This window comes from Neopsephotus bourkii, unplaced genomic scaffold, assembly GCF_033783945.1.
Source record: "Neopsephotus bourkii isolate Nb327-2 ecotype Australia unplaced genomic scaffold, CSIRO-AGI_Nbou_v1 NB_1423, whole genome shotgun sequence".
NCBI classification, from domain to species: Eukaryota; Metazoa; Chordata; class Aves; order Psittaciformes; family Psittacidae; genus Neopsephotus; species Neopsephotus bourkii.
The window spans coordinates 913,631-1,038,108 of record NW_026901900.1 but is presented as its reverse complement, the minus strand read 5'-3'; the positions used below and the strand labels follow the sequence as shown (position 1 = coordinate 1,038,108).

At 39.6% G+C, this 124,478-nt stretch overlaps 3 protein-coding genes across 4 annotated transcripts in view; all 3 read left to right on the top strand.

Moving 5' to 3' along the window:
• Positions 1 to 2,609, top strand: part of RAB21 (RAB21, member RAS oncogene family) — a 12,392-nt gene extending 9,783 nt beyond the window's left edge. The window contains exons 5-7 of the mRNA XM_061368006.1: positions 442 to 496; positions 932 to 1,020; positions 1,921 to 2,609. Coding sequence (XP_061223990.1) covers positions 442 to 496; positions 932 to 1,020; positions 1,921 to 2,060 — 284 coding nt within the window. The 3' untranslated portion in view covers positions 2,061 to 2,609. The remainder of the gene's footprint in view (positions 1 to 441; positions 497 to 931; positions 1,021 to 1,920) is intronic.
• A 17,040-nt stretch (positions 2,610 to 19,649) lies between these two features.
• Positions 19,650 to 52,528, top strand: TBC1D15 (TBC1 domain family member 15). 2 transcript variants are annotated; one of them, XM_061368001.1, is made up of 17 exons: positions 19,651 to 19,794; positions 29,645 to 29,743; positions 29,976 to 30,050; positions 30,773 to 30,911; positions 32,465 to 32,675; positions 37,027 to 37,129; positions 38,137 to 38,334; positions 39,852 to 39,980; positions 41,066 to 41,169; positions 41,475 to 41,569; positions 42,944 to 43,060; positions 45,780 to 45,880; positions 47,142 to 47,241; positions 47,610 to 47,707; positions 50,707 to 50,823; positions 51,378 to 51,464; positions 52,160 to 52,528. In XM_061368001.1, the coding sequence occupies exons 1-17, from the start codon at positions 19,771 to 19,773 to the stop codon at positions 52,364 to 52,366; spliced, it is 2,004 nt and encodes a 667-aa protein (XP_061223985.1). In that variant the 5' UTR covers positions 19,651 to 19,770; the 3' UTR covers positions 52,367 to 52,528. The 2 variants fall into 2 exon arrangements, with proteins under 2 accessions (XP_061223986.1, XP_061223985.1); XM_061368002.1 differs by lacking the exon at positions 51,378 to 51,464 and having other exon boundaries at positions 19,650 to 19,794.
• A 9,323-nt stretch (positions 52,529 to 61,851) lies between these two features.
• On the top strand, positions 61,852 to 112,462 carry TPH2 (tryptophan hydroxylase 2). Its single transcript, XM_061367986.1, has 11 exons — positions 61,852 to 62,288; positions 65,730 to 65,882; positions 67,049 to 67,232; positions 67,341 to 67,441; positions 69,690 to 69,757; positions 74,917 to 75,113; positions 76,864 to 76,999; positions 82,403 to 82,529; positions 104,334 to 104,429; positions 111,792 to 111,925; positions 112,016 to 112,462. Exons 1-11 carry the CDS (start codon positions 62,184 to 62,186, stop codon positions 112,188 to 112,190), a joined length of 1,476 nt encoding a protein of 491 aa, XP_061223970.1. The 5' UTR covers positions 61,852 to 62,183; the 3' UTR covers positions 112,191 to 112,462.
• Positions 112,463 to 124,478: the final 12,016 nt, after the last annotated feature.

Sequence of the window (124,478 nt, the reverse complement as noted above, 5' to 3'; positions counted from 1 at the left end):
AGTGAGTCTTAAAACTTGGGTATTTGAGCTCAAACAGAACACAACAGAAATACTGGGTTTAAATTTAAAGTCATATTTAGTGATTAAAATACTTTCAGGAGGATAGATGTAAGGATGACCTACAAAAACTGTCTCTGTAGCATGGATGAGCTGCTAATAAATTACAAAAGAAAAGCAGAAGGCTGAATCAGTGGCTTGTATGGAGTTATTTAGCTATCTTGATCTCTACAGAAGTAAAACTTCCTTTTCATTGCCTGTAAATGCTTTAGTGAAAGCAGATTTTTAAGTCGTATAATTGTGTTCCAAATTGAGAGCTGTGTAAGAGTTAATCTTTACTGGGATAGTTTGCAAGAAAATGATGGGTTGCAGTGATTACCTGATTACTTCCTTTAGGGTAATTTTGGAGTACAGAGACTTGAAAGATTGAATTGTTTCCAACAGGTAACAAAATAGACTTGGAAAAAGAGAGACATGTTTCAGTGCAAGAAGCAGAAACGTAAGTCACGCCAATTACTCATAGACACAGTCATTGCAGAATTATGCTGGAGTAATAAACTTGTGATGGTGTCAACAACTGGCAGTATAAACCAGCAGTGCCTAGCTGGCTGCTGTGTTAAATGTTCTGTTTGTATCAGAGTCCTGGAATGTCCTTACTGACCAAAGCATCATTTGAGAGTTGTACATGGTTAAAGTCAATGATTTAGTTTTTTTTAGTTTAGTTTCATTTCTAAACATGATTTTTTCTTTATTTCATCTGGTGTTTTTCATCAATCACAGCAGTTTTAACCACAGAATTCGCTTTGTGCAGCACATGTAGATTAACTCTGAACTTGGAATAAAACCTTTTGCGACCAACTCCTTGATTCATGCAAGATAGCTTAGAAAGTTTTAGTCCTTTTAGTACAATCGAGTTCTGTATCTGTTCCTACAGGTATGCTGAATCTGTTGGAGCAAAACATTATCATACTTCAGCTAAACAGAACAAAGGAATTGAAGAACTGTTCCTTGACCTTTGTAAAAGTAGGTATTATCTAGTTTGCTGGTAAAGAGCTCATTCACAAAATGAGCTCATTCACTTTAATGCTTAAAACCATATAGAGGAGCTTTAATGTAAACTATTCCCAAGAATTTACTTCATCTGAGTCTACTTCAAGCCACTTGTGTACTGTAACTGCTCTGAGAGCTTGATGTATGGGGCGCTTATGATACTGCAACTTTATGCTCTACTCCAAAAATGTCATTTGTTGGAGCACTAACTGCTGTTTCACTTGTGTAAATAGTAACTTCCAATCAAACTTCATGTGATGGGTCTCACTATTGCCTGCTTCAAACCCTCTGCTTCAGTCTCTTTCAAGGATTTTCTCAAGTGATGTCAATTACAAATCATGAACTTGGAAGTTGTGGTGATGCAAATTTTACACAGCAGTCTAAGCAAATGTTAAAAATCACAGTGTAGGGTTATGTTGTAATACAAGGAAGTTGTCATATTGATTGTTGTCTTATGATACAAGAGTTTAAGCAAAACTTCACCTGAATGTCTGAGGAGTAGGTTGAGGGTTTATCTTGTGGGGTGTGGTGCTGTGTGGGTTGGGTTTCTTGTTTTCTTTCTTAACAGGAAGTTTTTGATACGGATAGGTAAATCTAGCTTTTGAAGTTGTTTGCTCTAGAGCATCTCAGCATCTAAAGTGTCCCTAGTCAACATGAGCTGCCGATATTTGGTGCTTTGGGAAAAAGATTTAAGTATGTTCTTACAGCTATGCCATGTGATACCAGAGTATCACTTTAAGAAGTGCTTACTTCCACATAATAAATAGAACTGCTCTTGCTGAACTTTGTGCATGCAACTCAGATGGATTAAGATCTCAAATTCTTGGGTCAAAATGCAGTGGAATATCATTTAATACATTTCTTCCTTTACAGGAATGATAGAAACTGCTCAAGTGGATGAAAGAGCAAGAGGCAATGGCTCCAGCCAGTCAGGAATAGCAAGGCGAGGTGTACAGATCATTGATGATGAGCCACAAGTACAGAGCAGTGGAGGGTGCTGTTCTTCTGGATAATTATAAAACTGTGCATCACTGCCCTCTCAATATGAAGACTGCCATATTCCAAGTCACCCGTTCTTTACCAATGGAGTAATAGAATTAACAGTATTTAAAAGTAATCACATGTAACACTGCAGAGACCTTAAGTGCTAAACTAGTGGCATCTGTGACCAGAGAATTGGCATTTTCTACAGTGGTTAACAAAGCAATTACCAATGGCCTTTATACATATTTTTCGTTAATGAGGAATAATATGCATGTAGAAAAGACCTACTTAAAGGCTTCATTTATATTCTTTTAAATCAGATCATTATTTAATAACTTATATACATTGTTGTTGGAATGGTATACGTTTTGCAGCTCTTTGTATTTTGTGGTAGGTTGAATTGTATCACTTCTAAAATGCAAACTGATTTTTTTTAAATTAGCAGATATCTGAAGTAATATTTTTGCAGGGCCTCCACAAGCCTATAACTGTCAACTACTTTGATATATTCTGTTCATCCTGTATGCCAAGCTGGTAAAATACATTGTAAATTACATATTAAATATTTTATCTGCTTTTACAATTGCAGGTGCGGAAATATGTACATCAGTCTTGTCAGTAGTTGTGAAGTGAATAAGTCAGTGAAAGATGCAAGCTTTTCATGTGTATTGTTGTTCATTCTATTCACCTACCTGAAAAAAAAACAGCTTTTTTTCTTGGGACATTCATAGTTACAGTATTTTATTTTTTTTAAGCCTTTTCTGGCAAGCAGCAGTATTTAGAGTATCACCTTAGTGGGAAGAGAATGCTTCCATAGACTGCTGTGTATCATTGAGGTGTTTGACTCCCAGCTAAAACACTTGGTGCATGCATATATCTTGCCTCTGCAGTTACTTTGGCCTCTCAGAATATCACCCAAAGTAAAAGAACTTTAGCCCTCATCATCTGGTAGCCAGTAAACCAGATGCATCTTAAGCTTCACTAATGCATTTGTCCTTAACACAACATTATAAATTATTAATGAGCATATTTCCCTCCCACACCCTGTATTGCAGGGCTCAAGTGAACTAAAGAATTGGCATTAACTAGGACTGCTTCTGATTTGGAGTGATTAAATGGAAGATATGAAACTTGCAAGGTGTAACTCTGGGCATGGAACTGAACTTAACTCCTGACTTGCTGTTTCTTTTCTAAAGTGTTTTGAAGCCCACTTAAATTTTGGGTGGGGGGTTTTCAGAAAAGGTGTACAAAGTACTCTCACAAGGGACACAGATAGTAGTAGCTGGAACTTCAAAATGTTGTGTGCTCTGACTTTTTTACTTAAGTTGTCATGCTTGGAAAAACAGTAAAGGTGATGTCTGTGACAAAGTAGAATATTCCTTGGCCTTCCTTTTTCTGAAGGGTAGAATTAGTATTGCATATGAATGCATTGAATGTTGTGGGTATGTTCTGATGCACAAAAGGGGTAGTAGTAACTCATCAGTTTGTGTAGTAGAGAAGTATGCTGTCTTCAACCTGATTTTTTTTTTTATTATTATTTTCTCTAAAATAATAGATGCCTTTGATACAGACTTTTCCTGGTGCATTTTTTTCACTTTCTGCCTAAACTGTGGTGTAGATACTTTCTATTAAGCCACCATTGTTTTGCTCTTTGGCATGATTGTGTGCATGATGGACAAAGGTGATACGTTCACACTAGTGAAGATAGTTTATTGACTGCACAGTGCTTTGGTGTGAACCTAAAATTGATGTGTGCATATGTAGCAACCCTGTTAACATCTTGTATCAAACTTATCAGTGAGCCTTGCCAAAACTGAAAACCAGGTCAGTTTCATCAAAACCCGGTACCTTCAAATCAATACAGACACTGATAGGAGGAGTGAAATTGGCAAGACTTGATGTGCACAACTGGAATCTCCTCATATAAGAGTTCCAGATTTTCTGATTAAAATATTTATTTTTTTCCAGTGGTGGAATGGGAAAAAACGCAAACAACAAAACAAGCAACCCAACCTCAACTAGACTTGATAAGTGGATGAGTCAGAAGGGCTTATGTGCACCAGAGCATCTGTGCTCTGTCCAGAGCAGAGCTTTTTCCACTTCATTGAAGTGGGCAGATGCAGTTCTGGTCTGGAAAGCAATACTAGGTATTCACCCAAGAGAATGTTATGTTTGACTGCTTTGGAGTAGAAGCAATGTGTAGAAAACATTTTGTCCTGCAGCTAGAGTTTCCTTCGGTGTTTTCTGTGGTAGGGGGGTTCTTTGTCACTTTTGTCAATTACAAAACTAACAAAGCCATGTTGATACTAACTCTTAAGTCTGTTACAAAACTAAAACTATTACTGCTGAATATTTAAGTGGGGATAAGAAAGCTTACCATTTTGTATGGTTTCATTTGTATTAGCAAAATATTTTTTAAATAAATTCTCATAAGTTATTTACAGCATGAAAAATACTCCCTAGTAACATTCCCTTTTTTTATGGAACTTAAAACCTGTACTTAGCAGGGTATCATTATATTAGCTCACAGGAGAAATACAACTTCATGAACACAGGGAATTTGTTTTCCAAGACTCAAAAACATTGATTGATTAAACTGATTAACACAAGACTTTAGGTAGTCATTGTTAGATAAAGTAGCTACAGGAAAAAGCAACTTTACTAGAGTGTTCTTTGCATTAAATATATAGGAAAGTACAGATAGCTTGGTTTGCTGTATTTGAGGAGCTCCTTACTCAAGTAACCTGGTATTACTGCTGTGAGGCTTGAGTTTCAACAGTCTTGCATTTGCTGGGAACTGTCTAGATCGTATATCTGTCTAGATCGTATGGCTTGTATGTCTTAAGGAGAATTTGTTGCTAACTTCTATTGCTAGAAACAAGTAAGCCAGTTTTCTTCTAAGAAGAGTGCAAGAGAATAACTGCATCTGTCCTTAGAAAGTACCTCTATTGTGGGATAGATAAAACGAGCCACACCTGCTACAGCTGTTGAAGAATGTAGCAATTCAATTTCTACTTTAGAGTCCAAGCCAGATGAAGAAAGCTTTGGAAAAAGGTATGAGGTCATGGAAGGTGGCTGGAGGTCAGATGGAGTTTTCTGAAAATGTTGGCTGATGTCAGGAAAGAACAGTTGAAAGAAGCTAAGAGGAATGGGAGCCCTGCTTGAGGACAGATGGAGGTTAGGAATCCCCACAAGCAGTACGTGATCTGAGTGATGGAGTACGGGAATAAGGTAGAACCAGCAGTCTCGGTTATTTCTCTACACTTTCTTGTGGAAGGAAAAAGAACTAGAAAGACAAGCTAGTAGGAAAAACTGAAGGTGTTGCTTCACTAACAAGATACAACTAACTCAGAACAGGCTTTCAGACACAATACTAACCTACTTAAAACTTGATTAGAGTATGCTAATTTATGAGCTATTTACAGTTAACTGACTTAATCTTAGTTTGCATAAAAGTTAAGCGTGTTTTTTTTTTTTTGTCCTTGACATGTCAGGAAATGTATCTTACAGTGAGTGTAACTGTAAGTTATTGAGTGTAACTCACTGCAACAGTTGCATCAAGGAGTTGCAGATGAAGACCAAGATCCCTGGCTCTAGTTGCTGCACAAGCTTGACAAAAACAGCCCCAAAACTAGTTTGCTGTTAACTGTGCTGGGCTGTGTTGCTCATGCTACTCTTTCAGGGAATCTGCTCAACACCAGGACTTTCCCTCTGTTTAGGACAGAACTGTACATCTCAGTGATGTACCAGTCTACAGAATTTGGGCTTTTTCTGTCAAATAATGACTATGTATAATCTTTCTGCTTGCATTTTTTGGAGCTGTCATTGCCTACTGTATTGAGCAGATATTGGAAGTGACTTAGAAGAAATCAAAGTCAAGAGGGTTGGAGAGAGGAAGAACTACTTTTTTGTGTGTTGCAAAGTAGTTGATATGCTGTGAGAGATCCAAATTAATGTAACAGACCTCTTTTGAGGTGTTGAGACTGTTAAATTGCAGACCCTTTAAGTTTAACCATCACTCCATTCTGAAAGGCCAAAAAATCTGAGACTTGGTATAAGAGAACAAATAGTTTCTCATTTTTGGAACAGGAAACTTGAACTGCCTAATCAGGCCTTCCTTAGTGGAAAGAGAAGAAGGAAGCACTTGATACCTAAAGATTTAAGTGCTGTCAGTGCTATTTGATCATACAAGCATTACAATGATTGTTTTCCTGGATTTTTTTCATCTGATAAGCTCATTTAGGCTCAATCAAATAGAATCCTTTCTTTGAACACAGAGAAAATGTTAGCAGGGCAAAAGCCAGTACTGAAAAGGACATGGGATTTTTAACACCAGGTACCTTGATGTCAGATGTTGTAGGAATATTCCATTTGGCATTTGTGCATAAAAAATTTTGGAGGGAAAAAAGTATCAGAGGGCTTCACAAACCTTAACTTTTCTAGTGCATTGCTACAGTTCTTACAGTTCTAGAGTTCTTAACATGTTAGATATTTTTATGCACTAGTACATTTACATGAAGATAATTCTGTGATAAGTTAATTCCTAAAGGTTCATTCAGCTGGGGAAATGACCTTCTTTAGCATGACTGCTCTTCTATCAATGTCTAATATTAAAAGTGAAAAACACATGGATCAATAGAAAGGGGGCAAAATGCATACTGAAAATCGATACCAGAAAAGAGAGATGGTAATTCTTGTTACTGTCATATCTGAAAATTATATCCTTCAGTTTATGAAAGTCACACAATTTGAAAGTTGATGAACAGTCTGTAATGTGCCTGAGAAATGCTGGTGGTTGTTGACAGTGGCCTGGCTTACAAAGATTTGGTAACAAGTGAGACCATGGATTTTTTTTGCTACAAATACAGTAACATATTTCTGAACCTGAGTGTGATGTGATGAAAGATGGGTTTTAAAATGCCAAACAAGGCTCAGCTGTAGTGTGAGCAGGGACCCATCACAATGCAGCTTTGATTCTCAAAACTGCTATTATACAGCCCAGATTATGAGGAAAAGCAGTTGCTGTTGAACTACATTTGCCAGTTCAATGATAGCCCCAGACACACTGCCTGCAAAGGGAGCAGGAAAACCAAGTCAAACATGGAACCAAAGGCTCAAGACTGGGAATTTTTCACCCATTATGTTTGTATTGTACTGGTGTCCCACTTCCACAATGAGTGCTTGAGCATGCTTTCCTAATGTTTATCAGCTGATGCTCTGGACTCGAACTGGATGGGAACTGCAAGTGAAAATATGAAGCAACAGGAAAAGCAGAGCAAGATAAAAAGGAGTTTGCATAATTCCTGATTTGGCTGTTATTAGCCCTTCACTTGCACTTTTAAAAAGCCAGTGTCTATATCCTACTAGTTTTGTGTCAGTGTATTATTTTTGTTAACTTTTTGGTCAAGAAACTAAATTCCTAAAGAGCTTTTTAGGGTGAATGCATTTCCTTTATCGATTTAGTCTTTCCAAAGGCTGTTCAGTATCTCATTCAAGGGGCTGTATTAAGCAGTGAAGAGCAGGCGTACTGCCTGTAGTTACACACTGCAGTCAGAGTACTATAGTGAATGTTTCAAACAGCAAGAAGCAATAGAGTAACCAATATGCCTCTCGTTGCCAATATACTCTCCCATTGTTTTTTGATGTAGAGCAATTGCAAAACAATCCTCAGCCGTAAGATGTGCCCATATTGGTTAGAAATGTTGGCTGGAGGCTTAAAATGACACTAAATTTTACTTTGATTTGAGCCTTCAAGGAATCTTGACCATCCTTCAGTATGTGAATAATGCAGTGCTTGGCACCATGGGACACCAAATCTTTTCCAGGGATTTAGGGATTTAAGCCTGTATAGGAAATGGAGCCATCTCTGAACTGGATTAGGATGGCAAGTGAAGAGAAGGAAGTCTTGTATTAAAAACACAGACTCAGCATTGCTTTTTGAACAGCTGGGATGAAATATAGCATTGACTACGCCATCCTAAAACAATTGTTCTGTTAGTTTCCTGCTCTTTCCAGGAAATGTTGCCTGTTGGGAGTGTTGTAATACATATGTAGAAATGATGGGGTTATTACTATTTGCCTCTGCTTGTTCCTAGCTCTGGCAATACTGTGCCAATTGCGCACAACAGATAGTTTTTGTTCAGTCATCACTCTTGGGTATCTTACAATTAGCCTCTGTGGAGGCTGGTGTGGTCATGAATTTCCCTTGTGTTGACAAATGCAGAGCATTTCATCTTGATATCTGCTCTGCTTTTATATTTAAAAAATTTCTTGTTCCACTTGGAAAACAAAGCTATTGTAAACTTGTGATCAGTTGTACCAACCGTGAATCTTGTACGTTTTGGGTTGTGTAATGTTCTGGAATTCTATTTAATACTTGATATGTGTAGAGTAAAAAAATACCAGGTTCACAAACAGGAGCTCACAGCTGTGGTTATGGATACACAAAACGTGACACAGTGCAAATACTTGAAGAAAGTCATCATTCACTGTATTGCCTACATGTCTTGTTGCATCTCCATGCCTTCACAGTCTAAATACAAATAAATGCTGCTGGGGAATGGGATTTCCTTCCTTTTACTGTCAGTCTGTGCATACTTAATTTCTTTGTCCCTGTCCTTGTCTACCTGTGGCAGAAGGCAGCCAAGCATGGAAAATTACAATACTTGCTAGTTCCACTTGTGCAGGTTAGGTTTTTTAATGTTTTCTTAGAGGAACAGGCTAAGGCTATCATATCTTCATTTCTCAGTTTCTGCATTGTGGTAGAGACAAGATGCTAACTGGCCACAGAGATTATGTTCTTACTGGCAAATAAATTTGGCCAGGGTTTGTAAGGAGTTCTGGCCTTGAGAGCAAATAGCACAGTACAGCTTTCTTCCAGGTGGTTAAGTCCTCTACTATGCTTTAAATCATATTTACATGCTGCCTGCTTGGATTGGCTGTGTTGTTCCCCATGCTGTATCAAGACACCAGTCTGAGGAACCTTAAGTGGTATAGTTACATAGAAGAGCATGCTTGTGACTAAATAGCAGTGAGGCTAGCTGATGTTTAGCACCCCAGGCTTACTTGGTTGACTTGAGTTGATGTAGCCACAGCCCAATCTCTCTCCTGCTCTCCTAATTGTGGAGTAGGACACAACTTTATCTTTTCCTCTTGCACGTGGAGAAAAAGAGTGTGACATCTAAATCCTTGGGTATTTGCTTTATTGTCTATAATGTAACTCACACTGAGGACTGGTACCTCCTCAGATACTAGGAACTCAAGAAACGCCTGGTCTGTAGCTTCCTCCTGGGTGTCTTGCTGCTCCCAGCGTCCAGGACAGCACCCCATTTACTGGCTGCTTGTTAATCTGTGACAAGCTGGAGTAGCCTGGAAAAATTGTAGACTGTGTCTGTCAACGAAAGGTTTGGAATATATCCATTTCTTGGGTGCAGGAAAAAAAGTCAAAGGGAGAGATATTTTTGGCATTGTTTGTTAGTCTGCTGTGCAGGTTTTTGTACAAATTAACCCTGTGATAGGACTTGACAGAATCCACACCTACCTTGTGTGGGCCAGCTTTTAATGTAGTTGAGCATGTGGGCAGCTGACAATACAGGCATGGATCTGAAATGGCTGTGTGAACAACAATAGCAGCTGCTGCAGCTCTTGGCATGGCATAGCAGTAATAGCTACGCTTGCAGCTGTGATGGCAACAGAACTGATGGGAAAGCCTGGAACATTTTCTGGCTTCGTACTTGGTGCTAGCTCAGGTGCTGTGACTACCTTTATGTGGCAGAAGATTCCATATTAGAGTAGTTGGGTATTTAAAATCCAATCAAGAGTGAGCCATCAAGCTGAAGACACCATTGTCCTTAGACTTACGTGTAGGTTGTGAAGGGTTGGACTTGCATAAGAGCTACAGCCTCCCCTATTGTTTTTTTAACAGGCTTATGGAGAAGGCAGGGGAACCTCCTAGCACAACATCAGCCTATGGAACTTGGTGTTGTGAACGATTCAGGTCTATAAACTGAAATGCTGTGATACAGCACTACTGACTGGGAATGGACTGGCTGGAAAGCAGCTTTGCACAGAACGATCTCAGTGTGATGGTGCACAAGCAGTTGGTGATGAGCCAGCGAGGACTGCCAGCAGTATCCTGGCCTGCATCATGAAGAGCATTGCCAGCAGGCTGAGGTAGATGATCCTTCCCCTCAGCCCTAGTGAGAGACTTCTGGAGTCTAATGCTGGGCGCCCCAGTACAACAGAGCCATTGGCTTCCTGGAGCGAGGCCTGCAAAGGGCTATCAAAGGTTATTAGGAGATTGGACCATCTGTCATACAAGGAGAGGCTGACAGAGCTGGGAGTGTTCCGTCTTGAGAAGGCTCAGAGGATCTTGTCAACATTTAAAAATACACTATGAGAGGGGGTAAAGAAGGTGGAGCTGGTCTCTTCAGTGGTGTCCAGCGAAAGGGCATGACTAAATGGACACAAACTGAAATACAAGAAATTCCACTTAAGCATAAGAAAAATCTTTATTTACAAAATGATGGGCCTATCAGCATGTATGTTTTAAATTCTATGTTTGAAGACTGAAGGAACTTTTCTTCCTCATTCTAATCTCTTCTTTTTGAACTGTACGTTGAGTAGGGCTAGGCACTACTCTAGGATTAAGGATGTTTTAAACATAGTTTTAGTCAGGTCATTGTTTTTCCATGTTTCTTGCTCAAAGCTTATCCAGAACTCCGTGATGCTTCTACAAGCATTCAGACTCCACTGAGTTCCAGTATTTGCTGGTCAACAATTTTCTTTTTTTTCAATTGTAACTTTCTTATACTTCTTGTTTTCTCCAAGTGTAGTCTCCAAAGCCCCAGCTGCTGCTTTTCTTAGAGAATAACAGAAGCTAGTTTTGTCTCTGGTCAGGTTTTGAGCTGCAATTCCCTAGTACAGGCACTGATCATCTTAGCACATGTCTGGCAACAGTAACCAGTCCTAACAAACAATCTTTATCTAGATTAAAGCGTTTAAGGAAATCAGTCTAGAAATCATTCACCATTTCCTGCATGTTTTCACAGCTCACTCATATTCAAAAAATTTCCTGATTTTCTCTGTATTAGCCTGTTCCCTGCTAAGTGATCCTTTCCTCCCCTCTTTCTTCTGAAGAGTACTTTTGTCGTTATCTTGAGCCATGGTTCCATGTTTGGCAAAGCAACTCTGATTTTGTGCATAGATACATAAACCCACTGTGTTAAGCCCCTTTTCCCCTTATGATGGGTGTACAGTAGCTGTTCCTTGCTGTGGAGCATCCGTTTTTTCGAATTCCCACTCTGTTCTGATTCTTCTTGACTGGCTGTACAAATGAACATGGGCGTGCTGGAAGCTTAAGGGAAAATGTATGGAGAAGCACAGGTTAGCATTCAGTGAACCTAGAGATGCTGTTAATTTAATTAGCATGTTTTTTGTAATGGAAACACTGAAAGAAAAAACTTCTAGTAGAAGTACTATTACCACAGTACTATTAAATCTCATAAAGGAACAAGATCCTGCCATGATAGATTCTTTAGCTTGGTCTCTAACTTAAGTAAGTTAACTTGAATGGCAGTATCCTGAACTGGCTTTCCCTTAAGTAGCCAGATTTGTTGAGAAGCAGTCATTAATGCTGTCAGGAATAAACAAAGTTTTTCACCATCTGTGGAGGCAGTGTTCTCACAGGAGAATGGGTGATTGGTACATAAACTCTGAATAATCCTGAAAGATACAGCAAGGCCATGAGAGGCCTGAGGAAGCTTAAACAAGCAAGATAAGAAGAAGCTGGAATTCACTGAGTTGTGAGAACTGTGGTCTGTTGGCAAGCTTTCACAGTCAAGTTCTCACACCTGTGCTTAACCAATTGTGTGTTAGTCACTAAGGGTCTTCAAGACATGTATCCAATCATAACATGCCAAATCACTGTAAGCGCATGTAAGAAATAGTGTATAAGGAGTTAAGGCTTTGCAATGAACGGCTTTTGTCTGATCATATTGATCTCTGATTGGGTCCATATATTCTGCGGCAATTGGTGCCCAACGTGGGCCCCCCCTATTTTCCATATTGAGGATGAAGGAATTAAAGCGCGTGGCACCGAAGAAAGTGGAAAACGCGGAGCCGCAGGGATGTTGGCTGGGTTCAATCCGGCAGGACCAGGATCAGGAGGTAGATGCCTTGGAATGGAGTCTTTTGAGCCCGGAAGACACTGCACAGTGCAAATAAGGCAACAGCCGACGGGTTTGGAAGAGGGTTAGGATGGGGAATCAATTAAGTAAAGAAGAAACGGCCATCCTTAAGCTCTTCCAGCATATCCTCTCAGTGAGAGGGATAGAATATGGCGACGATCTGTTAAAAAGACTATTGCTCTAGAGTAAAGAAAAAGTACTGATCAAGGGCGTTAATGAAGCTTTTGATCTCCGGATTTGGGAAAACACTGGGGCACGCCTGTGGGATGAAGTTACTTGTGGGTCTAAGGAGGCGAAGTCTCTTGCTGCCCTCTGGCGACTACTGAAAGACCTCTAGCCGCAATGACGGCTGAGAAACAGGCGGTAAAATCCTCTTTTACAGCTGTCTCTGACTCGCCTTCACAACAGCAGGGCTCTGCACCTACATTAGATTCAGCACCCCGTGCTACAGCCATGGCAGTGTCGTCTGCTTCGGGCATAAAACATTCTGGCCAAAAACCGGCGCGCCCTATCCTATGTCGACAACGCCTTTACCGGCGGTAGCTCCAGCTGATACTCGGGAGCCAGTAGCGGCTACTGCACAACCGAAACAAACTGATGTTAACCCTTTTCGTGCTGCTACTGCCCCTAAACTTAATCTCCAAGATTTTTTGCCGGGGTGGGAGTCTCCTAAGGAGGAGAGTGTAACTCCGAATAAATACCCACCTACACCACCGCTTGCATCGCTCCCACCGGAGCCGCAAAATGTGTGGGACTGGGGACAATGGACAAAATCCTTAGATAAAAAATTACAGGACTTGCGAGACCGTCTGGACAAATTGGGAGAGGAGAGGGAGCAAGCCCCGGAAAAAACGTAAAAACCAGATAAGGTCAGTCCTTGTCATGTGCCGTTACCACTGACTCCTACATCTAATAAAGTTAATCCGAGTGCCATGAGATGGCAAGGCTTCATTCAGGATGCAATCATAGACGGTACTATTTTACCGATAGATGTTCCCGCTGCATTTCCTGTTATTATAAATACTCAGGGACAGCCTGTCTGGACTCCTATGGACTGGAGAGCTATGAAACAAATTAAGGGAGCAATTACTCAGTATGGGTCGTCTTCCCCATATACACAGCAAATGTTATCTGCTTTCTTTTCTAGAACTGTTCTAACTCCAAGTGATTGTCTCAGAGTGGCTGCAATGTTATTAACTCCTTCACAGCTCCTGTATTTTAAAAGTGGGTTTGAGGAGCTTGCTGCAAGAGCTGCGGATGAGAATTCAGAGTGTAAACCTCATCACCCTTTGCACGGTGTTTCATCTGAAATGTTATTGGGAAAGGGACAATTTCACCCTGATGGAGTACAAGCTCGTATGAAACTTGAAGTTTTACAGCAAGCACAGCAATTGGCTTTAGCTGCTCTGAAAGCTGTGCCGGAAGCAGGAAAACCTAATCCTTTGTATACATCAGTAAAGCAGGGACCTACTGAGCCATATATGCAATTTATTGTCAGACTGACAGAGGCTATTGAAAATAATATTGATCTGGCACCAAATGCCAAAGAATTGATGCTTATGTCTCTGGCTATGGAAAATGCTAACCCCACTTGTAAGCATATTTTGCAGGTTTTGCCAAAATCTGCTGGTCTTCAGGAAATGACGGATACATGTTCTAAAGTGGGCACAGCAGAGGAAAAGGATGGATACAGGGCTACTGCCTTCGCTGCTGCTGTTAAACCCGTTCTACAACAAGGTCAGGGTGATCCTGGGGTTGCTAAGGGTATGAGATGTTATAATTGAGGACGGATGGGACATTTTAAAAAGCAGTGTACTGTAAAGAAAATTAATTCGGCAACCCGCCCCCCTCAGTGTGATGTTACTGGTTTTGCAGACAAATGTATTAAATATGACGTGGTTGTTTTGCAGCTATGGGAGCACCTTTACAGCTAAAACCAGACAATGCATCTAGCTATACCTCTTCAACACTTTCTAAATTTTTGAATACTTGGGGTATTTCTCATATCACTGGTATTCCTCATTCTCCTACAGGACAAGCTATTGAATGAACACATCAAACTTTGAAACAGTTGTTGGAAGAACAAAAAATGGGGGAAGAAGGACTTACACTGGTAGCAAGGATACAGAAAGCTGTATATGTTATGAAATGTTTGCAATTGACAGGAGGCTTTAATGAGCCCCCTGCTATAATACATGGTCAGGCATTAGGTTCAGGTTATATGACTAAAACTCTGGGTATTGTGGTCCAGTACAAGGATTTGGAAACCAGCATTTGGAAAGGTCCTGCAAAAGTAAAACTAACTGTCGAGGTTATATGTGTGTAATTACAGATTCCGGTCTGCGGTGGGTGCCAGCTCGGTGGGTGAAACCCTGGAAAGCGTCAGCACCGCTCAAGGACAGCCAGGACACCCCCCTTGTCAGTGATTGAATGAATTGAAATTTGAGCTTAGGACATCCGTTTTATGCATGTTTTCAGTCCTTGAAGTGAAGGGAGCAACCTTTCTTACGTTAAAGGAAAAAAAAAACAAAACACCAAAAAAACAAAAAAAAAAAAACAAAACAACCAACCAAACAAACAAAAAACAAACCAAAAAAACCCCACAAAAAAGCAACCTCCAGGAAAGCAAGACCAGTGTGGGATACAGATGTATTGTGTGCTTTTCTGGTGGTGGGAAGGTCTCTCGTATGCTCTTATCAGGGGTATCGGGCAGACTGTGACAGACCGTGGACTTGGGACCCCATATACAACTCATTTAATACAGTCTCTCTGTGATATTCATGTACTAGAAGTTGGTAAATATAAGTATGTCCAGGTTTCTATCGACCTTTGGAGACCTTTATAGATATTGCTGGCCACTTCTTCCAACATAGGCTGGCCACCTGTGTCGGAATGAGCGTGCATTTTGGTCAGTATAATAACCCAGGCCTCATGTGATGTGGGGGAGGCAGAGCCTCTGCGGGGTCGCCCATTAAGGCTGAGCCTGTCACCTCGCACTGTGATGATGCTTTTTGGAGCTGGTTTCTTGTTAGTCTCCACAGGGTCCTTGTGCCACATTCTGTATGTGGGATTGTGTAGTGGGAGTAATGGTTGTCTGGATTTTGTGCTTGAAATATTGTAGTTGTGTGGAGTGTGCTTGTGGGATCCCATACGTGTGTGTGTGTGCGTGTGTTGAGGGCAGATGGTGTTCTGTGTATTTTTTGTTGTCGGGTTCATGTAAAAGTTTTTAACGGGTAGCAGTTTAACATTTCAGGCAAGAAAGGGTTAATGCAAAAGTGCATTTGCCAGCAGGTATTTATTGTTGCTGCTGCCCAGCAGGTGTTTGTAGCTGTGCAAAGTAGGGTGAGGGACTTCAGAACTGAACTGAAAAAACAACAACAACAACAAAACCAAAAAACTCCCTGCCCTCCAATTCAGCTCCTGGTGCAGCAAACTCCTCGTTTAACCCGTCTACTTCTCAAGAACTGATAACCTGGAGGAGGGGGTGTATTTGCGTGTTCCTGCCTGCAGGTCCATGGCAACTGCCTGCAAAGTTTGTCAAGCCTTGCCATGAGCTGGACAGATGAATGGAGGAACCTGATGCCTCAGCTACAGGAGCTGACCATGAATACCCCAAGCAGAATGAGACAGAGCAAGAGAAAAACAAATGATTGCAAAACATCACTTGGGGGCAACTGAAAAGTAACAGCCTGAATATGTGTGCTTATAAAGTAGCTATTATTAGATGCTGTGATTTTGTATATAAAACCACCTGTATTTACTAGCCAGGTGCTAATAAGAAACTACACCTTGTATTGTATGGATTTGTCACTTGTAAAAGAGATGTTAGAGTATGGAAATTTGCAGTAGCTGTTAGAAAATGCTAAGGCAAAAGCTAGAAAGATTCTAATACAATGGTAGTGTTATAAAGCAGGAAATGGAACAAATTAAGAGGGTGGGAGAGTTCCACTGGTAAGAAATTTCTTTGGCTGCCATCAGCATCTTCAACATGCTGCTGCACCCTGTAATAATTACTCTGCTAATGTAAATTTGTGTGTGCCTTGCCGTAGTAGCTACTCGTTACTGGATGAAGCAGGTGAAACTCTGCACTGACAACAAGGTGCAAGGACTGAGGCTGACAAAATGCCTGCTACCACAATCAAGGGCAAGACTGGGTTGGCCTCTGTGTTTGCCACCAAGAAGAACCTTTAGCTCCACTGTTGGCTGCAACCCAGCAGGCGTGGAGCAGTGGGGACACATGGCATGCCAGACCTTGATGTGAGGATGGCCTCTCCTGTTATCAGAGAGCCATACAGGAGAAAAAAGGGGCAGGCCCAGCAGCCTGTAGTTGGCATATGTTGGAGATATAATCTAGCCCAAATCCCCTGCTCAAGTAGGGTCACCCAAAAGATATATAAAACAAAAAAGGGGACATGTGGAGGCAGTGTTCTCACAGGAGAATGGGTAATTGGTACATAAACTCTGAATAATCCTGAAAGATACAGCAAGGCCATGAGAGGCCTGAGGAAGCTTAAGCAAGCAAGATAAGAAGAAGCTGGAATTCACTGAGTTATGAGAACTGTGGTCTGTTGGCAAGCTTTTGAGGTCAAGTTCTCACACCTGTGCTTAACCAATTATATGTTAGTCACTAAGGGTCTTCAAGACATGTATCCAATCATATTATGCCAAATCACTGTAAGTGCATGTAAAAAATAGTATATAAGGAGTTAAGGCTTTGTAATAAACGGCTTTTGTCTGATCATATTGATCTCTGATTGGGTCCATATATTCTGCGGCAACCATCCTCAGTGGATAAAATAAAAAACACTTGTCTTGTTCAGAGCAGGACATATAAGTGTCACACAGAGCATGTCTAACCCCCACACGTTGGTTTTGATCCCTCTTTCAGTCCTTCATCTGAGAATCATGCTTCTCAGCTGATTGCAGGGTGCCTCTGCAGCTGTGTTCCTGAATCTGCCAAGAGGTCATACGGTCTGTCACAAAGCAAAAGTGACCCTGAGCAACCTGACCCAACTACTAAATCTGTCCTGCTTTGAGTAGCGAGGCAGACCAGATGATGTATAAAAGATTTTTCCAACCTAAATTATTGTATGATCATATGAAAAAGAAGGACCCTGTCCAGTCCCACTAACAATCAAAGAATAGTTAAGAAACAATACATGGATGCAGACAGAATAGACAAGGAAACAATGAGACAGTGTAGCAGTCAGCGCAATCAGTGGGGGGTTTTAGGTCATCAACCACCTACTTGATATCAATTTTATTCCCTAATCTAGGACAATAATAATAATAATAATAATAATAAAACTTGGTGCACTTCTAAGTGAATTTTTTCTTCAGGAATGTCAGCTTGAGGAAAAAGCCTTCCACACAACTTGCATGAAAATTTTACAAATAATAGGCATAGTCTAACACTGTTGACTTGATGTGGAAGCTGGATTTTGGCAGTGAATAAGCATGGGAGGTAATCATCCTCAAAACATGGAAGGGCATTTTATGTTGGACCCTAAAGAACAATGAGAGTTCGTAGATGTACAGAAGGAGCTAGATGAGAGGGTTAAAGTGATAATGGGCTAGACTAATGGTGTCAGCTGCTGTCAGTGAACAGAATGTTACCAGTTGAAAAATGTTCAGCTGTGTGAACAGGCAAAGGTACACTTTGGTGCTGTTGTACAAGAAAAAGTCTGCAAGGGAGCTAGCTATGTGAAAGAGAGAATCCAGAAAGATATCTAAGGCTGAAGCATCAACCAAGTGGTATGCCTTGCAGACAGAAAGATATTAGAGACAGACATGGGTGCCAAGAGAGTCTGGAGGAAGATAAAACCATCTTTTCCGTTAGCTACCTGTGGATGGTAAAAGAAGATTTTAATTTGGATCAGGATTAATGGCTGTAGCAGAAATAAAGCAGTGAGTCATGGGATAAATATATACTTACTGATACAATTACAAAGAGAGGGAGGCTTTGATTCAATATGCTAATGGTCAAGTCCAAGAGACTGGAGAACTAGAAGTTGGCAGCCATGTTAGTGGAGAGAGCAGACTTCAAGGAGTCTGTTGCAGATACAGGCTGCACGGGAATCTTAGTTCTGAGCTGCTTCTGCGAAAGGAGCTTTGAAAGAAACCTCGACAAACCAGGTTTCCTCCAGAGAGTCACAACAGGCTCTCACAACTTTGAAGTCAGTATTTGTCCTGAGAATTGAAAACCTGGGTTTCCATGGTACAAAATACAGTATGGGTGTTAATATAGGTAAAGGAGTTTTTAATTTCAGAAGTCAGAAGCAAATTATAATGCTATTTTATGACAGCGTCAAAAATACCTGAACAACCCAAACCCAAATTACCTTTGCTCCCTCACAGTAACAAATCACTTCCCTGTGAGCATCTCATTCATCTGTTTCAAATGAACAGTATTTGGGGATATACTATTTGCTAAAAATATTTTATGATAAGATGTTGACAAATGTCTGAAAACATCTTTATTTATAGCTCTCAGGAGGATCAAATGTTGCAGACGTTAAGTGAAAGCTAATTAAAATAATACCACGCATTATATGGTTTTCCAGGTAAAGACCAACCAAAACCTCTTGACATCTTCAGGAGAATTCTTCCAGACTTTATAAATCTGGACACCTATGAATGCTGAGTAATTGCTAGCATTGATGAGATTACCATAATTTAAGATTTGTCTTTATCCCGTGATGAATATGAATGTGTTATGTGTGATTGTGTTACGTGTTGAAAGCTGTCATCTTCAAAGCGGTGTAGTTTTTATTAACGGTAAAAAAGTGGTCTATGTGCAGCTTAATGGTGCCTACAGGCCGGTATTTCCTTCATATTTAAATCGTGCAACTGCAGGAAGAGAAGTAAAACAACGACAGAAAATACCATGTGTATTTTGCATCAATTTTTCAACAGGTTGTAATTACAATCTCCGGTAGCTCAGAAAAACTTTAAAGATCAGAAAAAACTCGCCTTGTTTCCCCTCCCCGCCATACGCGGGATCCAGCGGGACGGCTGCTGCCCTCCCCGCGGCGGAGCCCGGCCGGCACGGGCAGGAGCGCTGCTGTCCCGTGGAGCCCCGGCTGGATACGCCTGTCGCTGCTGCCTTGTCCTTCACAGCCCTGTGCACCCCACACTTTCCTGTTAAATCTATGCGGAGAAGAACCAGCGGGACACTAGGCCAAGGGCGGGCACACCGGGGGCCAGTCTCGCAGGGAGCTACGTGAAGGAAAAGAGCAAGGATGAGACGAAATACCACCATTTCCCCTCTGTCAAAGCAGCGCTCCCCATTCCAACCGGCCCCAAACCCCTCACAGTCCTCTCACACCGCGGGCGTGGCCTTCCCGCCCCGTACCCGCAGCCCCGCCCCCTCGGCTGAGGCCCGGCCGCTGCCCGCGTGGCCGCGGCACCTTTCCCCGCCCGGGCGGGGGCGCCTCAGTACGCACGCGCGTCCGCTGGAGGCGCGGTCGCGGCCCGAGTGACGGGGCTTGTTGTGGAGCGGCGGGGGAAGCACGTGAAGAGCGCAACGTCATCATAAACACTCGTAGGCAACATGGCGGCGCCTCCGAGCGGCAAGGTAACGGCCGTGTGCTGGGTCCGGCTCCCGTGAGGATGGCCCCTCCGCGCCCGGCGCTGGGGTCGTCCTGGTTGGCGAGAGCCTCGGGAAGGGGCGGCTGGGCCCCTGCGTGGCTTGGCGAGGGCCTGTCCTACCTGCGGGACGCGGCGTCTTCTTACGGGGCCCGGGCTCACTCCTCCGCACACGGGCGGTCCCGTCCCGTGGCGGGCCTGACGGTGACGGCCGGACGTGAACCCGCTGCGCCGCCGGGTGCTGGAGGGGGTCGCGGCCTTCGGGTGGGACTCGGGCTGTTGCCTGGGCCCTGTAGCATCTGCTGCTGCCGCAGCTCGGCCCCGAGCTGCGCGGAGAGACGTCCCCGGTGTAGGAAGAGGCCGCTCTACGGTGGAGTCGGACACCCCTGGAGCCGAGCGTTGGTCTCGTCAGAGCAGGCTCTGAGGCCGGGGTGGGGGAACGAGGCTTCTCCTGTCTACGTGGCTGCGTGTCCCGGAGGTGCCTGTAGACGTTCCTGGCGTTTCTCGTGGCCTGCGCGCTGTTAGTGTGCGGGTGCTCTCCCCCAAAGCCATGTCCGTAAGGTAGTTTGGGAATGTGAACATTTTTGCGTGCCGCCGATCCTTGCCGAGTGTTCCTGAATGAAACAGTAAAGCTTGACAAGGATTCAGGTGGCAGTCCTGCTTTGAGGTCACATGAGAAGGTAGTGGCAACTTTCTCTGCCTTCCTGCTCTCCCACCATCAGGTCCGAGTTGTGTCTGTGTGGGTTTATTGTAGGAATTTTTATTCACTAAGTCCGTCTCCTGAAAGTGTCACTTTGCAGTGCTGGCCTCCCGAGCATGTGGATCTTCTCTCTAGCATTTAAAATCAAAGTGTAGCATCTGACCGTACGTAGGCAGGATTAGAGTGTGGCAGTCTTCAATTTCACTTGTCCAGCATATGGCAGCAACTGATAATTTCAGCTCGTGCTGATTTCGGCATAGGAGAACATAAGTAATTATCCATGCCCGTGCTTCTCGGAGGGTGCTGAGGAGCACATTTAGCTAGCAGGAAAACTCAGTAGAGATCTTGCTTGTGCCATTTGCCATCTCCATTCCAACCAGAACTGATGGAGCAGGCAGTTTGTTCAGCTGGAGTTGTTACAACTTTACTTTTAAGTTCTTTACTGCTGTTAGGTACAGTTAATGTAAAGGTAGCCTTACTGTTTTCTCAGCTGTTTCTACCTGTGCATGTCCAATTTTTACGTATACAGGGAAAAGTTACTCTTCTGGTTTTGCCCATTTTAATCTCAATCCAGCAGTTTATTGGATGATGGTAAATATTTTCGTTTTGCAGTTTCCTTTCCTCCTGTAGTTTATCAGGATTTTTTTCAGGAAGTTTCTCCTGAAAGTGGCTATATTAGGATAGCTTATATTGGAGGCTAAACCTATTGTGGATTAGTTGTTTGTGAATTTGGTATGTCCTCATTGTTCCTTAAAAAAAAAAAAAGGCTGTTTGCCTGAGGGTAAATCTCCAAGATATTGCAAAACTCTGTTTCAGTTATTCCATGTCCACAATATAAATGCAACTTGTTAACATAACTTCTAATTCAGTAACATTCTTTGCCATGTGTGTTTTGGTACAGAAAAAAAAAAAAAAGTTGTGTTTTCTAAAAACTTTATGTAGTGGCTGGGCTGGTTTGAAGTTTCACTGCTCTCAGTAGGAGCAGTTTCGTCCTCCTCCCCACCTGTGGGTTGCACTTCTGCTCGCTTGGGTGCTGTTCTCATTTGAGCTCTCAGTGATTTGATTTTGCAAGCTGAAATAATACATAAACCTGTGTATGCCTGTTTTTGGCTGGATTGGTTTTTTGTTGGTCTAGGGAGCATATTGGATCACAAATTGTTCCTTTGGATGGCAGCAGGATTGTAGAAGCACTCACAAATTAGTGAAATTTCAGTGCAGGTGAAATAAACACGGTGTAAATTGGTACAGACCTGGCATTCTCACTTAAGGTGTTTTGCAGCTCTTTGTGTTTCCAAGCTACGTGTGTCCTAAATTAATAACACTTTTCTTTCTGACTGTGCACTGTTGTGTAGGGAGGTGTTTCAGGTGATAGTTTTCTGAAAGAGTGGCAGGCATTGGTTTATGGGGTGCTTTAATCTCATTTGGCTGATCTTATCACCTGAAAGTAATCTATTTTAATGTGTATGTTCTTTTCTGCAAAATATTACAGAAATTCCCATGGCAGTATGTTAAACAGCAGGGATAGCCTGCAGTGTCTTAGCTTTTATGCAGTCTTGCTTCGGCAAACCATGTAAGATTGTGGTTTCTATTACTTTTTTACCCTGATTGCCTTCCACTTCTCTATCACTTCTTTTTAATTTCCCAGACATTGCCAATATCAAGGGATTCACAACTGTGCTGTTTCATGTTGTCTGTGGTTTCTGCTCCATATATTAAGGGGATATGAATTATAAATTCGGTTACTTCACATAACTGTGTTTGCTACTTTACTAGGATTTTTGTTTTGTTTGTTTTTTCTTACGGTTTTATATCTTGGAAGGTTCCTTTTCAGTGTTTTTTCCTCTATGTGCTTAGTTTGATTCCAAAAAACTTAAGTTAATGCTGTTGAGTTTTGGAGTTATGACTCATTCTTTACTAATGCCCGTCTGCGCTAGAACAGTCTGAGCTTCAATTTTTTGCCCTTTCTTAGAGTTGTCATTTTTTTTGCAAGTGACTTGGCAGTAAGGTCATTTATTTTCAGTGCTTTTGGCTTTATGCATGAAAACAGGTTTATTTTCTCTTTCTGTTGCTTAGCAAATGGCAGTGTCCTTAATTCAGAGAACTGACTCTGGACTCGCCCTTATAATACAGCGTCGTGTTAGAAAATGAGATTGAATTTGTGCATGGGGAGAAGTGCAAACTTCTGTCTTAGTCTGTTGGTGTATAGGCTATTATTACAGCTGGTCTAAAGACGGTACTGTTTTTTTTTTATGCTCTCTAAGTTCAGAGTGTCTTTGGCACATGGGCTGTCAGATCTTTCTCAAATTACCAATTGACACATGGGCTGTCGGAGAAGTTATTTTTCACTTGCCTGCGTCCTTGTTCTTGAAGTTAAAGCTTCAGAGCTTCAGGTGGCTTAACAAGTTCAGATGTTTGGAGAGTTCAGCACCCAGAAGTGTTTGAGTAGCAGTGTAGCTATTACTAAACAATGTTGCAAATATTGTGGTGTTGAGGCGGTGAGTTGTGAGTTGTGTTGTATGCTTGTGTGTGTGCTGTTGAGTGGTTTGGTTTGATTTTTATAGCCAGGACCAGCAAAGAGATTTCAAATATGATCTGTTAAAAGTAGCTTTGCAACCTTCAGGTAGTCTGTTGGCACAGATATAGCAGATTATTTTATATATATATATATATATATTCTGTGGTGCTAGGCAGTGTCTTGCTGCGCCTTATAGTAAAATTTGGTGCCACAGACTCTATACTATGCATTGCTATGCCATTTTATTAAGAACTTGATTTTCAGCCTTTTTAATTTACTATATACAGAATAATAATCCTTTCTGAATATATTCTATTTCATAGGTGTTCTCCATGAACAAAAACCTATACCTGTCTTTGTGTCTTTTGAATTCAGTTAAAGCTTCATTATGCTGGAATGTTAAACAGTTTACTGATAACTGAAATTTCTGTATATTCTTTCTGTTTCTGTTCATTAAGGATTTCTCTTGCAGAAGTGTTCACAGTAGAAAAGTTACATTATCACTTTAAACCCTTACTCTTGGTACCCTGAATAGACTTGCATTTTGGGTGATATCCCCTATTGTTGCATAAGTAGCAGTAATACTTTGTGGTTCATTTGTCAACGCACCTCAGGCAGAACTTGAAAACTGTTGTTAAGTAGGAAATGTTTCTTATCATATGTGGTTCCTGGTGTTAGCTTTCTCATATTTTTCAGTGTGAATAATATTTGTGGTGTTTTCCCCAGAAGTTGTAGCATATCTTCTGTGGAGCAGAAAAAGGCACGTTGGTCAAGTAATACTCACTTCATGCTTTGCAGAGCACTCAAATGTGCCCGTATCTGCTCCTTGAAGGCAGGTTATTGATGTAGTAGATACTTTGACAGTGCCCAGTGACAGTTCAGCACTAGATATGTGAATAAGCTCTGGGGAAACCTTAGCTATTCCAAAACTATTCCAGTGATGGAGGTGGAAATTAAAGCAACATAATGCAAATTGTTTAAATTGAGTTGTATTTCTTCTAACTTAAAGCACAGATCTAAACTACGATACTTTATTTTGTGGATTAAGGTCTCTTGAGACAACCATTTCCTAAATTGAATTTATTTTACTGGCCTGTAGTTGTTTCCTTACTATGTTGCATCTTTTGTCCTGTTTACCTTCTGTCAGATTCTGAAAAATAAGATGCCTCACAGCTGCCTTTTCTGTTTATAATGTTTGCACACAGATCCATTTTTCCTTAATTTGTAGTCTGGAGCATTCAGACTTTCTTACTCACTTTCTTACAAGCACGCCTGCATGCTGCTTCAACTGTTGAATCCACAGTGAGGTCCTTTACCTGATTCTCTAATATGAGGCAAAACCAAAGTAACTGCTGTTGCAAAGTTGTTAAAATGAGGATTTGCACAGTGCCATAATTACTTAATGGTTTCAGAGCAGTGGCTGATTTACTGAATAAGTGCTGCAAGCTGTGTCTGTCACGAGAAGCTGGATGACATCTTGGCAGAGCAGAGCTGGCTGTGAGCTGTGCGCTTTGACAGAAAAGGGGAACGAGTTGGATAAGAACACAGAATGTATCTGAAAGATGGGCTTCCTAACTAGCTGGGATTGTTGCAGTGCTTCTCCATTCTCTCAAATGTCCTGCGTTTGGCAGTTGGTTGGTGCATGGCAGAGGCAAGAGCAAGTGTATAACATACGAGCAGTCAGTGGATGTGACATCAGCTTGTACTTGGGTGCCCAGGACAGGCAGGGTGGGAGACACATGGGTGAGGAGGCAGGACCCTGGGGCTGTTCTATGGTAGCTCCATATCGTAGCTCTCCTTTCTGGTTGCCTACACCTCATCGTCTTTGTGTGCAGTGTTGCCTTTCACCAGCTGGTAGCACAGGGCTTGTCAAAACAAGCATATAATCCCCAAACTTTGCTTGTCTTCTGACATATATTGTAATTGTTGATGTACCATGCTGAAAGCCTTCTGCTTGCCTGTGTCCCTGGCAATAAAGAGCTGCAAACATTGCCTGTTGACTGCTCATTGTAAGCAGTACAATGAGCTGGAGATACGAATTGTCCGTGCCTTGTCCTTACAGTATTAAGTATGATACAGTTTATTTCTCAGAAAGCATTAGCGGGACAACAGTGAGTCTTAAAGTTAATTTCTCCTGCACATAGAGTATAAATACTTGATCAGTTTTCCAGAACTTAACCTAGCATATGCCATGAGATGTAAATTAAGCCTACATCCTGCCGCTTCCCTCCGTTTCTTTTTTTTTATGGTTGGTGAGTAGACAGCTGTTGCTTCATGCAGCTTTCCTGAATTTTGTGCTGTACTTCCCTGATTTTACAGACCCTCTGCCAGTATGTGAGATGGAATAGCTGCAGTCTCGTGTGGCGCAGTGCTATTAATGACTGACTAGAATGAACTGTGACTTTGCCTTTGACTTATGTTGCACCTGTGGAAAAAACCCAGGTCAAGGTGGCTTTAGCAGCATTTGTAAGCTCTTGCATCAATTTTTAGCCTTTGGTAGGATTCTGGATCAAAAAGGTAATAGGTCTAATTTAGAGAGATGGAAAAATGTGGTTTAAGTTATGTTTGCATATTGCAAGTGTGGACTTGCTCGAGAAGCAAGAAAGACCTATGAACATAAGCTGCTGAGGAACATATCTGAAAAAATGGAAACTTAAAATTTCAAATTTATTAAAGAGGAATGGTAAAGTCATACAAACTTTTTGTTCCTAATTCCTCCATAATTTCTTCATAGGAAAAAGTTGCCAACTGAGTGCTTTTCCAGTGATAAGGTAGTGATGCTTCTGATTTGTGGCATTTGAGGAACTTAAGGATACCGTAGATGAATAAATCTGGAAACTTTTTGCATTAGAACTAGCTTTAAGCTTGTGAGAGGTTTGAAAACCTTTGAGTAATTCTGATACATGTACAGCTGCAAGACAATTAAAATTTTAAATAACTTTTGAGATTGTTGAGCTTCTGTCGTGTTACATCTACCTTTCCTTTGGTTGTCTTGATGTGTGCTTTTAACAAAAACTAGTGTTCTTTTATCATTTGTGTTTTTGTTGTGGGACCAGTAGGGTCTGGCTTTCATGTATGTAATAACAGCTAAACCTGAAGAACATTCATCTCTGGAGAGTTCAACAGATGTTTGCAAATAGGCATAGAAGGAAACAAATCAACCTTTGTTTAAATCTGTAGTTAGGGTTTTCATGGCTTTATAGCCTTTTTGGTCTCAAGTGTCCAAGCAACATATGCTGCTTTTCTTCCCTAACGTTCTGTTTCCATGACAGGTAGGTTGTGCAGAGCACAGGTTTCTTACTGGGTGGAAGGTTGCAAATGCATTTGGGGTGACGAATACCTTTGGGTTTTGATTAAAATCCTAGGCACATGTCAACATTAACTTGTTTTTTCTTCATGATGGACTTACTGATGCTGTGTAGACTTAGAGGAAGGGTGATGGCTCTAATCATAGGAAAAGAAAATGGAAGAGTGAGCTTGACTCTACCTACTTCTCACTTTTGGAAAAGAAACCATGATGAAATACATGAAATAATGAATAGTGCAAAACCAAGGTGAGCCAGTAGTGTGTTTTCCTGCCTCATAATACAAGAAGCAGAATTGGCTAACTGAGCAGATAATGTTCTTTAAAACCCTTGAATTGATTCACACAGTGGATAGTGAGGCCTTTCTAGAGTACAGACCTCTGTCTCTGAAGGCAGAAAGTTAATCAGTGTTTGAAGAAGACTGGGTTGCTTCCCTATGCAGGGAGTGTTGACAGGTAATGGTGATGCTGGTTTTAGTCAGGTTTAGGGGGGGTTGTAGTTAGTTTATCTGCTAATAAGGGAGCAAAGGTTTCATTATCCTGCCCTGCTCATATCTAGCTCCTTCTACTGTCTTCATGTGTGCCAGGATCTCACTACATACATTTTGCATGCACACCCTACACAAGTCATTAGTATTCTAATGATGTTTCTGTTGTCCTTCAACATTTGCTGTCTGTTTTCCCACATCTTATTTCAAGACACTCATCTTGCATGTTCTGCAGAAACCTACTGTTCAGGCAAGTGGCAGTGTATGCTGCTGTTGCCTGGTTTGTTGGGCTGCTGAGGCACTGAGCAAAAATACCTTTGTGGGCCACATGGTGTGTGGGGTTGAGCTATACGGTGTTACAGCTGTTGTCTATTGATGGATGTTTCCTTATTCAAATCTATCTGTTAGTGTACTGTCTTTCAATTTGATACTTTCCTTAGTACTTGTATATATAATTTAACGTTGCTTTCCCCTCTTTGACTTGACCAATAGCTTGGTCAGTGCTTTAATACCAGAAAACAAAAATCTATCACAAACTACATTTTACTGTAAGGTGTGTTTTTGATTCTTCAGCTTAAGAACAGTGTGTGAAATACAGCTGCCCAGTGTAGCTAATCTTCAGGTACTACCACTATAAGATGATATTCTCAAATTCAGTTGTGGATTTATCTTACAAAGTAATGCTGAACAGAGCAGCTCAATATTTTTGGTAATTCAAAAACACTAACTTCCAAAATGTTTTGCAGTGGGAATAGCTGTTAAAGCACTTCCTAGGTAATACTTTGTGAGATTAATGCTATGTTTTTCTTCAAATTAGTTCTGTTATTGCATCTTGTAGACTCCCATCTATGTGTGACTTAACGTTTTCTTCAGTTAAAAAAACCCAAAACAAAAAGGGCACTTTTTAAGCTCAGTTATATGAAATGCTTCATAACAGTTGGAAAAAGTAAATACAAGCTTGCACCTGTTACTGGTTAAGAATAAATCCCAACAGTTTGGCCTTCTGGCCTTTCAAACTCTGAGAAGTTTTTCTGTTGTGTAACAGCTCAATCACCTGCACTTGTGAGAAGGCCTCTGTTCTACAGATACCTTCCAAACTTCTAAGCATGTTCTTGCTGCTTTGGTTTTCTCTCCTGTTTTAGTGGAGCAGGGGGCAGGGACCTGTTATGAAGAGCAGTGTAGAATTTTTCATTTGCATGACAACTGTAGTGCTGGGAACATGTTTCTGTTTCCTTGAAAGTAAACGTTTATCCTGAGAAATTAATGGATGGAAAATAATAAAACCAATTACTAGATTGCATACCTTCTAGACTGAGAAGGTACACTCTTTGATATTTACAAACATTATTGGCAGAAATCCACTTCTATCAATGTAACTCTGATAAAAATATGTATGATTGATCACTTTTGTTGATACTTCTGACTAGTTGTGGTAATAAATTAGGTCCAAATAGCCAGAAGGGAAAATCTGCATAAATACCAAAGTTGCCCTGTTTAAACAGGGACTGAACATAACCACAGGTAGAAATAGAGAGAGAATATTTTTTGATAGAAAAGATCAAAAACCTGTAATGGAGAAGAGGAAAGAAGGATTCCAGTATTTGAAAGTTAACTTGATGTTAATAGTCCTTCAAGAGGGAGATTACACTAAGTGACCTCTAGAGGTTTCTTTGAAGTGATATTTTTGTGATTAAACAGAACACTTCAGAATTATGTAAAGAGAAAAGAAATGGAAGTAGTAAATGTACAACTGGAAGGACGAGTGAACTGGCTTTTATTGGTATTTTTAAGCTCTGTATTATTGTCTGCCTGGTTAAGTTTACATACCTAAACTTTCAGTTTACTGGCCTGACTGCAAATGTGAGAATTAAAAAAGCTGACAAACAAGTAAGTTGAGAAGGAGATACTGGTATGTTAGTACTAAAGAAATATCTGTCTATGATTAGTCAAGTATTATTAGGTTTTGCCTTAAAAAATGTGTAATTCTTGAGAAGGTGCTTACAGCTTGGCTTGAAAATAAACATGGTTATAAAAAAATTACTGTTACTATTTGATGCATTTAACTTCTACAAAATCTAAGCTTGGTATATTAGGGACTTTTCATGCTTCTTTTAGAGAGTTGTTCGAAACAGACGCCGTTTACATTGTTTATAGAGCTTTTAATAGTATGTATACCATATAGCTTTGAAGCCTGCTGAATTTTGACAGACAAGAAATCTCTCATTTTCTTTTTTTCCCTTTTTTTTAAGAATACTGTGAAGAGTTTTGTAAATGCTTAAATACAGAAGTTACGTGGGCAGTGTGTACTCCTACAAGCCTCTTTTAGCTGACTGTCACATATTCTGCCTTTGGAATGGAACCTTTGCCATTCATGTAGGCAAAGAATGTGGGATTGGGCCATTATTTAATCTAAGGCTGCAATTTTTTACTTCTGTGGAGCTCATCTTTTGTACACCAGACTTTCCATTTTTAATTTAAATTATGGTTATCATTTCAACATGCTTAATGGCAAGTGGGGGAAAGGCAGACTATGTAAGAAGGCCTTTTAATGTTTTACAAGCTGTGTAGTATTTCCATATGAACCTCTGCCTGCTGCTTTAAAAAATACTAGATACTGAATGTATTTTTTGTGATTTCATGGTGAAGTAATAATAGTCTAATTGTTGCTTAGAGAACAAGTTTAACAAGTTCCATTTTCTACTTTTTTTTGATTCAAGTGAAAGACTCAGATCTTGGGGGTGGGGAGAAAGGAAAGGTGTTCAACTTATGTAGGTGAGTGAAGATGATAAATTAAATTACTTGGTTTTTTTTTCATTGCTCACTTTTTTATAGGTTGTGTATGAGCAAGAAGGAGTTTTCATTCATTCATCCTGCAGAAAAAATGATGACCAAGACAACTTAATGTCAGGAGTACTACGAGTCATAGAAAAGGTACTTGAATAATACATTTATGGAAGCTTCATCTATTGGTGAAGCACACAATGTGTTTGGGAAATCTTGGTTATCTTTAAGTATAAGATTTCATAAATGAGCAAACACCATGTAATGGTTAATCTTCATAATTTTTATGTGTATTTATATATGTGACTTGTACCGTGATCATACACAGGGAGCTTTGTTATGAGTATTGATTTTTTTTCTTTTATGATGGTTTGTATTGCAGGAAAATGAAGTAATAGTAGACTGGAGACCCCTGGATGATACTTTGGATACTTCTAATATCCTCTGTGCTGGAAAGGTATGTTTGCTAGTTATCTATGTTCTTCATTCTGTTTCTCCAGGGATTTTATTTTGTATTAACTTATGCATAGGTGATCTTATAACTGGAAGCGAAATCTATTAATGTGTTTATCACTGGTATTAATAGCTACGTGTAGGAATCATTTGTGGACTTCAGCCCAGTTCAGGTTATTGCCGTACATGTGTAGGTGATTGTATTTATATTTTACTTGATTTGTATACAGAATAGAAGGGGAACTATCTGCATTAATAGTAAAGACCAAATGAATATGTGTATCACAGTCACCAGTCCCCTGCATCTACTATGTTGATTTGCTCTTCATAATTAGACTGAAAATAAGAGGTACTGTTCTAATGCAAAATAAAAATTGAAGTGTATGTGGGTTCTAAGATGCAGTGATGTGTGGTATTTAAGCAATATTATGAGGATGCAGCTAAAGAAGAAAATTTAAGTTTTACATTTAAATAAAAGGTTTGTTGTGTTGGTAGAATCTGCCGGAGAGGCTAGAATATTTCAGTACCATGTTGAATTTATTATGTAAATCTTTTCTCTTAGTCAGAAGTCCAGATTTCTTGTATTGAACTGTATCATGTTTCTGAGGATATTAATACTACAGATTCTTTTAATTTGTGAAAATGGAGATGCTGCTTCTTGTTAAATCTGAGAAACTAGCTCAATTGTCATGCCTTTTCTTTTTTTTTTTCTCCCCCCCTCCTCAGGATTCCAGTTCTGTTGTTGAGTGGACTCAAACTCCTAAAGAAAAATGTTCCCGAGGAGCAGACCGTCCAAGTAGTTATGAAGCAGAATGGGACATGGTTACCACAGTCTCTTTTAAAAAGAAACCTCATTCAAATGGAGGTACTTAAGATATAAGTGGTGTTTGGTTTTGTTTTTACTTTATGGTAACTTTTAGGGTGAAGAATTGCCTCTTAGGTACAGTAAAACTAATTTTATTAGGAATTGAAAAGCTGTCCGTTGTTTGCGGTATGAGGTGAATCTTTGGGTGAAAAAAACCACGGTGGAATAGCTGCCATCTGCCTTTAATTCCTTTTTGTTTAAATTGGTGGAGAATTGTATTGAAAGTAAATGTTAGAGCTGACTTCTTGCTGTGACAGTCATTAGATGATGTAGCAGTTTTACCTGCATTGGGCTCTTGCATTCTTTCAAATGAATGGTATGAGCTAGATGTCATGTTAGGAAAATGAAAACAGAAGCGGTTTACTACTCAAATGCCTTTCCATGCTGCAACAGCAGGGGGAGATGGAATGTTCAATTATGTTGTATGTGGGTCTTTTTTATATGGTCTCTTTTACTTCAGCAAAATAATATTATAGCTACATCATTTTCATTACAGTGTCGCAGTAGAGATGTTTGGGGTAGGGAAGAGTGGGGAGAAAGGGCAGTGATTCTCAAATAATCTTTTTTTTCTCTGATTCTCCCACAGTATTTTTCTTTATAACACTACTTTTCACTGTATTATTTCTCAGTCTGTAACTGGAGATCATTGTGCTTGTCTCACCATAGCTGTGATGGTTTTAAATGTCATCTATGTCATGTGTGAGTGCAGGGTTTGGACTTCAGTTTATTGATGGTTTTGAGTAAAGCACAGTCCTTGCTCCTGAAATGCTCCTGTGTGTGAGAGGAGCTTTTAGTGCGAGCACAATATAAAGCTAAAATCAGCATCTATGTCAGGCATAATATGGTTTATTATGCCACTGGTTTGTATTGATTTTTCATCTTCAGGTGTTAAGAGTACATCTTCATCCAAAGTGAGTGTCAGTGAGCACTACCGACTTGGGTTATGCTCTTTGCTGCTTTGCATTTCCAGTTGCTGTAATTTGATGGGGACAGGCGGGGGGTGGGGTGGGGTTGGGGGGGAGGGTCAGGTTTCCTCCAGGCATGCTGGCAGTTTTGTGTCCTCTGGTAAAGTAAAATGTAATCCCTTCTTTTTGAATATGTACAGCCTTGCATGGCATGTGTATGTGCTTGCACAGTATGACAGAGGAGTGGGTAGTGAGATTTGGGTTACCACATATCAGTATTGTAATGTATACCATGTTTAGTTTGAGGAAGTAGTACTACCTGGTGGAGGTGCTGGTGGGATTCAACTTTCTGCTGGAATTTGATACAGCAGTTGTATGCTAACTGCTGGATCCTTTTATAAACTGTAGGCACAGCTTTAGGGGAGCGGTCTGATCTACTTGCCCGTTATTTTTGAAGTCTGTTAGAAGGTGAGGAGGCACAAAGAGAAATCCAGAAATAGCAGTTACAGTAGTTATGGTACACATTTCATCATCAGAATGAATGCTGGGTTTTGTCCTTGCTTTTTAGGAACAGTGATAGATACAATGCATTTGTAATTGCTAACACTGGAAGTCAGACTAAAATTATGTGGTCATTTTGTTTTCAAGATACCACAACTCATGCAAATGGTGAAAGCAAGTGGTCATTCGTGTTCAGTTTGATGGATCTGAAATCAATCAAACAAAACAAAGAAGGCATGGGATGGTCTTATTTGGTGTTCTGTCTGAAAGATGATGTGAAACTACCAGCTCTTCACTTTCATCATGGGGATAGCAAGCTATTGATTAAATGCCTTGAAAAGCATGTTGTCCTGAATCAGTAAGTATCAGCCAACTCTTAATTGTGATTTAAAATACAGACCATTGTTTTAATGAATTTCAGATTAATGCTTCCTGATGTCTTTTAAATACCCTTTTTTATTAGTAGAATCAGTTTTCAAGGTGGCTCAAACATATGCATATGGAATGCAGGCTGAAGTTTTAAAATTGTTGGATCAATTTATGAAATAGCTTAGAATCTGTTGAAGTGGTACCAATTCCATAATTCCTCAGTAGCTCCGGTGGGTACAGAAGCTTCTTAAGAGCACTTTGTAAAGTTAAATCCTTCTTCCTGAACCACTTGTATTAAATTGGATAATTTGTGTTGAAGTTTGCGATCTTCTACTTTGTGTGAAATATCTGTATTGACATCAATGTGTGAAGTAACTTACAGCACTGCCAACTGAATCAATGTGTATATAAATGTTCCCTCAGGATTTTGTTCCCTGTAACTTCTTGCCATGGGGAATGTTTCACACTTGATCTTTATTTTTCAATCATATAAATATAAACATAGTTAGACCTTATCATGGTGTTAAATACTTGGCTTTTGTTGTATATTTATATTGTGTCACCTCCAAGTTTTTCACTTAGAAAAAATCCTTTGTGATTGGCAAGCGTGAATGCAGAATGAAATAAAATGTTCTGCTCTCACCATGTAGGCATAACTATAATTTAAGAAGGCCTCAGAGTAAATAAGAGTAAGTGGAGCATTAGGAAACAGTAATGTGTAACAGGTACGCCTGTAGCAGGTATAAGATCAGTTTAACAGATAATCTGTTTTCAAAAGTGTTTTGTTAGCACAACATAATATTCTGATGACAGGTTGTAAGGTGGATAGTGAAATGGCTGTGGGAAACACTAGGGAAAACCCCTACGTTGTATGGCGAGTTGATGAAAGCTTTATACCCTCATGTAATCTGTTGCCTATGTAATGCAGCAATGTATTTCAAATTTTTTAACTAATTCCATAATATGTATTTAATGGACAGGATCAAGCTTTAAGTAGGCTTACTGAGAGCATTTGACGGTGTAGCAAACTGGTTTGCATTAGCTTAATCAAAACTTTGTTCTTGTGATTAACTGTCAACTAGAAACTTACACCTTCTGTCCAGTTAGTCCATTGGAAGCTTTATCAAAAGCAGTTTAAAGCTAACGAGTTCATGCTGCTGGGTTTTTTAGTTGCCAGTATTTAAGGATGTGTGTGCATATGTCTGTATGTACACTGACATACACATAAAAAGCAATAAGCAACAGAAAAGTTGATAACCAGAATGCAGTACTGAGCTACGAATCTGTGGTCATTCTTAAATTTTGTTGGAGTTCCATGTATTTAGTATTGAGACACCTAGACTAAGCTTACATTTCATTTTTTTTTTGTCTCGAAAGCATAAAGTATTTACACAATACTGCTGTTACTGGAGTTACTTTGTCTTTCCATAACCAGGAGGTTTTTTGTGTCTTTTGACTTAAGGGTTGAAAGTTTTTTAAACCACTGGAATCTATCTTACTGGAATACCTTAAACCATTTTATGAAGTTGAACACTTAAGCTCCTCTTAAGCCAGACATCTAGGTTCTGTTCAGTGTTGGTCAGTTAGTTGCTGCACATAATGTTGAACAGTTTGTGTTGCCAACAGGCATTATTTCCAGCTTTATTGAGTCATCTGCTGTAAATAATTATATTTCACATTACTATGCAAAATTAATGCTTATTGGTGAGTCACTGAATGAAAATGAAATAGGTAGTGATTTTGGTTCCTGTTTCAAATACTGTCTCTTTCAGATAGTCTGCGGTGAGTGAGTGTGTGGTCATAATTCTTCCTTTATTTGACCCAGTGAATTTCTAGTCCTTTGTAGCTTCTTGTCAGGTGGACATTTCTCTATGGACAGTGTAAACCAGTAGCTGTCAGGTGGGGAAAGAACTGGATGAAGAGAGGCAGTCATATCCTCATGTGTCTGTTTTTGAAAGAAGGCAGTGGTGTAGAGTTTGTGTGGTCTGACCCAACAGGGGTACCCTGGGGAGGTCCAGGAATCCTTACCAGATGAAGTTTCTTGCTAAGGTAACACAGGGGATCTTGAGATGATGTTCAGGCATCTAGGATATGCTGAGCTGCTTAAAATTGCCAACTCAATGCGGTTCTAAGTATTCATGAATACAACAGCAGATATTTTGGGAACTTTAAAGCAAAAAGCTGAGGCAGCTATGGAAATGAAATTTGAATGAAGTTAAGCATTTAGCTGAGCAGGAACTTCCAGTTTTAGTTTTTTCAACTTTCTCTCTTGCAGTTAAGGTCTGCTTCTGGTACCAAATTATTTTCTGTAGTCTGATCATCAATTACAATGATTTATTTTTTAAGAAAGAGAAAAGGACAAACAGAAGTTGTGGAAATGGCAGACTTCAGTGGCTGTACATTTCTGTTGTTTCCTAATGGTTATTTATGCTTTAGCAGATGATATGTCTAAGCTCAAAACCTCTTTTCTGGATGCCAGAAGCAAATACATGGCAGCAAAATTACTTGTTATCCCAGCCTCTAGTTTATAATACATGGGATATTGGTATTATAATACATGGGATATGGTGTTCAGCTTTTCTCTAAAACAGCTTTTTGTCACAGGTACTTTCTTCCTCTTTTCCTATCACCTCAATTTTTTTTTCCTTATAAAATGAAATGTTGTTGAAATCAGTGTGTGGGAAGTTGCTAAACTAGAACTAAATATTTATAATTTGCTGCTTTGAGGATACCCAAGTTACCCAAGTAGCTGTTGATACCCAACTGGCTGCTCAGAGAGAATGTTTAATTAAAATGGAGATAATGGTACAAAGTTGTTTGTTTCTTTCATTCTTTTAGTTAAGGAAAACACAATACATGACTCAGCCTTTGCCCTTGTCCTGCTTTTTAGCAAAAGTCAGTTGTACTTCATTAACTGTTGCTGCCTCAGAACTATGACTCTGGTTTCTGGCTGTCTCAAAATGAGATCACTTGTTGCATTTCATATCCGTCTGTGTTAACAGTGCCCTGTCCTGTTGGAATAGGAGAGAGATAAGGCTTATTAAAGTTCTTATCTTTGACTTTAATAACATGGTAGGTGATGCAAATACTAAGAAAAATAAAAGTAATTTTTCTTTCAAAGATGAGAAATAGTGGATTTGAACTTTGGGAAAGAGCAATAAAAGTAAGCTTGTGCAATGGATTAGTGTCAGATGGCAAAGTGTTTGGCTTTCCCTTGCCTAGCTACCAACTCTGAAGCCTGGATGTCAGCCTGGCTTCTGAGCTGTTCTCTCTTCTGTCACATACTGAGCTGTAAATTGGGAGTTCAGGAGCTGGTTAATGAATTGTGATGGGGTTAGCAGGGGAGTTGGAACTAGATGATCTTAAAGGTTCTTTACAACCCTAATCATTCTATGATTCTATAGTCTATGCCGGAGGAGGGGAAAAGATGGAATGTTGGGTTGAGGGGGTGAGGGCAAAAGAACGGATTAAATACTAGGATCAGTGTGGTTCCACTGCCTTTGTTGTTACTGTTTTCATCTGCCTGTGCAAACCTGTCAAATAAGAAAATGTTACACTGAAGAACAGGAGTGTACAAAGATGTTAGGCCAGATTTGGTAGTGTTCGTTTAGCTTTTGGGTTCTACACAGAAATACATTTGCAGACTGTACTGAGATGGTTCTGTTTCACAGTACAATGGCTGTGGTGTTTTTTTAGCTCCTGTCGGTATGAATCTTAGAATTATTCTAACAGTAGCTGTTTTAATATGGTTGGTTAAAAATTCATTGATGTGCTTTCATACATTGAAAAGCAATTTGTATTCATTTTGTAATGTTTCACAGGGCATGCTAATGTAAGACTTAGTAACTGGCAAAAAGAACTCCTGAACTGTATGTGGTGATGTGAGCTTTTTTCAGTTCTTCTGTTACATTAAACGAGCTTTGGCATATATTGTGTTGAGGTTGACTATGTCTCACTGAATTTCCTTCCCTGTGTCACCTCTTTTTTTTTTTGCCTGTTGTCAAATACGGAAAACTGTAGTTGAAAAAAAATATTTACATGTGAGTGACAAAGGTTATCTTCCAGAGTAGTTTCTCAAATATTTCTCAAAAGCATCATGATTTTTCACAGTATGAAAGAGTACAGTTCAGCATTAATATTACGACTGATCTTTTGAAAAATTGAAGTCCTGCTTATAGTGTTCTAGCTTGTGAACTTGTGCCAAGAGCTAAGAGTGATCTTGCATCAAACCTGCTTTCATTGTACACCTGAAATGTGATTTCAAAAAACAGTAAGTGTTTTTAAAATATTTTCAGGAAAAACTAGTGGTGCTTATAGAAACCTTTTTACTTTTATTGCAGATCTCCCCAGGATAAACGGATTCTTCTTGTGAATTCTCAGAACAAGTCTCTTTCTCAGTCTTTTGAAAATCTCTTTGATGAACCATCATATGGCTTATTACAAGTATGTATTATCTCTGAATTTTTTATTCTGAAGAAATGTCTTAAAAAAAAGCCACTTACAGTGTCACACAGATATTGCCTGAACTATTGCTGTTGTAGAAGCATTGACTGTCCTAAAAATGAATGCTTGCTGTAGAAAGTAAACTTACTTATTAGTTGTTTTATGTGTTCTAAGAAATTCTTAATATCCCTGTGGTATTATTTCAAAGCTATTCAAGTTAATGTTACCTGCTATTCCATACATTTGGATTCAGATGGTTTTATAACGGGGAATAAGGAACAATTTTAGGAGTTACCAAATGTTAATTAGAATTTTAAAAATTTTTCTTGATTATGTGGGTTTTTTTCCTTGATGTTTTCTGATGGGTTTGAAGTGATGTTGTAAATACAGCAGCAAAGAACACAATATTGGGGAAAAGAGGTTTTGAGTTGTTTTGGTTTTGTTTTTTAATGCTAAAACTGCTTATCATTTACTGGGGTTTGTGGACTTAGGAAAGTCAGCAGCAAAAATTCCAATGACTTGAAAGAGGCCAGAATTTCAACTAAGTGATTTATATAATTAAAGAAAATATTCCTGAGTGAACTGCAATAGTTTCTGGACTTCTTTGTCAAATGAATTTTTTGTGAGATTCCTAGCAGAGTATATGATGATTCAAGCTGCTTTCTCTGTGAAGGTAGAGAAGCTAGGCATGAAGATGACATTTTGTGGCATTAATCACTGGAAAGTAAACAGTAAATCTGATCCACTTTTATATGTAGATCATGCTTAGTGAGCACTCTGATATTCAATTTTTCAAATCAACCAACAGTATTATCTTAATACTCAAGATACCTTTGTTTTTTTTGGCCATGTAATGAATGTACTATATGAAACCGCTGATACATGAAACTTTGATAACTTTGAGATGTACGGTATTTGTCCTGTTGTTTTGCTTTCTTTGAGTACAAGAATTCCAAATAATCTGAGATTTTTTTTGTATTTTATTTGGTTTCCTTGTTATAACACAGAAATTGAAGAAAGATCCATACACAGTAACAATGGGAAGATTTTCCAAAGTCACAAACTATATTTTTGACAGTTTCCGTTCAAGCGACCCTTCAACTCAAAGGCGACCACCATCAGAAATGGCAGACTTTCTCAATGATGCTATTCCAGGGCTGAAGATAAATCAGCAGGAAGAACCAGGATTTGAAGTCATTACAAGAGTGAGTGTGTAAATGCATATAAAATGGATGCATTGATTCTTTTTATGCACACCTTTAAAGAAATGATAAGAGTTGAAGCTTGGCGAGTTACAGTGTTTATGCTTGGTTATTGTGGTGTATGCTGCCCTACTATTTGTTCACAAGAAAAGATCATTGTCAGCTACATCTAGAATGTCACTTTTATGCCTGCAAATATGAGGTTTGCTTTGACAGAAAGCTTGTCATTGCTGAAATGGGGATTATCATTACACAGAGTCACTACCTTGAAAAATGACCCATTTCATGTTTAGTGTTTCCTCTGTGGTCAGCTAGAGCTATGTTAAGTAAAATTGGGATATGGATGTTAATAACCTACTTTCTTGGTTAATCATTTTAACATTTCATTGTGCTTTAAGAGGACTAAAAAGATTAAAACAAAGTATTTATTTGGATGATTAATGCCTAGGGTGTGTGAATGTACGGATTTATGTGCGACTTGAACCAAAGCTAGAATGAACTTGTAATGGCATTATGGATCACTTTAGGCTTCTATTAGTGTCTTTTACAGACAGGTGGAAAAGATTTTTCTAAATGCTTGTGATTACTATATAAGCAGCTTACATGTTTTTAGAGCATTAAACTGGATTGAATGTTATTTCTTTTTAGTTCAAATTAGTGTTAATAACTTAACAGTAGCTGTATGAGCTATGTGATTCTAAGAACTTGCTGCCTAGCACTTAGTTAGTTTATTAATGAGAAAAGGTGTAATGGCTGCTACATACTGAAAAGAATATTAACCCTAATCTGGTAAATGCGTTAGATTTCTAGAGACTTAAAACACAAATTGACTTGGTGATTGTCTTTATCAAAATACCTTTTAGATAGTAAGGAATTACTGTATGATGAATTTGCTGTGTTTAAACATGCAATTTGGGAACTGAGAGTAACCCCAAATTGTGAAACTTTAGTGGGTGTTAGGAGTTCTGAAAGCACATACAGTCTTGGGTTTGGTTTTATTTTTTAAGGGCAGTGTATGTAAATTGATCTTTCAGTCACGCTGCAGTCTGTGTGAGCTTATCTCTGAACCCAAGCTGGTTTTCTGCTCTCTCTTAAGATGGGCTAGTGTGTATCAGGAATGTGCATTTGAAGTGAACCTCCCTATTGTCCTTGTTTTGTTGCGTTGCATGTAACTAGTTGCATAATGGCTTTTAGTTCCATGGGAAGCTAGCTCAGACGTGTCTGTGGGGGTAGAGGTTATTTAAAACACACACATTCTGTTCCAAAATCTGAAATATTAGTATGTATACCCAAGCCTTCAGCATGGAGTACCTTGCTTTAAAGATCAGCTTGTACTGGTCCACACTACTGCTAATGTGGACACAATTATAGATCCTTAGAGTTGCCAGCTGAGGTGAACATGTGAAAATGTAGTTGCACTCTGTGTAAGAAACTGACAACCTTAGTACTCTTCGTGCAGTTGTTTAAAACTACTGAAGCACTTCAGTGGGATTCATACATTGTATTTGCATATGTTTCAGATTGATCTAGGAAAACAGCCTGAAGTTAGTAGAAGAGAGCCTGTGTCGGCTGAAGAATGGGCTAAGAATATGGATGCTGAAGGAAGAATTTTAAATGTCGACTACATAAAGCAATCGATATTCAAAGGGGTAACTTGTTTTTCTAAACTCAGCAGCACCTGTGGGTTGATTCCAGCCCCTTTTTCTGTCCTTCACAAACTATGGTTATGCTGTTTTCATTACACTTGTAATGCTTCATGCAGGACTTTGAGCCTCAGTATTGTTGGAGAGACTTCATAAAGCATGATCTGATACCTCAGCAGTCTTGCACTTACAAAGTGCTCTACAAGGAGAGAGATTTGTGTGGCTGGCTAAAGTGACTGAGTTGGAAACACAAAAGCTTAAGTGCTAAGGAAAAGAAATCAAAGTGCATTTTAGGAAGACACCAGTGCTTGAATGTTAGGAAATCAGTTTTTGTTCTGTTTTGTTTTGTTTAATTGAACTGAGGGGTTTTGTAATATGAATGTGAGCTTAGTCTTGGTGTTGGAAATCTGAAAGCTTTAGTTACAATGAGGAATTAAGCTGGCCTTGGACTGGTAAACTGGGGAGTGCGAAAGCAAAAGTGTATCATAAGAATGTTGATATCATAAGAAATGACTGAACTGCAGGAGTTGAAAGAAGCTCTTTGGATGAGTGGGATGTAATTCAGCTAGTAAGTTTTCATCATCTACAAATGATGAGCATTACTTGGAAACATTTCTGACAAATAAGCATCCTTGAGTTGACACTGGTATTGATTGCTTGGAAAATACATCTGTGTGTTGACTGTGTCTTGTTAGATAAAAATGTTTGAACAAATAAAATGAAGGGAAGTCTAGCCTTCAAGATCAATTAAGCAGAGTGATATTTTAATACGGAAATTTGAAGAGTTTTTTGTTTGTTTGTTTCTTGAAGTCTGTTTCCTGCAAGGTTTTTATTTCTAGCAGCGAAGCAAAAATGCAGGAAGAAAATTCTTTTGTAAAAAGTTTCTATCTTCTAAGAATCCAGTGCTTCTGCAGTTTTCTGCTAATCATATTCTCTTCCTGCTGTTTCCTTCAAGTATGGTACCTAGATAGCAGATAACATTTGGCTGCAATGTGAAAAGGAAGCTTAATTATAAAAATTCTCCTTTTAAGTTGTTACTTTAAGAAGTGTTGTATCACTTTAGGAATGTTTCATATCCATTTTGTCCCTAGGGTCTCTGCCATACTTTAAGAAAAGAAGCATGGAAATTTCTTTTGGGGTATTTTCCTTGGAATAGCACTAAAGAAGAGAGAGCAAATCTGCAGAAAAGGAAAACGTGAGTACAGTGCGGTTGGTTTTTTTTAATAAAAAAAAAAAATTCAAAGCTGCTTTTTTACTTGAGGCATGCAGTGAAGTAGAAAGGGGTTTGGAAACTTAAAAGACAGCTGCTAAAGGCTGTGGAATGCAGAGAAATGCGTGAGACTTTCTTAAAAATTACTGTTACATGAAAGTAAAAATACTATGTAAATGGTGTTGTTGTCCCATTTATGACAAAGAACAAATGTAATGAATGAATGCTTAAATAAAAAAGGAAGTATAGTAATTGAGCATGTTTTGGTCTCAAAATTATCTTTTCTTCAGGGATGAATATTTCAGGATGAAACTGCAGTGGAAATCTGTCAGTGAGGAACAGGAAAAACGAAATTCAAGATTGAGAGATTACCGGAGTCTCATAGGTAAATTTAGGTTTAGAAATGGACCTAACTGTACAAATGTGCACACTCTTACAATTCAATATAAACTTGAAAAATATAAGCTTTTGAGTAACCTGTATGAAGAGGCACTCAAAGCTGACATATTGCTGTTTTAGAGGTATCTAAAATTTATGTACTCAATATTAAAACTCAGACAGAGTAATTCATAGCTTTACATGTCAGACAGAATGGCTGGATTTTTTAACTTCTTTCACTTAGTAACAAAAGGATCTTTATTTCATGTTACTTCCTGGTGTAGTTTTACTTGGAATGACATTAGAATAACAACAGTGTAAGAATGTGAAAATGCATCTGTCCATATTTAAAAATTTATTATAGGGATTTGTATATGTGCATTCTGACTTGGGGGGGGTTTATGCCTGCTTCTAAAGATTTCATCAGGTTCTGCTGACTATTAGCAGTTTGTATCCTCAGATCTTTATGGTAGTGAGATTTGGAAACCATGTTTAGGATTGCTAAATAGTTGTTTCAGGAAACAGGGTAAGATTGTTTCTGTGTTATTCTGAGTTGTGAACTAAACTTGTTTCAGCCAGTTATTCAGTAGGCAAGCTTGAAAGGGTTGAGTCTAATCTTAGTAGATCAATCTTAAAGACTATGTAAATTAACAGTTTTGTTTCTGTTGAAGCAGCTCGGTTCCTTTTTAAGTGTTTGAAATGTAAATGACAGTATTAGGCTTATGTTGTGAAATAGATCCAAAACTACAAATTACTACTTTTATTAAAGAACATTCAAAATTTGTCTTATTTCAATGCATCAAATCCTGAATTTTTATTATTCAGGAGTATGCTGTGTGCTTGCTATTATTGAGGCATGAGAACTGCCCAGTGGAACAGGCAGTTTCAGCTCACTTCAGCTCACTATATGAGCTTAGAAGAATTTATAAACATGCGGTTGTGAACTATCACAGTGTCTCTGAGCTGATCATGTGTTAACTTCCTACTATGGCTTATGCTGCATTACATAAGTATTCATAAATGCCATTGCATAGCTAACTCACATAAAATTGTTCTGAAACCATGCAGGTGTAAAACATTTTAACTGAATTATAATCAGGAAGTATTCCATAAACAGTGTTAACAAATAAAAAGGGTCAAGAAGCTTTAAAGTCTGTTTATAAGCAAATCCTTTTATTGCAGACAGGAAGAATTTTCTTTCTTTTAAAGTATTCTTTATTTTGAAATGCCATTCAGTTATGCAGTTGTCTTAAACACTTCAGAGCTTTGCAGCATTGTTTGAGGAAAAAAGCAGCAGCTTAAAAATCATTCTGAACTCATTTGATGCTGGCTTTGTAGAATTTGCTTTGAAAATGTTTTTAAGTCTGGACTGTTTCCCTAGAAAAAGATGTAAACAGAACAGATCGGACAAATAAATTCTATGAAGGTGAAGATAATCCAGGATTGATTTTACTTCATGATATTTTGATGACCTATTGCATGTATGACTTTGACTTAGGTAAGTTGTGCTCCCTGAATGTAAATGCCTTTTTAGTTTCCAAAATGCAGCTTTGATTATGTTAAGGCCTGTTAACACAGTTCAACTTGTTTTGATTGCAATGCTTTTTCTAACTGTCAAGATGTATAGTTTAATAATGTAGATACCTTTATTCAGTTTCTCATCCTGTTTGTTCCTTTTATCTGATGCTTATCATGAGCATCTGAATTCATCAGCTGAGGTGGGATTGGGAATTAAGTGACAGTTTATCTTCCCCATAGTCCTGTTGGTTCTTGTGGTTTTTTGTTATTTGTATTTTAGGATTAAAGCAGGTTTGCTTTTTAGGTTTTATATGGGTTTGGGTCTCTGGAGCTTGAGTTTTACATCCATTTTTACAACTGATATATCAATAAAAATGATAAACCAGCTGCCACTGCTGTACTTAAAGCTTAGCATACTGAAACAACTGTTTGTAAACATAGATGTTTACAATACTTCAGAAGATGGTTCTTGAAGACTACACTTAACAGTCTGTCAAATTACGCTTTAGTGTACACATCTGTTGCAGAAGGAAGAGCATATAAGGCTTTGCTTTAATCACAGCATATGTGAGATGTATTGGTTGGGGATGAAAAAGATATTTCTAGTTGGTTCTCCCCTCCACTCCTGCCATGACATTTGGCTGTTGTGTACTTTCTTTGTGTGTATATTCTGTCTCAAAATAGTGTGGGGTTCTAAAAGCTCCCTTTTTGCCTTCAAAATCTGGCACAAAGTTGGACCAAATGTTTGATTGCTGGTAAACTTGCTGCAGAGGTATAGTACTTGTCAGCTTTTGTCCTTACTGTCAAGTCTGTAGTTACTTACTGTCTAGCTCTAGAGGAACTAGATCTTTGGCATGGAAAAGAAAGGGAAAACTGATTTAGACTATTTAAGCATGTAGCTCTGTTCCACATGTCAACCTGCATTAACACACAGTGATGTAGAAGTGAAATTAAAGAACGTTCAACACCCACTATTAAAAACATTGTTTAGATGGCATGCATGTATGCAGTGGATAAGTATTCTATTTTATAAACAAGCAAAAATAATGGAAATATAGTACATTTGACATTGTATCTGTTCCAGGCTTCTAAGCTACTCAAACATTTGTACAACGCTGCACTTAATCCTTCAACAGCAGCTGTAGAGGGGTTTGAATAATGCCACAAACTGCCAGATAGGGAAGGGGACAGAACAGCTGTTAATACTGCATTTTTCTGAATGAATTCCTCAAGTCTGCATTAATAAAACTGATTTTATTCTTTAAGAGGCTTTTAAACTGTTTTGGACAAAATTTTCTCTACATTTGTTTTTAATCAGCTGTTAGTATAAAATGTTTGGGGAATAAAACATTTTTTTTTTCTTTTGACCTTTTAGTTGTTTTCTGTTCCTTGTTGTATTTTTCTCCTCGTACCTGCTCCACACTATCACAGTCATTGGATCTAACCCTCTTGTCAGTTACTCAGTTTTAATTACGTCATTAAGAAATTGAATCAGCCAACTGAGAAATGTTGTCCTGAACCAACCACTGATGATGGACACAGACATAAATCATGTTCTCCCTTAAGAAGGTGTGCAGCCACAGGGCAGTGGATGAGCTGACTTGAGTGTCAGTGGTACGGTAGTTGCAAGAGTTGGGGAAAAATATATGCTCTAAAGCCCATTGTCCCCCTACTCTTCTTAATTGGGCTGTTAATTACAAACAAGGGAGCTGGAAAAAATATTTAAAAGCTATTAAGATTTTTAAACTGTTTTGTGTACAACTAAAATTTTCTATCTGTAACATTGATGTATGGGTATTTTACTCTCCAGTTCAATGTAAGCTTTTCTTCTAAGGCACGTGAGTGTGTTTTATGGCATATGAATTTGATTCACCATTTATAGGCACAGAAACCTTAAGGCACTTCCTTGAATCAGGTTGGGATATGTTTCATACTTCTCACAAGCAATTAATCCCTTTCTCCAGTTTGATAGGTAGTCGTCTTATTTTGTTGATAGCTGCTTGGTTATGTAGATGGTCTTGGGCTTTGGTTTATTTAAAATATCATCCTAGCAGAACAGTCCCGACTTCCCTAAATACTGGAATCCTTCAAGCATATTCAGTGCCAGAAAAAAGAAATGCTACGTGCAGAATTTTCTGCATAAAAGCTATTGTACTGTATGTTTTTGTGGAATTGAAACTCAACAGCTCTTCTTCTTTTTGAAAAGAAAATCTTCAGTTGGGGGTGGGGGAAAGTGGGAAGACATTAACTGATTGTAAATGTCTAGAGGAAAGTGAACAATTAAGATAGAAAGGAGAATAAATACAAGTCTGTATTTGTGATGGTGCAAGGTATATATTTAATCTTCTTGAAAATATCAATATATGATCCTGAGCTCTAAATCAGTAGTTTTTAAATTAAAATTCTATTTTGATGTTAGCTCAGTTTGTATGTGTTTTGACAACACTAAACCTAATGCTTTATAGTCTCTGTAGGTTGGCAGAATCAGCTGCTAAATTTTGTTAGATCTGCTGGATGTTGGTGGTTATTAATACAAAAATGTCTTTACTGGTGGTTGAGTTGGAACACTATAGTATCTGTAAAAACTTGGAATGCTAACATTTGTTTCAGTCATTCAACACCTTGAAAAATTACTAATAAACTGCTGAATTTAACTAAATTCTTATTTGCCCTTTTTTTTCCCCTTTTTCTCTTTCAAGGTTATGTTCAGGGGATGAGTGACTTGCTGTCACCTGTCTTGTATGTTATGGAGAATGAAGTAGATGCCTTCTGGTGCTTTGTATCATACATGGATCAAATGGTAAAAAAAGGCTTTTTTAGCCCATCAAACATATAAGCTACAGACAGCATCTGGAGTTAGTTTTATTTCATACATTTCCTTGTTTTTTTTCAGTTCTTTTAAAGCAGTTATGTTTGAAGTTATGTTTTCTTTGATTGACACTCCTTATGGAAGGTTTGTGATACTATTACTGTGTAATGCAGATGAATTCAGCTCCTTGGAAGTTCCAAAGTAACTTGGAAACATCACAGATGAATTTGTATAAATTGGGTCCTCTTGCAGGACTTCGTTCAGGATAAGGTTTCCCTGTCACATCTGCTTTTCGGCATAGGTTAAATGTGTCCTGGGTTCAGCAGTAGCAGTCATTTTTCTCCTTCTTAGTAGCTGGTGCAGTGCTGTGTTTCTGACTTTCAGCCTGGAAACAGCGCTGGTAACACCGATGGTTTTAATTGCTGCTCAGTAATGTTTTCTGTGACCAAGGACTTTCTGAGTCTCATGCTCTGCGGGGGAGGGGAAGTTGGGAGGAAGCAGAGACAGGACACCCGACCCAAACTAGCCAAAGAGGTATTCCATACCACAGCACGTCATGCCCACTGTATAAACTGGGGGCAGTTAGCCAGAAGGGTTAGATCACTGCTCAGGTCAGGCTGGGTATCGGTCGGCAGGTGGTGAGCGGTTGTATTCTCTTCCCTTGTTATTTCCCTTACCATTATTATTACTGGTAATAGCAGTAGTGGTTTGTGTTATACCTTAGTTATGGGACTGTTCTTATCTCAACCTGTGGGAGTTATAGTCTTTTGATTCTCCTCCCTATTCCTCTGGGAGCGGGGGGGGGGGGGGAGAGTGAGTGAGTGGCTGCGTGGTTCTGAGTTACTGGCTGGGCTTAAACCACGACAAAATACATTTTAGGTTTTCTACAAACTGAAGCTTTTGCAAATTGTTCATGTGGCAAAAAAGTATGCAACTGGTAGGAGAATACAAAAGTTGTCTTTTGTTTTGAGTGCAGTGGTACTGCTTGGAGGTATAGAGCATAGGCTAATAAAAAAATCATCACTTATTACGTACAAATGTGTTATCAGAAATATAGTTCACTGCATTAGTTAAACCTTTCAGTAAAAGGCAGACATTTCACTAGGTAGAAGTACAGTTAAATATCCATGTTATATACCTGAAGGGTGAGAACTATTGTTACAATAACAAAACTTTTTTAAAATTAAGAGCAGCTGTAAATATCGAAGTTGTCATTAACAAAAATGACAGTGCTAATGTTTTATTCGTGCAGCATCAGAATTTTGAAGAACAGATGCAGGGAATGAAGACACAACTAATTCAGCTGAGTACTTTGCTGCGTTTACTAGACAGTGGATTTTGCAGTTATTTAGGTAGGTGTATTCATGCACTCTAACTGAAACAATTTACTGCATTCTGTATGCATTGATGTCCTTGCCAGTCTTTAAACATAATTCCAATAGTAATATATGAATACAGGAGCTAAACATTAAGAACACCTAAAAGATTTCAGTAATTGCTTTGTGCCTATTGAAAAACATGGTCCCCTTGTTGCTGATGTTAAATATATGACCTCCTCTGGCAAATATCTTTGATTCTGAAACAGGACTGTCTTTAAAATCAGTGGTATGATTCTATGCCTGTAAAGTGTGGTTTGTTCTGGGTTGGTTGGTTTGTTTGCTTTTTCCCTGTTGTCTTAACCAAATTTGTTGTTTATGAAATGTAACACTTTTATTCCTAGAATCTCAAGACTCGGGCTACCTATATTTTTGCTTCCGATGGCTTCTCATCAGATTTAAAAGGGAATTTAGCTTTCAAGATATTCTTCGACTCTGGGAGGTAAGAAGTTGTTTCATCACACAAACTCCAGCAGTCTTTGGACTTTAGAACAAAAAGTATGGATCATTCTGCAAAGTGGTTAATACTCTGATAGGTATTAAGCTGATTCCATGCAATGAGTTGAGGACAAACTAGTGTAAGTTACACGTTTATATCCAAAACAGCAACTTGGGAACTTAATGAAAAATACTCCTAAGAGCTGGTGGAGATAAACTGGCTTTTTCAGAAGGTTTGGACGGGGTCCTTCAGATGAGGGTCTGAAGTGGAAGTAGTATGTGGAGAGTATCGATTACCTTTGACTGCAAAACAGCTTATGCTAAAAGAAGTAGTGTGTGTGTCTGAGTACTTCTTTGATATTGGTAGTGCTTTACAGATTAAGTGGAATGAAGCACTGGCAGGGTAGTTTCTATGTTAGCCAAAACCATAAAGAGGATGATGTCAGAAGGTCCAGTTAATCTTAATTATGAGGTCTTAAGATGCCAAGTAACATGATTTAAAGCATCCAAATATAGAAGTTCTGATAGTTCCAGGTTAATGAGTTCTTTTTTTGATTTAGGTAATCTTGGAATCAGATGAAGTAATTAAGGTGAACTAATATTTTTGTTGAACATTCTTTAGTTCTTTATTCCAAGAAAATTGAGAAGTACGTCAACAGCACAGGTTTACTGTCTAAGATGCATTTAACAAGAGCACAGTATCCACTGAAAATTCCCAAACAAGAGAATAAATGTTCAGATGAATGGAAGGAGTATTTTCTAGGACATAACGTCCCATTGAGTTGTGTTGGGGAACAGAAGGGTAATGAAAAGAACGGGACTGAGAAACATAAACTTTGTACTATAATGAAAAATAATGTTGTTTCTGGTATAATGAAAAATAATGTTGTTGCTTTTATTCACTTTTTCCACTAGTGAAAAAGTACTTGCATAAAAAGGAGGACCAGTATTTAAAAATGTCTAAAGTAAATCTTTTTTAGCTTTTTATTATCCTTTGGTGGAATTTACTATCACAGAATAATGAGGTGGTATTCTAACTGAAGAGGACTAAAAAGTTTATGAATAACATTCATAAATAAGGGAACCAAAATGTACAAAACCAATAGAATTCTTTTATTCCAAGGTATAAATGATAATGATTTTTGGGAGATAAGATATCACTGATCTCACTTTCCCTCCTCAGTGTGCTATGTCATCTTAGTATGTTCTTAAAGACTAGTTTTTCTTTTTAAATTGACAGTGGTATTTTTATTTATAGTTTATAGTCCCAGGCTATCATGTTTTTATTGCCTCTGCTTTAATGTGTGTATACATCTGCATACAGAAACACACTCTATTTCTAGCTCTCAAGTACTTTCCTTATGTCTTAGGAAGGTGATGGAAATCCATTGATATATCATAGTCTTGTAGGTTCCTTCTAGTATGTCATAATATGTGTTTATAAGTATTCTCTTTCTTTGCTAGGAGGTATGGGGGGTAACTTGTTTTTCTTTTAAAAACAAGCTAATTAAGGACTGCTGTTCATGTTTTTATGTGAAAGCTAGTGTCACCTTTGTCACAGTTGGAAGTCCAGCTTCAGTTATGAATAGGAAACAAGTTTCCTATTCGTAACTATGCCACTTTGGTGGTATCAGTGGGTGTTTATGTGGGATTTCCACAGGTAAGCTGTAGGCATAGGAGAGCATTTTACCTTTGTAACCAACACAGAGAAATTAACAGCTTTTTAGGGTATTTCAGTCTGAGCAAAGTTTGTGTGCTTTTTGTAATAGCACATAAATTAAGGGAACCCATTTGAAAGCAGTGTTACCCTATGATGTATTCACTTGCAGAGGGTAGAATGTGGAGAAGAGGAGGTACCATGTGAGATGCCATTCCCAAGTTCTAGGACTTCTGGACTTTGGTCTGATCTATGAATTTCAGGGGTGTTCCTTTGGATCTCCATTTCTGTCCTCGGAATTGCCTGAACTACTAGGGTAGCAGTGGATACTTTTTGCCTGTTCCCACTAGCTGCATGTCTTCCAGTGTTTCATCTCAAAGAAAGGAATGAAGAAGGTTGTTCCTTAGACTGGTTATTAGACATGCACATTAGAGATGTGAGATACCAGTCCACATCAGCTGGAGTACAGGCTAAACCCGAGCCATGTCCGCTTACTGAGCAAGAGCTGTAATCAGATTGTGGTAGAAAATGTAGGTGGTTAAATCATTGCTTTGTGGTGCAGCAGTGCACATGCTAGAGAGGTGGCATTCCACCTTACTGAGCAAGAGCTGTAATCAGATTGTGGTAGAAAATGTAGGTGGTTAAATCATTGCTTTATGGTACAGCAGTGCACATGCTAGAGAGGTGGCATTCCACATTGTGTTTGCAGTTATTTGCAATGCTATAGGCAACACTTTTTTTGGCCTCTGTGGGACCAAAAGCTAATGTGTCTGCAGTAAGTCAGAAAGTAACACCCACCTACCCCCAACACCTGCAAGTACGTATGTTTGGGCTTTTGTAGTGAGGGATTGGGAATAACTTTAGCACCTCTTTTTATAACCATCCCTTCTGTAGGGATTGCCGAGCATGACGAAGTTCTACCAATTCACATGTAATGCAGATACATTAAGTCATGCAAATAATTTCTTAGTTTTAAAGACTTCTGTGTAGTTGGTAATTTTAAGTAGGAGAATTTCACATGAGCCGAGGCAGAACACACCCATTCACAAGACCGCAAGCTCAGGCAGCTTAACAGCATTATAGAACCGTAACTATTCTACGATTCTGTAGTGGACAATCTGGTAGACACAGAGGTCTTGAAGAACCAGATAAGCATTTGGTGACTCTGGCTAATTTTGGTCACTGATTGGCCAAAAGAAATATTTCAAGTAATGGTATATACTTAGTTGCCTCCAAAAATAGCTTATGGTTAGTTTAGCCCACTTGGCTTGAGGGCTTATTTTCCAAGAACTACTTTCTGGAGAAAAAACATAAGGATTTCAAAAGTGGTTTTCATATTTTAACAGGTCATGTGGACGGAACTGCCTTGCCAGAATTTTCATCTTCTCCTTTGTTGTGCTATCTTAGAGTCTGAAAAACAGCAAATAATGGACAAGCACTATGGCTTTAATGAAATATTAAAGGTACCGAGTTCTTACGCATTGTTTGAATATTGATTAACTTTCTGAAGTTAATGCAGTATGTTCTTACTTCCTGCTGGTGTGAGGAAAAAGTGAAGATTTGATGTAGGTGGATATATCTTCCAAAGGGTTAAATGCAAACTGAATGTGGATGCATTCAAAAGTTTCTTTGATGTGTGTATTCAGGGATAAGATTATTATCAGATCTCGCTCTTAGACTACTTAATATGCTTTATCTTAATTTTTGCCTTTTCTTCCAGAATCTTGTTAACTCTGAAAATGTGAGCTGGGGGTACCTAGGAGGGCCAGATAGTTTGTCGCATTTAGAAGTACTATAGATGCCTCTTGCAGGTCTTGGTGTCATCCAGCTGCTGCATACTGCATCTTTCAGTACCCATTTGTCAAAGCAAATGGAGCATATTTAGCGTTTCATAGCTTAAGGGGCAAGCTTACAAACTGATACTTACTAGCAGTGCAGTACAGTATTAATGTATTTTACAATAACACATATTTACCATTTATCACATTTTTACTATTCTTTGTGAATATATTTTTAGCATATCAATGAACTGTCTATGAAAATTGATGTGGAATATATACTCTGCAAGGCAGAAGCAATTTCTATGCAGATGATGAATTGCAAGGTAAAGCTGTTTTGAGTATATCTACTGTGAGCATTTATAGACAATAAAAGTATGCATGTATGTATGTATGCAGCTGTAAGTATGCATGTATGACTTGCAAAATAGCTAATGACTGGGTATGATCAAGAATGTGCTGTATCTTTATAGCACTTATAATCTAGAAGTCTGTAAGGAAAAAGGACTAATTTTACAGAGTAACATCGTTCACTGGGGAGGAGCAGGATTGTGCCTTTTGGTCGTGATTTTTTAACTCCTACTAGTTAACCTCAGTACAAGGAATTTGATCTTCAGTGTGCTCAAGAAAAATGAGGTGAAAAGTGCATTGCACTGAAAGCATACCAGTCTTATTAGGCAGAAGCTAGTGGTTCACTCAATAAAACTAATTTCAATTAGATGAAGTGTAATAGTTGTTTAGACTTCTAATTTTTATAATGAAGAATATATTGTTCATAAGGAATTGATTCCTGAGCCTGTCCCTTTTGCTGTTTTTTTGAAAAGGCAGATACAGGAAATAGTAACTTTAATGGAACTAATGCTGACAGAGATGGTTTCAGTACAGCTAAGTTCAGATGAATGACTACTTACTATGGTTGGGGCATGGGCTTGGGGGGATGACACCTCATTGTAAAGTTATTAATTAATTAATTAATTACAATGATTTTTAGTACTACTTGGGTTTTTTTCCTGCTTTTTAGGAATTGCCTCAAGCAGTTAGTGAAATCCTGGGGATGGAAAGCAGTTCTGTAACACCTGATTCAGATAATGGAGAAGATGAAAGCGGAGCCATGTTGAATTGTCCAACGTCATTATATCAGAGTGTCTCAACACCTGTAATTGCTGCCAATGGTACGAGAGACAGCACTCAACAGATGTCTGAGACGCAGAGCCTGACACCTGCGTAATCACAGTTGGTTACATTGAAGAAAGACTTTTACTGAGCACGTTTTTTTTAAGCACTTGAGAGATGGATATTTAAATTTGGTGTTGATTAAGCTTTAAGGTCGGAAAGAAAATCTGTACTGTAATGCTCTCTCATTAAAGCTTTACAACATGACTCAACTTAACTATTTTTGTAGTTTCTTCTACCAAAATAGCCTTTTGTTTTCAATAACATTCCTTAATATTTTTGTAGCCAAGTGCATTTTTGGTTTTGCTGGTGAACTGGAAATGGATGGTGATTAAGCATGAATTTGCAAATTCTGCATTTGTTGAGCTTTCACACGTACCGATTTAAGTGTGAGCTCTTTGGAGAGGATTCACAATAGGAGCTGAAGCTACTGTACAAAATTTTCAAGCTGAAGAGATGCTGACGTGTTAAAGAAGGATCGTTTTGTAAATGAATGGGGTTTCCCTATCTCAGATGTTTACAAAAATACTTCAAAGTATTTGTTGCTGGTTGAATGTAGATCTGAAGTGGACATTTATACTTGCACAGTTGAATGTCCAAAAACTGAATTTTGTGTAACTGGGAGTGGATGAACAGTATATTTTTACATTAACATATCTTCCCTTTATATATGCATATATATATTTACACACATAAACACACTATATGCATAAATGTTTGTGAATACTAAAAAGGATAGTCATATTTTCAATATCTGAATAAACTTGACCATTCATATGAATCAGTTTTACCAAATTAATGCAAAGCTCCAACTTGGGCTCTTTTTCAGAACTTTTCTAACTGAAGGTAACTTTCATGTGAATACATTCAGTCCTACACTTGAGATAATTTTGCAATTGATTTCTTTCAAACTTTACTAATGTTTTATCTTTGCTAATATATTAACTGATCAATTAACTACTTACACTGTTTTTATGGCAAGATTATTTGGAGAATTAATAAGCAGATAACTGAAAAACAAACAAACCACAAACCAAACCAGTAATTGCAATTAACATGAATGCATTTAATTTTTTTTTGTACATGCAAAAGGCAGTGTGAGTTTATTCCATGCCATGCTGGTGTCCTTTGACGTTATGTGAAATTTAACATAACTGATTCAGTGTATTTGAATATTTGGTAACTATTGTACATAAATAAAAGTCAAAGCTGATTTAGTGTTTTTAATTAAATCCTATTTAGAGAAAAAAATCTAGTTGTCTGATTGTTGATATAAGAACATGAGACAGAGGAGCTAACTAACAATGATTAGTCCGTTGATGTATTTATTTTGTGAGTAATGAAGAGCAGTGGGAGTATCTTTTTATTGTGGAGCGGAACATGCCTTTCATCTTTGGGCAGCTGATGTGTTGGGATATGGTGGAGCTCTTCTGGAGCAGTTTTACTTCTACAAATGTTATTTGTGCCATCTAAAGCAAATACAAGTAATACAAAAAGGCTTTAATAGATAAATCAAGTTGTTACAATTGAGACCTGATTAAACTTCTGTCACAAGTTGTGAACAAACATTGGAGAGCTGAATCGGTATAGATTTTGTTTTTAATATTGTCTATGTGCTATCTCTCATCAGTTAATAAGAAATGTCTGATGTGGTCGAAGTCAAGGACTGACAGCTCAGTGTATCTGTAGCCTTTCATTTCCTGTCCAGGAAATTACTGTGAAGCATCGTGCCTTTGTTCACTGTTGAGCATTGTGCTGCTTGGCAGTTAATTTAATGTGGCGTAGAATGCGTAAAAGCATTGGAACTTATATAATCAACACTTGGTTCAGATGCATTAAGCAAGTTAGTTTCAGTATTTTTGGAGCACCTAGTTCGCTTTGAATTGTACTTGCAGAGTGGTTTTGTCAAATTAAGTTGAAACTGTAAGGGGGGTGTGTGTCTAAAACAGAAATGCAATGGGCGAGTCTGTCAGTTAACTGTGCATGGTTCTTGGTTCTTCAGGGTATGCAGCCACAAAAATACCTTGTTATATGCAACATATTAAGATGTTGAAGAACGCCATAACTGACTGAACATGAATATTCAGAAGTTTAAGAAAAGCATGTTTAAGTGGATTTCTGTAATTTCTTAGAATTAACAACTATGGCTTCCTAGAAATACTAGCACCCCTTAAAGTTTGCCTTTCCATTTTGGGTATGATTCTTGATCTTTTCTTCTTTGTATTAAGCACACGAATTTCAGGGATGAGACGTTTGCTCCTGAATTAACAGTGAGCAGTTGCTGTGGAAGGCTTGGAGTAGGTATGCTTGCTCTGCTTCCCAACAATAAGATCAAATCCCCCTTGCAGCGTATGTTATCTGTAGTTTCCTTCCTGCCAACCTTGCAAAGAGCTGCAATCACAAAGAACCTTATCCTCCACCGAACTACTTCTGATTCTTGGGGATGAATTTAGCCTAAGCTGATGAGACAACAGACATTAAGAGGTCTGAATCAGGATCATGATGGCTGAAGAAATGCCAAGGGTTGGAGGTTCTGGATGTGCAATTTTGTATGAATCATTTAGATGGCTTAGAATTGAGAAATATGAATTAGCTGAATGTATTTTTGGTTATAGTTGTCAGGCTATAAAAGAGGCAATACTTGTTTAGTTCCAGCAAACCCATTTTGTTTTTAATGCTTTACTGGAAGATAATTATCTTTTGGAGTATTTTAAAGCTTTATACTTTTCAGTCCTAGCAGTATACCAGTGTTATCTGTTCCAAGGTAAAAATTACATTTATGTAGGTCTTGAGAGAGCATTTTCTTAGTTTGCCTATGTGGGCAATTAAATTATTTCAAAAGTACATTCTTGGGGTTTTTTCTTCTGTTGGAGGGCACTGGAATAGGTTGCCCAAGGAAGTTGTGAACGCTCCATCCCTGGTGGTGTTCAAGGCCAGGCTGGACAGAGCCTTGGGTGGCATGGTTTGGTGTGAAGTGTCGCTGCTCATGGGGGTAGGTCCTTTCCAACCCTAATTATTCTATGATTCTAAGAGGATAGTTTACAGAAAAACGAATGTTGGCTGAAGCTTCTTGGAGGTTTGGACCAATGTGAATATTTATAGAATGTTTTTGATACTAGGAGGTTAAAATATGAAAGGATGATACGAAGTTGCCCATAGCCATCACTTGACACGTCGATTGTATTGACTGCATTTAGTAAATATATGCCTGTCCTGTTCCTCTATGATGACCATGTTTGCACCTAGTGAATGTTGTAGCCAGTGGCCTTCAAACGTATGTGAAGTGGGGAGGTTTGTGTTCATTGTTGTGAGTAATCTTCATGAAGACTACATATAACAGGTCCTGATTGCTTTAAGAACTGGATGTGGAAATACTGTGTTGTTTGTATTAGGAATTGGGCTTATTTTTAATCTGTAGTTGCATTAAAATTAAGGTGTTGAAGTTCCACAAGCCCAGTTCTTAAAACCTTTTGAGTTTTTCTAGTGGAGAAATTTAAGATGCTGTTGGTGCCTCTTCAGTTATTCTTTCTTGTTTTTTCTTACATATTACACTGTGAAATTCTGTAGCCTCACCAATTCCTCACTACTTTCAAATGCACTCATTAGCACTGAATCAAAGCTCTATTGTTGCAACTTTTCATGAAGCCAAAAAAAGTATTCTCTTAGCTTCCATTTTTTAATGTATTTTAATTCAAAATGTGAGGCACTTTCTCCTTGCTTTTCTAAACAATTCTCTGTTACAGGATTCTTGCCTAACATGAAAAAAAGATTTTATTACAAATGAGTTGGCATTCAGAATTTGGACAGTGAATTAAGTTTTGTATTGCTAGCATGAGCATGCATCTTAGTGTGATGCAAATGAAGTCTTACCAAGTTTGGGACTGAAATTCCATAGGTAAAAAATAGCTGTTCTCCTTAGATTGGTCTATGTCATACACCACAAATAACAGTGCTGAAGAGGTTAGTGAAATGTTAAAAGTGCATCTGTGAATGTATTCACCTTACAAATGGGGGTAATGATTTGTTCTGGAGATGTGTTCCTCAAGATTTAGTCAGTATTCTTGTACAGATGCAACTTAAAGCTGGAGTTTGGCCCATGGGCTGTAGAAAACTGGCTGGTAACATGGTTTTGTCTGTGTCTGGCTAAATACTTTAATACATACTTTTCAAACCTGTTGAATTTTCTGAACATTTCCAGTAATTTGCTGGTGCCATCTCAGTCTATGTGAAAGGCTGCTCTTAGGAGAGAATTTCCATGATCTGCATTATGGTGGCTGGGATTAAAGCAGGAAATCCTAACCCTTGGTTCTGTGTGTGCAATTACGTACCTGGGTCTAGCTCTGCTGTTGACATGACTGTATATGAGCATGGTAAGGTGATGAGATGCAGATACCTAACTGAGCACTTAACAGACATTTCATATAAGCTTGCTATTGTATTTGATTTAAAGATGCTTTCAAATGCACTTTTTATGATGTTAAAAGATGAGTTGTGCTTCATGTTTAGTTGGACTTGAAAATGTCTGCTATTCAATTAAGTGATGTTATTGCAGTGCAGGCCTAGTATAAATTAAGCTTGAATTTGATCTTTTCATTCAAGTGGGGATTTTAAACTCTTTTTGGTTTTGGTTTTTGTTTTTTTTTTTAGAGAATAGGTGCATTTTTTTTGTGTTAAATCACTATATTCTGGCACAAACTAATCTTCTGATGAATTGCAAACAAAAAATATATTGTAGGTTGTCACTTTTTGCCTCATCCAAAATTAATTTCACAATTAAATCAAATACGTATTTCAAACTGTCCATGTAATTCAAGTAAATGAAGTCTTCTAGATGGGTTACATTTGGAGGAATTCAATTATAGTATCTATTTGGATTATACAGGCTATATGTACCCTACGTTAACATTAGTTCTTAGACTGTTTCTACATACATATCTTGTTATTAACCAACTAACTGCAGAGCCCTGTTGTGCAGAGCTTAAACTTCTGCCCAGTCTAGCAGTTCAGCAAATGGTGGTCACTTGTTTCCCCTCTGTGTGGTGTGGTTGACCCCGACCAGCAGCAAGCACCCACCCAGCCCCTCACCCACTCCCCACAGGATGGGTAGTAGAAAGAAGGCAGGAAGGCTCATGGATTGAGACAATGACAGTTTAACAAGGAAGGCAAATTCTGCTCCCACAAGCAAAGCACAAAGACAATTTCATTCACTACTGCCCCATCAGCAGGCAGATCCCCAAGCACTTCTGGAAAACAAGGCTTCACCACAGGTTCCTTGGAAAGATGCATGCCATGACCATGAATGTGCCTGTTTCCTCCTCTCCCTGAGCTTTTATTGCTGAGCACAGTGTTATGTGGTATGTCCCTTTGGTCAGTTTGGGTCAGCTGTCCTAGCTGTGTCTGCTCTCAGCCTCTCGGGGAAGAAGTGACAGCATGTCAATAGTGAGCAAGCACTGCTCAGCAACAGTTGAAACACAGGTGGAGTGCTACCAATGCTGTTTTAGGCACAGACGCAAATCACAGCACCATAAGGGCCGATATAAGGAAAGCTAACTCCATCCCAGCCTAACCCATTTTGGTGTGATGACACATTCTTCATGGTATCTGAGATCATGTTAGAAAAAAGTGAATCCTTCCTGCTGAAGAGACACTTCTTAAGTCCCCATCTAGACCTGATGCAACATGTATTGCATCTAAGCAACTGGATTCAGCTATTCTGTTGCTTGTCATAACTGAGTAAGATGAGACACCAGAATTTCAAAAACACTTTTTGGTGTATGAATTGGTCCAGATGTCCTTTAGGTTACATGGATGCATGCCATCTTTGGGCTTGGCTCTTTGAGAGCTTTCACATACTCTTCTGGTTATATTGTTAAAGTAACTGATGGAAGAAACCAAGAAAGTACAGGTATTTGGGTTCAGGGACTTGATGATTCCTCAACCAGCAAAGCAGTGTAGCTACTGCTACCAGAAGTGGCAGTCCTGTTTCCTTGTTCTCTGTCTGGTGCCACTACCTCTTTCATGCTGGTATGAGCAATTTGTGCAGTGTATGGTGAATCACACGAAGGAGCTGACAAATTGCAGGCTTTACCAGTTCTTTTAGCCAGATCAATCATACCACACATTTTTTCACTATGAAGTATATACCTGAGTATATACATGCAGCAAGTTAGTTAAAATCATAGGTTTACAATATCGGAAGGCACTTTTAAAAGCTTGTCAATAACAGAATAGGCTCAATATCTCCTGCTGAAAGGTATGACTGTCTTATGCCATTATGTCCATCCATTGAAAGGATATGGAAGTATCCATTTAAAGAATAACTTCATAGATCCTGCAGTCTGTTAGGCAAGCACTTTTCAGGCGTTTGTGGACCTTCAGGGCAGTTTGAATGATAGTATGTAGCTGGGGATTTTCTGTAACTTCTGACTCCCTTTACATGAGCTCTGCCTTCTCTTGTAAATGTGCAGCTGGTCATCTACAAGTAGTCTTTCCCCTGCCAAGATCTGTTTAAATCTTGTAACTGTTACAGCATCCCTGAGGTAGGTATAGTCTGGGAATTTACGGGTGGTCTCTACACAGTCACTTAGGCTATTATCAAATAGTACAAGAGATGAGGGTAGGTACTTATGGCTGTTCTCTCTACCCTTTCATTTAGCAGTGAAGCCACCCTTTTGCTCTATCTGTTAGTTCTATCTGGACCTGGTTCCTTATCTGTCTTGTGAGAATGTTATGACAGACCATGCCAAATGCTTCACTACCATCAAGATGAATCATGTGTATTGTTTTCCCTCGGTCCACAGAACTGTCATAAAAGGAAATGAGATTTGCTTGGCTCAATTTATTCTCAGCAAATCCATCTTGACTGTTTAATCATCTGTTATCTTCTAGGTCTTTACAAACAATTTTGGTACTTCTGCTTTCTCCAACAAATGAAATTAGACTGGTTTGTAATTCTTCAGCCCTTCATCCTCCCCAATATCTTCTTGAAAATGGACATGATTTTGGCCTTTCCCGAGTCTTTTGACCCTTGTCCAATCCCTGGGTTCTTAAAATAGTTATTGATGGCAGAGATCTAACAAGCCTACTCTGTAAGCGTGGTGTCTGTGCCAAGTCGTTTGCTATCCCAAATATCCCAGATTTATCTGAAATATTCTCCAACATTGTTTCATCTTGTTCAAAGCTAAAACCTTACCTCTGCCCTTCCTACTAATCATGGTAGAACTATGGTCACAGTTGATTCTTTCAGCAAAGAATGATGTTAAAAGAGCATTACATACTTAGATCACTTAAAGTTTGTTTTGTTCTTTCCTCGTGTTGGGTAGTGGATTAATACTTCAATTCTGATGGCTGCTGCTCTATTTATAAAAAAAAAATAAAAATAGCTTTGAAAGTCCTATACTAATTACTTTGAATTTTGCACAGTAGCCATTGTCTATGTGTTATGCTTCCTGTATTTAGGAGCCTGGTCCTATTTTTCATTTCCTGTAAGCTTCTTGTTGAATTGAAGGTAATGACCAACTTATGATAATACTAGTGACAGGGTAGTAGGAGACTATACTTTCTCTACAGTGAAGCAGTTTCCTGATGAAATTCTTTTTTCCCTGAAACAAGGAAAGAATTGTCTTTTCGCTCTAGGTTTCCTACTCTTGGGGGCTGTAATAACCGAATTTATTGAAGTCCTCGTTTCAGTTTCTGCTTTATTCTTATAACTCTTTTTTTTTCTTCTTTTTTCTGAAGAACAGAGATTTTTGAGTATCTGCTTCAATGAACTTTCAATTCAAGGGAGAAGCAATCCCTCCATGGGATTCACGGGCAGACAGAACAGTTAAAATAGTTCAACCACTTAAGTCTTCCCCTCCTGTGGTATAGTACCTGCTGACACAGCGTACCTTTGTTTTTGCATTCACGAGTCATCCTGAAGAGGTTATGAGTGACAGAAAACCTTTGCCATGCTTTAGTTACCACACAGAGCTGTGATAGATAGCAAGGCTACTGGGTAGCAGGGTCATTGATTTGTCTGATGTCCCAGCTGCAGGGCTAGCATCTAACAGTAGAGGAAATCATGCTCTGTCATGATGGTAGGAGAAAAGCCACCCAGTAGGGCTTGGTTTCATCTTCAGAGCAGTAGGAGAGCACAAAGCAATCTCACTCTCATAAATTGTTCAACTGCAGAAACTGTGTCTGTGTATCTCAGGCAGAGCAAGTAGGAATATCAAAGTTCAAACCTGCTTTCCCATCATTAAAAATGAATAAACATGACTGAGAATGTCTCTTGCAATCTCAGGTTATGCGACTGGGCTAATACATGAAGACATGCTTTCGTCTGACTGGGAGAAAGTAAAACTTTGTAGGTTAGCGTGATGAAAATGATTGATCTGCATTACAGTAGCAGGTAGAGGAACCAAGTATTACTACAAACTTACTGTCAAGCAGAAGAAAAGGAGCCTTATTACATTTTACACCTGGGAAATGATGGAAAAGTGAAGCTGAAAGGGTGTGCTTCAGGCCTCCCTCCGAGTTCTAAGGCAGCTCAGGACTAGCTCTGTCCTGGTCCTGAACATAACACATGACCATCGGTTTTAAGAAAGGGATCATCTAACTGACAACGACCGGTTTGGACTGGAAACTTTTGCTGATTTTTGTTAGTTGTGATGAATGGGAAGATTCCATGATACTCCGTGGATGTCAGGTATTTATTCAAGTAGCTCATTGGGAAGTTTTGGAAAATGGAAGAAGTGGGAAGGAAAATTATAGGGGAGAGCAAGTGCAATGGTGGGTGACAAAATGAGTGTTTGACCTCAGAAAGGTAGTGTAAGAGAAATTAAAAATCTTAATTTCGTAAGTAGATTTGTGAGACTAAGAATGTAGCTTAACACTGCAGGCGTTACTGTTTCAGCAGATGCCTTCTGCGCACTGAGAATTTCTGAGCTAATAGTAGCCTCAAGCAGTAAACAAATTCTTAAAAACAAACAGAAGACCCCCAAATCAAACAAGGAAGCATACAAACACCCCCAAACCAAGCACCATGACCAAACCCAAGAAACTTTACCCTGAGCTCTATTTCAGAGACACGTTGTCATATAAATATAGAAGATCTCCAAGGTCCGTATGGGACTGTTTTACCCCCACAGGTGTTTAACTGCTTTACTGATGTTGTAGGATTGCAGTCTGGCCCTTACCCAGCTGATGCACAAACCACAGCCAGTGCTGCCTTGATGGAAAAGCATTCTCCAGTTAAGCATTCTGTCTCAGTGGCAGTAGGCTTTGCATGTTGCTCATCACTCTTAAGTGCATCAGGTATATTAAGTCTTTCACTGCAGGATGTCATTTTTGTTCCTTAATTCCTCTTCTCTGAACCAGCCTGTTTTTCAAAGCAGTACTATATAAAAGGGAGAGATGTGAAGTTTTACATCAACGAATCTCTTACAACCTACACACAACTCTTCCGTGCACAAAACCTGCCTCTACCCTTGGTACTCTGTCCCCTCGTTGCCCCCGGGCCCTATCCCCTCACTGCTGAGGCCGTGGCTCCGCAGCGCCCCGGGCTGCACGCCCTTCCCTGCCCGGCCGCAGGAGAGGACAGGCTGGTTCGGCTTCTCGGGTTGGGTCTTAAGCGGCTCGAAGGCGAAGGCAGCCCCGGGGTGCTGCTGCTGCGGGGGGAGCTGCTGGGCTGGACCGGGCCGCTCCCCGCCCCGGCTGAGGTAAGCGGGCCCCGTGGGCGTCGCTGGCGGTGGCGCTCGTCACCCGTTGACGGGTGTCCCCTAATCGCGTTGCCATCAGCCTCCGCCGGGGAGTATAAAAGGGGCCGCAGCGGGTGAGGCGTACAGAGCGCGGCGCTGCCCTCCTCCCCGGCCCCCCGCCCGGCCGTCCCCATGCAGCCCGCCATGATGATGTTCTCCAGCAAGTACTGGGCGCGGAGGGGCTTTTCGCTGGACTCGGCCCTGCCGGAGGAGCGCCCCGCCGTCGGAGGACTCACCGTGAGTGGTGGGGCTAGGAGCGGCGGCGGGCCGGGCGTGGGAGCCGCGGAAACCGCGGGAGCCGGGCAGCGGCGGGTCCGGTCGGGTCGGGGCCGGTGCCAGGAAACCGACCCCTTCCTTGTAACTTTCAGGGGAAGGGAACAGTTCTCCCGCGGTTGCAAGGGCCGGTAAAGCCGACTTCGCAGTATAATCGGTCCTCGCTGCAAATGCTGCTTAAAAGTGTCGTTAACTGTAAAAGTTTTGTTAGACGTACAAACCTTCCTGCAGAAATGGACCGGCATACCATAGGAATAATATAAAAACACTCGGATCCAGTTCAGGTAGTTCTAAGTGCTTGAATTTGAAAGGATTTGATTAGTTCTCGTGACTGTGCTCACCAGCAGAATCTGCCCTTTCAAGACAGTCAGACACACAGTATATAAACCGTGCAGATCACACTGCCTTGGTGCCTGTGGCACTTTCGTTGCAGAGCAGCTGGATTTGAGGTTTCCCAGCTTCTGCCAACTCGCAGGGACACAAGGACCTGTGTGAGCATTTTGCAGGGGATGTGCATCTTGCCTGTTGGAAACCCTGTCAGGGGGGAGAAGCGGTTCCCTGTCTGTGAGGTGATGATAGCGGTGCGGCAGGTGATCTCAGCCATGGGGTAAACTTCTGTATACTCAGGTAAATGTATTTGAATAGGTGTAATTTAATAGGAGTAAAGAGTGTTAGTTGGTGCTAATAATGCCATCTGCTTTGAATATGTGAGATGTTCAGGATTATGAAGATTTTGCCTCCTGTAGAGTTTTGCAACACAGGAAGGTCCAGATCACTTGAGAAGAACCAACAGAATGCACCAGTTTGTACCAGTTGTAAACTGGCTGGTCATCTTTATAGTAAAATGTGAAATACCTCGATTTGCATATGCTTTGCTTCACTTAGAAATACTGAATTAAATAGGATATATTTGTTTTACCCTCTTTAAATTTGAGTTACTTCACTGAGTTCTGCTATAGATGACTTATTCCTGAGTACTTGTGCTTGCTCCAGATAATTAATTTTCATTAAGGAATTAGATCTGTTAGTCTCTATTTAGTTATGAAGTGTACTAATGAGCATGGCTGATAAGGGTTGAGTTCAGCCTTCTCTACTGTGTTCATAACAAATAGGTTTCTACTTTTTATATGCTTGAAAGGGTTTTTTTTAGCCATCACTTTGGGTAATGTTTGCTTGAAAGCATTAGGGGACCTGTGATAGTCTTGGAAGGTGCCAAGTGCGCTTGTTTCCCAGAGGAGTCGATGGTGTTGAGGTTCTCAGACACTCAGTTGACTACATGATCCTCAGTACAGAACTTCTAGAAAGCAGCACACAGTGAAAAATCATGGATCTATAAAGACAGAACCTTCGTCACTTCATGTGGAGGTTGCGTGCTTGATGAATGAGAAAAGGACTCAGCCAAATCCCAAATATTATTGAAGTTAAAACAAAAGTGGCCTTCCCTTAAGCTATCCCTGAGCAGACCTCCTACTGAGCAGAATCCTGTAAGCTCAATTACTAAGAAATAAACATGTTTGAAACCCTTCATATATCATTCTAAAAACACAAATATTTTTCCACATGGTTTTTGTGAAGTTTAATAGATGATGAGAAAAGACCACAGAGACTTTTTGGCATGTCCAGTAACTAGTTTAAGAGTGGCTGGTTTAACCTGTGCCATTTAAAGAGTGGGTTTTTGTAAGATTATGCATTTTAACTAGTTCTTTTTTTAAGTCAGTGCATTCTTGTACTTTAAAAAAAAATAAACCTCAGAAGATCCAGTGTGAGCTGACTGGACAGCTGTGAACTCTGTTCAGTAGGGGGGGATATTTCAGAGTAGGCAAGCATCAGGTAAAAAAGTGAACCAATCTGACATGAAGCATGTGGATGCATTAAGATGTATGTGATTGAAATACCTTGTCACTGCCAGCAACATCCATTTTTAAGAAAATCACTATATATAATCCATTTTGAAAAGGAATCATGCTGAAGGTCACTAATTTTTTCCTGGGTCACAAAGCACTTGATAAAATCTTGTGAAATCTAGAAGTACAGGGAGACCCTTTGCTAAAGTCCATCGACATGGGTCCACAGATTTTCACAAGTGAATAACCTACCTCTAAGGAGAAAATAAGAAGAGAGATTTAACTTGGCTTCCATCAAATATTATGAGACCTGTTTAAAACTTCATTTTTGGATTATTTTCTGAAAGCTGCTTTACAATTTACTGAAGGACAGTTTAATTCACATGCAGTAGTTGTACATGATTCTTAACTTCTATCTTCATTTATCTTTAGTGACTCTATTATGGATGATAAAAAAGCAGTTAGTGTCTCACTGGAGATTTGATTTCTCTAGGAGGCACAACCTAGGGACTGGAAAACTCAGGCTGTTTCTTGAAAATTATGGTTGATATTATAACAATTCCCTATCAGTGCTGTACTGTTGGCATCTCAACAAGATTTAAGATGAGAAATCTACATTTTTTTTTTTAAATGCTGACTTAAATTTGGCTTAAAGCTGTCTTTGACCTCCAGATTGTGAGAAGAATGTAGGAGTGGCCAAGGATGGTGTCATTTTCTGTATGTTTTTGAGTTCCTGATCCAGTTCATCTTCAGTGGGAGGTACAGTTTTTTACAATGAGAACAACCAGCCATTGAATAATCTCCTAAGGGAAGTGGTGGGTTCCCAACACTGAACACTTCTAAAGAATCACCTGGACAGGGTGCTGGGATACATTGTCAGGACTGTGCTTTTGCAAAGAAGTGTTGGACCAAAACATCCTTGAGGTCCCTTCCAACCTGGTGTTCTATGATTCTGTGATACAGTCTATGTGTGTTTCTGTCCTTGTTTGTATAATCAACAGAGGTTTTGGTTTTTCAGGAAAAATGGCATTACATGAGCACAGTAACTGTACTGAAACAGAGAACATAAAGCTTGTGTTTTAAATGTGATGGTTAATACAAACATACAGACCAGTGTAAATAATTGTAAACTGACTGAAATAGGATGACTGAAATTTTGCAGTGCAATTTCGCAGCAATATTCAGGGTAGAATAGCGGAATAGCATCACTGCAGGCTTCGCAGTAATTTAAAGCATCTCCATTTCCTTCATATTTATTATTAATGATAGCATTGTCCTAATAATATAATAATATTTGTATCCCAAGCATTCCTATGTTTTTCCTTAAGCTTTTTTTTGTGGACTGGCCTCTTACATCATCATCTCTGACATCTGACTTTGATTTGTGATTCTGGTAATGTAAATTACCAATTTACAAGTAAATGCATTACCATTTAAATTAAGTCTGGATGAGTTCCATTCAGCTGTTTTCTAATAAAAAATTCACTTTGAGTAAAAAGACTTAAATTTGGGAAATGCCTGTTTGCATCTGTGATGATGCTGTTTCTTTATACATTTGTAGCTAAACAGATCAAGTTCTGGGAAGAATGAGGAAAAGAAAGGGAATAAGGGAAATGGCAAAGGTGAATCTGTTTCTGAAGGTGGAAAGACAGCTGTAGTGTTTTCCCTGAAGAATGAAGTTGGTGGATTGGTGAAAGCTCTCCGACTCTTCCAGGTAAAGCTTGCAAATCATTACACTGACCGGACTGAGGAAGGGCTATTGAGGTCAGGTTGTTTGTTGGTATAAATCTAATGGACCATGGCAGAAGGGATAGGGTGCAGTTACACTTTGCAGAATTGAATAAAAATAACTTAAAATTTAATGGACCATTCAACAAAGGATTTTGAGTTTGTGAAGGGTTTTCTGGAATATAGTTTAAGAGCAATACTGATGTTTGTGCCATTTGCTTTAGATTTCTGGTGTGTGATTCTCAACAGTGTAAATTAGATTTGAAGTTGTCTCTGCAGGCCACAATGAAAGGAGGCATTTTCAGAGAGAAGTTCAGAATCTAAATTATATAAAATCAAGTGGTGGTGGCAGTCTTGCTGCAAGACAGTGTTCAGTCATTAAGTTAAATGCACCTTTAAGAGCTTGCAGGGTCAGGGTTTCATGTGTTTAACTAGAATGTAAATGGTGAAGTATTGGTTCCCATATGGATCCCCATGCAATCTACAGTTTTTGGTCAGTCTGCTGGTACTGTACGTAGTCTGCTTGGCTTACTAATGATTGAAGAGGGCTTTGGGGTGTGTCTAAGGATAGTGGAGGCAAAGCAGTGTGATAAAAGTGTTAGGTTGTTAAGTCTGTGCAGTACAGTGAAGAGAAAGTGAGCACACTCAAATCTAGTTAAATTAACATTATTATTAGTACATTGTGAAATCAAATTGCAGTAGAATTTAGTGTTTATAGCAAATGTAAGTATAAAATGCTCCACCCCTGGCAGTGTTCAAGGCCAGGTTGGACAGGGCCTTGGGCAGCATGGTCTAGTGTAAGGTGTCCCTGCCTATGGCAGGGGGATTGGAACTAGATGATCTTAAGGTCCTTTCCAACTCAAACCGTTCTGTGATTCTATGCAAGTTATAATCCTATACTTTCTTCTACAAGAGGTTATTTTGATAGATGAAATGAAATCATTAGTTAACTTTCTTCATTAAGAATATTAGTTTTATTTTTACTTTCAGTCTATAGATTCTTCTGTTATCAGTATTGTGTCACTAATTGAGTAAATACAAAGTAAGTACTTTCAATGCAAACACATTTTAATTACTAGGAAAAGCTTTAATGAGGAATATGCCTTCTAGCTGGTATGTCTGTATTTCATCTGTTATTTCATCTTTCCACAGGAGAAACATATAAGTATGGTTCATATTGAATCACGAAAATCGAAGAGAAGGAACTCAGAGGTGGAAATTTTTGTGGACTGTGACTGCAGTAAGAAAGAATTTAATGAACTAATCCAGTTGCTCAAGTTTCAAACAAATATTGTCTCTCTCAATCCACCAGAAAATATCTGGACTGATGAAGAAGGCAAGGCTGCTTTTGTATCACTTGATTTAGACACTGACAAACGTTTTGCACAGGTATCTTCATAGTCTTATACGCCAGTACATTCAACTCACATTCTGTCTTCTACAGATCTTGACTGTGTACCCTGGTTCCCCAGGAAGATATCTGAATTAGACAAATGCTCACAAAGAGTTTTGATGTATGGATCTGAGCTGGATGCAGATCACCCTGTAAGTGTAATGTAAAGTTGTCTTGTAGATGATCTGTTCAGGTTATTTCCCAATCAAATAAAGAGCCTGTTGACTGCTGATTCTGAGTGCTGTTTTGAGCATTACGGTTTTCAGAAGGTGGGGATTTAGTTCTCTTCAGTAGTTTCAGTGAATTAATTTTTCTGTAGTAGGACACTCAAAAAGGAGATCTTCTAGAAAACTTCACTGTTTAAGAAGTATGTCCCCTTTTGTACTGCTTTCATTTATTTTTTTTTTTTTTTCTAATGAACTAGTTGATAGAACAGTTTCAAACTTTGAAGAGTTTAGATCAATATGACCTTTGGCTCTGCCACACGTAGCTCTTAGGTAAGAATTGGTATTGACCTAGGTGTCAGAGAAGAAACAATTATGAAGGAGTACTTCCTTGGGCACTCAAGAGGTAATTACAAAACAAAATAGAACAAGATGTTCCTGTTTCTGCATGAATGCAGCAGATGAGAAGGTGCCTCACGTTTTCAGACTTTGACGACAGGAGACAAGCCTGTGTTTCATGCAAGCTGTATGTGCAGCCAAATGCTCAATGCAAGAGGCAGAAGAATAGATTTGTTATTGTTTTATTTAATATGACTGATGTCCCTAAATGCTTAACCTCTGAGTCTTTAGATGGCAGATGATTGCAAGGATTTATGTTACATTTTCATGTGTTACAGACCTAAGTTTCTACCTTTGGACAATTTGGGCTAAAAGATGCTGGTGGCAGCTAGTTATATTAATTCCTAAAATAGTCTGGATTAAACCAATTTTGTAGGAAATTTCCAGTTTAAAGGAAGTAGGTAATGAGCTAAGATATCTGATTATAAGAATGTCTTATAGTAGAATCAGATTAAACTCTACCTGTAGGTGGTAATCTCTTTTGGGTTTTGTCACACACATTTTTGCTGGTATTGTCCAAGATGATGAAAAATGCCTGTTTCTGCATTTGTGACTGCAGAAAGATCAGGTTGGTGTAGGGGACTTTTCTGGTGATGCATCTGTATACCGTGGTACTACAGGGCTTGTGCGGACACCTCCGTGGTGACTGCCTTGGCTGAGGAAGAGCAGGTACTCCTGGTGGCCCTGGGTCTGGGGCTCTACGTCAGTGCAGAAATGGCACTCAGGCTGCTGCCTTCTATCCTGTCTGCTCCACAGCTCCTAGAGCAACCATGCCATGGTGAGAGCTCAGGCACAAACCCTCACACCTGCGCACACAAGCAAAAGGACATCATCATGATGTCCCTTGGCAGCCCCACTTCCTTGTCTCCAATGTCACCTGCCTGCCTATCAACCATGATAATTGTCATCACCTTGTTTGGTTCCCAGCCATTTCTACCATGTATGAGCCCTTCCTCCACTGTGGGCCCACATTTGGGCAGTGCATTCCTGGATTCTGGTTTCTGCCATATACTTCCTGGTGATAAACTAGGATTTACCGCACATTTTCTCAGAATGGAAAAGCCTGTTGATTACCTTCAACCATGAACAGTAATCTGGTTCAAACAGAAGCTGTAGTGGCAGCTCATTCCAGCCCTATGTCAATGGCTGTGACAGGCCATTTGGTACTCTTATGTTCTGAGCTGCTGCCTTCATTAAATACTTGAGTGCTCTGCTGAAAATCTGCCTTCAGTTTTACAGACAATGAAAAAAGACATTTGCATTATATGAATATATATTTTACACTTGGGAGAACTCCTATAAACATAATTTACACACCATTTGTTAGCCTATGCGGCATGCTAGGTGTTAGAGATGGGGGGAAAAAAAACCTGTGAAATCTGTGATGGGTCTTTCAAAGGCCACTTCTGGTGTCTGCCTTCGCGGTGGTGCATGGGTGCCAGAGGACCAAAGAGAATTACCCTGTTACAGCACCACTTCAGCAGCAGAGCCCTAACCCACTCCATACTGTTGAATGGTGTTAGTCTCAGTTTCACTACACGTGACAGACTTTTAAATCCCTTGTGCCATGTTTTCAGCTCTTGAATGATTTTCAACTGAGTAAGTCAACACTTTTGTCAGAAGTTATTGATCAGACAAAGAGGAACTCAAACTCCTGTAGGACTTTGGTGGGGAAAAAAGTGGAGAAATCCTTATATTTTCTTGCAGTGCTGTAGATAGTGTTAATCAAAATACAGTATAATTTGGTACTAAATAAACACTTTAATGATTTATTTTGTAATTCTTACAACCAATTTTCTGTCCTTATTGTGAATTACTCTCTTCTTCCTTGCTGAAGGGATTTAAAGACAATGTCTACCGACAGAGAAGAAAGTACTTTGTGGATATTGCCATGAGCTATAAATAGTAAGTACTGGCATAATTCTTCCCTATGCTGCTGACTGTTTAGGATTCACGCTTTAATTAATTCTGTAGGATGGAAATTTAACAGTAGACAAAGTCACCCTTTAAACTTTGACTTGTTTAGTATAGGCTATAAATGGCAAACCTGATGCTTGAAATCCCATTATATTTTTGGTACAGATACAGGCAAGTAAAGCATTTGAAAGGTAAGCACAATCGCTTCAGCATTTTATTTATAGCTGCTAAAACTGAAGAAACTCGTTTACAAATACTTGCATGTCTTAATGACAGACTGATGGACTGCTGAGTTGCACGTATCTATAATCCCTTTGTAATTGGACAAGCTCACTGTAAATGAAATCGGTGTTTTCTTTTCATGTGCTTACTATCCTGGACGCTGCAAAATGCCATTTATCGATTTTGCTAACACAGCTCTAAATTTCTCAAAATTCAGTCAGTGAATGTCTCTATAGTTAGTGAAGCTGATGTTGTTACCGTGCTTGGAAATCAGGAAACTTTCTGTGCTACCTACAACCACCTACTGTGTTGCAATTTTCTTGTCACAGAAGTATTCAACTAATTCTAATCATATGCTAGGTTTCATTTGCAACAGGCCTAAGCTCTCATTCTCAAGGGAACTAACATATTAGTTTCATGTTCTTTTTGATTTTACCACACTTCAGGTTTTAATTTTTCTCCTTTGAGATTTCTACCTATTTAAAGAATATAACACACTTTTTTTTTTTTCTCCTTTCGTAGAAGGCACATTCTGTAAGGAAGCAAAAAAAGGGGTGAAGGTTTTTCATTTCTGTTTTTGTTTTTCATATAGGCGTAGTATATGGGCTGCAGAAAGCTGGGGGGACAGGGGGATTGACTCTGCTTTGTGACATGTAATCCTGATTGTATTTCTCCTTTATTTTTGTCCCATTCCTGTTGTTAAGCTATTACCAATCTAATAAATTGGTAAGTGCCAGTTCTGGTTCCCCTTTTTTTCCACTCATGGTGGCATTTGTTTAGCTGGGGGCTCATGATAGTCATCCAGCATACTGAGCTGCTGCATGCTAGGAGCAGGGTGCTGGTTGGTAGAGAAGCTTCCTAGGCTGACCAGGTAAGTCCTAAATTTTACAGCTTTCAGACATAAATTGAGACAGTTTGTCTGTTTGTTTAGAGAAGATTGCTTTATTATCTTCTTTTTTTCTAGTCTGATGCTTGTGGTAGATTTAGCTTCTTGACCAGCATTTCTTGCAGTAAGAAATGGCAAGCAGGTACCTGTGGGTGAGGGCAGACTGTGTGTGTTCCTAGAGCTCTTTCGTAAGTTGAACAGTTTGCCATTCATCCATGACGGTAACAGTAGTGCCACGCACTTCACAGCTGCTGAGTTGCTGGAAATACCTTCCTTCCTTCTCCCTCTCAGCTGGTTAAGTGCTGGTAAGATCATGCAGCTGGCTCGTTAAGCAGTGGTTGGTCTTCTGCTACAAAGAGGTGTTTTGGTTTTTTTTTTTCACTCTGAAACCAGTGAGAAAAATCTTTTCACAAAACTCACATAGAGTAATCCTGCATACCCCCGGAAAAATAGATAAAGGAAAGGAAAAATCTTTTCCTTCAGTAGGTATTGAAGGCTCAAGAACCATTTCTGCAGGCACATTACAAAAATCAGACAACACAAACCAGATGTTATTTGGGGGTCAGATCTTGTACTTCAGCAAAACTTCTCAGAAGTACTCCTTCACCCTATTGATCTTTTCAAACCTTTAAAAGATTTCAAACTTTCCAATTATTACAAGCAGAGGGAAAACAAAATGCTTCAAATATTTTTACCCAGGGACTACAAAATCACTGGGAAGCCAGTACTCAAAGCAGTTACTTAAAAATGGCAAAAGCTCATTCATACTCCACAGGTCTCACGTTGTGGTTATCTTAACCCCAGGCATGTGCCATGTCTACTGGGCTATACTGTCTGTCTCCAGGTATGCCTGTACAGACAGCCCAGGGAGACATGTACCCTCAGCATCCTGCAGCTCAGCATAAGCCATGCTGAGGGAAGGGCAAATCAGCTCAGGGAGGATTCCATGCTGCTGCAGCTAAGCTGTTTTCTGCTCCCCATGCTGAGGAGCTCAGATTTGTGACACTATGCTGTAACAGGCTCATCACTAATGACTATTTACTTATACAAAAAGAACAGCTCTGTTGTAAAGACTGCTTCCCTTAGGGATAAATTCAGAGCATTGTCTTGAAACAATTAGTGTCTTCCAGGTGAGTGACCTCCCTAATCACCTGAGGAGGCTTGATTCATTTCTACTTTGCCAATGTTAAAAAAACCCCAAACATTTGTTTCTTTAAAAAAATAACAGCTTTGGCTGAAAAAAAATTGGCTACAAGGAGTTGGCTCTGTAAATAAATAGTTGAATTGAAAATCCCAGATCAGCATTTCCTTTATGAATTGCTACAATTCTATAGTGGTAGATGCTCTGTTTTGTTTGAACATAAAAGAGGCCTCTGTAGTGGAGAGAGAGGGAGAAACACTAAGAAGGGAACTTGGAGAAGCAGGTATTTTCTGGTGCTGGGTGATAAAGGGAAAGACACATTAATAGAGCACAGCAGTAAAGATCAGCTGTATAAAATAAATGGACCAAAAAAAATTTCCTCCTTCCTTCACTTAGCTTCTACCCTAAAGAGAGTGAAAATGTGTTGATGTTGCTAATTAATCCTTTGAGACTGATTAGGGATTGAAAAAGTGTTGAGAAAATTAAATCTGGAGGAAAAATACTATGTTTAAGAGGGAATTCATAATATGAGTTGATAGCTCATGACCATGGCAAAATGGAAAGACCCTATTTTAATAAGGGGAAATAAAAATTCAGAATGGCTTAGCTTGTAGAGTCATCTTACTCAGCCACAAGAAAACTGGCTATGCAGGCTGGCCATTTATGTGATTTACTGCAATGTTTGAGTGCAAGGTGGGTCTTGCTTGCTGAAATAAGAGGGCAAGAAAAATGAGCTTTGCAGAGCTGAGTGAGAAAGGTATAGGTCCTCCCTCAAGTCTGGCTGCCTTGATCCTTTAGATAAAGAAAGCAATGCCATGATCAGCTAGAAATAAGATCAGCTCTCCTAGGCATAAATCCTATTAAGGAATTAATGTTCAGTGAACCTTACTTCAGTACTAGTAAATTAATTGAAACAATAAGTTACAAACCTTTTAGTGAGCACGGACCAAGCTTCAGATCCTTGGTTGTGTTATACCTTTCTAGCGACAGGCTAAATAAAAACCTGAGTTTTAGCCCTGGTGCACACACTTCTTCCTCTTTGCTGGGCCAGTGCTGACCTATACTGGCAGCATCCACAGTAGAGGTCAGGTCTGAAGAAAAGCGACAAGGCTACTGAACAGTATTCTGGCAACCTCAGGTGAATGGAGCAGTAACCTGCTTGTATCTGTCATGTATGGTACAATTTAGAATAGCTGTTACGTTTTCTGTGAGCTGGCAGGCAGCTTAAGGTGATAAAGGTGAAGACAGATACTAGACCTGAAGGACTCACTCCTGCTGCAGAATGGGCACAGACCCAGTACGGCTTCAGCTGATGAGAAATGCTTCACTTGAATGTGTTGCAATTCCTGTCGTGTCTGCAAAAGAGTAGCTGAAGGGGAACTAGAGGGTGTATTGTATGTTCAGCGAGTCCTTAACAAGAATGAGTACCTCATACAAAGTAGCCTTTGACTGACAGTAACTGCTGTGGATCGAAATTCTTTGATACAGTGAAAGGCAAGGGGATTAAATGGGAAGTTTTCAATAAAGATGAGAGAGCAGCCACAGTAAGCGTGGGACAGAGGAGCCTCTCTTGTGCATGTAGGGACTGCATAGCAGCATTCACCATATGACATGAGGGCTCATTCCTGTTACCTTGTCCGATGGAGATAGGCAACACTATGAACTGGGCAACAACCAAGATGGAAAGTTCACCCCCAGCAGAAGCCCATCACTGCAGTTCCGCTACGGTAGGATTCCCCATGCCCAGTACACCCGTTCAGCTGCTGTCCGTGGTACTGAGGAAGCTGCAGCTCTGTGCAGGGGAGTGGGATATAGGGACTGATGGGGAGGAGGAGGATCCTCTGAATTCCTTGGCCAATGTGTAGTACATTACAGTGCAGGAAAAGAAGATACTTGCAGAGAAGGCAGATTGTACAGGTTACATGCTCTAGCATGAATTTTAAATCCAGAGAAATATTATAAAGTGTATTCTAGGGAGACCTGATAATGTGAGATGTTGGCCCATGACCATGGCATGATAAATTCCTTGCAGCTAAATACAAGGTAGTGTAATTTGGAAGGATCCTTTCATACCCTTCACACTATCAGTTTTGAATTAGCTATAACCACTCAAGGCAAATCCTGGATATCAGAGACAGGGTACCCTGGAAGGCTTTTCTGTACATCTGTGGAAGAGCGAGGAGGCAGGGGAATGGTGCAGAAGAAAAGAAAAAGTAATTAAAGGAGAGATGTATTTAGGGGCTTAATTACACCTAGGATAGGCTGTTGGCTCTGAGGTGAGCTTCCTCATGATGTCATCCTGCACGAATTTGGGGTTCCACACATATCTGCACATGCAAGCAACCATCTAAACAATAAATATATATATATTTCAGCTGGATCCACACATTTCTAAACATCCATGTAATTGCCTGATCTTCACTTTGTAAAATGCTAGGTAATGATGCCATGTGAATATTAAGTATTTTAAAGAATGCATAGTAAGTGCAGTCTGCTGATGGTCTTACTGAATCTACAAATTAGACTAAATAAGGATCTTCAGCTGACCACTTGCTAAGGCATCAGTGACAATAAATGGAGAAATATTACTCTGGTAGAGGAACATGGCATATAAGAAATCTATCTTTCTACTATGATATATATTAAGATTAATAGTTTCATTGCTTAGTAAGAAATACGATTCTTAAGAAATGAATGCAATATGTACAACGTAACATCAGTAAGAAAGTCTAAGAAAAAACATCTAGCTGTTATTTCAAAATAGTTTTCAATAGTCTTAAAAGTTTATGTCTTCCTTTATTTATTTAAATAATAATTTTTACAGAAATTTTGCCATCCTCAGTCTGTCAAGAATCTGGTTGTATTCAGGTGTATTCTGCATTATTTTGTTTTTTACAGTGGTCAGCCCATTCCCAGAGTGGAGTACACAGCTGAAGAAATTAAAACATGGGGGGTGGTATTTAGGGAGCTCAGTAAACTCTATCCTACCCATGCTTGTCGTGAGTATTTGAAAAACTTTCCCCTGCTGACCAAGTACTGTGGATACAGAGAGGATAACGTGCCTCAGCTGCAAGATGTTTCTGTTTTTCTTAAGGGTAAGTTCCATATTTGGTTTGCCAATTGATAGAGTTCCATGAAAACACTCTTTTTTTTGTTAGATACAAAGCACATGGAGTGAAAAGACTCCCTGCATTGTCAGTGAGCTTTAGTTGGGCCAGAAGTATCAATCTGGTTTTGACATTCTCCATGGCAGAAAGTTTGTTGAGTCAAAACAGTTGTGTTTGTGTATTTGCAAGTAGGAATTTGAGTTAAAAAGCTGAAGATGCATCACATAATGTTATCACTTGATATTCCTCTCTTCACAGAGAGAAAAGTCACTACAATGAAAAGAAAGAGCAGAGTTAGCTCTGCTTTTCTCATTGTACCACAGGGTGGGAGTTCTGATAACTGCAAGTGGGCATCCCCCTAAATATCCAGGCAGGTAAAAGAGAGAATAAAATTCCAAGATAATTGAATTTAAATAGGAGAGCAGGTTTGGAGGACAGGAGGCTTTCCTGAGTGCTCAACACCTGAAGTCATATATTGAAAAAAATCAATGTGACTGCATAGGTGATCTGGTACCTCTCATTAATGTTATTTTTTAAGTGACCAGTATATTACATATTTAAGTTTGAAAATACTCTTATTTTTCATCTCTAATGGAAATTTATCCCATATGGAAGAAGTGGCAGACATGAACCTGCTGTTCTTAGCAGTAGAGGAAAAGCCACTAAAGAGTTAATTTAAGATTTTAATCTCTCAAGGATCTTTCAGATACACATACTTGTTCCTTAATCCTCTTGCTCAGGAGCTTCAGGAGCTCCAGAAGTAAAATATTGTAAAGATGGGTGTTTGGAAAAAAATGTTATGTGTTGTTAAATGTTATGAAAGGAATTAGCAATGCATTTTGCCCCAAATATGTGTTGAAAATCTTTAGCTAAGAGAAATATAAAATTTGTAATGAAAGGCTTCCTTTCTTCATCCATGATTTCTGTTTGTGAACACCTGCATTTGGTAATAACTGACTCATCACTCTTAGAATTTGGCTATGTCCTTCTGGGTGTCTCATTATTGTATTGCAGTCTCTAAGGAATGATGCTAAAGTGTATGGTTTCTTTCTCCCTAACTAGAAACTGAAACCCTCACACTCCTCCAGAAACAGGTTTTCATTCTAAATACAGCAATAGTAGTGTCTATTTAAGAAAAAATTGGAACATCCTTCTGTAAACACTTGGAAAGAATAAAGAATGAATTTGGGAGAGAAACATGCTTTTCAAAGTCACTCAGTGAAATTATTTCCCACTGGGACCAATCTGACAAAGGAACACTTTGTTAAATATTTCAATGAGGATCTCAACTGTGAAAGCCAGTATTTTACTGTCACAAAGTGTAATTTATTTGTAAAAAGAAGAACAGATTTAATTTAATCCTGCTCTATTCTGTTAGTTTTTAATATGTATTACAGAAGACATCTTCTGTTTTCAAAATTTCTCTCCCATTTGGTACCAGACATAAAAGTCTATGATTTGAGAACATCACTTATGGTGTTTTCTAGATAAATGTATTCAGACCAACTTTGAAATACCTCAAACTGTTTTCTTTAAACATATGCTAGCAATACAGGATAGTTCTTCTATATAATAGGTGAAAATTTTGTGTGGTGATCTTCAGCCATGATTCTCCATGTCATGCTTCTGGTACAATAATTGACAACATATCACTACCTGTCCTCAGAAACTGATACAGTTATATATTTATATATATATATATATATAATGTGGTATTTTATTATCTCCTTCACTTCAGAAAGGTCTGGCTTCACAGTGAGACCAGTTGCTGGATACTTGTCTCCCCGAGATTTTTTAGCTGGCTTAGCATATAGAGTTTTTCACTGTACTCAGTACATACGACATGGCTCGGATCCTCTCTACACACCGGAACCGTAAGTTGCTACATTTGTTTTAGTTCTGAGAAAATATGCTCACTAGATTCTTAAACAACCTAACTGAATTTGTCAAGACTGAAAACAGGAACCTCCCTTCAAGTGTAAAAATCTACTTATACCATGGATGACAAAACCCTTTTCTTAAAAGGCTCTTAAATGACTGGGTTGTTTATACAGTGGGTAAAAAAAATCTGTCTGGATTATATTTCAGTGAAAAATGGAGTTTTCAACTAAGCATTTTGAACAAGTACCTAAAATTTTATTCTCTGGTGGACAGCTAAGGAAAGAAGTTGGGGAAAAAAACCCTGAATCAACTGAAAAAAAAAATGTTTTCAGAATTACAGTTTGGTCTTCTTATGTCCCCATTTATCTTTCTTTGGGTCAGACTCCACAGCTGACCTTCATTTATCTCTGATAACACAACACAAGCAAGTCATGAGGCATTATTCTCTCAGCCAGGGAGGATATTAGCTATAAAGCCTGTTATAGGGGATGTGTTAGAAACACGAGACTTTCATGGGACAGCATTGCAGCTTTTCTAAAACAGAATATTGTGAGTTTGGATGAAATATTTCAGCATTTGGCCTCTTGATGAAAAGTAGGGGGAAAAAAGATCAAAGCGATTGTAGTTCTTGTCCTGTATTATATATGGTGTGCTCTCTACACTAATAACAGAACAATACATGTCAGTTAGATAACATGGAAGTAGTTTTACCAAAGTCATACACTGATCTTGTAACCACGAGGAATGACATTTTCGCAGTGAATCAGGTGGTTAGCATGAAATTGTAGCTGTTGTTAATCAGTTTGTACTACTTGAGTGTGTATTATTTTTGCCCAAATTTACACAAAGGATTCATACATATATATTCAGCTCCAGCCTTGCAAACATTTGGATGCATGCCTAATTTTGATTTCATGAATAGACTGCCAAAACCATGGAGTGATATTTTTGGATATGAAAGGATTAATGAAACCGCATATTAAGCTGGAACTAAAAATGCTCTAACATTATTCTGGCAGGAGTCACCAGGTGGTGCTGTTATACACTTATCTACTTTTTTCCTCAGCATGTGAACTGGGCAAAGTATTTGCTGAAGTGCTGCGAGGTTAGGTTTGTGCGTGTTTTTCTTTTGGGAAAGAGGTGGTAATCCCTGAAGAAATTAATTCATTTCTGTAACCTCTGTAATTATAATTTATAATTTGTAATTATAATTTTAATCTCTTAAATCTGTGGGCAAATTGCTGCAGTGTAAAAGAAGGGTTTTCATATATGATGCTGGACCTCTTCTGATCTATCTGAAGATATCTCTAGATATTAAAAGAAATTAGGAAGTACCATATTTTGCACCCATGGTGTCCTCTCCTGTGGGAAACCAGTGTCTCAGATCAGAGCACCTGCCAATATTGAGTAAAAGAAGGATGACATTTATTAACTTAATGCAAACTAGAAGATCATTTTCCTCTATTGATAGGGGATTTAGGTACACAACTCCAACAGGAACAAAGGAAGGAACATCTTCCAGGAATCAATTAAGTGTGTCTGTGCTTTTGGTGATGTTATCTTGTTCATTGATTTGTATATTTGAGACCCCTGTACTTTTCAGGATGATGCTGCTTACATTCACAATTATGCAGTCTATTACAGCTGATTCTTAATAGTGATGGCAGCTACTTTTTTTGTAACCTTTCTGGTCATGGTGCCTGCAAAGTCACTGTGTAGTAATAATAGTTCAGTTAAAATGAAGGTTTTTGTTCCTTTTTTGGGCTCAACTTAAAAATCCAGGTTATAGTCTTAGCACCTTTAAATTTAAACTGACAGAGGAATGCAGCTGTCATTTTCTTCACGTAAATTAAATAGTGTGTACTGACTATTAGGAACTCCATAGAAAAGTTCTGAAAATACCTTTTTAAATGTGTTTATTTTTTCTTTTTATATGTTTAGTTAGAGCGTATAGTAAGTGTTATCAGAAATACAGAGTGAAATCTTGTTGTTTTTTTTTTTTAAATCAATGGCAAAACTAAATTGACTTGAGTGGGGACAGCTCTTAGTCTTCTGCAGTAGTTGCAATGCCCTGAGATCTGCTGGTTGATACATAGGGCCATAATGAGATTTGCTGCAGGTTCCTGGCTTGGTGAATATTGCATTTCAGTGCTATAAATCTGGTAAAAAGACTCCCTTTGACTTCAGTGGGCTTTCCATCAGATTTAACATCCAGGCTATAGAGCTAGATACAAATTAGAGAGTTCATTTGGTTTGATCTGTATCACTACTATATGCATTTTAGAACATTGCTTTCTGAGTTTCATTATGTTTCTACTACATTCACAAAGCTATATAGATTTCCTCTGCTCTGCTAACTAATTTACTCCAAGAAAAATCTTTTGCTGTGAAAAGTGCATTACAAAAATCTTATTTTCTCTGAGCAATGTGTGTGAATAAATTAAAGGAACTTAATTATTTTCTGAACAAAACAAAACAAAAGAATGAAGCTTTGGTAGTTAAACGAAGAATTATGTTGTTTAGGCTATCTATAAAGAGCCAGGCTGGCAGGGACATGTAAGAGACTCCAATGACAATACTGAATGGTGGTTCATGGTTCTGCCTGGAACATTTTGGTTTTGTTGGTTTTGGTTTTTTTTTATTTATTTTTATTTTTGTTCATATGATTTTTGTTTCAAGCTCCCCTCTTTATAACTGCATGTTAAAAATACTGTTTTGCGTAGTTTCAATGGAATAATCTGCAGGCTAAAGGCATGAGACAAATAACTTCTACCTCCTCATCCTCCTCCCCTTGTCAGGACAGACAAGTTAAAGGGGCTAGGCTTTGTCTGTTCTTATTTTGTTTGCAAGGGTAGAAGCGACACAGAGCCTGTGTCCCAGTTCAGAACAAGGAATAACATGTCTTTGCTTATTTGTTTCTGGGAGTTGTGGCTTTAGTACAGGAAAACAGAGATGTAAACGCTCATGCAGGTACCAATAGTAGTGATGCTGCTGTAGAAGCCTTACGCAAAGCCAGGAACTTGAAGCCAGTTCCAGTGTATCTTCTTTGCTCTTGTTATTTGAACTACTGATACAAAGTTAAATACATGTGATCTGATGCAGTGCAGCGTAGGTGTAGTACTCAGGAATCAATGTTGATTTCATCAGTGAAGGTGAGATTTGGAGTTTGAGCACTGGACTTCCAGAGAATGGGCTTTGTGGCCCATTTCTGTATTGGAAGGTGATGGTTGGAGGAGTCAGGTTCCTCCAGTAAATTGTTTGGTTCTGGGAATTCTCTGGGTATACCTATCAGACTACAAACTCATTTTTCTGCTGTCCTTTGCATTGTTAGCAAGCTAAATCTTGCAGAGAATGACAGAAGAAATTGTTATGGCTGGGACTGAAGGAATTAAAGAAAGGTTATTAACCGTTGATGATTATCCATTCAAGTGATGCAAACCATCTCCTGAACAAAGAGACAGATACCATGCAGAGGCAGCCAATTTTTCAAGTCTGAGCTCCAGTGAGGAAAGGAGTATTATCTAACCTATGGGTCTTGTGGTAGGCTACTTTGACCATCTCGCAATACTCAGAGCATCACCAAAGGGATGTGGAGATCATAAAAGAAAAGCCTTCTTACCAGCTGCTTTTGAAGAAATTGGGAATTTCCAGGGCTCTGAAAGGACATGCAATGATGTAGAAACAAGGGAAGAAAGATTACTTTCAGGACAAGCTTTATCAGGCAGTAGAAAACAAAGGCAAACAGTTTTTCTTATGTAAGTATGATGTCTGATACCAATCCTGCCCAGCTGTACATATCAAACATGTTTTATGGGTGCTGACTAAAAATACTGGCATGCAGCAAGTTTGAGCACTCAGCCCATATTGCTACAACTGAATCTGTAGTCAGTGTTCATGGATCATGTTTGTTTTTTCATGCGAAAAGTACTTTTTGTTTTATCAGGAGCAAGATTATCTATTCACCTCCGTTGCTTCTTTGGGAAATACCTATGTCTAGGAAGGAAGAGAAATGAGACTTGGTAATTTCTCTGTACCAGTGAATGAATTATTTGTATATGAAATTGGCTTAAACTTGTCATGCACAACTTCGGAATGGTGCTTGTCTCACCAAAAGGCGTGAATATAACATGAGCAAATGTTGCTAAGCATCTGTCAGTGAGGCCGTCTGGGCTGCGAAGAGAAGCTTGTATGTCTCCCTTCAGTACTGAAACTCTATTTGATAAGCTTTTGGTGAAGCAACCTAGGAATGCCAAAAATGCTAATCTTCATTTGCATGCACTGAGAAGCTAACTACTACTATCTACCTATACACAGTTGCTGCAGCCTTCTTGGTGAAGAATAATGAATAAGGAGACTTTAAATAATACAGAGTGTTGTTTTTCTGTTCATGATTTATCTGAAGTGTCAGGTTCTGTGTCTTTTCAAACAAAAATAGTTTATAAAAGACAAATTGGATGATTTTGGATAGAAAGCTGAATACTTGATGTTTTCTCCCTGCCTTTAAAGCATTTGTTTACAGCTTAAGAAAAAAAAAGATAAAAATAAAAGAAATGTCTTTGAAGAGGCAAAAGCAAAGGAAATGTCAGATCTGATTTTTAAAGTGAACTTTACTACCAGGTCCATTATTTTCTGAGAACAAATGCACCAAAACTTTCAGAATTGTTTGAGAGCTTTTATAGATGATGCATGTGCACTTCTGTTAGGTTGGTTGGCAGTTTTTTGTACACTTATATCTGCACTTTGTCATGGCTAAAATGCACTTACAGGTGTGGACAGCAGTTCTTTCTGAAATGATTTGGCTTCTCTGCTTTTTCTGAAACCTGCTTGGTGAAAAGTGGACCAAGTAACAAAAGTACCCAGTAATTGTAGAAGGAACTCAGGACTAAACAAGAAATCAAGCACACAGAAACCACTGTAAATATTACCCTGAATTTATAGTGGCAAGTGGCAAAATGTTTGGTTGTGAAGTTGTACCCACATGCAAAAAGAGGAATGGAGAAGAGGAAGAGGGAATGTGTTGGATTTGAACTTGATTCACATGGACAGAAATGCTGAAAACTGTACTTGTGAAACATCTGGCTTTCCTTTGGGCAGTTCAGTCTTCATGGTACTAAGCCTGGAAGACAGCAGTGATTAGGCCCTTCCATTCAATCTAGAAATGATGGGGAAGTCACAGAACAGTTGGGGTTAAATGATGTATAATCCATTTATTAGAAGCAAACATGAATATTTCTACGGAACCATGTACAGAGAAGAACAATTACACTGTAAAAAAAGGGTTTCATGGTAAGACTTTTAAAGTAGAGGTCATGTAAAATGGCTTATGTTAAATTAATTATGGAATGATTATGGCATTAATTTCTGTAATGACTCTTTTTTACTTTCTGTTCCTTCAGGGATACATGCCATGAACTCTTGGGACACGTGCCTCTACTTGCTGATCCCAAGTTTGCACAGTTTTCACAAGAGATAGGACTTGCTTCACTGGGAGCATCTGATGAAGATGTTCAGAAATTAGCCACTGTGAGTCAAAACCTTTTTATGGCATGCTCTGTCATCTGTCCTCCTCTTTGGTTGATTAAGTGATGTGCATTATCTTATTAGAGCTTAACTGCATTCAGTCAGGTTGCAAATGACTATGATGTGACAGTCACAGAGTTTTAGGTATTTTTCCATTGATTTTAATAAGAGCAAAGCTGAACTCACTAGTCTTCAGGTTGTCGGTTTTATGTTTTACATGAAATAACCACCAATTTTCAGGGCTGAATGAGATGGATTTTCATGAAATCGCAGAATGGTTTAGGGAAGGGACCTTAAAGATCATCCAGTTCCAACCTCCTTGCCATTAGCAGGGACACCTTCCATTAGACCAGGCTGCTCAAAGCCCCATCTAACTTGGCCTTGAATGCTGCCAGGGATGGGTCAGCCACAGCTTCTCTGGGCAGCCTCTTTCAGTGTCTCACCACCCTCACAGTGAAGAACTTCCAAATACCTATCTAAATCTACCTTCTTTCAGTTTAAAGCCATTACCCCTTGTCCTATCCCTACAAGCCCTTTTAAAATGTTCCTTCCCAGATTTCTCATAGGCCCCCTTTAGGTTGAATTTACGAGGTTTGCACTGGCCTACCTCTTGAATCTGTCCTGGTCCCTCTGGATGGCATCCCTCCACTCCAGCATGTTGACTGTACCACACAGCTTGGTGTCATCAACAGTCTTGCTGAGAATGCACTCAATCCCACTGTCTGTGTCACCAACAACGATTTTAAACAGCACTGGTTCCAATACCGGCCCCCGAAGAATGCCACTTATGTCCACTTGCACATTGAGCTGTTTGTCTACCTAAAGGTGCTGAAAACAAGTAAGCAAGATCATTTTGAAAATAAAACTACATTTTGGTGTGTGCTGTCATCTCTACACTGTTAGCTCCTCCACAGGTGGTCACTTTGGCTCTTACCACTGCTATTTCTGTACTCACTGTTCTGATTTGCAGTTGTTCAGTGTATTGTAGTGTATGATGGATTTTGAGATGATGTTGCATCCTTGCTGTTGCTCCTGTTGGAGAATATATAGTTACTAACCCAAGGCTGTGCAGCAGTAGATCTAGACTGAGGTCAAGTGCCTCAGCTAATGGCTGTGAGATGGATTCTGTATTGCATCAAATGAGGCACATGCCAGTAAATAGCGTGAACTGGAAGACATGGTGCATTAAAGACGTTAGATGTTAGATGGCCTGTGTGTTAAGAACCCTCAGGTTGCACTGAAGTGCCCTGTCAAGTTGCCAGGACTCTCAGCTCCTGCCTACTTGTCAGACCTGTTATATTGTCATTTCCGAATAACTCATATGCAGCCCTTTGCATGATGACATAGGTTAGTGATCCTGGTCTATACCACTGGCTCAGTTCAGTTCTTTTAATTTATATATGATTCTTTTTGTGGATCCTGTTAAAACTGATGCTGCAAATAATTTAATGAACTATATTATATTAAAAACCAGCTCCATATTTAAATATTTTTGTGTCATGAAAGATTTTGTGAGATCCAGTAGAAGAATTGGCTACTTAAAAACTTACCTAGCATACTAGTGCTTTTCTGCACAAGTGCTGTGGGGATTTAAAGGGTTGGAGGTAACTTGGACACAGTTTGAACGTGGATTCAAACTGTAATGGTTTTCATGCACTGGCTTAGCAGTGGCTTAAGAGTCCCATCTGATGAAAAAGGCATTTGTACCCATTTGTTTGTTTTTAATTCTGCAGCCCTCTAGAAAAGGCTAGTAAATTTGTTTAAGCAACCATGCTCACTCCTTAGTTAGACAGCCAGTTCCTCTCATATGCTTCAGGGTGTGTTCCTTGGATTTCTAATGGATGTTGACTGAGAATAAACTGTTGTTTGTATGGAGGAATCATGAAAGTTGTGTGTTTGTTTGCACATTTGCTAGGAAGGGACTTAGTAGGAAGCAGATCTACCTTGTCACAACCTGCAGCCTCAAGAGAAACTACCTAACTGGCTGTCCCTGGAGGTACTTGGAGGAAAACAGTATCTCCAAGTCTTTTACCCCAAATTAACCTTGGATGACATGGGCCTATTGCAGAAGACAATGCTGGGACTGATCTCTGTGGAGAGAGATATTAATATAAAGTAACCTCTGAATAAAATATAAATACGTTTGCTCCTCCCTGTCACAGAAGTTCCGAGTTATGACTGACTCTGTTCCCACTTACGACGCTGTCATCTGAATAATGAGCTGCTCCTGAATCACAAAGGCAGAAAGAAGACAGCTGAATCACTTTCCCTTATCACACCAAGAATTTGATATCTGAGTCAAAGTTGATTCCTTCTCCCATGCTAGAAATGGCTCTTTCAGGTGGAATTGACATTTACAGAATTAAGGTAACCCAGGTAGTGTTATTTTTCATAGAAGCAGAATGTGGGCCTGTACTCTCCTGGGGCAGGTGCTTGACAAATACAGAGATGTTACTTGCCCTAAAATTTGCAATATAAACAGTCAATTTGAGAGCAAGTGGAAAGAACATTTCTCAGCAGTGAGGGTGAGGAGGCCAAGAAATTCATTCAGCTAGGCACCAAATGTCACCTGAGCTGCTGTTAACTGACTTTTGCAACATTTGGTCCCATTTCCATCCTAGATAAAAACCAGAGACATAGCAAGCTGAGAAATGCCAGCCAAGAGTCTGAATACAGAAAAGAAGTGCAGATTCCAGTGAGGCAACTTCAAAGTAAACAGAGAAACAAATGAACAGAGAGAGAAAATGCATATTAATGAGTTTGAAGCAATATGCCCAAAGCAAGCTTGCCATTAGCATGACCTGTTTCAAAAGATAGTGACATTAACAGCTGAGCCATTACAGGGAGGACAGTGGCTTTAGGAAGAGAGGAAAACACCTCTTAGGAATTTGGACCAGAAAGGGAAGAATTGTTACAGGTGATTTTGTTATCTTTTGCTCCATTCTGCTTTCAAAAGTCACCAAGTACTGGCTTTGATAGATCTGCTCTTCGTGCCCTGTTAGTACTGAGGTGCAAAGGAAACGTGCTGGTTTTGTCCCTGTAGAGCTGACACAGTGGATGTAGAGCAAGCTGGAGCCTGGTCCCTAGGCAGACTAGGAGTGTTTACCAAATTGCAATTAATCACATCTGTGCTGAAGGAAGGGTTTAAAAGGGAGAGCATTGCAGGGACTGATGTTGGCCAGCTAGAGGGAGAAGGATGGCTGCAGGGCAAGATGGTTGAATAGAAAGGATGCAAGCTCCCCTCATCCTCGTGTTTTGAGTCTGGTAATCAGATGGGGACAAAGAGAAAGAAGTTGCTTTTCTCCTTTTAAAACTTACTTAATCATTCTTGTCATGTGAGGGGAGTATTGAAAGAGCCAAAAGACTGGCTTTGCAGTGTTTTTTAGAGAGATGCCGTTTCCTTTACAATGTTTTAGGAGAGTAAGAAAGAGAGAAAGCACAAAAAACAAGTGACTGAGAGGTATGCTACTGAAACAAAACAAAACAAAATATTTGCGCAACCCGCGTTTTTGTCTGTAATATAGTATGATGGGGTTACTAGTTAAAGAAATGCAGTATTAGCCATGCATGTCTTAGTGCTAATTATCATCACCACTAATGTCTTGTGGTACTCTGTGTGACTTTCTAAAAACACTTTCGAGTTGATTTTTCAAGCATGACTGGTCTTTCTGACATAGTACAAAAACAAAGACTGCCTTTTCTGCTTACCTATCAAACCATAAGCTGTAGGGAGGACTTGACATGCGGTGTTTCAGCTAATTTATATAATATATCATTTCCAACATATTTAACAGCATGTAACATAAGGTTTTGTCAGGAAAATTGTACAAAAAATGCATCTCGGTTTACACTTCGGTATTACCTTGTAATTTGCGGACTTGGGAGCCAAAGCAGCTGTCTTTGTAAAGCTACAATGAAATGACTCCCAGCTCCTGCTGAGTTGTTTCAGTACAGTCCAGATTTGTAATGTGGCATGTATAGGATGTGTTTGTGTCTATGAAATTCAGTGGGGCACATTAATTGGTGGTGATTCAGAAAAGAGGTTAGCAAAGTGTTTTTGTATGCAGTTTATCACCAAGTCTTTCCACCAGGAATTTTGTAATTAGGGCCTAATTAGTTGCACTAAGTTTTTTTCCAAATTGTTTCTATTAAGAAACAATTATGAAGTTATGTTGAAACCTTCAGTTCTCTAGAACTGTAAAATTGTCATTGTTTCACCTCGATAATATTTGTTCTGGTGTTTTAATAGTATGGGACAGTAGAAATCAAGACATTTCTCCTGGTTTTGTTGTCCTTTATGTGGAAAACTACAATAGGGAATAGCTTCTGAATTAGAAGGAATTGTGTGTTATAAGACCTTGTAAATGCATTTCAATTGTGTTAGGAATCTAGATGTTTTACCTTGCCCAGATGATGACTGAGGCCAATGCTTTATTTCTAAAGCTGACTTTAATTTATCTGTGTAAGTATCACAAGCAAAATATTTTAAAGATATATGCTGGGATAAAAACAATGTTTAGAACTGCCTCCCTGGGAGAAGTCAGCAGTAATTCTTGTGAGCTTATTTGCCTGTCTTCCCTCAGGATCTATGTTATCTGGTCTTGCTGGCTCCATTCTAGTTCTTCTCCAATGCTGAACAACTGGCACATAATTCAGGGCACTTACGCATTGTGTTTGCTGAGAGGAAAACCAGAATGGAGAAATAGGAGCATTGCAGATAAAGACTAAGTTGTATTTAGTAACTTAGGCTAGATGCAGCATTTGTGGTCTCACTAGGCAGAGCAGACTGTTGCAGTCTCTCATCTTCACAAACAACAGGTTAGATTTCCCAGAGGGGCTATTTGACAGTGCTAGGCCATAAGTACAGCTTGTGAACTGGATTGCTGTCTCCCCCCCATGAATGAACAAAAGAAGCTGAGACAAAAACTATGAAAATATTTGAGATTTTGAACATTCCCACTGTGCCTCTGAAAAACCAAGATTGCTTGCATGTTTCTTGTTTATAGTTGCAAAATGATAGGAGCAAACTAACCACTGTTGTAAGTCTGTGATCAGCTCCCCTGCTAAAGCTATTCTGCCATATGAAAATAATTATATAGTGGCCATCTGAAACCTGGTATTATAGCCCAAGAGCTATGGCAGTCACTGAGCATACTGAAGTTTAACATTCAAATCTGCTCGGTCTTCTTACTGTATCTCAATCGCATGCCAAAATTGTGTGATGAATGTGAGAGTGAGCACAGTGAGTACCTTAAGTCCAGTGTTGACATAATGGAGTTTCTTGCTGATGAAACCTTGTGGCTTGCTTATTCACTACAAAGTCATACAGGCCAGTTTGAATCAGGAGAGAAGCATAATTTACCGATGGATTACTTTCCTTTGATTGGTGAGATGTTGCTGGGCACACTGGCTGCTGCTCTAGAAGCATTCCCTAATTTGTGGGTTTGCTCTGTGTAATGTTCTAAAGGAACTAATGACAGGTAACTATCTCCATTTTTTTAAAGGGTTTCAGCAATACTTTCTGATGAAGTAGCTGAACCGCTGATGTCAAGTCCTTCCTACAGTATGCATAATCAAAGAGGTGAGCAGAAAAGATAGTATGTATATCACAGAGCAAGACTAAAGGCAAAAAAACCCTCACGGATTCCAGGGATCAATATTTAATATTTTAGAATACTGCAGTGTTTCCCTGCAGAGCATTTTCACAGTCATCATGTCAGCAATTCATGGCACAAGAACAAAATCTCAGCAGCAATACCTCACTAGCTTTGTAGCTCAAAACCAGAAGGCTCTGTACTACATAAAAATAAGCTGGCATTCCAGAGAAGTTACTACAAGGAGAATTTGAAGAGTTCTGTTGCTGAAATGAGAAGCAAATGCTCAATGCTTTTTTTCCAGGAATTGTGACAGTTTGTTGAGGCCTTTGTTCTGGCTTTGGAGTGAAGTTTGGATCTGCCAGAATTGCTGTGCTGTTCAGGCCACATGCAGTCATAAATATCTGCTTAGGAGGGATGCAAGAACAGGATGAGGATGTATGATTATTTTTAAATGTTTCCCAAGTTTCCGACCAGTCACAAACAGGGAACTCTTGAGCCAAATGTGGTTTCTACATATTTAATTATCCTGACTGGATTTCTATCCAGAGACAGCTGTTATCTTTGAAGACATGTACATTTTTAGTACCTATTTTAGTAACTTTGACAGAGAGCTCTGTGGCTCAACTATTCAATGTCTGGTGAACTACCTATTTCTGTGGTTTTAACCTGATTCCTACTAGCTTTTTTTGTATTGGAAGAGAGAACAATTTAATCATCCCTGCATGCTTTCCCTACACTGTTATGACTTTACAGAACTGTTTAGTTTTCTCCCTTAGTTGTCTCCTTTTCTAGTTTGAATCATTTGTTTAGTTATTTATTATGTGGAAGATGCTCTGTAACCTTGAGCATGTTACTCCTTCCCTGAACCCTTTCCAGCTAGAACTCGAAAAGAATGTGAGGGAGTGTTTCAGTCATCAGGCAGGGGAGTGGGGTAAATGAGCAGCTTGAACCCTAATCCAAGTTGGTTAAGAGCGGCATTGTGGAGTTAAACCAGTTTTGGATGTACTTGCTGTAGAAATAGGAGCCTTTTGCATGGCAGGAGGAGTGGATCTGGTAGTGCAGATCTAACATTGTTTGCTGCTTAGAGATAGGAGAAATGGGCTGGGCTGCATGCAGGGGGGAGTAGGATTCAGTGGATCCATCTTCATCAGTCAGCATTGTTATTCAAGGATATGAGTCCCTGCAGTTTCTGATCAGCAGAAGTACAAAGGGGTGATTCTGCTGCTGCAAATTCTGTGATGGTGTAAGCAAAGTAATTTGGTGGAGAAATTGTGTGTCAGCAACTGCATTGAAGGTGGAGAGCTGGACTGCTGGTTGGAATTGTGGTGGGTTTTTTGTCTTTCTTTGTAGAGGGTGATCTAAAATGCTGGTTTGCAAAACATTTTTAAACATCCTGCTTTAACTCGTTTCTGGGCTACATAGGTTAACACAGGATGTGTTTGGTTGGAAATGAAACATCTTGTGCTTTGTACTGTGTTACTCAAGGTTAAGAAGGTGATGCACCGTGAGGGTGCCCAGTTGATCAAATCAACGACCTGCTTCTTGAGAGGATCTCAGGATCTCCCCAAAAGACAAAATTTTGAGCTCATAAGTAACTAGAAATAGTGCTGCTCTCTGTAACATGCTTGTATGTTTGTATGCTTGGGCCCAACCCTGAAATGGGGAAGCTAGACGCAAGAGAGAACTAATTTGACTTAATTGGGAGCAGAGAAGGAATTAGAAATTTCACTGTAGAAATAATATGGCTCCTTTTAGACAGGATGCAATTTATGAAGATCAAGACCTAAGCAGTTAGAATCACTAAAGAAAAAGCCTCTAATAAAATAACAAATTACAGCCAGGCACTAGATTTGCTTTTATTTCTTGTAGCATTATGTTTCCAAAAGTGGTTAGACCGTAATCTGTGAGGTTACTGAACTGCAAATGCAAATTTACATGCACACAGTAATACATTTTGACATATAGGTTAACAAGAGAATGGTGCAAATTTCACACAGCACTGCCTTGCTAATTATGTTTGTTTATTTTCAGGAGCAACTTCATTTTCATTAAGAAATTGCAGATTCTGCAATAGTAATCTTTGCTGGTAGTTCAATAGATCACACTCTGAACATTTGCTCTGCTACAACAGTAATGAAAGTGAGCATCAAAAAAAAGCTCAGGAAGAATTTGTGGAATTCAAGAGTGTACACAAATGGCAAGCATCAACCATTTCAGTGTTGGATCCTGTTGAACTAGGTTGAGAAGTGGGTGGAAGGAGTCTATGAATTTTAGAAACATAGAATAGTTAGGGTTGGAAAGGACCTTAAGATCATCCAGTTCAAAACCCCCTGCCATGGGCAGGGACACTTCCCACTAGACCAGGTTGCTCAAGGCTCTGTCCAACCTGGCCTTGAACACTGCTAGGGATGGGGCATTTACCACTTCTTTGGGCAACCTGTTCCAGTGCCTCACTACACTCACAGTAAAGAACTTCTACCTTATACCTAACCAAAATCTCCCCTTTTTAAGTTTGAATCCATCACTCCTTGTCTTGTCACTCCAGTCCCTGATGAAGGGTCCCTCTCTGGCATGCTTGTAGGCCCCCTTCTGATATTGGAAGGCTGCTATGAGGTCTCCACACAGCACTATTTTGATAGGGCTTTTTCATATTTGTTTTCTTTTTTGACCTAAAGTAGGAAATGTGTTAACAAAAAGGCATAAAGCGTCTCTTATAGAACATATGTAACAGGGACAAAAGAAAGGACACAGCATAAGCTTCCAGTTGTCCTGGGTTCAGCAGTAACAGTCATTTTTCTCCTTCTTAGTAGCTGGTGCACTGCTGTGTTTTTGACTTTCAGCCTGGGAACAGTGCTGATAACACTGATATTTTTAGTTGTTGCTCAGTTAAGTTTAGTCTGGCCAAGGACTTTCTGAGTCTCATGCTTTGCCAGGGATGAGGGGAAGCCGGGAGGAAGCAGAGACAGGACACCTGACCCAAACTAACCAAAGAGGTATTCCATACCACAGCATGTCATGCCCACTATATAAACTGAGGGCAGTTACCCGGAAGGGGTAGATCACTGTTCAGGTTGGGCTGGGTATCGGTCGGCGGGTGGCGAGCGGTTGTATTCTCTTCCCTTGTTATTTCCCTTATCATTATTATTACTGGTGGTAGCAGCAGTGGTTTGTGTTATACCTTAGTTATGGGACTGTTCTTATCTCAACCCATGGGAGTTAGATTCTTGCGATTCTCCTCCCCATCCGCCTGGGAGCCGGGGGAGAAAGCGGGCAGTGAGCAAGCAGCTGCATGGTTCTGGGTTGCTGGCTGGGCTTAAATCACGACACCAGTGAGCAACAGTAGCACAAGCATATTGGGTAACAACTACAGAAGTAACAGGAATAAAGGTTTAAATAAAGAAAAGGGGGGGCGGGGGAGTTAAGGAGAAGTTTGGAATATATTGCTAGTGCTGTTCCTGAGTGCCCCAGTGCTTTCACTAATATATTGAAGGATGGAGATAATCCTAGGCTCTATGTAGATAGCATTCGTACTGACACTAGTACACTTAGTTTTCTTTGGTCATAGCACATATATGTGAAATTCACTGCTAAATGCATTCTTGTACAGTCCGGAACTGCAGGGCTCTCCTGATGCTAAAGCTTTATTATGTACATAGAACATCTCATACTATGTTAAGAAGTATTCTCAGAGGAATATATAGGTGTTGAAACAAACTAACAAAGTAAATTTTATAATTTGTTCCTTGCTTTTTTTATTGTATTTGTTTACCTACTTCTGTATGATTCTGTAACACAGAGTGGTAATTATCTGAATCATTCACACAAGTTGTGGAGGTCCTTCATCAGCACCACACAGGTATATGGGGAATTGAAGGAGTTCAGCATGTGGCAACTCATTTCAGCCATGTCTAGGTCTTACTTAGGACTGAGGGAATGTTTGTGCTGTGTGTGCACAGGTGAAGGAGTTGGCTTTATCCATACTTTACATGAAGCCAGAGCAGCTGAAGAATGCTGTGCAGAACCAGCTTTGGTGGATGCAGGTAGGGGCTCTCTTGGGAGCAGCTTCCTGAATGCAGATGCCCAGTTATCTGGCTGGAACCTGCAATGCTGTTAGGGTGGGCCAGCTCTAGGTTCCCCTTGCTCAGGGATGTGCCACGCTACACAGTACAACCATGGCTGCAACCCTGCACACCCAGCCTTCCCTTTGGGGGTCTGTTGGGCCCATCAGGAGAAGAAAGCCAGGGTATTCTGCTTTCAGGCAGAATCCAAAGCAATTATGTGTAATGAAGAAAGTCCTTGAATCATGCACTTACCTTTTTATTGTGTGGAATACTTCAGTAAATAATTTTGCTTACAGAAGGGACATTCATACATTTAGCTACTATGCATAAGCCAAATACCATCTTACGGAAAGAGTCTTAAAATTCATGTCTGTACAAAGCTGAAAAGATACTAACTTAATATTCACAACTATGCACTAATCGTGTTGTTTTAAATACTGGTTTAGGGACTGAGTATACCACATGTGTTCATTTTAATTCTCTGATCCAGCTTGTTCCTGGGTATTTTCTTTGTATGCACAGATAAAAGTATGGAAATGAGACAAAATATGGTTGGTATCCACAAAGAGCTATATATGCCTAGGGCTTAATTACTTAATGCTGCAGCTTTGGAAGTGGTTCTTGTGCCTGTCGTCATCTTTCTATCAAATTGCATCAAAGGGCTAGATGGAATATGGTCCCATAAATTTTTAATTGTGATATTTTTGGTGTGATCTACCATAATGATTTTGTAAGTATAGCTGAATTATCTATTTATAGGTCCAAGCCTGATGCTAAACAAGACCAACAGGAGGTTTGCCATTGCTTTCAATGAGTTTAGGTCTGTGGGCTAAATACTACCTTAATTTCCATGTATACAGCATCCAAAAGGTCAGTAGAATTGTACACATGTAAATGAAAGTAGGATTTATTGCTGTAAAATTAATGTTAATAATTTACTTGCCAAAACTTGTTATTCTGGAATACGGGTTTCTGCAGGGGAAGAATTGACTCCAGAGGACATATGACTTTGCAGTTTTGTCTCTTCCTCTGTCCAAACCAAGCTCATGTGGTACAGCACACAGCAAATTTTGTTAGCTACTTCTTAGAGCTGGCAGTCCTTCTGATGTTATTGTATAAAAGTTATTTTTATTTGTTGACAAATTAGAAAGTAAAGCAAGTGCTCGGCCCAAGAGCACTGTTGAAGCCAAAGGGAAGTTTAAAGAGAGGGGCCTTGTGTTCATTAATTTTGATTGTTTTGGTTTGATTCTAGCTGTGACTGAAGTTGTTGCAGTGCGAGGTGGGGACAACATCAATGTGACAGTGCCATTTCAGGCACACTTTGAACAAGTCCCCCACTCCCTCCATCTGTTTCTTAGATTCAAGCTTACTTTGGGATTTTGCTTTTGCATCAGACAAAGCATTAGTTTTGGCAAGATAACCTTGTTTCGTTTAGCATCGGTATGCTTTATATTTTCTGTAAGTTATAAGAACTTTCTATAGATCATCATAGTGTCATTGATAAAGGTGGTGTCTACTAATAGTGCAGGGTAAAACGGTTTGAATTCAGAGCTTTTTCAAGACATGCTGGAAAGAGTGGGCATTCCCAGATTATCTTTTTTCTCCCCCCCCATAAAACACACTACTCTTTTTCTAGTGGTTTTTCTCCCTCCTTCGAATCAGTAGACTGTAATTGTTACAGTTTGACTATAGAAAGTGTCTAAATTTATATTTGACAATACATTTTAAACTTCTAGAATGTAAACACCTTTATAAGATAATTTTAATATTGAATAAGCCTATAGATTATGAGCAGATACATATTACATATCTGCAATGAATTTAGGACCTATACGAGTCCAGGGATCTTGCGTTATCAGTTCAAGATCACTAGTGACCATTTCAGAGTGATCTTCATGTCTTCACTTCTAGACCACAGCCTTGGACTTGGTTCAGTGAAGAGCTGTGATCTCTGCTCACAGGTACTTGCTCAGTATAATTTTTTTCTACCTTGCTGAATACTAGTTCATGTGATTTGCTTTGTGGTTACAGGCTTCTGTCAGGTAACTCAGTGGTGACTCAGTTGATTACTCTGTGGTTACAATAGATTCATTTTACGTGCCCTCACTGCTGAAAATTGGAGGGCTACAAGGAAATACTCGGGTACTTGAAAAGGATTCTGTTTGGGGCCATGAAAACATCTTCAATTTGGATATATTTTTAGTATCAAAATTAATAGATTTTTAAAATTCCCTGAGCTACTTTTCTTCTTTGATCTGCCTGTCAGCTTGACAGGAATAGAACTTACACTTTTGTGTCGATGCCTACTACCTTTTTTCAGGGGGTTTGTGCAAAGCAGGCTAAGCAAATGCATTAAGAGCCACAAAAGCTTTTGGGACTCCCTTTGTATTTATGTGATTAAATGAACATTGAGTTTAAATGCAGTGTTGCTGTTGGAAACTGATGTTTGAAAGCAAGTTTTATCTATTAATATTCAGTACATAGATGCAAGTAGTTAATTTTCTGTCTTAAATGTTTAGAAAATTAGTGTGGATGCTGTTATTTTTGCAATGAGCTACCCTTTTTGCTCCTCAAAAATAAATTTGAAATGGATATGACTGTAAAGAAATAGTGCATTTTTTCCTTGAAGTAAGAATTTTGTAACTACAGTTCCAGTTGTCCCTGTCTCTTCAATGTGTTTCTGCCCCTGAATTTCAGGTCTTGCAAAAGTTCTGAGATCCTTCAAGCCCCAGGAGGCTGCTCCACTTTCTGAAGGTGTGACTTCCTCCATTAGCAGATACATTAGGACTTTTGCTGCTGATCATGGCCACAAGAACCACATGTCCCTCATCAGCTAAGATGTCATGGGAGGCTCAGTGGCTCTCCTGCACCACTCCTTGCAGTGCAATTGCCATACACAGTAACTGGCTGACAGTTACAGGGGGACACGGCCTGCTCCAGGGAATCGCATCATGAGAAGTGCCATATGCACCTGCTGCCTTACTTAGGGGAATGCCTGTTAGGGAGGACACTGGGGCCTGTCTCCAGGCAGGCAAGGGTAGTTATTAAAGAGGCCTTGCAGCCCACAGTAATTAATTCTGACAGTGGACTGGGCAGTGTTTCTATAACCTCTCTGCTTACAGAATGAGGTTTGCCTGTACTGTGATATTGCTGCACCTTTGGTTCTTTTTAATCTGTGAATTTACCTTACCAGTCTATCAAAAGCTTCTCCCAGGATAAGTGGAAGACACTCCAGTGCCAGTTTTCCTCTTATGCTATTTCTTAGCGCATTGCAGCATGTTCAAAAGGGCAGACTCTGCCTCCCTAGCCTAGTGGTATTTCAGGGAGTATTGTAACTTTGTCTTCTCTTCTGAGTCTCCCTCCAAGTTTGCTTGCTGGGAAGTTGATCTTTTTAGAGAGGAGGAAACTGTTGAACCAGTGCTGAGGTCTATAGTTAACTGTGGGAAACAGGTCCTGAGGGCTGGCCTAAGCTTTTTGTAGAGATGCTGGCTCTGGATGCCAGAGGAAGAAAAGTGTCTGAGGTTGTTCTTGTCTGTTCACTGGGTATTCTTCTAAGCAATGCAGTTCACAACTGGGGCAGCAGTCTTACAGTCAGTGTCTACCCAGAAAGTGGGAGTGTTCTCAGGTGAAGGAAAGCTAAATGATATCTTTCATGTATATTGGTTCCAAATTCTGCTCTCACTTGGGTCATGCTAACCTGTCAGTGTTCAAGTCCTTAGCCCTCTGCTACAGAAATTATACTCTCAAGCTGTAGCATAAGCCACAAGGCTGAGGGAGAACTTCCAGGATGCCAGCCCTTGCCTATGTGGTGTATAAAATCAGGATGGTTCTTCCTTTGATATGTTTTCTTAATGTAAAGTTCTCATTTGAAAGAGTAGCAGGACAAAGATGTGGAAAACAGGAATGGCAGATCCTGAAAAGGCAGTCCCTGCTTGCAGACTCTGAATTGTGAAGGATCATGGTGGGTCGAGTATGTCACATAAGGCAGCACAGACTGGAGAGTGTGGTTGGACAGCAGTGACATGTGTTTACTCTGCTTTTCTTTTTTTCCTTTTTTGTTTCTTTTTAGTTTGACTTTCAGAGGACCCCATCTCTTGGAGTCCCAGCTAACATGTTGAAAGACCTAACTGTGCCTCTTATGTTAGCTCTGTTAGAATTGCTGAAATTTGAAGCAACAGCTTGAAAAGAAATGAGCAAATACTTCAGCTACCGTAGGGAGTGCTGAACATGAATTGATGTTACATGTTGTAAAATAATGTGGAAAGGGAATGGCTCATTATTGCACATCATTTGTTCTTAATAACTCCATATGAAATTAATAAACCTTAAACCCCCAGGTTTTAGAAGTTGTTCAAGGTAAGAGTCAAATGACAGGGAAGGGGAAATAGGAAGGGTGAAGCATTAGGGCTTCAATGCCTTATGTTCAACAAGTGATTTAAGCAGCAGTTCATCGGTTTGATGGTCTCATCTCCTTAGCTATGTATTAAGCTTCAGCACTACTAGTTAATTATGTTTAAAAAAGCTAGGAGGTCTTTGATAGTGTTGAGCAAGTTGAGGCAAGTGTGCTTTTGTGGGATTGATATTTTTGTATCATCTCTGGCTCCTAGCTTTGGTGGAAGGAAATTGTTGCCTGGCCAGGAAACACCAGCCTTTTTACACAGAAAGAGTTCCTGCTTAACTGTATAGGTTCTTGATTCTGCATCTCCAAAGGCCTCCAAGGTTTTCAGCTGAGGGGTGGACAGACATCATCTTTGCACAGAGCAAGCTTGAATTCATATTATTTAGGAGCAGTTCAGGCATGGAGCAGGGTATCCATTGGCTCCAACTCTGTGGGAGCTAGGTGGAGTGGCAGCAGCAGAAAGATCCCAGAAGTGCTTCATCCTCCGTTTTCCCTGCCTGCTCTTCAGAGTAGCAAGAGGGCCTCCTTCGTGTGAGAATGAGCAACAGCAAGACGCATTCTCTTGAGTGACAGAAAAAGGATGCCCTCCAGATCTTATTCCAGAAGGTATATTGCACCTGCAAGGTGGGCGACTGCCATATACATTTTCTTGTCTTGGCTGGGCTCACCAGTTTTGGAGGTACAGCTTTATTCCTTACCAGTATCACTGTAGCATTTTGTTGCTTGAGGTATATTTTCTGTTTCCTTACAAACTCATGATGATAATTCTATTTTGGTTGCCATTACGAGTTTTTCTGCAGAAATTCCTGAAAAAAAAGAAACATTTCATTTCAAACTATTCACAAGGGGTTAAGCCCCATTGTGCTTGTTGTAGTTCGTGCCCTCTTTGCCTATGCCAAGCCTCTGCATTAGAGGAACTTGTATGTAGTGATACTGTGTGCTATAACTGTCAACAGAACTCTGAGGGCTGGTCTGCATCTATCCCTGACTGCTTTAATAAGCGGCACCACATCTACTCGAATTTCTGTTTATAAAGAGATTGTTCCAAGTATTCACCCTTAGTGAAAGGTCTGAATGCAAAGCAGTCAGATGAGGAGAAAAGGAGAATATTATTAAATAAATATACTTTGAAATCCCCAAAGGAAGCCTCATTTCAGTGAGCCTAAATACATTTCAAAGTGGCACACTAAACAAAATACTTCAGGAAGATAACTCAGAATAATTAAACTTTGTTTTCTTATTTGGAAGCGCTGTTGGCTGTGAGTAGGGTCACTGCCTTTGTTGGAGGTAGGCGAATCATCTATAATGAGGCTTTGCCATTGAATTTTACTTCTTTTCTGCTTTTGATCTATTCACAAGCTCATCATGAGATTTATTTGTTGTTCAAAAATCTCCCTGCTTTTCTACTCAGTAATGTTCCCGCATGAATAGCTGTCAAATAGCCTGCGTTGCTTGATGTCTGGACTTTTAACGTTGGCTGTACTGGCTAGTTGCCTGGGTTACCTGTGTTATATCTATCTGTTTCTTGTAGTGGAGATTCTTGCTACTACTCAGCAGGCTGTGTATTTTGAGTAATTCTAATGTGAAATGCCAGGTGTTTTTTCAGTGACTGTTGATGTGTTTAAGATAAGATTGAAAAATAAGCAACTATTGACAAGTTTATTTGCAACAGCTATGAAGAAAGAAAGCACAAACAAGGAGTCAGCAGTATCTCTGAATCAACATTTGCTTGAACAACTTTTATAGAGGGGAAGAAAACACCTTCATTAATTCTTAGGATTGGTTTCTAAAAATGGGATTTTTAGAGGTCCTTCAGTTGTACATAACTATGTTTTACAAGATAATAAATTACAACTATATGTGAGATTTAATCTCTAGGTGAATAATTTTAGAGGCCTCCTAAAGAAAAAGGAATTATTCTTGCATATTGTGAACATATTTTGCATATTGTGAACATATTTGTGAAGCACAAATACAGGCTGGCCAGAGACTGGATTAAGAGCAGCCCTGAGAAGAAAGATTTGGGGTGTTGGTTGACAAGAAGCTCAACATGACCCAGCAGTGTGCACTTGCAGCGTAGAGCTCCAACCATATGGGAGAGTGGTGAGGCACTGGAACAGGTTGCCCAGAGAAGCTGTAGCTGCTGCATCCCTGGCAGTGTTCAAGGCCAGGCTGGATGGGGCTTTGAACAACCTGGTCTGGTGGAAGGTGTCCCTCCCCATGACAGAGGGGTTAGAACTAGGTGATCCTTAAAGTCACTTCCAACCCAAACCATTATGCCTCTATGACATAACACATATCTGAATCAGGAATGGTTCATTAAAAATCTTAAATACAATGGAATGAATGTAGAGATGTTTTCTGAAGTATATTTATTTGCCACTGGACTTGCAATTATTTACATGCATCAATAGTTGTATTGTGTTCATAGCAACTAATTTCATACATATACGTAAAGTGATTGTGCTACTGTGTGTCAGTTTGGGGCTGTAGCACCATCCCATTACGGGTTCCTGTAGTGGGGCAGTATATCCTATCCGTATGCTAAAGTTGCAGTCATGCAGTTACACAGTCTTGCCTTCTTTCCTCTCCTGACAGGGAGTGCAAGTGAATCAGGTCTTGACATGGTTGGTGTTCTCAGGACTCATGCTGACAACATCTTTGCAAAGTACTTTTAGAGAACAGATAGAATCTCAAGTTACACATGGTGCTGAAACTTGCCAAATGAACACAAATAATGGTCTCTATGCTATACCATAAGAAAACTAAGCAAAGTGGAATGGGTTGTAAGGCCTTTTGCTAGCAGATTTAGAACTACTGACTTTGTGACCGTAGCACCCAAACCCCTGCACAAACTGTTTGCATATGTCCCAGGAGGGAGATTCCCAATTACAGAATGATGTGATGTGAGGAGTGATTTTCAAAGGTTTCTACCATTAAGACGAAGAGAGTTCAACTTATCAGTCCTCTTCTCCTGCCTTTGAAAATGTCTACACAGCCTTGAATAATTTATTATTATTAGTCACTTTTGTTTTCTTTTTCTTTCTGGTAGTCTAGTTTCTAATGCGGGACAGTACCTGAACGTGAAGAGCAGAGATTGTATTTACCTTGGAGACCAGGCTTGGACTTAGCCAGGGCTTTCCAGGCAGATAATAGGACACCTGTCTGACTCTTACTATCACGCATATATGGGACCAGATCAGGTACCCCAATGTCTTGTCTCTAATACTTGCAAACTGCAGACATCTGGAGGACAGTGTAGACCGAAAGCCATATGGTGGAAATATTTTCCTGGTATGCTGCTCCAGTTGCTAATGACTTTTGCTTCAGGCAGTCTGGAGGAAGAGATCTGCTCTATCAGTAATTAATAGCCCTTAATAAGATTTTCTTCAGTCGATCCATTTAATAATTTTTGGACCCATGTGGACAGTGTTTCGTGCACTTGACAGTAAAGTATCTTTTGTATACTTTCATTAAATAAGAGAAATAAATTAAAATCGTATTGGTTACTGTCTTATGCTCCTGGCAGTCTTAGTCATTACAATGATGTCTCATAGAATCACAGAATGGTTTGGGTTGGAAGGGACCTTAAGATCATGTAGTTCCAACCCTGTTGCTATAGGCAGGCACACTTTCCACTAGATCAGGTTGCTCAAAGCCCTATGCAACCTGGCCTTGAACATTGCTAGGCATGGGGCAGTCACAACTTCTCTGGGCAACCTTTTCCAGTGACTCACCTCCCTCCCAGTAAAGAACTGGGAGAATATCTAATCTAAATCTATGCTCTTTCAGTTTACAGCCATTGTCCTTCGTCCTATCACTACATGCCCTTGTAAAAAGTTCCTCTCCAGATTTCTTGTAGGAGCCCTTTAGGCACTGGAAGGCTGTTTTAAAGTCTCCTTGGAGCTTTCTCTTCTCCAGGCCTCTGATCATCTTCGTGGTCCTCCTCAGGACTTGCTTGAGCAGGCCCACATCCTTGCTGCAGACCCCAGAGCTGGATGTAGTGCTGCAGGTGGGATCTTATGAGGGCAGAGTAGAAGGGCAGGATCACCTTCTTCTACCTGCTGGGTCACGCTCCTTTTGATGCAGCACAGGATATGGTTGGCTTTCCGGGCTGCGAGTGCACACTGCTAGCTCATGTTGAGCTTCTCATCAGTCAGCACCCCGAAGTCCTTCTCCTCAGGGCTGGGGCGAGTCTCTTGTCTTAAAAATTCTCTTCAATCCTTTATTTGGCTCTTTGATTCTTCATCTTACTTTGCTGGTTTGGGTAAAGCAGGTGCATTTTAGGTGAAGGCTCTTCAAGAACTACAGAATTTTTACAACATACTACTTCAAAAACCTACCTGTAGATAGCAAAGCCACACTTCATTCCAAAGATGAGGTGGAGCTGGAAGTAGGGGGGGGACAACAGGATATTGTTGTAGCTTGTAGAAGGGCCACGTGCCTAGGGCTGTAGGTTGGGGAGTATGCCAGAAACATGACTAAGATTTGAAATCAGAACGAGAGCCTGTGTGCCTTGTTTTGCTTGCATTCAGCATGTGCTTGCATTCAGCAAGTGACCACATATAACAACAATAATCAGCTCTTTGCCTTCAGGTGAGGCTTTAACAAATTTATTATTCTCAACAGCCATTTCTTTGTCCTATCATTCCCACTCCAGTGTCAGTTATCTTATATAAAATACAGATTACCACATTCAGTGTGGTTTACCATACAAAGAGAGTGATTAAGTGGGTATTTCTGCGTCTGGTCTTATAAAACGTGTCTCTGTATAGTTAACATTCAACCTCCTTATCAGTATGCCTCGGTGTCTGTAGACTTCAGAGCACAGCTTGCCAAAGCCTGCAGGGTCTTGTAAGGCACCGAGTGAGCCTGTGAGTGGAGGCGGGGGGGAACCGTGTGTTGCTGCCTAACGATCTGAAGATGGCAGTATTGGGTGAGCAATCGCGTTTTCTTAGCTAAGCAGAGGTCTCTTAAATACAGAAATTGTAGTTGTTGCATATGGCAAATTTATCAAAAAATCAGCTTTTCATCTGAAGGACTTTTCTTAATGCTGTAGCTTAATACCAGAAGTTAGTAGTAGGCAGACGTATTTTATCATCTGGTCATTTTGCATGCATTTTATTTGAGTTAGTTATCCTGAGAGTGCAAGTTTTATCAACGCTGAAGATAGGCTGTCGTCAGCGAGTGTTGGCTCATAAATATAATAATAGTATATTTTCTTATAATAGTAACAATTGTAATAATTTTTGAACTTAAGCAAAAAAAAAAAAGCTTTTTTTGTGTGCTGTGTGTCAATCAAGGAGGAACTGCCATTGAGGTCTCCCTCTGTCTTATGCACACCCTACTCCATGGCAGCAAGGACTGCTCTCACCTTTGCCAGTGTTAGCTCTCTACCTTCTGCCCCTTCATTCCCCAACAGTGCACCTTCTCAGGGGAGCGGAGAGCATTTCTCTTCCCTCCCTCCACTGTCCCTATGGATTGCTAAGTGAGAATTCTCCTGTGGGCAGCGTGACATTGGTTTGGTCCTTCTCAACCTGAGAAAAGTCTACAGTAAAAGTGTCCCACATTGAGGGACAAAGTCATGGCTGCTCTAACAGATCTATAGCAGACAAACACCAGACCATGCCCTTTTTAGCTGCAGTTGGTTTTAAGAATGCAAGTGACTGTAATCACCACTGTGTTTTATCAGGATCCCAGTCCTGCTGTGTATCTGTCAGGGTGTTCATGTTCAGAGCATAAGAACCACTACCTGATGTGTTGTTTTAAGAGAGTTAATGGGGAAGGGGCAAATTCGAAGGTGTTAATGGGATTTAAAGTGTAAAGCTGAGTGGTCCATTGCTGACAGTGCCAGCATGTACAGAAGCAAGACTGTAGGTAGCCTCCTGAAGGTTTTCCTGGCAAAATATTCAGACAGGGAAGCTAACTTTGTACTCTTTTTGGCAGTAGGTCTCTCAGCTTCACTCATCATTCCTAGAGATGCCTTTGACATTTTGTGTACCTGGCTATTTGTCCCTGAGGTGTCTCTTTTAGAAACCAATTGTCTTGGCTTTCTTTTAAATGATGACACCAGCTCATTACATCTAATGAAATATTTTATGCCAATTTGCCTTTATCTGAGTCAAAAACAAGACCAGTAGTGGAACTTTGATATTTTTTTTTTTTTTAATTGTCATTTTTTTTCTGGTCAGAGTTATGCTTTCACCTCCCCTAGTGTATATCTGTGCCTTTGCTGTGATGGAATCTGACTCAGGGCATTTGAAGTCACCACAACCTTTTCTTCTTGCCAGCTGACTTAGCAGCTGTGGGTTAGACACAGGGCTCATATTTTTATTCTTTTTTATCACACCCTTCTATATAGTGCCATGCTGCATGAATCACTAGCTCTACAGGAACTTTTATGAGGCAGAGAAATGAATCATTTGTCAATTTCTAAACATTTGTTGAACTTAAAAAAGCTGTTAATTTCTGCTCTTTTGCGTTTAGTATGATGCTTAACTTGGAAGAGTGGGGGTTTAAGAGGGAAATGGATGAAAAATAAGTCATCATGTTAGGATCCATTCTCAAGTAATTCAGAAAAACTAAAAGTGCCAGATACTGGGTTCTTATCCTAAATTCGCATTTCCTGCAAAGACTTGTAAATCTGTTCGGTTCAGTGGAGTTATGTCCTTTTGCACAAAACCTGAAATTGTCAGGTAATGTAATAAGCACACGTGTATATAGATATGTGTGTATATATGCAGTATATGTAATGTTTTTGTGTAAGTTAGAAATCAACTTCCTAAAACCTTCAAATGTAGAAATAGTTACTAGCTTAATCTCAACTGTTGGATCTAACATCAAAAAGTAATCTTGACGTGTCATAGCAAAACCAAACTAAAACACAGTACCATAGGAGCAGAAGTGACTGTCTTCTTTTGCATTTAGGGGTCAGTGAGCTATCTGTGCTTTTTACGGTCTTCCTAACATTTAACTTTGTTGGGTGGATACAGCAAAGTTAGTTACAGTACCATTATGCCAGTTTAGCACCTCTCTTTCATAGTTCCTCATCAGTTTGTTATCAGATATGTTACCTGATTGAATGTAGCCCTAAAGAACAGTTGTAATGGATTGGTCAAATGAACTTACTCAACTGACTGTAATTTTCTTTCTGTAATTCAAGAAGCCAAGTGGCATATTAGTTCTTCATTTATGACAGTGTAAAATCAAGCGAAGTCTAAGGCCTCGGCTCAAGAAGGCTCTTAAACACATACATGTAAGTTAAGTTAATTCTAACTCAAGAAAGTACTTCAATATGTGACACACTTTAAAGTGGCATCAGCTCGAACTTAAAGCTGTGAGCTCTGAACTAGATCTCAGAGATATTCAGAGGCTTCTAGACAGGCAGACCAACTACCTTGCAGGATTTTATTTTAAGGCACCTCATTTATTTCAGGAGGTTTCAAAAGTCTCTGCAGATTACTATCAGTGCTTTTGATACCTAAATGATCTTGCTTGTCTGTTCCTAACTGGCCATTCCTGTGGACTGATTGGGTTCAGAAAAAAAGCAGAATCACACATTTTTGTGCAAAGCTCTGCTACTGCAGACCATGACATTTAAAGTACTTAGCAGTAACAACATACTTTATCTGAATTTATGTGAAAGACATGAAATTCTGAAGAAGTGGGGCAATCAAGCGAATATGGTACCAATTGTCATTGCTGAAGTGCCTGTTTGCGGCTGCACTATATGTATCTTTATGTTTTGCAGTGCTATTTTTTTACAATTGAGTTTGGCCTTTGCAAGCAAGAAGGACAGCTACGTGCTTATGGGGCAGGACTTCTGTCTTCTATTGGCGAATTAAAGGTATGTGTCCTTAAAGCAGAATCAACTTTTTTTTTATTCTTAACAAAATAATAGTTGGATGTAAATATTTTGACTTTCAGATAGCAACTAAAGTTGTCAGGATAAAAAGCTTACTTTTAAAGTGTGATATTGACCTAGAAGCTTTGTTTGAAATATCAGCTGGCACTTGAAGCATGAAATGGATTTGTAAGGCCCAAAGTACCAAAGCAACTACAAACTACAGAACTAATTTCTGTTTGAATTTGCATTTCTTGTAAAAGGCGGCTCTTAGGTTGTAACAGGTGAGGGTTCCTTGAGCTCTGAAAACTTTGTTTAGAAGAAAAGCATATAATATTAAAACATACAAAAAATGTTTTGAAATCATATGTGGTTCTGGTGTAAGTAATCCAGTGTATTTCAATTGATTCATTATTGATATTAAAAGAACAACATTTATTAAGGTCCTGATTCAGTAGTTTAATCATATTTAAAGTTAAGGAATGCATATGAACTCATGCTAGATTTGAAGTACATGCCAGTGTGACAATACCTAGAGCCCTATTCTTATAAAGGTGAAAGTGTTTAACCTTGTATGGTGTGAGTAGTTGTAGTGGATCATTTATTGCCTCTTTTTATGCCTAGAAAACATAGGGAACAAGCAAAAGGTATTTTTTCACAAGTCTAGTATTTGGGGGCTTAATACATCTCTCTCTTGGGAAGATGGGAGGGAGGGAGAGGGAGTAGTTCTATCTTCTGGCATCTAAATGAACTCTTGGTGGCTTTTCAGGTAAAGATTTGGTTTTAGAAAGCATGCACATAATAGTACATGTATACAGTATATGTATAATAGTATTTACAAACTGTTTTGCAATATATCTGCTGTTTCTTTATGTTTAACTTCTCCCCACCCTCCTGCGCTGGCTTCTTTGGTGAACTACCTAGCAGTTTAATAGAATAATCTCAGTCTCTTCTTTAATGTTTGTTTCACCTGTAGATGAGAATATTCATGGTGAAGCTCATTAGTCAAATTGCTATTCTTTCATTAGGAGAAAAAAGGTTGAAGAAAATTGCCTTCTCCGGTATTTTTCTTTGGTTGCATTACAGCTGCTCCAAGTTCAGTGCATACTTCAGCCACAGTGCTCTGTATCAGCCTAGTAATATTTTATACTCACAGTGCAAAGATGGTTAGATGCAGAGAGATGAATATGTCCCACTTCTTCTGGCCCTACAACATTCAGTGCTAAGGCCCAAACTCTGTGCAGGAGTCTGCAGAGAATCTGGCCTCTTATTTAAACAGTCATTAGGTAATGACCCTGAAAATACCTGTCACATCATTTACAAAATCTAAGGGCATAAAAGTGAGGAGATGAATAGTCAAGAATGAAATAAATCTTCTACCATCAATGTCATAAACAAACACATTATTCTTGTCAAGTCTGCATATTTTGTTACCTCGCATTTGTGATCCCAAATCTGTGTTCTTCACTCAGCAGTAATCTCATAGTATAAATGCAAAGAATAATCCTTTTGAAAAGCAATGGTAAAAATTAAATAATGTGCCCACTAATGGACTATATTGATCTGCTTCAAAGGTATGGCCATATATCATAATAATTTTGCCATAAATCAATAATATTATATACTTTTCTATTATACTACATATATATTTCATAGATGGGAAGCCAGAAGGGGACTATTCGATCATCTGGTTTGACCTCTTGTGTATCATAAGCTATTAAATTTCTCCAGATCTTGCATATACTGAGCATAGGGACTTAAGTTGGACATTTCAGTTATTGAGAAACTAAGGACTTGTGTGCTGCAGTCACAGAACAGCACCATACCACAGATAGCCAGTCTCCATGAAGAAAATGATAAGGTGAAAAACGTTTGAGGCTGTGCTCCATGGTAGAAAATAAGGTAAAAGGTAAGGAAAAAAATGTAAAACACTACTAAGTTTTCTCCAAATATGACCACAGGAGAAGCTGTTTCTACACCAGAAACCTGGCAGTGAATGTGCTTCTTCTTAATAAGATACATCAGGCAAATGCTTAGGAAAGGAAAATATCTGGCTGCCCATGGGACTGGTGCACAGTCTTGCATCAAGCCATACAAGTTTCCTGGGAAAGCAAACTCCCTTACTTCCACCTCCTAGCACCTACTGGGAGGGAAAATGTCTTGTTTAACCTGAAGGTGTCTGAAAGATAATGCTAATATAACAGACTTTGGTTGAGATCCCAATAATATCAATATCCTGATATGGATGGCAGGAACTGCTCTCAAAATGATAACAACAATACTGGATATTTCTGTGGTGAGTGGGGATGAATAGGAAACTGAGATTGCATGGTTATGAAGTCTGACCCTTGTGTACAGATGCCATACTTCTCACAGGAGTCGGAGTGAAGAAGCCCTTTCAGAAATAAATACTGCCATTCTTAAGACAACAGTAATTGTGAGCCTGTTGTCCAGTCTCTGCAGAAGTTCAAATACTTATTTATCCTTGCCACTAGGAAGGTAGATTTTGTGTCAGTGTTGAATTTTGTTGCCTTGATTTTACAGGCATTTGATAATAACATGGTTTTGTCAGCAAGAAGAAAAGCTGTTTTCCAGCTGCCCACCCTATCAGCTCTCTTTTCAGTGCAACAGTATTATTTCCAGGACGCAAAACAGTGCCCAATTTTATGGATAATTTTTAGAAATTTCTAGAAATAAATGAGTTGCATTATTTGAAGGCTGGGAGTGGCCTACAGTATTTGGGCCTTTCAGATGAATGAATGGCTTGTTCAGTCATCCTGGTTTCTCTATTACATGGCTCCAGTCTGCAAATCTAGTAAACAACTTCAGCAACCAAGAACTATAAAAGCTAGAGAAACGTGGGCACCAGCCTATCAGTATAGGATTTTCTTCAAGTCTTTTTCCTCACTCAATACTTAGACTTCAAATTTCAGAAACTGAAAAATGCAGCTCCTGATGTGCATGCTATGAGGCAAAAAACTTTTAAAAGCACAACAAAATAAGGAGAAAGAGAAGTTTAGAAGTGAAGCCCGGGGGGAAACAAATAGTACAGTAAGTAGTTATAAAATGTTCTGCCTAATATAGTCAGGTTAACTCTAGCTAACGCTATTACACAGTATATATTTGGGGCTTAGAGATAAGGCAGAAATAATGTACATTTTCAATTATTAAAACTATTTCTAAAAGGCAGTCCAAATGTCTTTGGAAACGTTAATCCATTTGCTGTGTATGATGCTCTCTTGAATTCTTTCATTAAAGGAGTCTCCTATCAACTTCAGTTGGCTGTAGATCAAGTCATATCCCTGTTATATGCTTCTATATTTAACAGAGAGGTAGACTTCAGGTCTTTCTGTATGGATTTTTAAAGTCACATGTGATGTCCATATACGATGTCATATTTTGTTTTAATGATAATTTATGTTAAGGAGAGCCAGCATTAACTTTTTTAACCAAAATGATTCAAATAAAAGCTTTGACTCTGTTTTCTGAAGAGTATGAAGATGATGGAGAAGACAGCTTCTGGATCCCAGATGCTAAGTTTAGTGGCCTTTTTAAATAGAGAGTCTTTCCTTTATTTCTCTAAACAACATAGAAAATTATACTGATGAAAAAAAAAATCTGGTAAAATCAGGACACTGTCAGATTTGTAACCTGTGTTGTAGATAATCAGAAAAACCTTTTAAGAGCAGGTTTTCCAATACTCTGTTCCCGCCTTGAAATAATAAGGTAGTAAAATCAGTACTGGCACACAGACAACTTCTCATCTGTGTCCTTATTCTGCCCTCCTCTACTCCTCAGACAGTGCTGTATTTATAACTCATCTGAAGTTTTCTCCTAGCTAGCTGAAGATTTTGCTTTGGGTTTTGGGTGTTTGTTTTGGTTTTTTTTTTTTTTTTAATTTATTTTTTGTGGTGGTGGTGGTTTTTTTTGTGAAAAAAAAAGTTATATTATTACACTCCATTTTTTGTACTCAGAGGAGAAATTGCAAGACCAAGCTCTTCCTTCATGTGTCAATGGTAGTGGTCACTTAGGAAGTGATTAACGGTTCTCGGCTCAGTGTAAATTCCTAGTGCCTTCTGAGATGCCCCGGTATATCTGACCAGCTCTCTTCAGCTGCCGCTTCAGAAATGCATAAGTCTTCTTTAGGACTTGTGCTATATCTTCCATCCCTATACAGATGCATCAAACATCGTAGCCCCTAGAGACCTGTGGTTAGGTACCTCAATCAGTCTCAACCCTTGATCTAGCAGGTCACTGAGGCATTTCTTTAGTGCTGTGCTTATTTCCAATACGGCAGTTGTCTGATTCTTAAACTGTCTGGTTGTCTGATAGTGCTGCTTTTCCTGGGAATCATGGACGATTCATTTGGAATTTTCACTCCAAACATTTGTTGCTTGCACTGAATGAGAATCACCAATGGCCATATTACCATAAGCAGTACAGTTTGTATGAATGGGCCCTTAGAGACAGTTATCACAAATGCACAAGATGGTAAAATGCTCTGTTTGACCAAATGTTATTTTCCTTATGATTAACCTTGTTAACCTTGACAATGTTAACCTTGACATTTCTTTGGATAACTGAAGAGGTCTCTAATGGAGAAATCTCTATTGGATACTTACTTATTTGAGTTCAACGAAGAACTGAATGTCTAACCAGAACATAAGTGAATAGCATGCATTAAAAAATATATCTTGGAAGCTTTTGGACTCACCAGGCAGTTTTTCGTTGAGGTTCTGTGCATCATAATGTTGAAAGTGCCAAACCTCTAGTGTGGCTTTGAATCAGTGTCCTGACCACCCTAGTTAGCACCAGGCAGTTTATGTTCTATCTGAAGGTTTGTCTACAGGCTCAGTTCAGTTTCTGAACTCTGCTGTCGCTGGTGTCAGCACATCAAGTCAATAGTAGACATCAGAGGCACTAGGCTGCAGGCTTTGAAAACATCTAGATTCACAGAGATGTTTCCCATTGCTTTAGTAGGCGTGTCAATGCCTGCTTGATGCAAGAACCAAAAGACTGTATCTGAGACTGGAGATAGACAGGTGTCTTGGGTGTGAATTCATCAGAATGTAGGCACTTCATTCCTAAACTGCATCCCTAAAAATAACTAATCACTTGTCACCTAACTTTGAAGGCATGCATGAGTCCTTTACCCTCTGCTTCCAGGTTGTATGTCTCCTGGTTTCTGCACATTGCAGTCTCTTCAGAGTTGCTTTGTGGAACAGCACCTCTGCTCATGCATAAACTGAACTGGGATCCAGAAAGTAGGAGTCATTTCATATACAAGATCTGAGGAGAATAACCAGGAGGGCTTTCTCAGTGCACATCCACTGTGATAAAGAATTACCTTTTTCTTCTCTTTAAACTCTCCCTTTTTATAAAATTGTGCTAAGTGACCAGAGCAGTTGTTCATGATGTGGGAGCCACAGGCTGAGTCCTTTCTCGCCTCTGATGTCTTATATCCCAAGGAGTAGGCCTAGCCCAGCAGAGGCCATTAGTGAGTGAAGGAGAAGAGGGAATGACAACACTGTCACCCTTTCTGTTAAAGCTGTCACAGTATAGGAAAGAAACCACGAGCCAGAAGTGGTCACCTGCTGATTTGGTTCCTAAGAAAATGTGACCCATGTCACTCTTGATACCCTGCACAGCGCATCACCCAGAGTTCTAAAACTTTGTGCTTTAGACATTTGAGGCATCAAGTCTCACCTGGAAGTATGAAGGCACCTTTACAGGAGATGTTTTTAGCTATAGTTAGCATCCCAGGGCATTTTAATTCCCAGTCAATAAAAAACACATTCATTTTGGTAGAAGGAGGTAAATGCCTAAATTTACAGGCACTCAACTACATCATGGCTCTGAAAGGAGGAAGTGATGACAGATATAGACAGCGGCCTATGGTGAGCCTGTTTCTGCAATCCATTTAGAAGAGGATGCTATTCAAGACAGGCCATTTTTTACTTTATTTTTTCAAACCTGTTTAACTGATGGCTGGCTAGAAACTGCAAACCTTGTGAGAAGGAAAAGATACATGTACTAAAGAAAGTTAATTCCCTGACATTTTAAGTTTTCATACATTAATTTTTCATGTATTTATTTTTGGAGATAGAAGAGGTGGGAGGAAGAGGTTCTTGTTCCAGTTTTATGTCCTGTTATTTGGAGACTGCAGGTTGAGAGCTAGTGTGATATTTTCAGAGCCTTTCACAGGGATTTAGAAATGAGCATAAGCAAAAGCTTGGATAAAAGGTGTGGTGAATACCTTAATATTAATACCTCACTCTGCTATAAAGAATGTCCATGAAGAAAAAAAGTAAAGAAATAAGAGGCGCCTTTGGACCTCAGGGATCTGCTCCCTCCCTGTCATTTCTCCATGCTTTTCATGTACATCTTCACTATGAGTAGATACTAGAAGATTTAAAAAGGTTGAAAGTTGACCTAAATATGCTCTCTTTCCTTAGCTTGTACTTCTGTACAGAGCACTGAGAATGAAAATACATGTGCTCTAAAAGTTAGGGTAGATCCAAAAGCTAACACAATTGTTCAAATAGAAAGGGGGGCTACAAAAAGATTGTATTGGAAAACATCTCAGTACCTGATTCTCAGTTTTGGAACTTCTGCCTCCTTTCTAGTGGTTTGTGCCTGACACATAAAAAGAAAGGCTAATTGGAAATTTCTTCTCTGGGTAGCAGCATTTGATGCATCATCTGCCCATAGTCTGCTCTGTACTTATTTGTGCCTTTTTATTTAGTTATTTTTTTTTCTTTACAATACTATATAGAGCATTATTGCTCAGCAGTACGTGGCAGAATGTAGTGCATTTCGTCAGCATGCAATATAAGTGGGCATTATTTAATTGGTTTTCAGATATATAGTTTCTTAAACTCACTGTTAGGAAAATAGTATATGATTTTGGCCTGGAAATGTAAAGCACAGATTATATGAATGGTTTGGTCAGACTCAGTTCACCCACCAAGATGATCATCAGTTCTGCCAGTTAAGCGATGTTTTGGGCATATACATACTTGTAGTTGTACAGATAAATTTTTAGGGGTGGTTATTTGATGGCTTTCCTCTTTCCAGCTGAGGATTTATGTTTGTATGCCTACATGGCAGGTGAATTTCTAATCTCCTCTGTATTATTTTAATAATCATTTTTGGGGAAAAATTACTCTCCTAAAAAGGGCTTTTTTAAGTAACAAATGATTTATTCTGCTCAAACTGAAAAACCACTGTATGTAAAATAAGAGAGGCTATTAACTAAAGGGAAACACACAGCACAGTGATATAAAAGCTATATATATGAACAGCTGTATAGATGCACAGCAGTGTCGAAACATTGTTTAACAGATCCTCTTGTGTATTTTGCAGCATGCTCTCTCTGACAAGGCCAACGTGAAAACATTTGATCCAAAGACAACCTGTTTGCAAGAATGCCTTATCACTACTTTCCAGGAAGCATACTTTGTTTCAGAAAGTTTTGAAGAAGCCAAAGAAAAGATGAGGTAAAATATTTCCCTTGACTCAAAAATCTAGTTTTCTTTTCTTTAGCAGTCAAAAAAACCCAGATATGTTAATTTTGTTTTTTCTTTCAGGGACTTTGCCAAATCAATCAATCGTCCCTTCTCTGTGTATTTCAATCCATATACACAAAGCATTGAGATTCTGAAGGATACCAGGAGTATAGAAAACGTTGTTCAGGACCTCCGCAGTGATCTGAACACTGTATGTGATGCTTTAAGCAAAATGAACAGATATTTGGGGATTTGATATTTGTGGCACTGTAATTTGCTGTTAGTTGCTTTTTTCTGTAGCCAGTCTTGTAACATCACATGATACTGCTAACTTCTCAAACCTATCAGTTTTCCCTTTGCAGCTTGGCCTGTGGCTTGCATTGTTGTGTAGCTCTGTCTGATTGTAATGTGCAGACAAACCAAGGCAATGCTAATTTGTAAATGCAACATGGAATGTGGCAAAATATAGTCATCAGTTCATCAATGCAATGTCATGTACAAGTACACCATTAAAAACTTGCCTGGCAATGGTTTTGTTTCCATAAGATGTTTCACTTTGGTGTATAAGAAATAGTTGCTGATTTCAGTAAGTCTGAGTTTATTTCTTTATGATCCTTTTCCTCCCATAGGAATCCAGAAAAAAATATTTGCAACATTTTAATTTTCTTCATAAGAGAATCTGTATTTCTCTCTGTAGTGGTGAAGACAATGTTTTGCCCATATATCTGTAACACAACTGAGTGTCTCTTGTGACTGAACAATACAATTTATATACCAGTGCTGAGATCAGGAAGGCTATGTATCAATACTAAAAGGTCCATGGAGATTACAGATTATGAGCTCTCACACCTGACAAATGTTCAACGTGGCTGAATAATTACAACATAATAAAAAACCCAGAAAACCTCTGACAATTGGTGCAGCAAGGTAGTTCTAGTTCCTCCCGTGTTACCTATGAGAGTCCTGAGCATACTTCCTCTACAAGGGCCATATGGGAATAAGAGAAGTGTTTATGTTAATTCTGGGTTGTTGGATGTGTATATAAAGCCCTTCTACATCATTGTGTGCCCTCTGCATTTCCTTGTCTTTTGAACATACTCCTCTTGCATTTCATGCATAATTTGCCTTTCCTCATTATGCCACAGTCAACCTTGACATGGCCATGCATGAATGGATCTATGCTGTATCAGTATCAGCACATATAAAAGGGTGAATATGGAAGTTGTTATTTAATTACAGCCAAGACAATTATCAGTTAGTAGATTACTTGTGGGGTGATTAAATCATGGAGACACCCAAGCTGCCTAGTTTGTACCAGATGGATGCAGGTAACGCCTGAGTTAATAAAGTCAAAGTTAGCAAGCTCTGACAGAAGTACAAGCTCTGTCTGGGGAGCACAGTGCAGAAATATTTGAGCCGGCTCTTATCTGGAAGCAGTAATTATGCATGTCTTTCCTTTATCTGGGTTATTCTTTTCCCCTATTAGTCAAGATAATGGAGAGTTGACTCTATTGTATAAACCCTTCTCAGTGGAAACCACATGGCTTATGCAGATCATGTCAGTATAGGTGAAAGTGTCATAGCTTACATGCATGGAAAATAGGTATCTATTGAAGCTGCACTCACAGCTGAAAGAGTCATGCAGATAGATACTCTTAATTGTTGCTAGCAATTTCAGCATAAAAAGAGCACCACTTGATAGTACCAGCAGATCCTTAAATAAGAGGCAGTCTATAAGGATAATTTTTCATTGGGAAATCTGCCACCTCCTCAAAGATAACTATGAGATAACAGAAAATGCTCTTTTCTCCAGATGATCCCTGCTGCATTCCAATGCTGCCGTTAATAGGGTGTGGAAAAATCTAGTTTTAGATTTAACTGTGACTGCCGTTGGTACAGATGAAGAGCTGTTGAATTATCCCATGGGGATCAGCATGCTGGAGGAGTCCTTAACTTCCTAATGTTAGCGCTGACTCTGTTAGCTAGCACTTACCACAGAGGATTTGCTGGCAACCTTGGCATGGAAGTTTGTCCTTTTTTTCCCCCATGGAATCTGATAAACCCCTTTTAGCCCTTTCTGGAGAAAATGGACTGTATTGAGATTTGCTTTAAGTGGTCTGAAAATATCATTGTACAAGGAATAGTAGATCTTACTCTGTTCAAGAACTAAGTATTGTTGCTTGCTTAAGTAAAATAAAGCTACAATGAGTAACAAAGTTCCAAAGCTTACAAAGTTACTGAGGCTTTCACTTTAATCAGAATAACACAGGAAAATTTGAAACACTTATAATATCTGGATTTATTCTGGACTTTTCTGAACAGCTTAAAATAAGAATTCCATAGCAGTAAAACAATAGAAGCATATCTTTGTTTTGTGCTGTTACCAAGTAAATCTTATTATGGATTAGGGAGAAACCCTTGAAATCCAATAGTCATTTTAGGACTAATGATGGCAAGGGAACTGTCTACAATGAAGATATAATGCCGATGAAACAGAACATTGTCAAAGGATAATGGGCTCTTGCTGCTAGATATATGCTTAATCCAATGATTTTATTTCTATTATACAACATGATTAAAAATAAATTAAATATAATGGGCTAAGGAATAATAGTGATTTAGAGAGACAATTGCTCACTGTTTTTACATAGCAAAGCTGCCTTCCTACAGGCTGTGGAGCAAACTGGCTTTGGGCTTCAGCCAGTGAGGAGCCAAGACTGGGAAGGAATGCTTTAAAAAGTGCACTATTGCACTTTTATGAATCAGATAGTTTCAGCTTAGCTGAAATTCGTCTCTGTGTTTTTTATTAGCAAATTAAGATCAGCCATGCAGCAATCTCCTACGATGACAAGCTCATTTAGGCATAATGAGAGAATTATTGACAGTTATCAGATTACACTAATGTTTCATTTAAAATAGGCCATATTTATCTAAGGTGCTTGTTTAGCTGTAGTGAGCTGGACTCTGGAAATTGGACTTCTGGCTTAGGCTCATTTATTTCCTGTGTAATTCTGAACTGATGCTTTATGGGTCTAAGATATATGCACTTGCTTTGCCTGCACAGAGTAAATGGGCCCAAGCTTAATGAATGTAAAGCATTGCAGTGTTTACTACCATGGAAAGTCTAAAATGAAAAACAACACTCTGAGACATGGCAGCAAATACAAATACCAACTTTCATTTGCAAACCAAGACATGGTTCATGCATTTCATTTCATTTGTTTGGTAGAGGGGATGGAGTGGGAAAGGTGTTAACACAATATATTGTGTTTTCCTCTCTACTTTTTGAGGCCTGTTTAGAATCCTGTTTTATGTTCAGCCATTCAGGACACTGTCACAGAGTAAGGTCTTTTCCTTTTTTTTGTTTGTTATTATATTGTAATGTAATGAAGAAAATTCCAGAAATTCACTGCACTATAAGGTATGTTTATGGCTGCACTGTAATGGATTACAGAAGAAAGTTTCCTATCTTTGAAAGGACAGCCTGGCTCAGAGAGCTAAAGCTGCCGAAGGATTTCACCTACAGGCTGCTGGTACAAATCCAGCCCAGTCAGCAGTTACTGAAAGCTATCACCAGCAAGCAGCAGCCTAGCTTCTGTGTGATGAGCTGGGAAGCTGGGATTGCTTAGTTTGGAGCAGAGGAGACTGAGGGGAGACATGATGACCTTTTTCAAACACATCAAAATAGCTGCAAAATAGAAGGGACAAACTGTTCTCCGGCCTCAAGAGCTAATGGACTTAAGCTGCAGAAGAGGAGCATTAAGCTGTGTAATAGTGAAACATGGGGGATAGATTATCTAGGAAGAACAGGTTAGGCTGCTATCTCTCAGGAATGATATTAGCACAGTCAGTCCCATCTTGAGACCAGGGGAGAGGCTACAGACAACTTGAAGTCCCTTAGAGCAACTGCTTGGAAAGTCTTCAGCTTTTGCATGAAAAGGCTCCAGCCAGCTCACAAGAACAGCAATGGCCAGAAGGCACCATGGCGGGGCATTGGTACTTCACCTGCACCTCTCCCTCTTCCTTCAGGCATTGACCAACACTAAAGAGTGGTTCTTCATCTTTCCATCTTCCCTTAGGGAATTAATAGAATCACAGAATGGTTTGAGTTGGAAGGGACCTTAAAAATCATCCAGTGACTAATGGGGAAGGGACACCTTCCACTAGACCAGGTTGCCCAAAGCCCCATTAATACCTGCCTTGAACACTGCCAGGGATGTGGCAGCCACAGCTTCTTTGGGCAACCTGTGCCCGTGCCTCACCACCCTCATGAGAAAGAAGAACTTCTTCCTAATATCTAATTTAAATCCACCCTCTTTAAAGCCATTCTCCCTTGTTCTATCCCTACATGCCCTTGTAAAATGTCCCTTTCCAGATTTCTTGTACTGGAAGCTGCTCTAAGGTCTCCCTTGGGGGTTCTCTTTTCCAGGCTGGACAAATCCAACTCAGCCTGTCTTAGTAGTGGAAGTACTCCAGGCTCTGATCATATTTGTGGCCCTCTTCTGGATGCACACAAGCAGGTTCATGTCCACGTCCTTCTCATTTTGGGGGCCCCAGAGCTGGAGGCAATAGTGCATGTGGGGTCTCACCAGCGCAGAGTAGAGGAGCAGGATCACCTCCTTCGACCTGCTGGTCACACTCCTTTTGATGCAGCCCGGGAGAAAGTTGGCTTTCTGGGTTGCAAGGGCACACTGCTGCATCATATTGAGCTGCTGCTTCAAAACTTGTGGAGCATGACCAGCAGGTCAAAGGAGGTAATCCTGCCCCTTTACTCTGCTCTCATGAGACCTCACTGGGAGCATTGTGTGCAGTTCTGGTGTCCTCAACATAAAAAGGACATGGAACTGTTGGAACAAGTCCAGAGGAGGGCCACGAGTATGTTCAGGGGACTGGAGCACCTCCCATATGAAGATTGGCTGAGAAAGTTGGGGCTGTTCAGCCTGGAGAAGAGAAGGCTGCGTGGAGACCTCATAGCAGCCTTCCAGTATCTGAAGAGGGCCTATAGGGATGCTGGGGATGGACTCTTCATTAGGGACTGTAGTGGTAGCACAAGGGGTAATGGGTTAAAACTTAAACAGGGGAAGTTTAGACTGGATATAAGGAGGAAGTATTTTACTGTGAGGGTGGTGAGGCACTGGAATGGGTTGCCCAGGGAAGTTGTGAATGCTCCATTCCTGGCAGTGTTCAAGGCCAGGTTGGACAGAGCCTTGGCTGGCATGGTTTAGTGTGAGGTGTCCCTGCCCATGGCAGGGGGGTTGGAACTTGATGATTTAAGGTCCTTTCCAACCCTAACTATTCTATGATATGGTCTAGTGTGTGCTGTCTGTGCCCATGGCAGCAGGGTTAGAGCTAGATGTTTGTAAGGTCCTTTCCAACCCTCACTATTCTATGATTCTGTGATCTTAATGTACTTTCTAACCATAACCATTCTATGATTCTTGTTAACCAACACCCCCAAGGCCTTTTCCTCATGGCTGCTCTTAATCCACTCTCTGGCCAGCCTGCATTTGTGCTTGGGATTGCCCCAGCCCAGGTGCAGGACCATAGGATCCATGGTTGGAGTGTAGCCTTAAATGCTGACAGTGGTGCTCTAGGACATTTGAGAGAGCCCAGTGCACAAATTAACTGCTAGTTAAAGCTACCCAGAGGCAGAAGACTGATAGAGAGCAACCAGTCTTTGTTGTTTTTGTAAACAAAGTTTAAACTTTCTCAATGCTATAAACACAATGGAAATGTATTCATCCTATATGTGCCTGCATCTGGGCCGTCAGGAAGACTGTGCTGCCTTGAACAATCTGAAGAACCTGGAGTTCTTCCAAGCTTCTGAGCCTGATTGCTCCAGCCACACATCAATCTTGTGTCTTGGTGAAATCTGGCCACAGAACAGCCTGTTCTCCCTAACTCCCCTGGTTCCCAAGGGAAAGAAACCCATTGGTGTAGTCCAGAAGGGAGTTTTGGTTCAGGCCCCTGACACAGCTGGCCAGGGAACCTGGGGACCAGAGCTGCTGCTAAGCCCGGTGTCACATTGAGGGTCAGGTAAGGATCAGCGCAATGCTCTTCCATTCAGGAAATCAGCTTTCCACCCCAGCCTGGAAACTTCTTGTTTCAGCAGGACAGACTATACATTTTTAGAAATATGGCAGCTTCCCTTCTATCTCAGGGGGAGCCATTATCATATTTCCAAGTGATTTTCAAAGGGGGGTAATTCTGGTACTGTGATATAATGTCTGTGCTCTGTGGTATCAATCACTCCAGCTCTGGAGATGTTTCACAGATAAATTCTTGCCTTCTCTGTGAAGAGTAGGACAACAGTGACAGATTCCTTTTCTGGGCTTCAAAGTATGTTTGAGACACAGAGTTAAGAGAGATTCTGGTTATACTGGTGAATATTTATTAGTAATGAGTCCCCCTAGTTGACATAGTAAGGACTATAGAGATGTCCTTGGCATCTTTACTGGCAGTTTTTTGTAACTTAACTGATCTTGAGTCTAAATAATGTCCAGCTCAGTTGAAATACTCCATGAAACCTCTGTTGTTTCGTTTTGTAACTCATCCTAGAGTAAACCACAACTAACCATGAAAATAACCACAATTCGGTGATGTCTATTCAAAACAACTACATTTAGTTTAAAAAGGCCCTCCAGCACCTTAGAGTAAGAATTCATATTTCTTTGCTGACAGCTGAGATGGTAAAACAAGACTAAAAATGCGTGCTGGCATCTTCTTGGGATTTGGCCTGGAGTGGACTATTCAGGTGGAATAAGTGTAAAATGGGTTACATAGTCACATGCTTCAAAATGCAAGTGGGTGATGGAAATTCAGGTGGACATCTTTTAATGTACTCAGATATTTCAGAAGTCCAGGAAAAATAATGGAGAAGAAGCTGCTGTTGCCACACTCCACCTTTGGGGTAAAAGAGTTGTTTGCAAAGCAGCAGGAGGTAGATTTCAGTCTGTGTTAAACTGGCACATGACCTGAAACGTAACCCGAATACATCTACATCACTGCCTTCTGCGTTAGATTCCCCATGAATATAGTTCTGATAACAGAGTAACAATTAAGCACTCCAGAGCCTAACAGTCCTGCTTCTCCACAGGAGACAAAATGGGTGATTTGAGACCAGCATGGCATAAAAAAAAAATCACTTTTATTTCCTAATATATCAGTTCTGTTTTCTGTTTCTTTTGCAAAATTCCTTTTGAAACATGTTGCTGTTTTATTTTTCCATTAGAATTATAAAGAGATATGTTAATTATGGAATGGTTGATGCTCTTAGAACTTTCTGCCTTGAGCTTTTCTTTTGGTTGCCACTAAGCTCCCTTCCCAGTCTCGGTGCTTTACATGAAAATAGAGTAATGCTGAAGGTGTGATGGTGTCAATTCCCATGGCTGATGGGTACACCTAAAATACTACCCTCCCTCACCATCCCTCCTTGTAGTGAATTGCTAGCCTCACAGATGTGAGTACAACCAGTTAATGGTAAATGGTAAATTAAATGGTATTAAAATGGTAAGTTAAAAAAGGCCATGCACACAGTGGAATTGCCACTCTAACAGAATTTGTCAGGAGGATCAATTTGCTTTTGGTTGAATTCCCTTTTAATGATTAGCCCTGACAGATTATGTGCAGGTAAAGTGAAAAAGCAAGTGTCTTGAACAGGAACCAGGGAGTGAAAATCTCAACTGATGCAAAACCAGCACGTTCCAAGAGGCATTTCAGTGCCAGTGCCAGTCAGTTCAATTATAAGTAGATCAAACAAGATTTCACAGTTGCTGGACTGAAATGCTACATTTTACCTTCAGGTCTCAATCCAGTCACTGTATTCTGATAGATCTGTGTCTGCTGGAGCAGGAGCTAGAGCTGTAAGTCAAGCATACGAGGTCTGTTCCTTATTTCATTTGCTGGCATTTTTTAAAAGCCTCTTTTGCAATGTTATCTTCAGGCTAAAAATGAAGTGCACAGAAGATGCAGAGGCAACAAGATCTGATCTTTTCCAAGATCTCATTGCTTCCTCCTAGTGTTGGTCAGCACAATTCATGCATCCAAGGAAAGACACTTGGCCCATGCTCCTTGGCAAGAGTAGAAGTTAGGAAGCCACTTGAGTCTCAAAGCAGAGCTCCCACTCCTTGTTTCTCCTGTGGTCTCAAATGACCACTTTTCATCTTCTGTGGGTTGCTTTTATAGAGTAACCCCTCAGGCTGTGTGTGTGGGTGTCTGTGTAGCAGGATCAATTAATGTGTGTGCTGTCATATGTGCAGGGAAGTTAGCAAAGAGAGGTTGGAAAGTGCCAAGAATTTTATTTCATAGCTCTCCTTTCAGGTCTTTTTCTTCTCATACCTCAGTTTGGCTTGAATAAGACCCAACATGATTAATACCCACCAGCACCATCCCTGTAAGTACCAGGCATAGGGGGGAGGTGTCCCTGCCCGTGACAGGGAGATTGGAGCTAGATGATCTTAAGGTCCTTTCCAATCCAGCTCGCTTCATGATGCTATGATAGACGACACAGTCATCCTTTCCAGGTCTCCCTCCTATTGCAGTCATCCTGCAGAAGCTGTGCAGGTTGCCATTCTCAGCTGCACAGTATCCCCTCTCTTCTCTGAGGTGAGTAGATCTTCAGTGGATCTGTGAGTTCTCATTGCTGTGCACACCCAGGCTATTGCCAATCAGAGGTGGGCAGCCTACTGCAGGTCTGAGGATGAATACAGTTGGTAGCACGTAGTTCTGCCTGAGATGCTAAGCCCAGCCTCATCGCTGGAGTGAAGCCCTCCAGGAGAGTCAGAGCTCTCAGTTGTACCAATGCACTTTTCCTTGCCCCACTTCAGAGGCAGAACTGCATTAAGCAGCTTGCTTAGGAACCCTTAACACTTGGGGGACTATTAAAAATGTCAAAGGCTCCCCAAGCTTACAAACACAAGGAATGAGCATGAGCAACTGTGTGGTACCTGTGGGCGAGTATTGATTTTCTCATCACAATGTCAACACAAAGTCTGGCATACTAATGGCATGGGATTCATGTGAATTCAGTTTTGATACACCATCTCTCAAAAAGCTCAGGAGAATTGAAATGGGGGCTGTTTGAAGCTGGATAGGCAGAGGGGTGTCTACATAATTACCTGTGTTTTCGTGCCATTACCTTATTTGCAAAGGAGAGGAAGAGCACTATATTTGTGAACACTGTGTAAAAGCTGTTGCATTTTCACCGAGCAATAGCTTGGTTTGTCAGAGTTAGGAATGAACGTGGTTAGAGGGAGCGAATTAAATCTCAAAAGTAATGCCTCTGATTTGCAGAAGGGAAAGGGGAAGTGCTAAGTGAATATAGGAAATTGCAGCATTATGCGTTGTGAGAGCAATTCTTTCCATCCTTGTAGCTAATGGACTGAACAGAAAGTGAACAATTTGTTTCATACAGTGATTCACCAACACTCTGACAGGGTTTCCAATTCTGAGCTCAGCTTCATATTCAGCTCCCTGTTTACTAGTGAAATAGTACAATTATCTGTCTACCTCTTACATTTTATAAACAGGCAAGGCTGTGGTATCTGAAAATAATAAAAATAACTGTATAAATCCTGGTTGTTTAAGGCTGGAGGGAAGGGAAATGAAGCAAATGTTATCTTTCCAGCAGTCTATTGGAACACTCCTCTGAAAATGAAGTTAAATTCCCTGGGAAAATAGGTCCGAAAGAAAAATGCCAATGGAACTTGGTTTTCAATTTCTATTTAATGTTTTCCCCATCCAGGTTTGTGAAAGGAAATCACAAACTGTTTCCTGTTTGAGTCCACTTGTCAAATTGTCGATAGTAAAGTAGCCAGAACTGTTACAGCTGAATTGGCCACATAAAGCTCTGGTGAAAAAGGGATGCATCTCCCAGAGGCATTTAGTAAATGTGCTAAGCTGCTTTACAAGACAGGATGACATTTTTCTGCCTTTAACCCCAGTTTTACTGAGAGTAGAAATCACTTGGACTATAAGGAGGTTCAGTTTTTAATCTGTAAATGATTGTGAGCCAGCCCTGACCACGTACGTTTCTTGCTCATGGGATCAGTGTTGGAATGGAACAGCCTTCCAGAAAAGTGTAATTAGTCACTTGTTAATATTGACTATTTATGATACATTAGTGCTTATCAGGGCTATTTGGAAAGAGATTCTGGACAAATATACTGTAAAAGAGCAATTGCTGTCCCAAACTATGCATTCAGTAGAGCTCTTAAAATCCAGTGAGAGTCAATGGCTTAGGTGCAAGAAAGCAATGGCTATAAAGATAAAAGCTATTAATAAATATAACGATCTGCACAGTTGAGGATTTGGGAGTCTTACTTCAAATTACATAGCTAAAATGTAAAAAACCCAGCAATTACCTGTTGCTTCTAGATAGTGATTAGACTGTCACTTCATGGGAGAATCTGTGTCTACCTTACCCTTTATGCTCACTGTAAGCAGGAGGAATCTGCCTCCATGCTGCAGTGGTCATTGGCAGTTAGGTGACTCTTTGAGCTAAGTACAAATCACAGGAGCTCCAAGGCTGTCTTACAGGAGGTCTGAGCAAACTTTGCACAAAGCCATTGCTGTTACTAAGGAGCTACAGGAGATTTCTCTGGATTCCCTTGAATTCCTGAGTTTCTGCTTTCTACTGGGCATAGCATAAGGGAAAGAAACCATAAACTGGTTTTCCTTCTGTTGGTAAACAAGTAGTGCAAACAAAAAACTTCAATTTCCAGCATCACCAATTTCAAGAGAGTGACTGCTCTCCTGGCCAGCCTCTCTGGCAGTCTCACCCCAGAAGTTGTTATAGACAGCATCTGTGCCCTTTGATTCCATCTTTAACCTTACTTTCAGTTGCCTGAAGTGCTACAGCATGGTGAAAGATGACTTGTGTTTCCCTTTCAGAAGACGGCTTCATCTTTGCTGCTGTAAAAAGGACCTTTATTTCTTGCAGATCCCTGCACAACATTTTGTGCTAAGATGACAGACAGTACATCTACATTCACACATTTGCCTAAGTGCTTGCAGCCTGCACACATCTTTCACTGTCGGGCATTTCCCAGTACTGGGATCTGTAAAGCCCTAAACAAAAACTAACTTATTCTAGTCTTATTAGAACACTAAAGCAAAACAAGCAAACTGGTATTTTATTGCCCTCCTTCCCTTCTGCGTTTAAATTACCATTTACCCTAATTAATCTAGTGTGTGGCTCCTCAGGCAATACGGTTCTTTAGTGTGTGTATGTATGCACATGTAAATTAAAAAGAGGCCAGATTATTTTCTGAGCAGATTTTCCATGGTCTCCTATGCTGTAATTGCTGCCCAGGGTTCTGCAAAGTTGCACATGCTGTTCTTCTGCAGAAAAAAGAGCAAACATAACGTAACTAGCCCATGCTGACTACCAGATGCCTCAAAGTGTTCAAGACTTGTAGTAAATTACTGTTTTCTTTGGTCCGTATCCACCCCACCTTCTGATGCCTTTCCCGTTTATGCCCTGCATCCTCACTGTGAATGCAGTGCCTTCTGCTCAGTGTTCACATGGACAGATGGACAACGGTGCCAAGAAGGGACCTCGACAGTCAGTCCACTAGACTCTCACTTGTCATTCCTTAGGATGATAACTGATTAGCTAAAGCTAATGGTTTCTGACAAGTGCTTAACTCAATGTGGGATAGGCAAATCCAGCTACAAAAAGCACAGCAGAAGGTCTCCTTGGGTGGAACAGGTGGGACACGATTCTTCCTGCGTTGTCTTTTCTCCTCGAGACTAGTTCTTCGTGAACTCTCAAAGGAGTCAGCGGCATTATGTATGGTGTGCCTCCAAGTCTCCCGATTGGAGGCCAAAGTGGACCACTGATGGTAGTCAGTATGGCCAAGGCTAAGGTATTGTTTCAGGGAGTCCTTGTATCTCTTCTTTGGGGCACCTCTCTTGCGGCTACCGGTGGCAAGTTCACCGTAAAACACGATCTTGGGGAGGCGGTGATCCTTCATTCTAGAGACGTGCCCTGCCCAGCGCAGCTGCAATTTCAGCAATATGGCCTCGATGCTGGTGACCCCTGCCTGTTCGAGGACAGTGACATTAGACACATAGTCAGTCCAATGGATGTTTAGAATTGTACGGAGGCAGCGCTGATGAAAGCATTCCAGGAGTCGCAGGTGATGACGGTAGATGACCCATGATTCAGACCCATATAAAAGAGTAGACAATACAATGGCTCTATAGACACTGATCTTTGTACTTTTCTTCAGGTGTTTATTGCACCAGACTCTTTTATGGAGTTTTCCGAAGGCTCTATATGCCTTTGCTGTTCTGTTGTCTATCTCTTTGTCGATCGTGGCATCCGAGGAAATGATGCTTCCCAGATAGCTGAACTGCTGAACTGTCTTAAGCTCTGACTCGCCGATGGTAATATGGGGATGGCGATAATCTTCTTGTGGTGCAGGTTGGTAGAGGACTACTGTCTTCTTCAAGCTGACTTCCAGCCCAAAAACCTCAGCCGCCTCCGCAAAGCAAGATGTTAAACGCTGCAGAGCTGCTTCTGTGTGGGCAACAAGGGCGG

Coding starts and splice junctions, on each gene's coding strand:
- TPH2 (XM_061367986.1), top strand. CDS start 62,184: ATGCAGCCCGCCATGATGATGTTCTCCAGCAAGTACTGGGCGCGGAGG. Junction 67,233..67,340: donor TATCTGGACTGATGAAGAAG/GCAAGGCTGCTT, acceptor TGTCTTCTACAG/ATCTTGACTGTGTACCCTGG. Junction 69,758..74,916: donor ATTGCCATGAGCTATAAATA/GTAAGTACTGGC, acceptor TGTTTTTTACAG/TGGTCAGCCCATTCCCAGAG.
- TBC1D15 (XM_061368001.1), top strand. CDS start 19,771: ATGGCGGCGCCTCCGAGCGGCAAG. Junction 37,130..38,136: donor CATCATATGGCTTATTACAA/GTATGTATTATC, acceptor GTTATAACACAG/AAATTGAAGAAAGATCCATA. Junction 41,570..42,943: donor AGATTACCGGAGTCTCATAG/GTAAATTTAGGT, acceptor CTGTTTCCCTAG/AAAAAGATGTAAACAGAACA.